We start from the raw sequence: 144179 nt of genomic DNA, 5'->3' as shown, positions 1-144179 counted from the left end.
GGTGCCGCATGTAGCCCGGGACCGTAGGTATTAGCCGGCACGGTCCGATCGCCGTGCCCGCTAATACAGTAATCAGATGCAGCTGTCAAACATGACAGCTGCATCCGATTACCGGATTCAGCTGTTCCCTGGTGTCTAGTGGCGGAGATCGCTCCCCCGGGATGTTATCCCGGAGGAGCGATCTCCGTTTCTGAAGCCGGCCGGGGACCGCTCCAAGATGGCGCCGTCCCCGGCTCGGCACTCGTTTACTTCCGGCTGCAGCAGCCGGAAGTAAACGAGTGCCTATCTCATGGATCTCTGCAGCATATCTATGCTGCAGAGATCTCTATGAGAGATCAAAGCACTTATACTAGAAGTCCCCTAGGGGGGCTTCTAGTATAAGTGTTAAAGTAAAAAAAAAAAAAAACTGTTGTTAATAGTAAAAAGCCCCCTCCCCTAATAAAAGTCTGAATCACCCCCCTTTTCCCAGGTTATAAATAAAAGTAAATAAATAAACAAACATGTTTGCTATCACCGCGTGCGTAATCGCCCGAACTATTAATTAATCACATTCCTGATCTCGCACGGTAAATGGCGTCAGCGCAAAAAAATCCCAAAGTGCAAAATTGCGCATTTTTGGTCGCATCAAATCCAGAAAAATTGTAATAAAAAGCGATCAAAAAGTCGCATATGCGCAATCAAGGTACCGATAGAAAGAACACATCATGGCGCAAAAAATTACACCTGACACAGCCCCATAGACCAAAGGATAAAAGCGCTATAAGCCTGGGAATGGAGCGATTTTAAGTGACGTATATTTGTTGACAATGGTTTAAATTTTTTACAAGCCATCAGATACAATATAAGTTATACGTGTTACATATCATTTTAATCGTAACGACTTGAGGAACATATATAACAAGTCAGTTTTACCCCAGGGCGAATGGCGTAAAAACACATTTCCCCCAAATAAACAAAATGCTTTTTTTTTTTTTTTCAATTTCACCACACTTTGAATTTTTTTCTGGTTTCGCAGTGTACTTTATGCAAAAATTCAGCCTGTCATTGCAAAGTACAATTAGTGACGCAAAAAATAAGGGCTCATGTGGATCTCTAGGTGGAAAAATGCAAGTGCTATGGGCTTTTAAGCACAAGGAGGAAAAAAACTAAAACGCAAAAATCGAAATTGGCTCTGTCCTTAAGGGGTTAATTATTGGTGGGTGCTGGAACCAGTTATACACATTAAATTACATTATTTCCTAAGGGAAGACATTGCTTGGTTCTCAGACTGCTCAGTTCTCAAACTGCCTTCCTGAACCAATTAAGTTCGAAAGCAGAGGTACTACTGTATATGAAAGATTAAAGATATTTAAGATTTAAAGATTAAAGATATTAAAGATTTAAAAAAATTCAATCATACACACACCCACACCCATATATATATAATTATTATTTTTTTTATTTAAATGAATAATCTTTTCCCATAGAACGATCCGTCTGTTTAATCTATCATTTTAAGTATGACTGTCAGATCGGGCTGCATGTTCATTCTGATGATTTCCCTTAAACAAGGCCATTTGCCAGTTTAGTAACTTGGTTTGCACCCCTGACTAGGAAAGTTTAGGTAACAAATTAAGTGTACATAAACTTATTATACTATTATACCATGGCTATAGAAACCTCTGCCAGTTTTCCATTATCCTAACTAAACATCATCTTTGTAGATTCTTCATGGATTTAAAAACCAAGTAGGGGAAGAAAATTGGAGACGCTTCTCTGATCAGTTTCCGCCTCCCCTTAAAGAACGTCTTGCAGCTTACTATGGAGTTTAACCTAGATGTGCTCTAGCTGCAGTCTCAACGTTAGGGGTAAGTATCAGAGAAATATATATCGGCACATTTACAAAATAACTGAGGTTTTTAAAGCCGATACTGTGCTTATTTCCATGTCAAAAACTGTGGTGTCACCTTAACCCTGCGTCTGTTGACTATAATGGGAACCGGGACCCGCACAGAAATGGGACATCACTACTTTTTCACGCAGTTAAAATCTAAAAGTTCACATTGAAAACAATAAAAGCTTCAGGCCCAGCCTGCCTCTGTGACCGTTCCTTGGTGCTGCACATTCACTTGTGGATTTATGCTGTACACTGCCGTCATGCGGACACTTGTTGAATTGGTAGTGTGTTATACTTTTAATTAAGTCACACGGTTAATCTGATGTTTCTTTGTTTCCTATAGGTCCTTCAGTCTGGGAGACAGCGGGGGAGCCTCTGCACCCAGGGAAAAGCTACCCTATTGTAGGGGGGAAGGGCAAACCAGTAGGGAACACAGTACAATCCCAAAGCCTACTGGGAGGGGCGGGAGGGAGGTGTTGCCGTCACTGTATTAAGTCGATGTCGGGAAACGTTTAAACGTCTGGAGCCTATGTTGGTGGAAACATGTCTCCTTAACAATTCTGCACTGGATGTGAAGAAGTAAATTCTAATCGCCAAACAGCACATTCTGGTATACGGGGAATTGTACTTTAACAAGTACCTTTAAAATTGGACTAGAGGGGGTGGAGTAAGAGGAAACTTAATTTTTGCACACCAGAGGAAATCTTCAGAATGGGGTTATAGCAGTAAATTGCATCTATTTTAAAGCAAAGGGTTGCCTAACTATCCCAGTCACTGGGAGTTCTGTGTTTGCATGTTAATGAAGACATAACTAGATGAAGTTGGCGAAGTTAAACACAGCTTGCTATGTGTGTTAAGTGCAGGTCATTGCAATTGCACTTCAGATGCCTGTGACATAAGATCTTCATAAATTGACATCCACCAAAATGCCAAATTTAGTATTTTTTTTTTTATGATTATTTATTTTCCTTTCAGGAGTTGGAGTAACTAGTAAAAAAAAAGAGAGAAAAAAACTCCTTATTTTTAGTTTACTATGAATCTTTAATATAAGTATATATTTTTTTAAGAGTCACTCCTTTGCTGAATGTTAATTTGTAGGGTTTTTGGCAGCAAAAAAAAGAAGAAAAAGCAAAATCTATACCAAGGCATTTTGTTCTGATTTGGAGATTGTGAAGTGCTTTGCACCTTAGTGTGCAGTGTCATGAGGATTTTCCTTGTTTAGGGGGGGTCTGCAGTCCAGGATTCTTTATAGTGGTTAAAAATAATAAATTTTAGTGAGTTAAGTAGCATGCTTGTATCACACATTAAGATAGGCCAACACATACCCATATGCGCCAGATTTTTTTTTGTTTTGTTTACAGGTGAATTATGCATTGTCTGTTTTTAGGTTTCTAAGATATAATTTAAGGATATCTACATTTTAAGTGCTGCAGAGTACGGTTAAACCTTAGCCCTTAACCTATCAATAGGGCCTGCCACACTGTATCGCAAGCCTGTCTGATGGAAAGAGGTCTTTAAAAAACAAAAAAAAAACAAACAAACAACAAAACTATGAAATCTACAGCATCTGATAATTCGGGAAACAAAAAATTGTCGTGTATCACAATGTGGAAACTGATCTACTTGTGGAAAACCTTGCTGCCTCTGTGCTGTCAGTGTGGTGTGCTTTTTGCATGGTTAAATACTAGTGATTACTACAAGTTCTGTGGAGTAAGATCAGTCAAAAGGGATGCATATGTGTTAGCTGGCGCATTATGAAAACTGTAGACATCAAGGTAATTACTATAATTCACTAGTGATTTTCACTTAAATCCTTTACCTCTTTATTTTTATTTTTAAAGCATGATCATATACCATTTAGTTCCTAGAAGCAGGGTGTCTGCTCTCTATTGGCGCATGTTGGTGGCCCTTTGTGCCCTAAGCAGATACATTGGGGTGCAAATTTATAAAGCATCAGAATGAAAGATGGGTTTTTGTCCCCCCCCCTTTCTTTATTTTTTTATTTTCTCCCCATTTCATTTTGTTCAGCTTTTTTTGTTGCTTTTCTTCACTTGTATTCCTGTGAATAAACCCTTTATTAATTTAACCTTTTATTTTTCTTTTCATGTGTATTTTCTTACGTACTGTGAATGTGAAAACTTAACTGGCACTCTTCTCGAAAGGTGTCCATGTCAAAGTGCAAGTCTTTATTAATGCAGATTGCCTCAGTGGTATCCCATGATGATAAAGAAATCTCCTTAAAGACAATTGTAGCTCTGCAGGTCAGAGCTATACATACACTCTCTCCATTTTCTTAGAGAAGTTTTCTTAAGCTTGCAATCAATGTTAAGCCATAACCATTTTTTTCTATATCTGTTCAATTTTTGTTTTGCAAATTTTAGCATTTGTAATCAATTTTGTAAAGCAAAAAAAAAAAAGGAAATTCCCTGATTTGCATGGTTTTATTTTATTTGTTGAATAATTGAGAGAACTATTGCACTAAACCTTTACATGGTTACAGGAGACAAAAGGTCTTAAAATGTACAAAGTGATGTAGACGAGCAATCCAAGGAAGTACATAATGCTGCTGCATAAAAATGGAGGACCCCCTTATTTATATATAATACCAAAAATTTAGGTGAAAAAGATGTAAAAAAAAAAAAATTTGGGGCTATGGTAAAGCAATGAAGGCAAATATGTTTTCAAATAGTTTGAGTTAGTTTGCAATCTAGCGGCCGGTCAGAAAGGACTGCACTTAGTTTAACTCAAATAAAAAATTTTACTTCACATGAAAGATTTCATGTTGTGAATCATTTGCTTTAGAAGCAGCATTTAAGGGGAAAATAGGTTTGCATGGTACAGAATTATTATTTTTTTTAAGTAAAGTAAAATATACAGGTCAGCAGCAGTGAAATCTTGTGTTACTATAAAATTATCTTGTCTCCTGGAAATCTCAGAATGAATGATGATGAAAATAAAACCATTCAAATGCAAAAAAAAAACAAAAACATTTTTTTGTAAGGGCAAAGACGGGTCTCGTCATTGAAATTTTTGGTGTTTTTTCTTTCAAATTAATCTCACAAAAAGCCATTTTTATGACACTGTAATGACTATCTATCCGCTTTAATGGTCACAGGAGACAGGGTTGCCTTTTTTAAGTTTATCATCAATAGTTCCTTGATTCTTGCATCATGGGATATATAAAGCGTCTTACTATTGTGGTCTAGTCTTGACAGTTTTTGAATGTCAATGGAATGTTTATAGAATTGTGGGTCTTTGTCTTGTTACATTCCAGTGTTTCTGCCTCTTGGCATGCTAAAAGCACGGCTTACAATGTCTGTCTCTCACACTGAATAAAGTGCTGTTAGAGTGCTAAACTACAGAAATAGCCGCTGCTATGTGATGTAGATTCTCTACTTGAATATTTTTATGTTGTAGGAACCTCAGGAGGTCTGTGTTTACTGTTTTTATATCTACCTTCTTTCCTGTTTGAGCTTCCCTATTTAGAAGGACTCTAACCGTAATCAAACTGCCCGTCAACCTAAGTTGGTAACAGAATGCATACTCTCCTTTATCCACGTAAATGATATGGTCACTCGCTCTAATGAATTTACCTCTGGGTCACTTAAAAACTAGTTTGGTGGAAAAGATAATAAATTAAGGGATTTCATGTTATTTTCTGCCCCTGCCCCCACACTCTTTGGTCCATCATAGGATTTACTTTCACAATATATATATTTTTTTAAGTGTGACATTTTTTCAAATGTGTTTAACAAAGCTGCCGTGAATGTCAAACCAACATGTTTGTTCAATTAAAAGATTAGGATAGCTGCTGGTTTCTGACGTAATAGTGACAATGCTTGGTCACTAAAGTTTTTAATGTCTGGCGTTGGTTAGGTTCGTGGTGAATATCTAAATATGCGCTGCTACACAGAGAGCTGTGGGAAGGGGACGGTAAGTGTTATTAAACTACAATCAATGTGAGAATTCAATATGTGTCGGTTCCAAGAAATCTTTCTCTTTTTAGTATTTGAAAAAAAATTTTAAATTTTGTTTACTGTTGACACCCCATCACTTAGAAACTCTTCATGAAAAAGGCTTATAAGAGGGAAAGCTGTAAATGGAAGAGAGTGTGCATGAGAAGTGTGTTGGTTCATTTGTGTGGTGTTCATATCATTCACCACTGCCATTTTAGAAAGTCCTTTCACTTTTTGTTCTTTCCAAACGTCTTGTGGGAAAACGTGTCCATACATGGAGCAAGTTTGACTAAACATCTTGTGCTTTGTTGACTACCCATTTAACATGGATGTATTCTAGGTGTGAATATTCTGTCTGTCACATTTCTTATGGGGAATCGCCAAGTGTCAGGATGAAAGTGTGATTAGACGTCACCTTAAAGGGGTGACTCTGTTCTGTTGCACAGCCCCTCCTGTGTTTGGAGTCTGCCCACTTAGCTGCCGCGGCCACTGATTGGCTGACCATGAACATAGGACTGGGGCTTTGTGACATCGGTGGGGGAGCAGGAAAGAGAAGTATAGCTCTTAGTTTTTTTTTGTTTGTTTGTTTTTGTCCCCAGAATACCCCTTAATTAAGCTTTCCCAGGAATATTATTGAAACCCATCTTGATCCATACTTTTAACAATAACCCATGGGTACTTGATCAAGTGCCTGACCACCATTTGTAAGGGACTTTAAGTAGCCATTAATCTTCTATATGTACTTCTCTGAAAACAAGTGGTTCTGAAGCATCGTCCAGGTGCCTGCTGGAGGGATATATTTTTTCCGCGCCGTTTAATGAATGTGAGTAATTTAAGAATAAAAGAATGTTTTATTGCCCTCTCTCGAAACCTAGTCTTTCTCAGGATCCAGAGGACAAATATGAGGACCACTCTCCTTAGGGGCTACTTTAAAAGCACTATGTTTGGAATAGATAGCCATCACTAGTCTAATCGTAACACTGTGACTATAAGAACAGTTCAAACAGCCATGTGAAAAAACAATCAAAGTTCTATTTTTCTAAAGCAATATGCACATACATAAAGAAAGGGAATGGCACTTCCACAATCCGTTTAGCTAGGGCACATAATATGGTTGCATCTTTCTGCTGGCAACTTAGGTTGAGTGCATAACTTAATAAGAGCTTTATATCTGATTGTTTCCTTACCCTGGAAGATGTTAACGTTCTCACTTATATCCTCTTGCAGTCTAATACAGGCTCGTCTAACCTGTGGCTCTCAAACATTGGACTTTGGACGAGTTCAGTAGCTGAGCAGTCCAGCGTTGACAGGGCTTACTTGAAGATGAAGTTCAATATTTGGAGAGCCACAAGTTTCTTACCTCCGGTCTAATAAATTAAGCGATATTTCTCAAGTTTGCCTCTGCTTATTGAACTACACTTTAAATAAAAATAAAAAAAAGTTATGGTTTTAGTTTTTGATAAGCTGCTGAATTTTAAACGTTTTTGGGGCCACCAAATATTTTGGATCATGCAGAGAATATATATATTGTACTGTAGTAATTTTGTATTTACATTTGTATGATGTGATAATAGATGTGAATGTTAATCACTGCTTGGCTGTGTTAATAAAGTTGTTTAAGTACATTGTGCTATTGTTTTATTTATAAGATGTTCTAAATGTTTGTGACCCATTAGGACACTGTTAACCAGACACGCCTTTTTAAAGCTTTATTGGGTTCTGTTGCTTAGGTAACCTTTATATTAATGTCCTGACCTCAGGGAAGACAGCTGATACTGTTAGATAGTTGTTAGGATAATGAGACACATGGTACCTTTTTATTTATCCAGCTGTGCATCCAGAGCATAGAAAAGCTGCTTTTATTCTATAGTAGGAAGAGTCAGAGGCTTTCCCGAGCTTCTGAAAGGCAGCAAGCTGTAACACCTCCTTAGACTGCATTCATCTGTAATTAGATGCTAGGAGCGGGGGAACTGTACAGATATATATGCTCTGCGCTGTAATGACAAAGCCATGCGGCGCATATCTGTACAGTTCCCGCTCCCCCAGCATCTTATTACCAGATGCTGCCCGGGCGGGGGGAAAAGTCTGTTACATTTATTCCACGTCCGTGTTCCGTGCGAAACACGAAACGTGTGAATGCAGCCTAACTCCCCTCTCCCATATCTCAGCCTGTTAGCGACTGCTTCCATGTGTCTTTTAACCCTTAGAGGACTGGGCCAATTTAAATTTTTGCATTTTCGTTTTTTTTCCTCTTTGTGCTTAAAAGCCCATAGCAGTTGCATTTTTTCACCTAGAAACCCACATCAGCCCTTATTTTTTGCGCCACTAATTGTTCTTTGCAATGACAGGCTGAATTTTTGCTTGGAGTACACTGTGAAACCAGAAACAAATTTAATGTGTGGTGCAATTGAAAAAAAAACCCTCATTTCTTTTATTTGGGGGGTATTTGCTTTTACGCTGTTTGCCCTGGGGTAAAACTGACTTGTTATATATGTTACACAAGTCGTTACGATTACAACGATATATAACATGTATAACTTTTATTTTATCTGATGGCTTGTAAAAAATTCAAACCATTGTTAACAAATATATGTTCGTTAAAATTGCTCTATTCCCAGGCTTATAGCGCTTTTATCCTTTGGTCTATGGGGCTGTGTGAGGTGTCATTTTTTGAGCCATGATGATTACTTTCTATCGGTACCTTGATTGCGCATATACGACTTTTTGATCGCTTTTTATTACATTTTTTTTTGGATTTGATGCAACCAAAAATGCTCAATTTTGCACTTTGGGATTTTTTGGCGCTTACACCGTTTACCGTGCGAGATCAGGAATGTGATTAATAGATCGGGCCATTACGCACGCGGCGATACCAAACATGTATGTTTATTTACTTTTATTTAAAACATGGGAAAAGGGGGGTGATTCAAACTTTTATTAGGGGAGGGGGCTTTTTACTAATACTTATACATACTTTTACTGCAAAGAGCAATGAGATCGGCACTCGTTTGCAGCAGCCGAAAGCATCCGAGTGCCGAGACTGGATCAGCGCCATTTTGGAGCAGACACCCGGCCGGCATAGACGTGTGGATCGCTCCTCCGGGACAACGTCCCGGTGGAGCGATCCACCCCACTAGACACCAGGGAAGTGCTGCATACAGTAATCGGATGCAGCTGTCAACTTTGACAGCTGCATCTGATTACTGAATTAGCGGGCACGCCGTGCCCGCTAATAGCCGCGGTCCCTGGCTACATACAGCACCCGGGGTTGCGGCGGTTCAGAGCGGGGTCGCCGTGCAGCCCTGCTCTGAACACCTCTTGCGGACGCATGACGTATCTGTACGTCATGCGTCCTTAAGAGGTTAATTAGCGGGCACGGCAATTGGACTGTGCCTGCTAATAGCTGCGGCACCCGGGACCGTGGCGTAGACTATCCTGGACGTACCTGTATGCCCAGGGTCGTCAAGGGGTTAACCGGGAGGGGAGAGAAGAAATATCCCAGCTTACAGCAGATCAGAAGCTTAGGAAATCTCTTTTATTATATTGAATGAAGTGTCAAAGTATTTTTCTGCGTTCTGGAAGCACATGCAGATATGTGAAAGGTAGCAAATGTCTCCTTGTCCTAAGAGTGTCAGCAGTTTGGAAAATGAATTACAGCTGGCAGATTCCCTTTAAGGCTGTTTCGAATATGGGAACTAGAGAGAAGCGAAGTCGCTCTGCATTTGAATCCTGCAGCCTGGAGGAAATGGATTTAGTCCTAGAGCTGCCTGGGAATCCTGGATACAGTCTTGTCCATGTTTTTCAGACAGCCTTAGGGCTGCATCCATCTTTTCAAGGTTGTAGGATTTAAAAGCTGCGCAATCGTGTTTATGGAACCCGAACTTACTGTAAATTTGTTAATTTCTAAACACTATCTTTAATGTCTGCGCTTTGTTAATGGAAACTGGTCCGCAGTGATCCGACACGACCAACACCACACGTTCATTGTGCGTATAGCATAGCTGCATGTTAGAGGAGGTGCTGGGCTAGGTCACTGCTGGCGAAGGTTCAATCTTATGACTTTCACTGTGTTCAGTGGATGGTAGATGTATGGTTGCCTCACATTCTGCTTACTGGTATTCTAGGATTTACTATGAAATACAAATCTAAATATTGCACAACTTCCAGTTCCTCATTTAAGAATGGTCAGAGTATACCTCGCTTTAGGATCCCTAGGCCGCACTAGGTTACAATTTTTGGTTTCTGGCTAGTAAGTGATATTTCATAGTAGCTTATGCCCTTTAAAGTAAGGAATGTTGCTACTAAATCTCACAAACCTTCCTCTCGTGTCCAGTACAGTCATAATCTGAAATGTTCCTGTTTTTAGAGTGAATATAGGTGTCCTTCAATCTTTATACAGTTGAGAACAAAAACAGTCAAAACTGAGACCTTGGGTGCTGTTTCTGATGGGTCTGTAAGGTGGCTTCACCAAGTTTCTAGGTCTTGCTTTTGGTACAACAAGGTGCACCCCTACAGGTTAGGCTGGCCCCTGTGGGCTGAGCTCTTTGTAGGGAGGAAAGACATGAAGTGCAAGCCACTGTTGGACACACAGAATTTTCTAAGGCCACCAGTGCACATTAATTTTACTTTATGAAATCAAAGCATGTATCGGAGTTGTCAATAAGCTTGCTGGTAACCATACACAGACCTGAAGCAGCTTTGTTGATGTTTAGGGGCTTCTAGCGTAATCACACGTGGAATACTGAATCAGTATGCATGTATCTATACTAAAGTACTAAAGATTTTCTGAATGGGAAAAAAAAAAGTTTGAGAATTCATAGAAATCTTAACTTTTGAGGCATAGGGTGCATTTACACAGAGATTTATCTGACAGATTTTGGAAGCCAAAGCCAGGAATGGATTTGAAAAGGATAGATCCTAGTCTTTTCTTTATGACCTGATCCCTGTTTATAGTCTGTTCTTGGTTTTGGCTTCAAAGATCTGTCAGATAAATCTGTCTGCGTAAACGCACCCATATGCTAAGTTTACACGGAGCGATAATTGGCCCGATCGTACGATTAACGATTTCGAAGTAACAATTTTTTTTTTTTTATAACGATGAGCGTTTAGATGGAATGATATATCGTACAGAAAATTTGTTTTGCGATCGCTTAAGCCTACCTCACACGTAGGTAAAATCAGTGAACGACTTAACACGGAACGATCGGCAAATTTTTTGCGAACGACGATTACATGTACGATTATCATTCGAATTCGATCGTTATCGCGAAAATTCACCCGATAATCGTTCCGTGTAAACGTAGCATTACACTACACAATTAAAAAAATACCACTTAGGAGCCAGGAAGAAAAACTCTGCTACACAGTGTATTGTCTGGCACGTTATCTACACAAAAAAAAAAATCAGTCAGATTTACTAGAGCTACTCCAAAGGCTCTTCTGCTGTCATTTACAGTACTTCTGGAACTGTGAGTATAAACATGTAACAGTATAGTGCCACCCTGGGCTGCTATATATAACATATTCATATATTGTATTCTCTGAATGCGCCTTTAGAACAAAATTCCTTTTTTCTTATTTTTGGCAGCCAAATTTCAATTGGTTCATCAGGAAAGAAAAAGCAATTGTGCCATTAGACAAGATGAATTAGATTGTATACAAAAGAAACAGAGAAAAAGGATCATGCTAAAAATATTTCATTTATTTTTAAAAAATCGCACATATTAAAAGACTATATATCAAATATTTCAAGGATTACAACAATGGCGTCCTGCAGACACACTGCCAAAAGTATATCATGTACAAGTTAAAAATAACTTGTATCGAGTCACCAGAACATTTTATATAGACTCATATAAGAAGTATAGGAAGGTCTCCTCAAATAGGATTAAAACCAAACTGTGACCACCTCTTAGACATAAAAAGACTTATAATAAAATCAGGATAACTCACCCATGGCAGTGTAATGGCGTTTACCCCTACGCACGTTTCGCGGGAGGAAGCGTAGCCATGTGTGAGCATGAGCCTTTTTCTGTTTCTTTTGTATACAATAATATATTTAAAGGGGTATTCCAGGGAAAATCAATAATTTAGCAAAGGAAAGGGTTAACCAAGGTTAACCCTTTCCTAATATACTTACCTGTTGTTTTTTGGCCCCCCAAGGAGATCTCCGGTCCGGTCATGTGATCTTGTGGCTCGGATCCTCTTCTCCTTCCGGTTCGGTGGCGTCACCCGGTCGGCGTCGCTCTCCGTCTCATTAGCAGCAGAGCACTGAACCCTGACTGGCTTGGTAGCGTGTAGCCAATCAGGGCTCAGTGCTTTGCATCCCCACCACGCTTCAGAGTGGGGGTCCCCTGAGGCTGCAGTAAATTATCAGGGGTCGTCGGGCTCAGTGCCGGTCACCAGTTACATGGGCCGGCACTGCACTACAGCAGGTGAATGCGGGGTCTAGATCCATCATCACTCCGCAGAACCCCCCCCCCCCCCACCTTGTCAGCGATGCCGACCGAGTCCCGGGAGGGGATGCGGCGGGCGGCATTACTTCATTCATAGCTACCAGACACCCGGCTGCCCGCCGCATCCCCTCCCCCCAGGGACTCAGGGTCGGCATCGGTGGGGAAGTAATGTGTATCGGCTGCTGATCCCCCCTGGCCCCCCCTCCCTGTGTCCCTGTCAGAGATCGCTCACCCCCACCACCGGAGCGTGCTGCTGGCCCCGATCTCTGCACTGGTCTCAGGCACCTGTACTCAGCTGAAAGGCGCTGTGTACGGAGCAAGAAATCTCTCCTGACTCACACAGAGCCTGTCAGCTGAGTACAGGTGCCTGAGACCAGTGCTGAGATCGGGGCCAGCAGCACGCTCCGGGGGTGAGCGATCTCTGACAGGGACACAGGGAGGGAGGGGGGGGGCCAGGGGGGATCAGCAGCAAATACATATTACTTTGCAGGACTTCCCCCCTCCTCCCTGTGTCCCTGTCAGAGATTGCTCACCCCCGGAGCGTGCTGCTGGCCCCGATCTCTGCACTGGTCTCAAGCACCTGTACTCAGCTGACAGGCTCTGTGTGAGTGAGGCAGGAGAGATTTCTGTCTTGCCCCGTACACAGCGCCTGTCAGCTGAGTACAGGTGCCTGAGACCAGTGCAGAGATCGGGGCCAGCAGCATGCCCCGGGGGGTGAGCGATCTCTGACAGGGACACAGGGAGGGGGGGCCGGGGGGGATCAGCAGCCGATACACATTACTTCCCCACCGATGCCGACCCTGAGTTCCTGGGGGGAAGGGATGCGGTGGGCAGCCGGGTGTCTGGTAGCTATGAATGAAGTAATGCCGCCCGCCGCATCCCCTCCCGGGACTCGGTCGGCATCGCTGACGGGGGGGGGTTCTGCGGAGTGATGATGGATCTAGACCCCGCATTCACCTGCTGTAGAGCAGTGCCGGCCCATGTAACTGGTGACCGGCACTGAGCCCGACGACCCCTGATAATTTACTGTAGCCTCGGGGGACCCCCACTCTGAAGCGTGTGGGGATGCAGAGCACTGAACCCTGATTGGCTACACGCTACCAAGCCAGTCAGGGTTCAGTGCTCTGCTGCTAATGAGACGGAGAGCGACGCCGGCTGGGTGACGTCACCGAACCGGAAGGAGAAGAGGATTCGAGCCACAAGCTGCAAGATCACGTGACCGGACCGGAGCTCTCCTTGGGGGGCCAAAAAACAACAGGTAAGTATATTAGGAAAGTGTTAACCTTGGTTAACCCTTTCCTTTGCTAAATTATTGATTTTCCCTGGAATACCCCTTTAAGGCTTTGATTGTATTTTTTCTTTTGGGTTGAGAGAGATACGGGTGAGAGGTGGACACGGATTACTAATATTAACCCATTGGAATGTGTGTTTCTAAGATGAATTAGATAACTGACCACACCACAACCATTCTTCTGGGATTCACTTAGGCATGAAATCTGTATCGGCTGCCACTCTCCCAACACTGCTGCACTGTTCTCTACTCATCACCATCTCTATTCTTGCGAAGTGCGGAGCTTAGAGCTTGTGTGCCCTAAGCCTGCAGCGCTTCACTCACTCCCTGCCTCCATCCAACCCAGGTAGCGCACCAATAAAGAATGGAGGCGGAGAGTGAGGCTTTGCTGGCATAGGGTATGAATGAGCTAGGCCTGCCAAAATTAAACTTTCTTTTAACCATAATACCGCCCCCAGGTGGAAAGCTAATCCCACGGCTGGCCATGACATACTGACAACCAGAGAATGGTACCAGCAGTTTGGGGTGGGTGGCGGCCAGTACATCCCACGTCTGGAGTTATTACCTACCAATTCTGTGGTGAGAACACGCTCCCATTTCTTCCTAAGTAGTCATGTGCCTATTGGTTACTGCATGAGTGTCTGACATCTGGTCATGCATGTGGTGACGTACAGTAAATGTGGGAACGTGGCCTAAGAATGATCAGATATCAATAAAAACTAGAAAATCATGATGCTAATTGGTGAGAGAAGATGGGGCGTCTTCAGGTTTAGTGCCTAGGGCAGCAGCAGCTATTAAAGGGGTAGTGCGGCGCTAAAAAATTATTCACAGAATAACACACATTACAAAGTTATACAACTTTGTAATGTATGTTATGTCTGTGAATCGCCCCCTTCCCGTGTCCCACCACCCCCACCCGTGTACCCGGAAGTGTTGGTGCATTATACATTACCTGATCCGTGTCGCGCATGTCCTCCATCTTGTGCCAAACGTCATCTTCGGCCGTCCGGCTGAATCACTGCCGCCGCCGCCCCCCATCCGCCGCGTCATAACTGTGCTCAGCCGCAATTGGCTGAGCACGGTTATGCTCAGCCAATCGCGGACATGCGCGACGCGGATCAGGTAATGTATAATGCACCAACACTTCCGGGTACACGGGCGGGGGGGGGGGGGGGACACGGGAAGGGGGCGATTCACAGACATAACATACATTACAAAGTTGTATAACTTTGTAATGTGTGTTACTCTGTGAATAATTTTTTAGCGCCGCACTAATAATAATACGGCCCTGGTGCCCCCCACTCCCTCAATGCTCCCATCCTCCTTGCATCCCACCCACTTTATTGTTAAAGTATGTGCGTCCAGCCCACTAATGACTAAAGGCCCTATTACAGCAAGTGATTATCGGCCGATTGCTTGGTGTAATAGCGACTGTTAAAAGGCAACGATCAGCTGAGATGCACAATGTCAGCAGACTGCCGCTATCTCCTATCTAAAGACCGTCCAGGGAGCCCCTCCTGCATCTCCCCGCGGCCCCCCACTCTTACCCACTTGCCGTCTGTGTAGTGTAAATTCACTCATCTCTACATTTGACCACAAACCCTGATGCCTCCTGAAGTGCTTGGGCTTTTACAGCTATGAGAGACAGAGAGTAAAGACTTTCTGTTCCATGTCGGATTAGCAGCATACAATTATTCATCATCACAGCCATCTGATAACATTTTGCTGCAATAATTGTGTCAGTGGTCTGGAATGATGCTCAGCATGTTTGTGACTGATGATACTATTAATGGCCAGTTATGCAGATGATAGATTCCATATAGCTCCCAATCAGATGAGTATATAATAGTAATTATACAGCATTTAGTAAAGTGCTGTAGGATTAACCCAGTCACTTATTCATCCTTCTGTTTTCTAGTATCCTTTCTATACCATGTATTCCCTGACTTGTACTCAAACTATAATAACTGCATAGCTAAACCAGATAGTATGATGTTCTGTGTAAGTATTTCCTTCTTGTCAGATGCACTTATTAATACTGGCTCCACATTCACAGCCTACAAAATATTATTCATCTTATTTCCAGTATGTCATTTACTGTAATGTCTGTATGCCCAATGTCCAATCACAGAACAAGGTCACAATGCTACATCCTTGAGAGCAGGGAGATCCACAATAAATCTATAATCACAGAGCTCAAACCATAAAACGTAACTTTTAATCATATTCATAATTCACACCTGGGTGAACATAAAAACCTCCACCCAAAAAAATCACGGATAAAAAAACATGCATATATACAATGTAACTCACGTTATCTATACATTGATATGACACAATGGTCAGCCGTATAGCTATCTCATGAGGAAACCAAAAAGAGGAGTAATTTGGTAAAACCAGGGAGCGCTCGATCCTGTTATTCCCTATATGGTGCACCAAACTACCCCTCCTCGCTCAGGGTGTAGCGGAGTTATTGTCTTAAAAAGGACGGCCCCTACGCCGTACTACCCCTATTGCCACTAACCCTACACTGCCCCTTCTTAGGTTCCCGACATAAATGTAACACATGTTTTGGGTAAATACTCATCAGGGGAGTATCAATTAGGTAGGCGTAGGGATACAGTACAATAAACACAATAGTTGCGGCATCAAACATTAACTACCGGCATGCTGGGAGTGGTCAAACATGCTGTAAACATTCAACCAAAAGGTTGTATATAATGGTGTCTTCACAGTGGTGAGGAATGCCCGACTCATGTGGTGACTGCGACTGGCATCGGGTGCAGAGCGTATGGCTACAGACATTCCGTGCAGTGAGCGGAGGTTAAAATAAAACTTCTGGTCCGGAGGAACGCAACATGCGCTCCACTGACCACTGCCAGTGGAGCGTCGGCAGAGTCTAGCGTCCTAAGCGTTATCTAGGCAGCATTAACAGTCTTTTTGGTTTTCTTGTATATATGCATCTGGTTTTTTTATCCGTGATTTTTTGGTGGAGGTTTTTGTGTTCACCCAGGTGTGAATTATTTATTCTTTTATCTCTGAATATGATTGAAAGTTCAATTTTATGTATTGAGAACGCTCTGTGAATATGTCCAATAGGTGGCAGCACTGAAACATCACATTTAATACCGCCACATTTAACACTAAAGACACCAATGCACATTTCCTCTGTTATCACAGGACAAACATATACCATCAAGTCATTCATACATTGTAACACTGCGTATGGGGCTCACTGTGCTCTCTGCAATCTCCAATATGTCAGATCCTCGAAAAGGAAATTAAAAGCACAGATCATGGAACATATCAGAGATGTGCAGACAGGTGCAGGATCTAAGTCCAGGCTTTCTAAACATATTTGTGAAGGCCACCAGGGTGATCTTTGAAGTTTATCCATTTGAGCAATAGAAAGAGTTGGTATGCCATCTAAGCAACGCAGGGACCATTCAGAGTAGGAATCACTGACCACCACTCTCTGGGTAGAAAAATAAATATTTAATTCATAGCAATTGATTCACTTTTTCTTACTCTGCACCATACATGTACAGTGTACAACAAAGGGAAAAAAAATTCATAAAAACTGAAGTGCCACATGTACCCCAAATGGTACCAATAAAAACTACAGCTCGTCTTGCAAAAATCAAGCCCCCACACCACTCCATCTAACAAAAAAAAAATCTTATGGCAGTCAAAATATGGAGACACAAAGTATTTTCCAGGATTATGACATATCCAGAGGATAGATTATAAGTGTTTGGTGGGGGTCTAACCACTATAACCCTAATCAATCACAAAAATGTGGGTCCTGAATGCACCCTTGAATGCCCGCCTTGTGAATGGAGAAGCAGTATTCACACTGGAGTGCTTAAAGCGTAACTGTCATTTCAGGGCCATTTTTTTGAAAACATTAAATATCAACAGTTCAAGTGATTTTAAGAAACTCTGTAATAGGTTTTATAAATCAAAAGAGTTTCCTTCTGTACTGAAAAAGCAATCTCCCAGCCTCCCCCCTCACTTCAGAAGAAGCAGGATTTCTCTGTCCATTATGTGGCTATGGAGAGGGGAGGGGCTGAGAGGAGTGACTGAGCACGGACACCCTGCAATCTTCTCTCAGTAAGTTCATAAATAAGCACTGACCTTTCTGACCCCAGAACCATGTGGTTTAGGTGCCCAGAGAGTCTACAAACAGCTGACCTTCATGTCACCTCTTCCTGCTCCCTCATCTCCCTCAGCCCCTCCCCCCTTCATAGGCTTACAATGGAGAGAGCAGAGCCCGTCTTCACTGGCTTCTCTGTAATGAAGAAGTGTTTGCCTGATAATGCACAGATAAGAAGTCAGGGAGGGGAGGCTGGGAGATTGCTTCTTGAGGACAGAAGGAGGCTTTTTTGGCTGATAAAACCTATTACAGAGTTTCTTAAAATCGCTTATACTACTGATTTCTGCAATAAAAAAAAAAAAAAATGACAGTTACGCTTTAAGATAGCTGAGGCCGGATGAGCAGTGTAAGCATGTGTCGGTTTGCTAGGTCTATGCTAGCTTAAAGGGGTATTCCCCCCAAAATTATTTTTGCATTAATACGCTGCCCACCCGTAGCTTTCCATCTTTCCCATATAAAATTATTAAGGATTCTGCACAGTTTTGCTGTTATCCAGCTGCATTCACCCCCACGGATTGCAGAGAATCATCAGACCTTAGTCCAACACGACACGCTCCCTGCTCCTGGCCCCCACCCTCCGCGACGGCACCACGTGTCCTCAGTCCCAGCACAGTGAAGTGACTGAGAACACTGATGGGGTGGCTGCTGTTACAGAGGGAGACAGTGATCAGCGCAACTGTGACTGCATCCCTCTCTAACAGCAGCCACCCGGTCACCCCCAGCCCAGAGCTCACCCCCTGTGTCCAGAGCCTCCCGACATCCGTCCAGCACTCACCCGCAGCACACAGCCCCTCCCGCTCCACAACCAACGGCCCCCCATCACCCGTGGCCCCCCCGCGCGATCAACCGTGGCAAGCTCCGCCCCCGCGATCGGCCGCGACTAACTCCGCCCCCCGCAATCGCCCACGGCAAGCTCCGCCCCCGCAATCGCCCGCGTCAATCTCCGCCCCCTGCGATCACCCGCGTCAATCTCCGCCCCCCCCCCCCACTGCGGCAAGCTCCGCCCCTCGCAATCGCCCGCGTCACCGCCAACTCAGCTCTGCTACACCGTCATCACCAACTCAGCTCTGCTACACCTTTCCCCCAGCTACACCTTCCCCCCAACTCAGCTCTGCTACACCGTCCCCCAAACTCAGCTCTACTACACCGTCCCCCCAACTCAGCTCTGCTACACCGTCCCCCCAACTCAGTTCTGCTACACCGTCATCCCCAACTCAGCTCTGCTACACCTTTCCCCCAGCTACACCTCTGCTACACCGTCCCCCAAACTCAGCTCTACTACACTGTCCCCCCAACTCAGCTCTGCTACACCGTCCCCCCAACTCAGTTCTGCTACACCGTCATCCCCAACTCAGCTCTGCTACACCTTTCCCCCAGCTACACCTTCCCCCCAACTCAGCTCTGCTACACTGTCCCCCAAACTCAGCTCTACTACACCGTCTTCCCCAACTCAGCTCTGCTACACCTTTCCCCCAGCTACACCTTCCCCCAACTCAGCTCTGTTACACCGTCCCCCCAACTCAGCTCTGCTACACCGTCCCCCCAACTCAGCTCTGCTACACCTTCCCCCAACTCAGCTCTGCTACACTGTCCCCCCAACTCAGCTCTGCTACACCGTCACCGCCAACTCATCTTTGCTACACCGTCCCCCCAACTCAGCTCTGCTACACCGTCACCGCCAACTCAGCTCTGCTACACCATCCCCCCAACTCAGCTCTGCTACACAGTCACTGCCAACGCAGCTCTGCTACAGTCACCGCCAACGCAGTTCTGCTACACAGTCACCGCCAACGCAGCTCTGCTACACTGTCATCCCCAACTCAGCTCTGCTATACTGTCATCCCCAACTCAGCTCTGCTACACCGTCACTTCCAACTCAGCTTTGCTACACCGACACCGCCATCTCAGCTCTGCTACACTGTCATCATCTCCTTCATTGTCTCAGCTCTGCTACACCGTCTCATCGTCTCAGCTCTGCTACTTCACCATCATCAGGCAGAAGCATTGCATGATGGGGAATGTAGTTTCCTATCTTGGATATAGATCGGCTTTTAGAAAAACTTGTAACTCAGGAACGGCAGCAGCTAGAAAGATGGGAGACGGCTCAAAATACTCAGGGGGACTTGGTAAGTAAGGTCAGCTAGGTTTGGGAGCATTACATTTTTTTAGCTCTTGGGGGGAATACCCCTTTAATGAACCTATTACGCAGCTTATTGTGTATATATATTGTTAGTGATATCCACACAGCCCTTGTTTTTACATAGAAAAAAATAAAGTTTATACTTACCCATGCTCCCCTGTTGTCCTGGTGCCTTTTCCGTGTGTTGCCTGCCCCCTGCAGCCGCCTCTGACAATTCCAGCCCTGTCTCTTCAGTGACAGGCCACTCAGCCAATCACTGATGAGACGGGACAGGTGATTGGATAAATGGCCTGTCACTCAAGAGATGAGGCCAGTAGTGTCAGGAACTGCTGCAGGCAGCAGGACACCGGGGGAGCCTGGACACATAAGTATAAACTTTACTATTTTGCTTTACATTGTCATCAGCCGCTGGACGTGCATTGCTGTTTCACGTAGCAATGCAAGAACCACGGGCGATGATTTTTCAACATGTTAAAAGACAATGATCAGCTGATGATCAGCTCCTTGCCTGATCATTGTCTTAATTAAACAGAGCAGTAATCTGCCAAATCAATTATTGATCTATGTAATAGGACCTTTAGGGTCCATTTACACAGAAAGAGTATCTAAAGGATTATCAGCCAAAGATTTGAAGCCAAAGCCAGGAATGGATTTGAAAAGTGGAAAAATCTGAGGCTTTCCTTTATGACCTGATCTCTGTTTATAGTCTGTTTCTGGCTTTGGCTTCAAATCTTTGGCAGATAATCTGTCAGATAATCTTTCTGTGTAAATGGACCCTTATGGTGTGTTTACACAGGCAGATTTTGGAAGCCAAAACCAGGAATGGTTTTGAAAAGAGGAGAAATCTTAGTCTTTCCTTTACGACCCGTTCCCTGTTTATGGTATGTTTCTGGCTTTGGCTTAAAAAATCTGTCAGATAAATCTGCCTCTGTAAATGCACCATTAGAGTTTGAAAGGAGTGGCAGTGCACATCCATGACCAACATTTCACTATATAGGGATGCTCAGGACCCCCAATTCTTATGACACCCCAATCTGTGAAGTTAATGACACTTTATGGCGAGAGAGAAAACATTTTAACTTTTCCCACAAAAAAAACACTACAATGATAAAGAAATTAAAAAGTTATGGCTCTTATGCCATATTCACAAAATATCTGGCCGGATGAACATAACTTTATTTTAATTGGAATGCTGGTGCACTCCAATTTGCTGTAGACCACAATGTATAGTACGGCTGTGAGCCACACTTTACATTATGAGCACAGCCTATCTTGTTCACGCTGTTCACTGAATAGCGGCTGCACAAAGTAGACCTGTCAGTTATTTTGTGCGGCCTCAGAGAACAATGGCCATAAGTGTATACACTACGGCCATGGTTCCATAGACTATTACTCAATGAAGCAGTGCCATTAAACAACAGCCGTTGTTGCATATTGTCGTGTTTAACGGCCAAATATACTGTAAGAATGTGGCCTTAGAAGGGGGGGTTGAAAAAATAGGTGCATCCAGAAGGCCAAAGTAGGTGACGGAATCTGGCTAAAGATTGCTGATGATAGTGGCAAGTATTCCCTGATGCATTTTTGCATTAGGTCTAAATATATGGGGTGTGCGTCTCCAGTGGCAAGCTGGGTATAACATATGGTACACTTAAATGGCATACCTGTGGACCTGTGATGAGCATAAGGTTCCAGTGAAAACCTGTGTGTGGGGTCAGAATTTGTGCTCCTTCTCCTCTGGTACATACTTTACTTAGTACAGCAAAAATATAGACACAACGCGGTCAAGATCTACATTTGTGGACAACTGCAGAATTATTAGTATTGATCCCGACATGCACAATTATTTACCTTTTAAAGGCGTTGTCTTTGGTGAGACAGCCTCTTAAATCATAGGGAAAATAATGCATCTGCATTGGTACCTCGGCACCCTGTGTCAGAGCACAGACAGCAGCAAGGAGTTGGCCAATACCTGAGCTTTTCAGCTCGTAAGTACTCATTTCCCCATATTTTTGCACAAGACTTTCTCTACTGTTTTTCCCCACATTTTCTGCTAAAAGTTACTGTAAGGCATGATCTGGGCAACATGGTTGGCCTTAACTGTGTGCCACTAGACTGCTTGGGGGGGGGGGTTGGCTTTGGGATGAATGGGTGATAAAACCATTTACATCCATGCTGTCATATGCAGGGGTTATGTCAGCAACCAGTATACATGTGCAAGGGCCGGGACCCCCTGTTCCTGGGAGCTCACTCAGCCACTAGGTGCTGGCCCTAAAACTTAATCAGCCCTTGCATTTAAATGCTGCACGCAGACAGAGCAATGAGTAACTTTTATGGCATAATACTGCATGCAGTCACAAAAGGCTGCTCTGTTCCCCTGATCTCTGGCATTCGAGTGATGTTATTTGAGTGCCACTTGCAGAGCGTGAAGGTAGAGGAGACTTCAAGGAAGTTAGTAGAGTATGGGTGTTTTTTGTTTTTTTATATTAGAGAGAGGACAATGCCTGCATGTGGGGATTACCAACGTGGGGAGTGCTACTTGGGCCCACAGGGCTAACTACTGGGGACAGGACCTACAGGGATGTTTACTTACATTAGGAATACCATTTACTCGGGAGAGATTACCTACAGGGGGATATCTACATAGGGGTCGTTAGCTACAGGGGAGATAGAACCTATTTGGGGCATACCTACTATATGGATACACAGGGGGCCTAACTACACTATGGGGGAACAAAGGTGATATAACTGCTATATGGGAGCCCTTAAAGGAACTAACTATTATATGGGAGCACAGTGGGACCTTACTACTATATAAGGACATGGGAGGGGGGCTAACTACCATATTGGGACACAGACGGTGTCTTACTACTATGTGTGGGCTCAAGTGTAGCAGGTCACAGTATAGCGAAGGATATTTTTATTAGATTTTATTCAGTAACTGTGTGGTGGCAATGACATAGTTCATGGTATACTGGTATTATTTGTCCCTTGTATATTGGTATTATTAATAATACTAGTCTTGGTATACTGGTTTTGCCTGCAGCTTAACCTGTAGTGCTCCAAATAACTAAAATACACATTGCAAGGTGATCTGTACTGCAGGTTTTAACCCAACATGCAGCTATTGCAGGTTTTGCCCACTGCTTTTAACCTTTGCAATGCAAAGTTGCAGGAGACTTGATGCAATTACAGCAAGTGCCCACTAATTACATTAGGTGCCTGCTGTTATAGCATTTAGAGCTTGGGAGATGGGTGAAAGGTAGCGCTAGCAATATTTTCAGCTTTTAAATACTTTCACCACAGATAGTGAGGCCCAGGCATCCTCTTGGTCAGTCTGGTGACGCCCAGGCATTGCCTTGGTCTGTTGGGTGAGGCTCCAGTAGAAAAAGTTTGAGAAGCACTGATCTAATCTATCTGTCTAGTATAGTATCTATCCGCCATGTTTTCCCCTTGTAAGAACAGAGCTAACTGCAAAAGGTCCTGTAAACCAGCAAAGTGGCCATGTGTAATTGTGGCAGCATCACCATGACAACCACAGACGCTGTATGTAGTGCAGTCACTGACAGTTACAGAGCCAATGTAGGACGTGTGCAGGTTGTGTTACTGTAGTGTAGTTACCATATGTTTCTTTATTTGGTCCTTCAAAAAGTTGTAAGGACCAGTTACAGGGCGAGTGTTCATTATATCACATCTACAACTACCTGTGTGAGCTCTAATTTCTTCTTATTTAGTGCACTTAGTGTCCTTAATGGCTTCTGCAGTAAAGCGCATTTCCAGTTATTACAGGGTTAATGCTTCAGATCGCTGTGGGCACCTGTAATCACCATGGCAACTGTGAGTTGTGAGGACAATTGCTGATGTCATAAAGAAGGTCCCATAAAAGAAAGGGATGCTGCTTGAATCACTGCCATCGTGGATCCGCCAGGGGACCTTGAGCTTGACTACATTACTCTCTCCTACCCTTGATGTAATTTGGAGGTTCTAGCAGGGGAAAGGGGGTTGTCTGCCTTAGACCACCCCTTCAACCGAGTCTCCACCTTCTTGAGATGTGGCCCTTAGGCTGGGTTCACACTACGTATATTTCAGGCAGTATTTGGTCCTCTTGTCAGGTCCTCATAGCAACCAAAACCAGGAGTGGATTGAAAACACAGAAAGGATCTGTTCACACAATGTTGAAATTGAGTGGATGGCCGTCATATAACAGTAAATAATGGCCATTATTTCAATACAACAGCCGTTGTTTTAAAATAACAGCAAATATTTGCCATTAAATGGCGGCCATCCACTCAATTACAACATTATGTGATCAGATCCTTTCTGTGTTTTCAATCCACTCCTGGTTTTGGTTGCTATACAGCCTCAAATATACAGCCTCAAATATACGTAGTGTATTATACACTTAATATGTAAGGGAAAAAAAGGTGCTTCCACCCAGCAATTAATAAGGTGACAGATAAGGCAGCCAGATCTCCGACATCCGGTTAGTATATTTATAGGCTATTTTTGTTATATTGTCTGTAAATTATATAAAATGTACAAATTCTTACACTATGTTATATTGGTATTACCCTCTAAGCCCAGGGGAGGGGCAACTCTCCAGCCATGGCTCCTTTAAGGTTTCCTCCACAGGGTTTTTTTCCTCACCTGAGTGCTGGAGGGTGACTCTTTGTGAGTCAGGGGTTTGCTATTTTTTCATGTGATTTTAAATAAAATTTTGACTATTTGACACCTTACTACAATGTGTTATGTGTTCTTTGGTGTAATTTTGCTTGGAGTTGGGGGTCCATCATATATTGCAGAGTAATAAAGTTAGATATCTGCCAACTGGATGTGGAGGGGGGGGGGGGGAAGCATTGTGAAGCCTAGGTATGTCTCTGCTGGAGAACTAGAACTAGTTTTTGTTCAGAACTAGAGGTCTGTTGCCTATGCTGCATAATGCTGCAATAAAGTCTGGTTGTCTTATAGTGATGGTGGGAAACACAGCTGGGGGAAAGGTTCAATTAGAAAGAAAATATGTACATCGGCTAACTACCATCTAGGTATGATATTTAAGGTGCAATCGGAATATAAGTGCAGAGAAGGTAATTAGTCAGGATGACTCCTATTGGATCACAGGCACAAACAAAATGATAACCTCCAGCTCCCACGAAATAAAAACTTTACTTTATTTTTAACATTAAAAATTGCATTTCTACGTGTTAGACAAGAAAACATAAAACAACAAACAAAACAGCAATGGCAACATACAGAGGCCACTTGTGACTTGAAGAGTAGTAGATGCTTGTAACAGACTTCCAGCAGATGTGTTAACTAGGATCTAGCAGATCTGCAGCAGATTTGATGGCGCAGATTTAAAGTTGCAGATTCAATGCAAAGTAACTCTGGCCCATCAAATCTGCTGCAGATTCAAATCTGCGCCATCAAATCTGCTGCAGATCTTGTACACGTGAACGCTCCCTAAGTTCATACTAGGTAAAAGTACAGCCGTTGTTGCCATCGGCAACAACGGCCGTACTTTGTACGATGTGGAACATTGCCTTTACTGCTATGGGATCCCGGACGGAGTGTATACACATAGTATACGCTCCGGCCGGGATCCCATACGGCGACGCAAAAAACTGACATGTCAGTTTTCTGTGGCCGCAATTCACTGAATTGCGGCCGCAGAAAGACCTGTCAGTTCACACAATGAAGCGAGCGGTTCCGTCCACAAGCTTCATTGTGTGCTGTGTGAAGTTCTGATGCAGGCGCGCGCTGATGCGCCCGCATCAGAACACTCCGGCCGAAAAGATCACTTAAGTACCGGCCGGAATGATGTTTACAGAGACCGGCCGTTCCGTGACCCAGGCCGGGTCACGGAACGGCCGGTCTCTTACGTAGTGGGAACATAGCCTAATGCTGGGTTCACACACAGTATATTTCAGTCAGTATTGTGGTCCTCATGTTGCAACCAAAACCAGGAGTGGATTGAAAACACAGAAAGGATCTGTTCGAGGGGGGCGTGGTCTGATCATGGAGCTGTAAGGACGTGTGTGTCCGGAGCTCCGCTTACAGCACAGCCGGCAAAGAGATTCCCCTGCTTACCAGCCGCCTCCTGGGGATGTACGGGCGCCGGAGGAGAACCGCTAACAAGCCCCGACACCCTGCAACCCGCTCCGCATCCCTTTGCCCGAGTTTGGAGCGATTTATCCGCTCCCCGAGCCCCGCCACCGCAACATCCAAGATGGCGCCCGGGACACAGTAGGCGGACGCGCCAGACCCATCCCAGCTAACATGGCTGCGGGACCCGCCGGCAGATGCTGCCGGAAGCTGCTCCACTCAGCCCTCGGCACTCGGGCAAGATGACTGGGATATGCTCCCCTCCGCACAAGGTACCTCTCTGCCCCAACGTCCCCCCTCACAAGTCTCACTTCAGAGGGCGCCAACTTCTCAGTACGCCCCACCCCCAGCTACACAACAGTTGGAGCCATCTTCTCTCCACTGTGAACTGCAGCTCCTAAGGGAACTTATCCAGGCTCTTCCTACTAAACAAGATCTTAGCACAGTAGTGCAGAGAATAGAGCAGGCTCAACAACAAGCTATAGCAGCTGTGAGAGAAGATGTCACTCACTTATCACTCAGAGTTGAGGAAACTGAAAACACAAGTTCTGCCCTGGACTCCAGGATTACTGCTTTAGAAATGGAAGCAGACCGTTCCCGTCATCATATGCAGAACCTTGCGCTGCAACTAGACGATCAGGAAAATCGTGGTAGGCGCAATAATGTACGCATCAAAGGCCTCACTGAACAACCCAATGCAGATAACTTACTCCCTAGAGTCACAACTCTCTTTAACATGCTCACGGGCAGACCACCAGATGCTACATTTGTAGTAGACAGAGTGCATAGAGTATCCAGAGCCTTTTCTGCTGACCAAGCCTCTCCTCGTGATGTGCTTTGCCGCTTACACTACTTCACTGACAAAGACTCTATCATTCGTGCTGTAAGAGACTATGGTCAAATAGACTATGAAGGAGTAGTGCTCCAAATCTACCCGGATATTTCTCCTCGCACACTGTACATGAGACGCCTATTGCAACCTCTCCTTTCTAAACTACGTGAACTAGGACTTTCGTACAGATGGGGTCATCCGTTTCATGTTGTGATCCGTAAAGATTCTGCTACGTTCCAGCTCCGACATTCTGATGACACAGAGGCCCTTTTCCAGTTTCTGGATATTCCTGCATTTCCTCTACCTAACTGGTTGCTATTGGGGCGACAAGAGACACAAAACACTGCTTCACGGAGGCGACGCGCTGGGCCGGAGCGTGCCAGACGCCGAGATGAGACGTCGCAGCGAGTGGGGGCAGATGATTTATCTCAAGCCATGCCGGATGAAGCCTGATTGCGGTTGCCTGTTATGTGAATTGGCCCACTTACTTTCTGTTCGGTTTTTTGGCAGCAACGAGGACTGTTGGTGGCGAAATTTACCTGGTCGCCACTTGCTTATGTTAATCTCTCTTTCTCAGGTTCTAAGACTATAACATGCGACTTATATCCCATGGTAGTTCTAGGTGTTGCCGCCTCTAAGTTTCATTCTAGCTCAGGGGTGGGGAGGGGGGGTGGGAGCGATGGGGAGGTGTGAGACTGTATCCCCTGCTGTCTGAACTACTTATTGTCCTTTGCATCTTTTCACATCTCTCTACTCATCCCTCTGCACCTGCCCCCCCCATCACTTTCCTTCCTTTCTCTGAGTGCCTGTGTCTTGCTTAGTGCGAGGCCATATTCTTACTGAAGAATTCCGTTTGCCGAAGTTTCTCTCCTCTCTTTCCGGTTCTGGGACATTGTTGTTTTCCTATTGTTATGTTGTCATTTATGCAGGGTTTATTATTATTATTCCTTATATAGGCTGTGCTGTAGCGGGCTCCCTCCCCCGTGGTTGCCTACTACCTCTCTTCCTTTCTGTGGGACTTTTGACCCACTTGCACGTAGTGCTCTATTCTTGCTTCTTTTCTCACCTATCTCCCCCTTTTCTCTTCTCTTCTTCTCCTCTGTCTTTTCCCTTCTCTTCCCCCCCTACCCCCCCCCCCTTTTTTTTCCCTCCCCTTTTCTGCTTCCCCGACGTGTTGCCGGGTGGGTGTGGGATAGGCTGCTAAATACCCACTCTCATTTTCTCCAATTTTATTTGTTTCCTGGACATGTAGCTCTCCCGTGTGCATGAGATGTCGACCACTACGCAACGAGACCTGCTCTTGGGTACCCTCAACGTTAAGGGACTGCATGATGCTGGTAAGCAGTCTATCATGTTCAACCACCTAAAGGGGAGACACATCCAGGTAGCCTTTTTGCAGGAAACTCACCTCACCTCTGACTCATCTTTTAGGCTATCCAATAGATGGTCTTGTCTTCGGATTCGAAGGCCAGGGGAGTGAGCATTCTCATCTCCCGTTCTCTTCCCTGGGAACTTCTCGACAGTCGCAGTGATGGAGAAGGCCGACTATTGATGGTAAAGGGTAAGATAGCCTCGGTAACCTACACCTTAGCTTCCCTATACCTACCTAACTCCGGACAGGACAAATCACTAAATAACTTCCTTGAACAAGTAGAGGAGTTTGCGGAGGGTTCCCTGATTCTGGGGGGAGATTTCAATGTCGCCCTCGACCCTAGAACAGACACGTCCACAGGGGTATCTCACCTCCCGGCCTCGACAGTACGGCGTTTTGGAGCTGCCCTCCGAGAGCACCAGTTAGTAGACGTTTGGAGAACGCTCCACCCTGGAGAACGTGATTACTCCTTCTATTCTATGGCACGGGATATGTACTCCCGATTAGATTACTTTTTCCTCAAACACAGAGATTATGCTATGCATATCCACTATGCCCATGATGCTTGCATAGACTGCATTTCCTTCTCCGATCACGCACTGGTCACGGTCACTCTATCCCTTATCAATCCCTTCCCCACTCAATTCCAGTGGAAGCTAAACACATCCCTAGTTAAGGACGTGGCGGTCCAAGCTGATCTTAAAAATACTCTGCTGGAATACTTTGCGACCAATGTCACCCCAGATATGGCTCCAGGTGTAATATGGGAAGCCCACAAATGCGTGGCAAGGGGTGTCTTGATTAAATGGGGCAGCAAATTTAAGAAGGAAAGGGCTCCGTTTACTGGACCAAATTTGAGCCCTGGAATGTTCCCACAAAACCAACCCCACAGAAGACGTAAGGGTGACCCTCCTTCAGACACGTGATCTGCTAAAAAATGAGCTGCAATCTAAGGCCAAAGCGTCTCTGGCTAAGTGTCGACGACATTACTACGAGCACAGTAATAAGTGTGGGAAGTCCCTGGCGAGGGCTCTGAGGGCCCAAAGATTGCAATCCTATGTTCCTCACATTAACTCGGCCACCCATTCCCGGGTACATACCCCGAAAGGGATTGCCGAGGTGTTCAAGGACTTCTATTCAGACCTATATTCCTCTGATAAATACAATCCAGCCTCGTTGGACTCTTCTTTTAGAGACAAGATTAGGGATTACATTTCCAACTCGGGTATGCGCACACTGTCACAGAAGGATGTTGATGAGTTAGAGGCCCCCATATCGGAGGTAGAACTGGAGAGAGCTATAAAATCTACTCAGTCTGGTAAAGCCCCAGGTCCCGACGGGTTTAGTCTGATATACTATAAACTTTTTCAGGACATCCTCTCTCCACATTTTTTGAAGGCATTCAATTGCTTAGTCGAGGGATCATCCCTGCCGCACAATGCTACCAGAGCTCATATTACTGTCATTCCAAAGCCAGGCAAAGACAGTTCTCTTTGCGCTAACTTCAGACCCATTTCACTTCTCAACGTGGATCTGAAGTTATTCTCAAAGATCTTAGCCTCTCGTTTGGTCCCGTTACTTTCTCATGTCATTCACCCGGACCAGGCAGGCTTTATGCCAGGCCGTGAGGCCCGGGATAACACGGTGAAGGCGGTTAATTTTGTCCATAAAGCACTGTTGCATAAACTCCCGATGATGCTACTCTCGACTGACGCAGAGAAAGCTTTCGACCGAGTTAACTGGTCCTTCATGGAAGAGGCACTCCGGTTCCTGGGGCTGGGCCCTCACTTCCTGAGCTGGGTCTTGTCCCTATATGCTTCCCCCTCGGCCTGTGTTCGGGTGAATGGCATTCTTTCTTCTTCTTTTCCTATCTACAATGGTACGCGGCAGGGATGCCCCTTGTCGCCCCTCATTTTCATACTGACGTTAGAACCCTTTCTGTGCCGGGTACGGGGGAATCGAGATGTGGCGGGGCTGCAGGTGGGCAGAGCTCATTATAAAATAGCGGCGTATGCCGATGATTTATTGTTTTTTATCACATCCCCACAGGTCTCTCTTCCCAATCTAATGAAAGAATTTGAGGAGTATGCCAGAGTGTCCAACTTTAAAATCAATTTTGCTAAATCGGAAGCCCTGAATATTTCCCTTGCAAAGTCAGCAGTTAGTGGTCTACAGTCAGCTTTTAGCTTTAAATGGGACCCCGAATCTATTAAATATTTGGGCATAGCCCTGACTGCCGATCTTAGTAAACTTTATCAATGTAACTATATACCGTTACTGGCTGCTATTCAAGCGGACTGTACGCGATGGACGACCGGTCTGTTTACTTGGTTCGGCAGATGTGCGATATATAAAATGAATATCCTCCCACGGTTGCTTTATTATTTCCAATGCCTCCCTATCCGCCTACCTGCAGCCTTCCTACGATCTCTGACGTCCTTGCAGACTAAAAATTACTTGGGGAAACAAACCGGCCAGAGTCAGACGGGAACTTTTACACCGCCCGAAGGAAAGAGGGGGGGTAGGCCTTCCAAATATACGGAAATATTACCTTACAACCAAACTCTCCCATGTCTTGGACTGGTGCCGCAATTTCTCTAAAAAACAATCGGTCGCAATTGAGCAATCATTTACCGATATTCCTCTGCAAGGCATACCCTGGCTCCCTGACACCTCCCTTACGTCCCTAAAATCTCACCCCACAATTGGCCCGGTGATCTGTGCGTGCTCGGAGAGGGTGATGCGACAAAATGTCAACTCTCTAAATTCTACCCTAACTCCTATATTGGGTAATCTAGATTTTGTCCCTAGCTTTAATGACCGTGTCTTTGCAGAATGGATAAATGGAGACAAGTTTCGCGCTCGAAACTTTATTGCTAACAGGGACTGGCTTACCTCCTTTGACCTTTCCGCTTTGTCTGAGCCTCGACCGCTGGGGCCTTGGAGAGCAGCTCAGCTCCGACACTTCCTGACATCTAGACCAAAACCGAACACTACCCAACTTGACGGATTTTGAAATGCTTTGTACTCAGAGTGGTTTGCTGAGACACAACCTCTCTATCTCATATCAGCTGTTATTGACCCCGCCGGAGGAAACAGCTCCAGACTTTATGGTAAAATGGGAGGAGGAACTTTCCTTGACACTTAACCCTGAACAACGGACTTGTATATATACGCTGACGCATAAGTCTTCCATCTGTTCTCGCTTTCAAGAGGCTAGGTACAAAATCCTGTCTAGATGGTACAGAGTTCCCTCCCGTCTACATGCTCTTATTCCGGAGGTAGACCCTACATGTTGGAGATGTGGCTCTGCCGAAGGAACGTTCCTCCACACATTTTGGGACTGCCCACGTCTTACTCCTTTTTGGACTGAGGTGATCCAAGTGATCCGCCTGGTCACTGACCTGACGATCCCTATGGGTCCGGCCCTTTTCCTGCTCCATCATTGTGACATGTCGACCAAATATTATAAACGTTCTCTTCTGAGGTTTCTGGTCATGGCTGCTAGGGCTTGTGTCCCCCTTTACTGGAAACGAAAGGAATCACCTCCAATCTCTTTGTGGATCGCTAAGATTAACGACCTCATGCACATGGAAGACCTTACCTCAAGTCTACAAGACAAGAACTCTCGCTTCACCAGCACTTGGCTGACATGGTTGCAATTTCAGGAAACTGAGGTATACAAAGATCTCCTCCGTTCTTCATAAACCTATCTATGTAGTTTCTCGATGGCTTGAGGCCTTGCCCTCCTTTTGCGTGGACTTTTTGACGCACTGATGTGGTATGTCGCGCGCTCTCTGGCAGCACGTCTCTACCTCTTTCTCCCCCCCCCCCCATTCTTTTTTCCCCGTGTTAGTCCGTTGTCTCTTTTTTTTTTTTTACATTCTTTTTCTTGCTCATACTTTCACTCTTTCTTTTCCTGATACCTATGGGTGCTCTTAGCGCTCTTCTCTTATATAAAAGGTAGGTTGGATGTGGCTAGGTGGAGCGATTCTTTGTCACCACCCACAACGAATACCATTCCGGTTTATACTGGTTTTATGTGTTATAGGTTTGTAACTTATATGTTCGGAATGTTGTTTACTTATTCTGCATTTATGAAGTGGGGATGAGATGCGCTTTGTCGGCTGTATCTAACTCATGTGAACTTCACAAATAAAGAATTTAAAAAAAAAAGAAAGGATCTGTTCACACAATGTTGAAATTGAGTGGATGGCCGCCATTTAATGGCAAATATTTGCTGTTATTTTAAAACATTGGCTGTTGTATTAAAATAATGGCAGTTATGTACTGTTGTATTTCAACATTGTGTGAACAGAGCTTTTCTGTGTTTTCAATCCACTCATGGTTGAGGTTGCAAAATACTGATGGAAATATACTGTGTGTAAACCCAGCCTAAAACTTGAACAATCCCATTACTAATTACAGACCAAAAGGTTGCAACTCCTAAGTGTAATAGTTAAAAGCTAGACACAATTATATTAAAGAAAATTGTAAATAAAAATTTGTTTTACAAACCACTTATATGGCAGCATGCAGAGCTTATTGCCCCATAGCAATACATGTTATATAATGCGGTTCAGGGAAGAAAAAGAGTGCTGCACCTCACACCTATGGCTGATACTAGTGCCCCTAGGCTAAATAAATAACACATCAGAATTTTGTGTATGAATTGATCAAGCCATACTGCCCCATGTACCATCGTGCAGGTATCTGATACACATGGGTCCCTACACTAAGTCCACACCGTGCCAGTCAGTGGCCACCAACCCCGCAGGCGCGCACAGTCAGGGAACGGGGGCCATGGGACGGCCCTGCGACCCCCATGCCACAGGACCAGACCCAAAAACACCACGCCAGAACCCGGCCAGCACCGCCGGCGGAGAAGGTCGCCCCCAAACAGCACAAGTCTGGATGAGGTATTGCGCTCACCATAGCTGCTGCAGACAGAATGGGAAAAGACAGGAGGGATTAAAACCATGTGCACTCAGGTGTCTCCTGCTAATTGCGGTCATGTGGGTCTCACCAGGAGGAGTGCAAAACACGGAGAAAAGAGAGAAACAAAATGCGGTTCAGGGAAGAAAAAGAGTGCTGCACCTCACACCTATGGCTTATAGTGGTGCCCCTAGGCTAAATAAATAACACATCAGAATTTTGTGTATGAATTAATCAAGCCATACTGCCCCATGTACCATCATGCAGGTATCTGATACACATGGGTCCCTACACTAAGTCCACACCGTGCCAGTCAGTGGCCACCAACCCCGCAGGCGCGCACAGTCAGGGAACAGGGGCCATGGGACAGCCCTGCGACCCCATGCCACAGGACCAGACCCAAAAACACCACACCAGAACCCGGCCAGCACCGCCGGCGGAGAAGGTCGCCCCCAAACAGCACAAGTCTGGATGAGGTATTGCGCTCACCATAGCTGCTGCAGACAGAATGGGAAAAGACAGGAGGGATTAAAAGTGTAGGGACCCATGTGTATCAGATACCTGCACGATGGTACATGGGGCAGTGTGGCTTGACCAATTCATACACAAAATTCTGATGTGTTTTTTATTGAGCCTAGGGGCACCAGTATCAGCCATAGGTGTGAGGTGCAGCACTCTTTTTCTTTCCTGAACCACATGTTATATAATAATGCACAAACAATCCAATGTATCTATTACCTCTACATATACTAATTCAGTGAGAACAGGGTTTGACCAGAATAATGATAATGCTTAACATAAACAATCACAATAAGCCTAAGTTCACACAACGTAAGTTCCATGGGAATCACTGTCGTTGTTACAACGGCCCGTGATTCCCACGGAACTTACGTAGTGCTGCCTTCTGAGGGAATCCTGTCCGGAGTGTATACACATAGTATACACTCTGACTGCGATCCCTACCGGCGCCGTAAAAAACTTCATTGAATAGCAGAAAACCCTGTCAGTGCACCCTATGGAGCGGGGAGTTCTAATGCGGGCGCACACGGACCATAAGTACTATATGGTAAAACATAAACCAAAAACTAGAACTAAATTTTATTCAGAACTAGAGGGCTATTGCCTATGCTGTCTGATGCAGCAATACAGGCCGCTACTCCTGCAACAGCATAAATGTTTTTACTATGTCCATGTAAAGTTCCAGCCACATGTCTGGCTGTGTCTCCTGCCAAAAGTTTTACAGTGATGGAGGGAAATACAGCTGGGGGATAGGTTCATTTTCCTAGGCATTCTAATAACACCAGAAATCTCACCTACAAAACTTAACAGGAATGACAACCTCTGTGATTGTAGTGCCTGCATCTCCAACCATGTGTCCCTTCTAGAGATGAGCGAACCGGGTTCGGGTTTGAGTCGATCCGAACCCAAACGTTCGGTATTTGATTAGCGGTGGCTGCTGAAGTTGGATAAAGCTCTAAGGTTGTCTGGAAAACATGGATACAGCCAATGACTATATCCATGATTTCCACATAGCCTTAGGGCTTTATCCAAGTTCAGCAGCCCCCGCTAATCAAATGCTGAAAGTTCGGGATCGGATCGACTCGAGCATGCTCCAGGTTCGCTCATCTCTAGTTATATTATAAGTTACTGTACACTATAGCAATCAGCATGTGGTGCATAATGTATAGTAAGTGCATAAACCTGAAAAACACAGCAGCAGTTTGTAGCTACAGGATGCAACTGCAGAAGACTGCAGGGAGTATGAAGGAATGAGCAGGACAAAAGTGGGCACAGTATAGTAGCACTCTCTGTTTGGGGAGAGAGGGGTTACAGCTATGGAGAGATTACCCCCACAGTCCTGTCCCCTGATGCAAGCCCCAGCCTGAAGTGGATCTGCTATGATTCGGAAGGTGAGGGAGACTTCCTGGGTCAGAGCACAGTGCTGCAGACCCTGCTATGCAGACCATGCCCCTCCCCCACTCCCTTCCACCCAGTACAGGGAGCTCTTAAACCAAAGCAATGCTCTTAAACCAAGTCACAGTTGAAAAACTGTGAGCTCTTCTTGCAAAACGCTCTCAATCCAAGTTACTCTTAAACCAAGGTACCACTGTAGTAGAAGACTGGAGACCAACAGTACAATAATTATGTAAACAAAAAGCAAACAACCATTTAGTTACTTCATATGTTTATTTTTTTATTATCTCAGAAGACTATCTCAGAATCTCATAGATCTCAGAGATCTTATAGGGGAGGTCACAGGGTCACAGCAGCACAGAGGATGTCAGGAGAGGAGGGCGCTGATCTTATAGGGGAGGTCACAGGGTCACAACAGCACAGAGGATGTCAGGAGAGGAGGGTGCTGATCTTATAGGGTAGGTCACAGGGTCACAGCAGCACAGAGGATGTCAGGAGAGGAGGGCGCTGGTCTTATAGGGGAGGTCCCAGCAGCACAGAGGATGTCAGGAGAGGAGGGTGCTAATCCTATAGGAGTTGGTCACCCCTTCTCCCCTTATAGATGGTCCCCCTCTTCCCCCCCCCCTTATAGATGGTCCCCCTCTTCCCCCCCTTATAGATGGTCCCCCTCTTCCCCCCCTTATAGATGGTCCCACTCCCCCCCTACCTTATAGATGGTCCCCCTCTCCCCCCACCCCCACCTTATAGATGGTCCCCCTCTCCCCCCACCCCCACCTTATAGATGGTCCCTCTCCCCCCACCTTATAGATGGTCCCCCTCTCCCCCCACCCCCACCTTATAGATGGTCCCTCTCCCCCCACCTTATAGATGGTCCCCCTCTCCCCCCACCCCCACCTTATGGATGGTCCCCCTCTCCCCCCACCCCCACCTTATAGATGGTCCCCCTCTCCCCCCACCCCCACCTTATAGATGGTCCCCCTCTCCCCCCACCCCCACCTTATGGATGGTCCCCCTCTCCCCCCACCTTATGGATGTTCCCCCTCTCCCCCACCTTATAGATGTTCCCCCTCTTCCCCCCCCCCACCTTATAGATGTTCCCCCTCTTCCCCCCCACCTTATAGATGTTCCCCCTCTTCCCCCCCACCTTATAGATATTCCCCCTCTTCTCCCCCCCACCTTATAGATGTTCCCCCTCTTCTCCCCCCCACCTTATAGATGTTCCCCCTCTTCTCCCCCCCACCTTATAGATGTTCCCCCTCTTCTCCCCCCCCACCTTATAGATGTTCCCCCTCTTCTCCCCCCCACCTTATAGATGTTCCCCCTCTTCTCCCCCCACCTTATAGATGTCCCCCCTCTTCCCCCCCCCTGCCCTGTGCACAGCAGATAACATTAAAAAAAACAAAAAAAACCTCACCTGTCGTCCGTTCACCCATCGATCCTCTCCTCTCCTGCAGGCTCCGTCTGTCCCCCGGCTGATGTGCGGCTGCCGGTGGAGTCCTGTCCTATCCCCCGGCAGCGCGCGCATCACAGAGCTCCCCGTGCACCGGAAGTCACAGCCACAGGCGCACGGGAGCTCTCTGATGCGCACGCTGCCCTGGGATAGGACAGGACTCCACCGGCAGCCGCACATCAGCCGGGGCCGGGGACAGACGGAGCCGGACTCTTGTGACCGCAAGCAAAACAATGCTTACGGTCACAAGAAAGTCACCGCAGCGGCGTGGGGGGACCGGGCCGCAGCGGCATTATAATGTGGGCGGCGCGGCATGGGCCCCCCCGGAGCCGCCCGAACCGCCCACATTATAATCCGCCACTGGACAGACCCAAACTGTTTCTACAGAGATGGAAGCTACAATTATTCCGAATTAGAGATGAGCGAATCTCCAGCACGCTTGGGTCTGTCTGAACCTAAGCGTGCAGCATTTGATTAGTGGTGGCTGCTGAGGTTAGATGCAGCCCTAGGCCTAGGGAGTCCTGGAAACACAGATGCAGCCTATGGCCAATTGCTGTCTCCATGCTTTCCAGGCATCAAACTTGTTCATCCACAGGTAATCAAATGCTGCACGCTCAGGTTCAGACAGACCCAAGCGTGATGGAGATTCGCTCATCTCTTTTCCCAATGTCTGAATAAGCTGAATGTATGGTCGATACACTGCAGACCAGTTACAGAGTTCTACATTTAATGTCAATAAGGAAGGCAAAATCTGCAATGTAGCTGCCATGTGTGAACATACGGGGAGATTTATCAAACATGGTGTAAAATGAACCTGGCTCAGTTGCCCCTAGCAACCAATCAGATTCCACCTTTCATTTTCCAAAGAGTCTGTGTATGAAAGGTGGAATCTGATTGGTTGCTAGGGGCAACTGAGACAGTTTCACTTTATACCATGTTTGATAAATCTCCCCCATGGTGTGCTGTACCTGCTCATGTGGTACATTAACCTCTTATGGACGCATGTCGTACCGGTACGTCATGCCCCCGTAAGAGGTGTTCAGAGCGGGGCCGCGCGGCGACCCCGCTCTAAACCGCCGCGGTACGGGGTGCCGCTTGTAGCCCGGGACTGCGGGTATTAGCGGGCATGGTCCGATTGCCGTGCCCGCTAATACAGTAATCTCCGTTACTGCTGCCGGCCGGGGACCGCTCCAAGATGGCGCCGTCCTCGGCTCGGCACTCGTTTGTTTTCGGCTGCAGCAGCCGAAAGCAAATGAGTGCCGATCTCATTGATCTTTGCTGTATAACTATACAGCAAAGATCTCAATGAGAGATCAAAGTGTATATACTAGAAGTCCCCCAGGGGGAATAACCCTAACCCCAGAGGGGCTTCTAGTATATGTGTAAAAAAAAAAGTATTGTTATTAGTAAAAAGCCCCCTCCCCTAATAAAAGTCTGAATCACCCCCCTTTTCCCAGGTTTTGAATAAAAGTAAATAAATAAATAAATAAACATGTTTGCTATTTCCGCGTGCGTAATTGCCCGAACTATTAAATAATCACATTCCTGATCTCGCACGGTAAACGGCGTGAGCGCAAAAAAATCCCAAAGTGCAAAATTGCGCATTTTTGGTTGCATCAAATCCTAAAAAAATCTCATAAAAAGCGATCAAAAAGTCGTATATGCGCAATCAAGGTACCGATAGAAAGAACACATCATGGCGCAAAAAATGACACCTGACACAGCCCCATAGACCAAAGGATAAAAGCGCTATAAGCCTGGGAATGGAGCGATTTTACGGAACATATATTTGTTAACAATGGTTTGAATTTTTTACAAGCCATCAGATACAATATAAAAATTATACATGTTATATATTGTTTTAATCGTAACGACTTGAGGAACATGCATAACAAGTCAGTTTTACCCCAGGGCGAAAGGCATAAATACACCATGCCCCCAAATAAAAGAAATGCGTTTTTTTTTTTAATTTCACCACACTTTGAATTTTTTTCTGGTTTCGTAGTATACTTTATGCAAAAATTCAGCCTGTCATTGCAAAGTACAATTAGTGACGCAAAAAATAAGGGCTCATATGGGTTTCTAGGTGGAAAAATGCAAGTGCTATGGCCTTTTAAACACAAGGGGGAAAAACCGAAAACGCAAAAACGAAAATTGGCCCCATCCTTAAAGGGTTAAAGGGGTTATCCAACGCTACAAAAACATGGCCACTTTTCCCCCTACTGTTGTCTCCAGTTCAGGTGTGGTTTGCAATTAAGCTCCATTTACTTCAATGGAACTGAGTTTCAAAACCCCACCCAAACTGGAGACAACAGTAGGGGCAAAGTGGCCATGTTTTTGTAGCGCTGGATAACCCCTTTAACAGGACAGGATTTCAGCCACTGCAACCCACAGTTTCCTCTACAGTCCTGGGCACACAGACTTACGTGCAACTGCCGAGTAACCATTTTGCGCATTTTTTTATTCAATAAAGTTTATTGAAGAAGAAAAAAAGCAAGTTCTGGCAAGTCCACGTCTTTCACGTTTTGGCCGCTAGCTGGCGCGCTACTACGATTCCCACCCTCTACCGAACACGCATGCGCGTTCCAAGCTCCAGGAGGAGGGGGAGGAGGCGGCGGCTGTGGGATTCCGTCTGGTTCCGTAGGTTGGACGAGAGCCGAGGGAGGACACCAGTACATCGGGCCGGGACAGCGGCGGGCTGTGGGCCGCATTGGAGATAATACACTGGAGCAGTGACTCCCATTGTACACTAGCAGGATGGTCATGGCGTATTTCCTGGATAATTTCTGGGTGAGCATTGGTGTGCGGCGCTTCCTGCCCGGTGTCCGGCCTCCTGTCCTCCCCTCCCTGCGGGCACACAGTGCTCGGACCCCGGGGATGTGTGTGTGACGGGGCCCTGGGGATAGGGATAATGGGGGCATGTGTGACAGGCTGGCCACGGGCTGCGGTTCTCTATAGGGCTGTGTGTACATGTATGTGACAGGCTGCGGTTCTCTAGGGCTGTGTGTACATGTATGTGACAGGCTGCGGTTCTCTAGGGCTGTGTGTACATGTATGTGACAGGCTGCGGTTCTCTATAGAGCTGTGTGTACATGTATGTGATGTATGGGGCTGTGTGTACATGTATGGGGCTGTGTGTACATGTATGGGGCTGTGTGTACATGTATGGGGCTGTGTGTACATGTATGGGGCTGTGTGTACATGTATGGGGCTGTGTGTACATGTATGGGGCTGTGTGTACATGTATGGGGCTGTGTGTACATGTATGGGGCTGTGTGTACATGTATGGGGCTGTGTGTACATGTATGGGGCTGTGTGTACATGTATGGGGCTGTGTGTACATGTATGTGATGTATGGGGCTGTGTGTACATGTATGGGGCTGTGTGTACATGTATGTGATGTATGGGGCTGTGTGTACATGTATGTGATGTATGGGGCTGTGTGTACATGTATGTGATGTATGGGGCTGTGTGTACATGTATGTGATGTATGGGCTGTGTGTACATGTATGGGGCTGTGTGTACATGTATGTGATGTATGGGGCTGTGTGTACATGTATGTGATGTATGGGGCTGTGTGTACATGTATGTGATGCATGGGGCTGTGTGTACATGTATGGGGCTGTGTGTACATGTATGTGATGTATGGGGCTGTGTGTACATGTATGTGATGTATGGGGCTGTGTGTACATGTATGTGATGTATGGGGCTGTGTGTACATGTATGGGGCTGTGTGTACATGTATGTGATGTATGGGGCTGTGTGTACATGTATGTGATGTATGGGGCTGTGTGTACATGTATGTGATGTATGGGGCTGTGTGTACATGTATGTGATGTATGGGGCTGTGTGTACATGTATGTGATGTATGGGGCTGTGTGTACATGTATGTGATGTATGGGCTGTGTGTACATGTATGTGATGTATGGGGCTGTGTGTACATGTATGTGATGTATGGGGCTGTGTGTACATGTATGGGGCTGTGTGTACATGTATGTGATGTATGGGGCTGTGTGTACATGTATGTGATGTATGGGGCTGTGTGTACATGTATGTGATGTATGGGGCTGTGTGTACATGTATGGGGCTGTGTGTACATGTATGTGATGTATGGGGCTGTGTGTACATGTATGTGATGTATGGGGCTGTGTGTACATGTATGTGATGTATGGGGCTGTGTGTACATGTATGTGATGTATGGGGCTGTGTGTACATGTATGTGATGTATGGGGCTGTGTGTACATGTATGTGATGTATGGGCTGTGTGTACATGTATGTGATGTATGGGGCTGTGTGTACATGTATGGGGCTGTGTGTACATGTATGGGGCTGTGTGTACATGTATGGGGCTGTGTGTACATGTATGTGACTCTCTGCTGTGTTTCTCTATGGGCCAATGTGTACAGTCACCTGTGTTTGTGGTTTTGCTATAACCACAGATGTGACAACCAGTTTTGCAGTGTTTCCCTAGCTGTTGTGTAACCATATCTCCCATCATTCCCTGGCAGTGAATGATGGGATTTGTAGTTTTGCGATGCAGCTAGGCTCCAGTTGTTTGCAGGTTGTTGTATTACTGTCCCTGTGGCGGTCCCTCAGAGCTGTGGCCCTATGCATGAAGCCCTTAGCTGCCCATAGACTGCTGATGCCTCAGTGTCAGTGAGCGGCTGGGTAAAGCTGCAGCAGATAAAAGATTGATGCTACTCTAGGTTGGTGCTGTGCACAGACGTCTCAGTGTGTGATTTGCTTACTGTAGAACTACATAGGGCCTGCCGGCTGTTGCAAAACTACAATCTCAATCATGCCTGGCTTTGGCTGTCCAAGCATGATGGGAATAGTAGTTTTGCAACAGCCGGCAGGCCGTAGGTTCCCCATCCTTAAAATAGAGTGCAAATTGAGGGTTTTTATATTTCTATTGTGCCATAACAAGTATATAAATAAGAACAGGGGATTAGCCCAACATGCAAAGTTATTTTCTTATCCACAGGACAGGAGATCACTAGCTGATCAGCCGATCTTTGAGACCCCCACTGAACCTGATAAAGGAGATCTGCAGTGACCATGTATGTCCATCATCCATTCATTCTCTATTGGTGGGCGGTCCTACTCTGCAATTCACAGCTTTCAGTTTAAATTAATACGGATAGCTGTCAATCAGTAAGTAGGACCGCCCACTTGACTGTTTAGAGATTTTCCTAGATTGGATTTCATTTTCCATGTGACAGCCTACAAACTACATGTAAACTGTAAAGTTTTCCATTGAATTTAGTGTGAGAAAAATGTCTTTTTTGTGGTAGGTTAGATGTGCTGTACGTTAGTGTGTAGCTTGTGCCAGAACAGAGTTGTGGTGATCTATGCTGTTTGGACCATGCGTTTGGATGGTGCTTCCTCAGAAGAGCGTTGTCAGCCCCTGTAGCATCCACCCTGTTCATGGTAATTTTAGATTCTGCATCTCATGACGTAGACTCTTTAAAGTCTCCTCCTAGTTGTGACTAACACCTGACATGTCATAGCGAGGTATATAGGAGAGGATGGGACTGTGGTGACTGTCACAGCTTGCTGAGCCTCTCTCGACTTCACTATAAAAAAGATAGGGCTGGCCATTAGGATATATTAGTCCAAATTCTCATTCTCAGGATGGTTGCTGTCCCTTGCCATTCATAAACTAATGGTATACCGTTAGCGTTCCAGTGTGTACCAGCATCATAAGGCTCGGTTCACACGGAGCAAAACAGGCTCATAATGACAGTCTATGGGAGGCCCGAGAGCCTCCTCTCTCCGCGCTGAAGAGTGGACAAGTCCATTCTTCATCACGGAGAGAAGCAGAGAGAGAAGGCGTGCAAGCCTCCCATAGACTGCCAATATGACAGGGAGGCTGGGGGGATTCCGCTTGTTTTGCTCCGTATGAATGGAGCCTAATGCAGTTTATAGATGTAAATGCTGCCTTGCTTACTGTATACTGCTATAAATGTTGCACTAACATTATTAGAGCATGCGCCTACATATTACTGTATAATGATAACCAGCAGACCCCACTGAGGAGAAGAAGCAAGGACTGAGTGGAGTCTTTTCCCTTACACATAGTGAATGTAAGGCTGAGTTCACACCTGATAATACCGAGCAGATTAGCACAGCAGAGAGAGTTGTTCCGGAAATGGACCCTATTAAATGTCATTGGGGTCTGTCAGGCATGGTTGGCATCTGGTGTGTAATGGATCTGAATAAGAATACTGTATATAGGGTAGTAAACTATCCTGTGGATGTGGAGATATCCTGTATATAATATATGCATTGAATGTTTGTCTTGCGGTTATCACATGACAAGTAGCAGCATTGACTAGGGACACACTGGATGGGCTTGTACCCGTATTAGCTATGCTGTGGTGATATCCACGTGTGGCCGTGCTTGTCATGTGTAATGAAGTTGCCTATGGAGCAGTATATTGTATATATGTGTTCTATGCATTTGAAGAACAGGAAACTTTGGTTGCTATACTGTCTGCAGTAGATTTCTCAATGTATGTGTTGTCTGGCTTTTAGGATAAAGCTGTGTGGTTATAGTGGACAAGACTACATGGTTTCATGCACTTGCACGGCTGTAAACATTACATGACTGCAAGCAGAGGAACCCACAACTGGGATAGGAATCACCCCATTATGGGAGCTGGCGGACTGACAGAATACAACCCCACCACCAATTGCACAACCCAAATCCATTGAGGGGTCAGCAGGTAGTTACTAACCTAACACAGACTTCAGTTTTATGGCTTTACACATGGGAAAATCCTTTTTATGGTGAGTGAAGTAATAGTCTACTATGTACCATGGCTTTCTGGTGTGTGATGTCACTATTGAACTATGTGCCCTGTTGAAGCCCCCCTGCTCTTATTTATTGACTTCTGCCATTGACTGGTGGGATAAGGTTACAGGATACACATACATCACATACCTCTCCCCACTTAGAGCCCCCTTAACAAAAGCATTTGTTTTACAAAAAGTGGAGGAATGTAGTATTGTTGTACCTACGTTCTCCGAACCCAGCACTTATGCAGTATGTATGGAGAATCCACAATAAAATCCTCTTTTAACCCATTTTATGTCCTTTGACAGCCGTGAGTATCAAGCTCTACTAAGTGGCTCTTGTGATATAATGGTCCCTGACCCCACTACTACTGCTCTATAGCTTCTGTTTCTGTAGAGATGAAAGCTGTATATATTGGCTGAATATATTGCACAGCTGGAAGATGAGCAGATGGTGCTCAGTAGTGATGTCCGCCAAGCCCACAGTCTCTGTATGTGAATGCCTGTATGTTGGCCACGTTGGTGTAATGTCATGCTGAAAAGCAAGTAAGCGTTGGTCATAGAAACATATTATCGATTGAAATGGCATCTGATGTATAAATAGATTTTAGGAAATCTCATCCACACGATGTGTAAAAGATCTGCACAGAATGGCTGCTGATGTCGACCGGTGGGGCCGAGTTTAGGCAGATTTGCAGCATTGCCATTTATGTTGTAGATTTTCTCCATTTACCTCCGAAGGGGGAAGTGACAATGTGCAGTAAATCCCCAATAAAATGTATTATTGCAGATTTTCAGCCCATTGATGTATTCTCCGCTACATAATCTGCAGGAAAATCCATGTGATTTGGTGCGGATGTAGTATTTCCTGTCTGTGCTGGTGTCCCCTATGTGCTATGAGCATAAAGCACACTTTTCTCAGTGCCAGTTCTGTTACATTGTGCCATGTGTCCTATAACACCTAAACCAGGCTTTGCTCTCTGTTCCCTATTGTAGGTAGCATCCCTGTGTATTAGTGTTTTGCTTCTTTAGAAGCCTTAGAACATTACTGGGGATTATTTGCTGATCCAAAATCTTTCCCAGAAGGAATAGTTACCCATCTGTAGATGGGTAATGAAAAACTTTTGACGTGTCACCCGACACATCAAACACAATGGGGTCCCAGGAGTATCTATAGTACAGTGTGCCACAAGTTAGGGGGATGCATGCTGTTCAGCCGCCAATTCAGACAGCAACCAGATGACATGCAGATAAGTAAGAAGTCCAACAGCATCCAGATGTAGTATGAATCCTTAGTTCAGTTTATTCATGAAGTCAGGTACGGGGTGAGACATTTCTACCATTAAAAGGTCTTTATTAAGCATACGTATGCTGGATTGGTTGGAGTCTGAATGTGCAGACCCTCACTGACCTCTGGTTAGTTGGGAGAGGGGCACAGTTGAGTGCTTCTCTCTCTGGCTCCCTCTGACCTCCACCTCACTGGACAAGAGACGCTCCGTTATAAATCTATGGAGATCACAATGAGAGAAATACTTAGTTGTGTGCTTTGCTATTTCTAGGTATTGATGCGAGCCAGGACACCCAGATGCTGACCAGTCAACACTTTTTTTTTCTTTTTTACTATGACAGGGTCACAGTCTCAGGGCCCTATTACACGGGACGATTATTGTGCGAAAAATCGTTAAATCGTTCGAATTTAAACGATAATTGTTCTGTGTAATTGCAGGCAACGATCGAAAAATCGTTCGTATGTCGTTGATCGTTGATTTAAATCAGAACCTAAAATTATCGTTAATCGTTCGCTGTAATTCCACATTCGTTCGCTCAAATTCTGCATTTTTTCACTAATCTTTCAGTGTAATAGCACATTTAACATTGTTTTGCTGGGATCAAAAGGAATAAACGATCATAGAAACGATCGCAATAAAGATCATAGTAACGATCGTAACTAACGAATATCATTCTGTGTAATATGGTGAACGATTTCAGGTTAACAATAAACAATCTTGTTTGCGATAGTTTATCGTTAGTCTTTTATCGTTAAAAATCGATCCGTGTAATAGGACCCTTATTCTAAAGCTGGGCATACACCTGTGTTCTCTATGGTGAGGAGTAAGCCGCAGGGAGAGAGCTCTGGCTGCGGCTTCTCTCCCAAAACAAAGGGGTTGGGCTGTGATTTTCCACCACATCGGACCCCTGTCTCCACCAACATCCTATGTCAGTGGATGGTTGGGAGAGCCCCTTTCACGGTATATTGACAGCAGACAAACGTAAGGTGCATAGCGACCTTTAGGCCTTTAATTGGGACAAACGTTGACTTGCAAGAATGTCCAGTGAGGAAGTTACCCTATATATATCCCTTTGCCCAGTGCAGCACCAATGCCTATACATTTTCTCACACATTTGGTGGTGTAAAACACACGTACGGGGGCAGATCTGTCCCTATGTTCCTATCCCATCATGATCCGTGCTGCAGCCGGTGGATGACGTAGGGTCTTGTCTTCATTGGGTGGAGGTCTAGATAGCCATAGGTTTGGGGCAAAGTAAAAGGCCTAGGGTGTGAAAGGAAGTTATTCATATGACTGTGCTCAAAAAGTTAACGTAACCCAGCCATGTGTTATTGAGGAAATCCTACAACAGCACAGCACAGTAAATAGCAGATGGTTAGTTGGTTTGATGATTCCCTTGTGTCCTGGATTTCCCAAGACAGTCCCTGATCTAGGAAAAATATTCTTGTAAAGCTTCCATTGGGAAAGGCAGTAGCTGAGACCTGTGCTGTCTGGTGTGACTGCACAAGGTATTGTACACATCACACAACTATTGGATCTACGTATCTACTAGGACCGATTTTCACAATGTTAAGTAAAACGTGTACATGGGTTGATTCTTAATGGACGACTAATATATGTGTGTAAACAGGGCTAGATTGTTGGGCCTACAAAATAGGTGAAACTGTATATTATAGGTCATGTGCGGGGGAAAATTATGTTCCTGTAGGCCCCTCCAATCTCTCTCCCCGTCGCTGGACAGAAACCAGTGACAAAACTCCATGGTTTCCTATAAGATCTTTTTTTTCTGGTTGCATCGGGTGTGACGCAGGTCATTGTGTTTCTCTATTTGGCTATGGAAGCCATTTTTTGTTTGTGTCTTTTCTTTGTTTAAGTATCAAATAGTTCACAGCATTATTTTGTAAATGGTTTATCCTAAATAATAGATAAGCGGGGGTCTGTAAACAGTGAGGGGGCTGCAGCACTTACACAAGCACCACTATAGGTAGCCACATAATATATATTACCCTGAGGATAGGCCATCAGCTTTATAAGGAATATACCTCCAAGAAGCATATCCCATAGAAGAAAGCTAGAGCAATTCCTAATGCACTGCTAACAATTATATCCCATGTGCTATGGCCCTGTCAGTGTGATCTGCGGGGAGGCTGCAGGGCAGGAGGGGGATTTATTGATTCCCACTATATATAGGACTTTGTAGAGGTATAGTCTCTGTGATGTAATCATTGTGTAGACGTCTGCTCCTCCAGTCCTCCTAATCCTTCCATCTCCTTCCTGAGTACATTAGCCATTCTTTAGCAAGGTGTGAAGTTGTCTTGTAGTACAATAGCTTGATGTTATTATGGCCTCAAGTTCGGCGCTCCTCCTGATTATATTAAGGAATGGCATTGTATGCGATTAGCTATTATATTCTCCAGGAGATGCATACAGCGGTGTGTGCTTTGTCTTTAGAGTATATCCACTACACTTGTGTCTCCTTCTGTTGGGTGCACTGTCATGGCTGCCTATGTGTATAAGCATCCATAGGCCTGTATCATATACAGCCTTCCCGTGGTGGTTCTGATGTGAAAGGGTTTATTGGACTCTGGGTTAGGGCCCTATTACACAGGACGATTATCGTGCAAAAAATCGTTATGTCGTTCGAATTTAAACGATAATCGTTCTGTGTAATTGCAGGCAACAATCGAAAAATAGTTCGTATGTCGTTGATTTAGATCTGAAACTAAAATTATCGTTAAACGTTCGCCGTAATTCCACATTCGTTTGCTCAAGTTTGGCATTTTTTCACTATTCGTTCAGTGTAATTGCACATTGTCCATTGTTTTGCTGAGATCAGAGGGATAAACGGACGAAGCGATTATCTTTCAACGATTTGCGATAACGATCGTTTTTGCAGCGATAATCTTCCCGTGTGAACACTCGTAACGATTGAGCGACGAGCAATAAATCGTTGTTCGTGATCTTTCATCATGTTCGCAAATCATCGTTGGTCGTTCATTTGTGTAGGCATGATCGTTTTGTTTGAATGTTCTTTAACGATTGTATCTAACGACCATCGTTCTGTGTAATATGGGAAACTGTTTCATTCAGGGTAACTATAATTAATCTCGTTTGCGATTGTTTATCGTTAATCGTTAAAAATCGTTCAGTGTAAAAGGACCCTTACTCTTTTGAGATAATTAGTGTGCAAATGGAGAGAGAACCCAACCCAAGTATACATAGGCTTCTTACCTGCAGCGCTGTGTGGGTGTAATGGATGTGAGAGCGCTTGCTCATTTACATATTTTTTTATATAGTAATGGCTTGTAATTGTTGTCTGTATGAAAGATATCATCATCCTTGGAATGACAAGTATTGTGCTTCTCTGCCACATCTTATGACTGTTAGTAGGTCATTTACACTGACTGGCCACTTTACTAGATGCCGGCCCTTTCACAGTCTTCCCGGTATGGGAATTGCAGGTATGACCTTAGACAGCAGCATATAACCAAAAGATCAGTGTCAGTGTGAGTCCATATTATAATTCAGTGACCTAACTAGGAGCGAGGCCTAGTCATCAGGATTACACTAACTGCAATTCTTGTGGGATTTTCCCAGGTTTAGAAAGTATATGGAGAATGGTGTGATTGAGGAAGAACATGGGGTGTAGAGAAGTTGGATGTCACTTTAGGGAGTCCTGGAAAACATGGATAAAGCCATTAGTTGTCCAACCCACCTATACCATAGATTCAAAAATATTCACCAGTGAATTCTGCCGTTCGCCCAAATTCATTGGGCAGACTGCGGAATTCGCTGCCGAATATAATTCTGGGGCGGGCGGGCAGGACTTAAAGCGGAGGACGTGTGGCGGCCTCTGCTTGAAGTCTCTGCACGTATTCCATTGTTTGCACATGCCATAAGCCAGAGGGTCAGAGCCTTTCATTTGTAATCTAGGAAGAAGGCATATGCAAATAGTTCTCACACCACTTAAAGAGAATGTACCACCAGGTACATCCTCTTTAACCTAAACACATTGATCGAACTGCGCCGGCACGGGCGCCGTTCTATGCACCGGAACCGGCCGGTGCTCAAGCACTGGAGGCTGGCAGGGCCACCCCCAGTGGGAGGGAATTCCTTCCTCTGTATGATGTGGCTCCATTCATTCTAATGGAGCCGCGTCATACAGGGGAGGGAATTCCCTCCCACTGGGGGCGGCCCTGTCGGCCTCCAGTGCTTGGGCACCGGACGGTTCCGGTGCATAGAACGGTGCAGTGCACAGGAACCGGGCCTCGGTCCGAAAAACGGACCGCGGCATCGGCTTCCCCGTGCCGGCGCCGTTCGATCAGTGGGTTCAGGTTAAAGAGGATGTACCTGGTGGTACATCCTCTTCAAGCAAATTGGTATCCCTTCATGTCAGAGACTTGGTATATATCCTCAGTCAATGTTCCAAGACTCCCAGATGGAGTGAATCATTGACTTGAATAGACACCACTTTGCCTAAATGGTGTGTGAGCTATTTGCATGCACTTTCTATCCCAGAATTCCCAGTGGAGCAGGAATGGCCTTGGTCGTCTCACGTTTTTATGGCGGACCCTCCTTAAGAACTAGTATCCCTTTGGACCCACTTTTAATCTAGAAAGCTTTTTTTTTTGTGCTGGGATTGTTTCCTGTTCTTGCTGGCTGTAAATTGAGAATGATTCTCACAGACGCTGGTGTGTCACAGGCTAAGGGTTGTTGCCCTTCAGGGTGTGCAGTAGGTCACCATGTGGCCTATATGTCCCTGTGGAGTTTCTCTATACTGTGTTCCCTCCCTATAAATAGTGCACTGCACACGGTGCGGACACTGGACACTACGGCTGTAGACTACAGATCAGCCTCTATGGTCTCATGTCTTCTTGGTTTACACATACTCAGTATTTTTCTTTGCATTCGGTTAATTCCTTTTGCAGTCTTAGGAGGATAAATAATGTTATTAAGCAGTAAGGTCCCCCGAGCCGCTCACCTAGTTATGTCTTGTTTCCTCCTGAGCGGCCAGCCTCCTGAGTCTTAGTCATAGACGAGCAACTTAAAGGAAAAGGTGCGCCATATATTATATACATATGACACATTTATTACCTGGTGACAGTATTGTGCACTTACGTGGTGTTTTCTGTAGGTCAGTCTCTCCTTAAAGGCACAGTGTTCTTATAAGGAACGTCAATGCATATAGGTGCTGCCACATATACTGTAAGCAGAATTTATGAGTTCGGCCACTAACAGGAAATCTGTGTCAGAATACATGTTAGCCTGGGCCTGGTCAGCTGAAACACATGTCATAAAATTATCTGACACGTCTGGTTTCATGGCCACTTTTAAGGTAGAAGTTACGTGCAGCATCCTGTAAAATCTGCAGACTTTGTCTTGCAGCATAATTCTGGTGTATACACAGGCTGTATATTAATGCACTACCGCTGTGGTTCACTCAGCATCTGGGCCCACTGCTTTTATATTACTTACTATTAGAAGGTTGCATTGCACTTTGCAGTGTCTCTGCTCTTTGAGCCCATTATAAGATCAGCTTCTCTTCACATCCCGGAATAGACTGAGGTGCGTTCAATGGATTAAATCTTATAATCTTGTTATCCATCTTCACTTGATAGTGAGAGAGAATGGACCTGGTTGTCAGGTCTGTGTTTTTTTTTTTTTTTTTGTCTGTTTAGGTTTCTTACTCTTGTCATTTTTGTGGTAAAAATATAGGTATATCCTTTTACTATTTTGCAGTGGATCTGGCTGTAGGTTGAATGTGAATTGGCCTCATTCAGTGAAGTCCATGTTCTGGCTTCCCAGCCCATTGTTTACATGCAGTCATTGACTTGTCACATATTCCAAATCTGCAATAGTAGAAATGCATGCCACCGTGGAACACGTTACATATGGTTTTCCTGCTTATCCTGCACTTACAGGGAACCAATCAGCACGATTGTTGCGTTTGGTATCAAAAGTGTTTACCAGAACTAGAAAAAAAAACAGCCACTTACTTGCAAAAACAGCACCACCCTTGCCCTAGATAGTGTATGGTATTACAATTCACGTCCACTCACTTTAAGGGTATAAACCCACACACCGTATACGCAGCAGATATGCAACAAATACGCAGCAGATTTGTTGGCACAGATTTGATGCTGTGTTCAGTTATTTAGATCTAATCTGCTGCGAGTTTGCTGCGTATCGCAGCAGTAAATACGCTGTATATACGGTGTGTGTGTTTATACCCTAATGGAACTGAACTGCAGGACCACACCCAAACTGAGGATGAGAATGGTATTAAAGGGAATCAATCAGCATGATTGTGCTATTATGTTTCCCAGCTGCACAGTATAGATCTACTGTGCAGCTCCCTGAGGCTACCAGCTGCGTCTGCAGCGCTAGCTTTACATCAAGCGAATTCCGGGATTCTGTAGTGTGCACATACCCTAACACCTTTAATACCACACTCCGCCTGGGGATAGGTGAGTTGCTATTTTTTGGAGAAAACACCTTTTTTTGTTTTAATTTGACCTGAATAACCCTTTTAATTTCTCTCAAAAGTAAAGGGTGCCTTCACTCATACCAACTCGCAGTAAAAAACTCGCTGTGAGTTTCTGCTACGAGCCGAGGTCCTGGAAGGCCCCTATCACTACATACAAGCAGGGGTCTGAAACACCGCTGCGTGTATGTAATGCAGCCGCCCCCTTAACCCCTTCGGCTGCCGCACCGCTGTCTCCATACATTACCTGGCTCTGGCTGCACGGGGTCCTGCTCTGCCGCCCAGCCAATCTGTGGCTGCGGCTGGGCAACACACTGATTGGCTGGGCGGCAGAGCAATACTCCGGGACCCCGTGCAGCCAGAGCCAGGTAATGTATGGAGACAGCGGTGCGGGAGCCGAAGGGGTTAAAGGGGTGCTCCAGCATGGGGGCACTTTTTTGGGGGGACCGGGGAGGAGGTGGCTGAAATAAGACATCCACTTCCCTCTCCGGTTCCAGTGGCGCGTCACGGCGCTCCGGTGCCCGGTTCCCGGCCGCTTCCTGGTGTCTGATGCCGCCCGAGACGCTACGTCTCAGGGCCGCTCAGCCACTCAGTGAAGGAGGCAGGATCCTAACAAACTTCAAACGGATCCTGCTTCCTTCACTGAGTGGCTTAGCGGCCCTGAGACGTAGCGTCTCGGGCGGCGTCAGACACCAGGAAGCGGCTGGGAACCGGGCACCGGAGCGCCGTGATGCGGGACACGCCGCTGGAACTGGGGAGGTAAGTGGACGTCTTTTATTTCAGCCACCTCTCCCCGGTCCCCCCTAAAAAAGTGCCACCACGCTGGAGCACCCCTTTAAGGGGGCGGCTGCATTACATACACGCAGCGTGAAGGCACCCTTAAGGTGTTTGGAGGACATTACTTATATTTGCTTAGAAGCAGGAGATGAAAGAGCGAATAGAAAAAGGTTATACTTTTGCTCTACCTGCTCCTGGTCCATTGCCACCACTCTACAGCAATGCTTGATAAAGACCAACTGTTTGTTAAAACATTGCTTTTCTCCTGGATATGCTATAAGGGTACAAACACACACACACCGTATACGCAGCAGATACGCAGCAGATACGCAGCAGATTTGGTGGTGCAGATTTGATGCTGTGTTCAGTTATTTAGATCTAATCTGCTGCGTATCGCAGCAGTAAATACGCTGCGTATATGGTGTGTGTGTTTGTACCCTAAAGCTCATTTAAACATATCTCTCTACTGGATGCTTTTGCATTTTTCCTATTTTGACGTCTACGACTCGTCAAAAGTTTTTCCAAACAGTGACTCTTAGGCTTTATTTAAGGCCCTATTCCACCGGCCGACTGCCTGCAGCCGCTATTCCACGTGGCAGTAGCGAGCGGGTGAGTCCGGGCGGGGAGGTGCTTAGAGGATAGTGGCGGTCTGCTGCCGCTGCTCCTATTCCACGGAGCGACGGCAGCAGTACGAGTCGTTTGTCTTTCAACATGTTTGAAAGACAAACAACGTTACCTTCTATTCCACGGGACGATTATCGGCCGATAATTGTTCCGTGGTATAGGGCCTTAAAAGTAACAAATCAATAGAACGCTTATCTTTTCCATTAGTTGCAGATATTTATGCAAGTTGGTTCTGTTAATATAAATAGGATTTATACATATGGATTTCTGCAAGTCTGATTTCAAGGAATGAATGAAACAGTCTCTGACCTGTGTGTATACTTTTAGGAAGTCACGGACTGGAGAGAGAGGAACGGCTGCACATCCCATCTATGGCTGACACTAATGCTGCTAGGCCTATATTAAAAATCAACACCAGAGTGTCTGTATATGATGTGATCAAGCCATAATAGCCCCGTGTACCAACGTGCAGGTCCTCTGGTTCACACAGGTCCCTACGCTAACTCCACACCATGTCGGTCAGTGACCGCCACCCCTGCAAAGCGTGCACGTGCAGGGAAGGGGGGCCACGGAACGGCCTTACAACCCCCATGTCACAGGACCTCCCTATGGCCTCTCTTCCCTATTTGTGCCTTGCGGGGATGGCGGTTGCTGACTGACACGGTGGTGAGTTAGTGTAGGGACCCATGTGAGCCAGGAGACCTGCGCGCTGGTACATGGGGCAATATGGTTTGATCAAATGATATACCAACATCCTGAAGTTGGTTTTTAAATGTAGCTGAGAAGCATTAGTATCAGCCATAGGTGTGAGGTGCAGTGTTATTTTCTCTCCTTGTCCGTATTTTACATTTCTCCCTTTTCTTAGTGTTGGCACTCCTTTTGGTAAGACCCACATGACCGCAATTAGCAGGAGACACCTGTGCACACATGACTTGTACCTCCTATCCTTCCCATTCTACTTTCTGGAGTGTGGTGAGTGTTTTAGACCTTGTTCACACTTGTGTTGTTTGGTGACAGCCTTTTCCGTTGGCGGTGCCTCCTGGGATTTACGGGGGCCTCTGGATATCGATCCTGTGACAGTGGGGTTGCAGGGCTGTTCTATGGCCTCTCTTCCCTGTTTGTGCATGCCTTGCGGGGATGGCGGTCGCTGACTGACACGGTGGTGAGTTAGTGTAGGGACCCATGTGAGCCAGGAGACCTGCCCGCTGGTACATGGGGCAATATGGTTTGATCAAATTATATGCCAACATCCTGGAGTTGGTTTTTAAATGTAGATGAGAAGCATTAGTATCAGCCATAGGTGTGAGGTGCAGCGCTATTTTCTCTCCTTGTCCGTACTTTTAGGAAGTTTCTCTTATTCTGATCATGTGTAAATGACATAGACGCTGGTGTGTCTCTCATAAGGCGTCATGTATGTGGCTGTATCACTGCTGTGTACATCATAAGCTATCCAGAACACTAAAGACCCCATATGTATCGTCCGGACCAACAATCCATGTGGTGTGTGTGGGCGCCCCCTTACTCCCTCCTGACATATGATGTTGGGGAGAGAAGGTTCACACTTGTTTGATTCCTGCTGCTTGATCCTTTTGTTGCTAGAAACATAAGCTGCCACTGGAGGAGTCCATCTGTGACTTAGAATATGAATGATCAGCTGAGCCGAGCGTTCATGTCTGTGAGCAGAACAGGGAAGGAAGCTGTCCCCCATGTTGTATCTTTCTATGCCTTATATTTTGAGGAATTCTTTTTCCCCTTACAGTTGAGTTTGACATGAATCAGACAGAACAATGTGGCTCCATGGGTTGCTGTCAGTCTCTCTCACAATAACCACAGTTCCTTATTTCTACATCCTTTATGTGTACATGGAATAACCAGTATTTGCGGTTATGCTGCAGATGTGATGTCTGAGACATGGCGCAATCATTGCTTTCCGTTTTCTGTGCAGCAATGGATTGTGTATTTGTCGTATAGACTCTGTGTAGTAGTTATAGTAACTAAGGCTATGTTCACACCTGCATCAGAGTTTACATTGCAGATTCTGTAACATTTCATGGGGAAAACATGCAAAGGTAATGTGTTACCCTTAGGGGGCCTTATTCACATGTTCCATGATTGCGGTCCATGCATGGAAAATGTGCTACGAATCGGAGTGTGGAACTCCCGGCATCATAATGTATTCCAGTACAGAAGTGCAAAGATTTAAACAGCTGAGCCGGAGGGCCTGAGCCCTGGATTGCGTCTGTCCTGGTTTTTATATTATAGTTGCTATGGCAGCTTGTGTAAGAATTGGTGTCATAAGCTATTTAGAGCCTCTTTTGGCAAGTTTAGGTGTAAATTCCTTTTGACGTCAATAAGGAGTCATGTGCCTGGAAAACAAGCCTATATGTGACATTGTGGATGCATGGAGGGTGGAATGGAGCAATTGCTGCAGCTTTGATGTAAAATGACTCTATTACAGAGGGACAGAGCTAAAGTGCCGTTGGAGCAGAATTTACTATTTTCATGAAATGTTCTATAACCAGCTGACAATGGCGTAGTATAATACAGGGGCTATACCTTACCAGTCCCCTGCTGATGCCATCCAGGTTGCTCGCTCCTCTGTTTCCCTGTCTTCATTGATGATGTGTCTTGTGTACCTCAGTGGTGTCCAGTGTCGTGGCATCGGTAAAGCTGCAGCTCAGAGTCCAGAATTATATCGGGGAACCACTCCAGCTCTTTCATAAATGACCGGGCAGACATCAGGGGAGTTATTTATCACACTGGTGTAAAGTATATATGGCTCAGCAGCTTCTTCCTAGTATCCTACATGATCCTGTGGCAACTTCTGAGTGAATAAGGCAAAGATATAAAGCAGATTTTCTTCTTTGTGTGCAGCTAGTCTCCTGACACCATGTCCTGAAGAACTCAGAACTAGACTACATGGACCAGGTGGTCTTTTTCTGCTGAAAATCCTCTAGGTATCTAACTCGGGGTATGTGCACACTATGAAACCCGGGTGGATCACCTGGCGCGGATTCCGCAGCTCGCCTCTGCTTGTGGCCACACACATCTCCGCCTATGCCATAGGCTCCATTCTATGCACAAGCAGATTCCGCTGTCCGCCCGAAGAATGAACGTGTTCATTTTTCTGGCGCACAGTGGAATCTGCCTGACCATGGAGTCTATGGCACAGGCAGAGATGTGCACAGTTGCGAGCTGCGGAATCCGTGGCGGGTGATCCACCCCGGCTTCATAGTGTGCACAGTCTGCTGCAGTCAAAGCACACGTATACACACACACACACACACAGCCTGCTGCAGTCAAAGCACACATACACACACAGCTTGCTGCAGCCATAGCACACGTACACACACACAGCATGCTGCAGCCATAGCACATGTACACACACACACAGCATGCTGCAGCCATAGCACATGTACACAGCCTGCTGTAGCCATAGCACCCGTACACACAGACAAGCTGCTGCAGCCATAGCACATGTACACACACACACACACAGCATGCTGCAGCCATAGCACATGTACACAGCCTTCTGTAGCCATAGCACACGTACACACACACAGCCTGCTGCAGCCATAGCCCACGTACACACAGACAACCTGCTGCAGCCATAGCATACCTACACACACACACACACACACACACACACACACACACAGCATGCTGCAGCCATTGCACACGTATACAACACAGCCTGCTGCAGCCATAGCACATGTAAACACACACAGCCTGCTGCAACCATAGTACACGTACACACACAACCTGCTGCTGCCATAGCACACGTACACACAGCATGCTGCAGCCATCGCACGTTTACAACACAGCCTGCTGCAGCCATAGCACATGTACGTACGTACACACACACACACACACACACACACACACAGCCTGCTGCAGCCATAGCAAGCACACACACACACACACACACAGCCTGATTCAGTCAAAGCACACGTACACACACACACAGCCTGCTGCAGTCAAAGCACACGTATACACACACAGCCTGCTACAGTTAAAGCACACATACACACAGCTTGCTGCAGCCATAGCACACATACACGCACATATACACACACACACAGCCTGCTGCAGCCATAGCATACACAGACACACATGCGCACACACACAGCATGCTGCAGCCATAGCACATGTACACAGCCTTCTGTAGCCATAGCACACGTACACACACACACATCCTGCTGCAGCCATAGCACAAGTACACACACACACACACACACACATGCTGCAGCCATACCACACGTACACACACACACAGCCTACTGCAGCCATAGCCCATGTACACACAGACAACCTGCTGCAGCCATAGCACACGTACACACACAGCATACTGCAGCCATAGCACACGTATACAACACAGCCTGCTGCAGCCATAGCACATGTACACGCACACAGCCTGCTGCAACCATAGTACACGTACACACACAACCTGCTGCTGCCATAGCACACATACACACAGCATGCTGCAGCCATCGCACTTATACAACACAGCATGCTGCAGCCATCGCACGTATACAACACAACCTGCTGCAGCCATAGCACACGCACACACACAGCATACTGCAGCCATAGCACACGTATACAACACAGCCTGCTGCAGCCATAGCACATGTACACACACACAGCCTGCTGCAACCATAGTACACGTAAACACACAGCCTGCTGCAACCATAGTACACGTACACACACAGCCTACTGCAGCCATAGCACATGTACACACACACACAGCCTGCTGCAACCATAGTACACGTACACACACAGCCTACTGCAGCCATAGCACACTTACACACACAACCTGTTGCAGCCATAGCACACGTACACACACACACAGCATGCTGCAGCCATAGCACACGTATACAACACAGCCTGCTGCAGCCATAGCACATGTGTACACACACACACACAGCCTACTGCAGCCATAGCAAGCACACACACACACATATACACAGCCTGCTGCAGCCATAGCACACGTACACACACACACACACACACACACACACACCGCCTGCTTCAGTCAAAGCACACGTACACACACACACACACACACACACACAGAGCCTTTCTGGTTTTAATAAATTTTGTTTTTAGATTCATAGAACATAAACTATATTATTGAGGAACATTTATAAAATTCATATGAAAACTCAGCCATAACATTTTGAAAGATTTTTATTTTTTTGAGCTGGAGTCAGTACATTTTTTCCAACTCCAACCAAAACTAGTTCTGACTCCACAGCCCTGGTTAAACACAAACTGGCGGAGAACCAGAGAAGCCTTGGCTGGGGATCGGTATGTAATATGTATTACCCTATTTGTTGCTTTATACTGTTGTCAGATGTTTGAGAGAGGTTTCAACATCCTGACTTTTTTTAATCCCTTTGTGGTATCCTATGTACATAACGGGGTTCTTTTTGTTATGATAAATGTTTTGTATTTGAAGCGTATGCTGCTACACACTGCCTTCAGCTTGGTCACCCTATGGCAGTGCCACCTTTGATGCCTGCAGATTTAAGTATTGCCAGCTGCATTGCATCTCCATTGTATATGGAGTCTGTATTTCTTTTTTTTTGGTTTATGCGGTGGTAAAGCATCCAGCATAAGAGGGAAATGGCTCCGTTTGACAAACAGGGGCCAGAGGAGTCTCTGTTTGCAGCACTAGTATATACATCCACATCCCAAGATAACGCAAGACATATATACAGTTTTTTTTGTTGTTGTTTTTTTTCAATCATGAGAGCCCCTGCTTGCAAACGGGTCACAGACCACATCATATGCACAGGCCAGCTCATCCAAACAAAAGTATAAATCACAAAAGGCTAAAATGTAACTTTTATAATGCTACAATGATAAACTATAAGTAGAGAAGAAATGTACTGCAGCCCTCCCCTCTGCTCTCTGTCACTGCCTTTTGTGGTGTACAGGGTGGGCATACTGAAGCCGTGGATTGGCTGTACCAGTCTTGTGGGTATCGGGGCATATCACCGCATACACAGACTGGTGAGTGACTAGATTTGTGTGGTCATGCTGCTTTTGTTACTCTATGCCGTTTCCACTCTTTAGTCAAGTTTTTTTTTAACAACTTCTTAACATTGCATTAGTCATTTTTAATGCAGTCCAGGTAAATTAAGCCATACATTTTCAATACAATTTGTCCTGACCTTCCCATACAGAATAACCTTTGTCACAGCCTATCATTTATGTATTCTCTATGGGGAGGGGAGAAGTAAGTCGCAGCCAGACTGTTCTTGTGCCAGCTTATAGAGGTTAGAACACAGCATGGCTGACCCTTCTCTTCACCAACATCATCTGTCTTCAGACAGTCAGGAGGCCCCCATACACCTTAAGCCAGGGGTGTCAAACTTGCAAACTTTCAGCTGTTGCAAAACTGCAATTCCCATCATGCCTGTACAGCCAAAGCTATAGATGTCCAGGCATTATGGGAATTGTGGTTTGACTCCTGTGCCTTATGCTGCGTTTACACGTAACGATTATTGGCCCGATCGTACGATTAGCGATGTCGGATTTAAGATTTTTTTTTTTTTAACGATCAGCGTTTAGACGGTACGATATATCGTACGAAAATTCGCACTGCGATCGTTTTGCGATCGTTTAAGCCTATCTCACACATTGGTTAAATCGGCGAACGACTGTTCACACGGAACGATTTGCGAATTTTTTGCGTACGATGAACGACTATTTGCTGACCTGATGAAAGATCACGATGTACGATTTATCGTGCGTCGTTCGATCGTTCGCTGCGTTTACACGTACGATTATCGTTCCAATTCGACCGTTATCGCGCAAATTCGCACGATAATCGTTACGTGTAAACGCAGCATTAGACAATCTGTTGAACAGATGAAGGCTGCAAGTTTGACTAAACTAGGTATATAGGCACCTTTTAGTCTTTAGTTACTCTATATCAAAGCACATCTGTGGTATACACCTTGAAAACCTTCCAGCCTGTGGCTTGTTTGGATGGTCTTTTGACACATCTTACGTCAGTGTTGCCCAACTAGTACCTCTCCAGATGTTGCTAAAATACAACTACCATCATGCCTTCAGCTGATGAGCATTGTAGTTTTGCATCAGCTGGAGAGCCTGGGGAGCAGTGCTTTACAGGGACCTCAGGTAAAAAAACCTATACCATGGTGTATATGTTATTGTTTTCATTGTAAAATGGGAGACTGTGTCATACTGTTGTGAATGTTTGGCTTAACATGGACATTTTTTTAGTATTCACTATGTGTTAGTGACATGTAGCATCCTTTTTTTTTTTTTTTTTTTTTTTTTTTTATATATATAAGTACAGGGAGACTTTACTGACAACACATGATGAATAATTTGACACAAAAAAAATTCTGTGTCATCTGACACACGTCATAGTTATTTATCAGAGCTGTCACCCCGGGATTGTATTGCAACGTCTGGTTGGTGTCATAAAGGGGTTAAAGGGGTTATCCAGCGAAAAATCTTTTTTTTTTTCAACTTAACTGCTGTCTTAAAATTATATAGATTTTGTAATTTACTTCTATTTAAAAATCTCAAGTCTTCCCATACTTATCCGCTGCTGTATGTCCTGCAGGAAATGGTGTTTTCTTTTTAGTCACAGTGCTCTCTGCTGACATCTCTGGCCGAGACAGGAACTGTGCAGAGCAGCAGCAAATCCCCATAGAAAACCTCTCCTGCTCTGGACAGTTCCTGACATGGACAGAGGTGGCATCAGAGAGCACTGTGTCAGACTTAAAAGAAATAGACCACTTTTTGCAGGACATACAGCAGCTGATAAGCATGGGAAGACTTGAGATTTGTAAATAGAAGTAAATTTCAAATCTGGATAACCCCTTTAACGAAAAAGGATGCAGTCTATGTGCACTCTGAAGTAGTCTACCTAATACTTGTAGACGCCCACCATTTAGCATTGGGATAGTCCCAGTAGTGGGAAGGTCCACCTTGGCTGCAGGTCTATGACCAGGCCTCGTTGTAGGAGCCTATGCTTAGGACTGGCTGAAGCATCAGGCTCTCTGTTCTGGGGAATACTTGTTCTTGGCAGTATGAGACTAGTTGTGCAAGGTCACAGAGTTGCTGGCACATTACAGAGCTGGATTATGTTGTGTTTTTCTTCCTGCTTTATAATCTGCCATTAATTAGTTTTTCTCAAAGCACCAGCACTAAAAGGGCTCTTCAGGGTTCTAGGAAGTTTCTTCTAAATGCTAATGTTTCCAGAATATAGACCTACCCTCCCAACATAATGGCTTTTGAAATGCATAAAAGCATAGTTCAGAATGGGGAAGCATCCTACTAAATTAATCATGGGCCTGCCCGGAAGTAATGGCTTATTGTTGGACCAGCGGCAATGAGCTAATCTCCAGCAGAAGGGTTATCCGGATGGGACAACCCCTCTAATGCAGGCACAGGTAAGCGGAGCTATTCAAGGTAGTGTCTTTCCATTAGGAAAAGAACTTGCTCTGCAGTGCCACCTACTGCTGGTAGCCTTCCTTCTTATCAGTGATTGGCCCTCATTGGGGTTCCCTCTGAGAAAAAAAAAAAGGTTTTCATTAAATTGGTACTAGAAAGTAATATAGATTTGAAAACTACTTTTATTTAAAAATCTCAAGTCTTCCAGTACTTATTAGCTGATGTATGTCCTGCAGGTGTATTCTTTCCAGTCTGACACAGGGCTCTCTGCTGCCACCTCTGTTAGTGACAGGAACTGTCCAGAGCAGCTGCAAATTCCTATAGGAAACCTAATAGAAGACTGGAGATTTTTAAAGTGATATTGCTACACCCCCTTTCTCTTTGTGCGTTTCTCCACACCATCCACAAGCTTAGATGCGGCACATTCAATATATTCCGGTATAACATGTGTCTGTGTGGTCTTTCTGCTCTAAAATTGCTTCATTTCACTGATGGACAGTGACATCTAGGTGGGGCTTCACAGTAGTTGGGCCATCTCTCCTATATGGACTGTGGCTGTTAGGCCCCCACTGTCCATTAATAAATTGAAGCGATATTAAAGCAGAGAGAAGACACAGACAAGTTTCTGTCACCAGTTGATTTAAACTCATTTATTTTTTCTAGAGTACTGCTTTAAAGTGACTATGTACCCACAATCTGTCCCCCCAAACCACTTGTACCTTCGATAGCTGCTTTTAATCCAAGATCTGTTCTGGGGTCCATTCGGCAGGTGATGCAGTTATTGTGCTAAAAAACAACTTTTAGACTTGCAGCCCTGTCTCAAATTGGCCTGGCCTTGAGTACCCATGCCCTAGGATTGCGACACCCCTCTGTCCCCTTCCCCATCATTAGGAAAGCCCCTGGAACCTTTTCTCCTATTAATCACCTGTGTGAACACTGCACACGAGCTGGATCTTTAAGGCACCTGTGCAGTGTTCTGACAGGTTATAGATAGGAAAAATGGCGAAGAGGACGGATGGGCGTCGCAATCCTAGGGCATGGGTACTCTAGGCCACGCCAATTTGACACAGGGCTGCAAGTTTAGAAGTTTTAAAGGAACTCTGTTCCTCTGTGCAAAGCACACCTAAGCTAGAGACGAGAGTGGTGCTGTCTCTGGAAGAAAGTGTTATTGTAGCACTGGACAACCCCTTTAATGGAGGTTCCCCATCCACTTCCTGGGGAACATGGTTACGTTTTATTACCCTGATGACTGAAATGAAGACTTTGCTTGATAGGAGTCATTTTCTGTATGATCTCTGTGTGTAAGACGTTTGCTTATTCATCCTGTGGCCGCCCTTATTACAGATGCTGTACGTAAGATAAAGGTATCGGGCACCTCTGTGTCTACTTACTCAGAACACACAGCAGATGTATTTGACCGAGTGCTGGATGATTGTGCCTGATGATGGTGTTGAGCATCATCTCCAATCTTAGGTCTTATAGCTGGGTTACTGTAGGAGTCACAAATTGGAGATTTCATAGGAAAGCTGTTATCCTGCAGACATCGTAGTAACATTGCACCCACTAGCACCGCTCCGGCTGTGATTTTTGGCTATGGTACGTGGTAACCCTACCCAGTGCCAGATAGGATTTTACTATTGTTAACCTGTACAAAAAAAAATAAAAAATTGTTTTTATGTGAAGAGTTAAAAGAAATATATTTTTTCATCATCCTAACTTCTGACCTGGTCATTCTCTTTACCAAGTAGGGGGTGGGGGAGTATGGGATGTTGAGAGGAAGCAGCCCAGGATAGAGACTTGCTTCTGGGTCACGCTGGAAGTTGTCTGAGTTCAACTCTGGGCCGCTTCCTCCAATGTCCGTGTACTGTGTGCAGGAAGCCATTGCTGGGGTGGGAGGGGACATTGAATTAGGACATTGGGGCAAAGTGCTGTTCACGTGCAGTCTGTGTTTGCCAAATTAAGCCTAACACTACTATAGGCTTTATTGGTACTCCAGAGAGAGAAATAGTTTTCAACGCAAAAGTCATACAAATTTGTAAATGACTTCTTTTTAAAAATCAAGTATTCCAATACTTATCAGCTGCTGTATATCATGCAGGCAGTGTTTTTTTCTTTCCAGTCTGACAAAGTGCTCTCTGCTGCCAGACGTGATTTACAAATCTATATAATTTTCAATTGCCTTGAATGCGTTGTCTGCTTTACAATATACTATGAGCTTAGTCTATTATTGTTTTATATCTGTGGATGGGGGTGCACTAGTGACTAGACATAACTTCAATCTTCTAGGGAATTGCTGATTTCTCTTTACTCCTCTGTAATATAGAACATGGGCCTCATTCATCAAAGTTCTCTTACATAAAAAAAATTGACCTAGTTAGTTACCAGTAGCAGCCAGTAACAGCGCAGCATTAATTTTTCCAGAGCTGAACTCTGGCTATTGGCCACATGGAGAGACTTGATAATTTTCCTTTTTTTGTGTCTTTTGTTATGCTGCAAATGAAAGTTCTGATTTTCTTTGCTTATTAAGAATCTGTTGCATCATAGAAAAAGACAGCTTCCATGGATCTGCCACATGATGGACACCACCAGCGCCCAGCACACCCCACAACTTATCATATGCTTCTTAATGGTGTTTTACTGGAAATAATAGCACTGCTTGCTGTCCCCCAGCCCCCCTGCTCCCCGCTAAATATGAAGAGATCTATAACACATGCTGAAACAGATGTGAACAGAGCAGAGGTCTTATGTATTGGGTTGTGTTGTATGCCCAAAATATTTCATATAAGGAACTATCACTATGTGACATGATCTTATGACTGGATTGGCAGTATTGCTTTAGTAATATATTAAAATGTATGTTTTGGGTTTTTTTAACAGGGGGAAAAGAATAATGGCTTTGATATCCTATACCATAACATGAAACATGGGCAGATATCGACAAAGGAGCTGTCTGAGTTCATACGGGAGAGGTATGAGATTCTAAAACGCGCTCTTCACTGACCACTTACAAACAGTATGTATTGTGTATGGTGGCCTCTCAGTTATATATCAGAGATGGATGGGGCATATTGGATTGCAACCAACAATTTTTTTTTTCTCTGACAGCCAGCACACCCCTACTGATAAGTTGTTTGCCAGGCCGGCTGTGAATGCTTGTACAGAGAACAGATCAAGAAGCACACAGTGCCATACATTTTATAGTGGCTGTGCTGGGTTACTGCACTCATTTTCTTCAGTGTGAAATGTCACTCTGTATAACATGTCATTATCAAACAGGATTGGTGTGGACCGAGTGTGTGAATATTTCTGTGTTTTCAGTCTTTTCAACAAATTTTCAAGCCTTGAAAACCATATAATCTGTACCTGTCCTTTTAAAAACTTGTCAAAAGTTTTATTTGGTGCGCTTCTGAGTGTTCAGACCCGTACCGATCAGGAGAACCAGCGGGGAGAGGACCGTGCTGCAGAGCCTCCCCTCCCGACTCCGTGTAAGGAAAATGAGTCAGGCTCCCTAGCCCAACTTTTTTTTTCTAAGGGTCCATTTACACAGAAAGATTATCTGACAGATTATCTGCCAAAGATTTGAAGCCAAAGCCAGGAACAGACCATAAACAGAGATCAGGTCATAAAGGAAAGCCTGAGATTTCTCCTCTTTTCAGATCCATTTCTGGCTTTGGCTTCAAATCTTTGGCAGATAATATGTCAGATAATCTTTCTGTGTAAATGGACACAGAGTGGGAGTGGACCATGCTACAGCGTGTCCTCTCCCTCTCGTTCTCCTGATCGCTACCAGTCTGAACAAACCTTTTGACATCTATGACCTATCTGGCCTGTCTGTTTTTGCAAATACGTACATTGCCCAAGAGATAACAGTTCCAGAACATCTTAATGGGAATCTAGAAGTGAATAACCAACTGGGTGTTACCAATTGCGGGGAGTGTCTGGTATTTTCAGCTCTGGTTGGATAGTGTCACAGTGTAGAGACACATCTACAATTGGTAACACCCAGTTGGTTTTCTTCACATTAAGGGCCAGTTCACACTGAGCAAAAACGGGTGCCAATGCTTCCTCCCCTCTCGGCTTAAAGAATTGACATATTCAGACACTGAGCACGGCAGAGAGCTCTGACGCGGAATTCCGACGTTTTTTTCTCAATGTGAACTGGCGCTAATACCCTTAGTAAAAGCTGAGCTCACCGGTGGGTTTTGATGGATTCCTAGGAACTGATTCAGCTGACTTCTCCCTGTGAAGGATAAACTGTATGTATCATTACTGGGCAATTGACATGTATTGATATTCACAAGCCATTGCAGAGATGGGTCACATTTGTTTGCTAGATGCCCATAGTTCAGAGAAGACGTGCTTCAGTAACACACAGGGGATTTCCGAAGGACTGCAGAGCGGAAGAAGAGGGGTGCAGACCACATATGTGCAGGGCATTGTGCATTGTGTTGTATGGGCGTCAGTATGGAAGAAATGCCTCTGGATCCAGTACTAAAAGCTGAGGGGGTACTCTAATACCTTAATGGTAAATTCTAATGGAAAAGGCCCCAGTGAGCATTTTTGCCCAGTAAGGACATCATTGTTGTTGATTTGAAAACACAGATGGCCATCAGTCACTGATGTATGGAGTGACACAGTGTCAGTCTCTTCTTATTCCTCCTCGTAACTGGAAACAGCCCTGGCTTTGTCATTCCAGCTGTGTCCTATTTCTTTTTCTATTATTTCATCTAAATTGTTGGCAATAAACAATGGTTTTGACAGTCGCCAACACTTGTAATATTTAACTCCTCTCACGTTACTCACACACAGTTATCCATTGTTTCAACCAACGTACACATCCTTATATACGTGTGTATGGTTGTGTGTTCTGTACTTAGAGGTTTAATTGGAGACACATGTACAAAGGCGCAAAGAATGAACCCTATTTATTAGCAGTAATGGGTCAGGATGCAAAACTGAAGATGTCCTGGTGTATAGATCTGATGGATGTCACTCTATAAGTGTACATTGGCATTGACTCCCATATGCTTAAAAAAAGTGTATTGTGGGGGTATGTGTTTTAGTGTTTGATACGTTAGTATGAAATAGCAGTATTCTATACAGCAGAACAGAAGATATATGTATGTATGCACTTGTGAATGCTTTTGGCCTTTGTTAGATCTGTGGGGGCATGTGCTACGTTTAAAGTATGCAGCAAGTAGTCACTGTACCTCCCACGTATCTGGACCATGTGCATCTATATATTACATGGACAGTTCCTTTCTCCTTAGCACTACCCCATGGGACATAAAGGATTCCATGATAACCTCTCAAATCAGTGTCATTCAGAGGGTTCTACTTAGCCAATCATAGCCACCATTTGTAGCTGGTAGATGAAGGCATGAAGCACGGTCCCCAAAATATGGTGTCTTTGTAAATCTGATAACCACTTACATTTTTTTTGTCTTTTTGTATAGATCAGCAATAGAAGAGGCGTACTCCCGATCAATGACAAAACTTGCTAAGTCCACCAGTAACTGTACACAACTAGGGTATGTTCATTTTATGTTGTGCCCCCCCCCCACACACACACACCCCTTTTAATTTACAAAAGGCTAAGATGTAAGTGTATCATTTGTGTCTTAGGACATTTGGACCAGTTTGGGATGTCTTCAAAACATCAACAGAAAAGCTTGCCACCTGCCATCTAGAACTTGTCAAAAAATTGCAAGACCTAATTAAAGACCTTCAGAAGTATGGGGAGGAACAGCTGAAAGCACATAAGAAGGTCTGCGTTGTGTAAGAGTGCGTTGGTTTATAGACTGCTATTAAGAATTATAGGATGCTTAATACAGTCCCTTTTTTCCATTTGTTTATATCTGGCAGACAAAGGAGGAAGTATCTGGAACCTTGGAGGCCGTACAGAACATCCAGAGTATTACACAATCACTGCAGAAAGCCAAGGAACTTTACAACATCAAGTGTGTGGAGCATGAACGGCTGAAGAAGGAAGGAGCAGCTCAGAAAGAGATAGAGAAGGTATTGTCTCCAGGTAGTGATGCAGATAGGTCTGGAAATAATATGATGAAATCTCTTCTGTATGTGGATGCTACACTGACAACATGGAACCCATTGGCCAGTCATGGGATGGAAGCTCCCTTGATGCTTCGTGATTGCCAAACAGCCTGGCTGTCCATTTGTCATGGTTATAAAGAAGGTGGAATCTTACCAGAGACTTATGGAAGCTAATAAGATGCACTTACAACATCCAAGAGATTCCATGTTCAAATGGACAATAACATCCTAAATAGTTGAGGTGCAACTGCTGGGTCCCCCACCACTCCAGAGAAAGAGGGAAAATTGTACTCAGGAATGAGGAGCACACACTGGGCATGTGCAGAGAGTTCTCTGTTCACTCTCTGTGGGGCTCCCAAGAATTGCTGTGCACTGATCTTTGCAATGCTTGGAAGCCCTAATAGAGAACAAATGGAGCACAGGCTCTGCATGTGCTGTGCACTCTCCTCATTCCAGTTGCAATGCTCCTTCATTCTCCAGAGCAGTGGGGCCCTGGTGGTCGGACCTCTAATATCATGTGAGTAGGTGGTAAGATCATGCTCTAATATCTAAGCCATTACCAGACACCTACTTTACATCTAGGGAAATCTGGTCAAGTTTTGAAATTCCACATGCCCCATCCTTCCTTCCCTGACATCTCCATAACACATAAGATGGTCATCAAGTCCCATGGGTTTGGTTGACTTTTCTGTTATGTGTATAGGGGTTTTAATTGTGTTTCTTGATGATAACCAGTATGCTGCCTTTTGAAAATGTGACAGGGGTTGTCTCAAAACTTTCTCCAGACACCTTAAAGGGATGGTCTCATCATTACTCCATGTTAACAAGCACCAAGCAGGATCCAGCATTTCTTATGCTGTACATGTACATTGTTTATATAACCAGTCAGTGTGAACACTGAGCATTTCTAGGACCACAGTACATATTTTGTATGTGTCACTATGTATGTGAGAAATGGGTCGACCCAGCTGATGTAAGTCTTGTATTTCTGTCCCCACCCATGTTGAAACAATAAAGATGTGGTTTTGTAGTCACGCCCTACTCCAGCATGTCTGCCCATTGTGTAAGGAATTTGTTTTTACTAGAGGTGCGCTAATAAAGTAGTTATGTTTTTATTTACCTAATATGTCTGATAATGCTTTATATTGTATGTCGTTCAGGGTCTGGGGAAAGCTGGATAACATCCCCTGTGGGCACTGTAATGGTTGACATGCACAAAGTGTAACAGATAAATAAGATGTTAGGGGGTTATCTGTATTTTTAGGTTTTTGTGTATTTTGTACTGAAATTCAGTAAAGAACACTGAATAGACTTGTGTATAATATTATAACAATTGTTTTATAGTTTTGTATTTGTTTTATTGTAGGCTGCAATAAAAGCCAAAAAGGCGACAGAAAGCTATAAGACCTGCGTAGAGAAATATGCTGCTGTAAAATCTGACTTTGAACAGAAGATGGCGGAGACTGCTCAGGTGAGAGCATGTGACACTGGAAACATACGTCCGAGCAGTGGATATAGGGAAGCATTACTGTTTGTCTTCAGGAGTAAAACTCATATTTGTTTGCAATTATAATGTGTAGACACATGAAACCCAACCATTTCCCTCCAGCGCAATATCCGCTCACATATCCGCGTTCTTCTGATATTCATCTTCACTACAAAGTTGTCTCTCATGACATTAAAGCAGTCTGTTAAAACAGACTTCAGTCTTTTCAACAAGTTTATCAAAATTAAACTTTGCATTTTATGCTCCCCCCCCCCCCTCCGTTTTTGCACTTTGCATGTCCCAAGATCACAACAGAGCTGTGTGAAGTCCCTGTTACTTGATACTATGGAGTTGTGCTATGTTGTGGTCTATGCCAACATATTACTAGATCTCTTGATACATTAAGGTCTCATAGGTGTGGTGCTACGGAATGGAGTTCAAAGTTCCCAGCGTCATCATTCATTGTGATGCCGGGAGCTCCTAAACTGTTTAAATGTTCACTATACTGTGCTGTCACCACATGTCAGTACGGTAGCGTGAACATTAACAGGGAATGTGTCATCAGAAAATGCCCTATCATAAAAATAATTTTATGTTGAACATATTTTTTAAAGAATTTTTATTTTTAATTTTCCACAATTTTTTTCTATATTATTAAATAATCCTGATATGTTGTAGTTTTCATTCTAACCACTGGGGTTAAAACTAAGCTGAGACTTCCTTTTATGTCTGTGGTGATTAAAGGTGTTGGTCAGCAAAAATCTTTTTCTTTTAAATCAACTGGTGTCAAAAAGTTATAAAGATTTGTAATTTACTTCTATTTAAAAATCCCAAGTCTTCCCATACTTATTAGCTGCCGTATGTCCTGCAGGAAATGTAGCTTCATTTTCAGTCTGAGATGAGACAGTGCTGTCTGCTGCCATCTCTGGCCGAGACAGGAACACTCCAGAGTAGGAGAGGCTTTCTATAGGAATCCACAAAGAAAACTTATCGTGCTCTGGATCAGTATATAGAAGAGACAATAGCAGCACCCTGTGAAATGACCTCTTTAAAGGTCACAGAGTATGCTCAGTAGTGTTTTAGACTCATCTCAAGGTCCATAAGTCCATGTCCATGAGTCTTGCTGTAAAGCATGTTACCAAATGCTATAAAAAAAACAGCTGAGGTAAGATGGCAGCCCCCATAACAATATGCAAACAGTAAAATAGAAATAGAGACTTCATGCTATCACAGTAAAATAAAATAGGGAATACTAGTATAAACTACACATAGAGTGATCAAAAATTGTGCTACAATCATCATGGTATAAAGTGCAGGTGATAAGTTTACCTAAAGGGGGAGCCTATACATTTAGTAATGTTTTTGTGTTGTGCTTCAGAAATAACTAGTAATCTGTTTTATAAAGGTCTGACGGAGTAGTATATGGTAGTATATGACGCTTACATTGACCCAGTGTTTATTCCTTGAGTATGATGTGATGAAGTCCCTCCTCTCCCTTGATCCCAGCTCTGAAGACTTTCTATCTCTTTACATCTGCTTCCTGGACTCCTTACATTCCTACAGGGAACTTGCTGCAAAACACCAGACTAAACTGACGCCCGACACCACTGTTCATTGTTTAATAGACCTCGGGACATGTTTCCTATACACACAGCAATGATTTACCATTTGATGTTATTTGGGCCCTATAGATGGAGGTGAAGTACTTTTGTTCTATAAGTGTGTTTTTTCTTTGCCCTATATGTTTGTCCAGATCAGATTGTTACTGGTAAGGTATGGCATACTTGGCATTCCTTTTGGCTGCGATGCGGCCATGTCTGGGACCGCAGTTGTAATGAACACAATCTATGTGTGGAAGTTTTCGAAAAATCTTCTATGAATGATGGGTAGGAGTAAATCTGAGGGCTGATCAGGAATAGCCAGCACTTAAAAAGTGTTAGAGGACTAACAGGATACTTTACAATAGGGGTGTCAAAGGGGTAGCCCTCCAGCTGTTTGAAAACTACAATTCCCATCATGCCTGCCTAGCCAAAGCAGCAATGTTGGGAATTGTAGTTTTGCAACTGTTGAAGGACCACTGGGTGTGACACCTGTGCCTTACTACAAAAACATAATGTTCAGCAGTTTATCATTTGCAATGTCTCCTGAAAATTGACTACAGATTTATCCACATTTTCTGTCCGTAATATGTAGTAAGCGGTGGTAGGCTTCACTACTTTGTTGTTTGTATGTCACATCTTGCTGTTGTGTCCTGCATGTTCCCACATTCTCTGTATAATCACCCCTTTAGCATCAACAAGAAAGAATGTTACTCATTAACTGACCGGCGATCTCTTCTTAAGATATCCGGGTAGTTAACTTAATATGCTCCATTATTATAAGCTTCCAAAGTTAATCAGTTCCGCACATCTAAACGCTGGCTTCTGTGCGAGCTGATCCGCTGCTTATGTTTATTGTCATTTACTGCTTTAACCCCTAGCAACTTTGAGGTTGCTTACCAGAATACAGATTGAGCAAATCCCCTTAGAAAACCTTTACTGCTCTGGACATTACAAACTACTGCGGACTGGTCAGACTGATACACACACACACACAAATATATATATATGTATATATATGTGTGTGTGTGTGTATATGGTGTATATATAGTATAGCTGTTATTATAATTATTATTATTTATTTATAAAGCGCACTTAATTCCAGAGCGCTATACAGGCGACAAGGGTAACAAACATTACAAGATCATAACACATTACATGAAGGCAGATGGCAGACTGATACATGGGGAAGAGGACCCTGCCGGCGAGGGCTTACAATCTATAAGCTGTTAGCCAGACCACTGCTTTTAGAGCAGAGTGGTGATCAGAAACCTTAACAATGAGCTGTCACTAATGGGAGGAAAGAAGCTGCATGTCAGATGGAAACAAGTTTGGTAGTTGAATGTATTTGCAAAAATATTCAACTTGACGATCCCTACATGTCTAAAGGCCCTATTCCACGGAAAGATTATCGTCTGATATCGGCCGCATTCAGCCTATAATCGTCCTGTGGAATAGAAGGCAACAATCAGCCGACATGATCGTTGCAGTCGTTTGTATTTCAAACATGTTGAAAAACAAGCGACTGTGATAGCAGTGATCTGCTGCCGTCGCACAGCGGAACAGGAGCGGTGGCAGCAGACCGCCACTATCCTCTATGGGCTGCCTGTACGATCTACCGATCACCCAGGCAGCTCCCCTGCACCTCCCCATGGCCCCTCCTGTACTCACCCACTCGCTGCTGCCGCGTGTAATAGCGGTGGCAGCGAGCGGGGAATGAAGAGCAAACGAGCACTGACAGTGCTTATTTGCTCCTCTGCGTCGGTCTGTGGAATAGGGCATTAACTACAGTGGTTATATTGGACTACAGGCCACAACCTGTGCAGTCAGGTCAATCTGGTCCTGTAGTCATATTCCCTTTGATCTGTCCCCTACTTCTGTCAAATCTACCTGATATACATCTGCAAACCATGAAGGATAAGTGGAAGAATGTATGAGACTGGAAGACACAGACTTTGCTATCTATTACTATTGGAGACACACAGTCTGCATATGGGGCTATAGAAACAAAACAATAGGAAAGACCCCATGAAAGTTTTTCATTTTAGGTGTATTGCTATAAACTAAAACTATGTACCTAGCCTTAAAGGCTATGAGCCTTAAGAATCTGTAATGCCAGTACTAGTATAGTGTAATATTCAATAGCTCTGTCACAGATTAGATGACCTTGTTGTGACAAATATCCTACACTATACTTCAGGTGATGTTACATAACCCCGTATGCAACCATTGTAATGTAGATCAGTGATCTCCATTGTTTTTGTGAAACTACAACTCTCACTATTCCCAAAAGTGCTCTGTGATTGTACAGAAAGAAGTCAGATGGTATTGTCTGTATCTGTAATATACTACAGTGTATGTAAAGGGCTGCCAGTGTCTGTGAAGCTCAGCGTTTTGGATGAGGAGCTACTGGCAGCTCTGACGTGAACAGGTTGTTATGAGTAATCTGTGCCTGGCACACGTTCAGCCATGCCATCTGGCTTAATACAAAACGCCACACCCCTGTGTACGCTTAATTTTCTATGTAAAATGCCAGAAGAGGTCAACTTGTTCTACCACAAGTTTGGACCATTTGCTGTTTAAGTGGCTATAAACTGGTTGTTTCTTTAGTACTGGAAATTCTAGTGTAATAGAAGCAGAACTACATGTCTCCTCCATACCGTAGTGAGTATTCCAGGATGTACTGAGCGACTGCCTGGACACGCGCTGCTGTTTTTTTCCAACAACTAAGACTAAGATTGACTACAAGATGGCAGTCACTGCTGTATCCATGCCTAGTGTGTGTGATGTTGTATGCAAAGAAGCACGTGTATCTCCCTCCCACACATCTGCCCTGAAGGACAGCTTGAGAATGCCAGCATGTGCTCAGAATCAGTGTTCATCCAGAGCAACCTGATTCAGTAACGGAATGCTAGGACTATTGTGCCGTTAAGCTCAATTATTTTTTTTAAATTGTACAGTATAGACCAAAAGTTTGGACACACCTTCTTATTCAAAGCGTTTTATAAGGCAAGAAATTCCACTTATTAAACCTGACAGGGCATACTCCAACAAGAGAATGCCAGGAATGTGCAAATCAGTAATCAAAGCAAAAGGTGGCTTCTTTGAAGAACCTAGAATATAAGACATATTTTCAGTTGTTTCACACTTTTTTGGTCAAACTTTTGGTCTGTACTGTATATAGTGGAGCTTTTGACCCTTACACCTGTGAGTTCTGTCTCTTATAAAAGGCCTGATTGTAAGCTGCTGTGGATTTCCAAGTCAGTCTGCAACAACAAGGGCGATCCCAGACATATTAACCCCTTAACGACATCGGGCGTAAACTTACGCCCTCGCGCCCTGGTACTTGGCGCATCAGGGCGTAAATTTACGCCCGATGTTTCCCCGATCGCTGCGTGTTCACACACAGCGGTCGGGGAAGATGGCCTGCTATAAATCATAGCAGGCCATCTTAGCTTCACGGCACGGGGGGTGGTTAACACCCCCCGTGCTTACGATCGCCGCTATAGGCTGATCAATTCAGATCAGCCAATAGCGGCGATCGGAACCTTTCCGGGTCATCGGCGACCCGATGACCCGGAAAAAAATGGCGGTCGGTGCTGTCCGAGGACGGCACCGACCGCCATTACTGTAAAAAGTAATGGTGATCGCCGTGCCACCGGCCCGATCGCCGTGAACGGCCGGCCGGTACCGGCCGGCCATTCACGGCGATCGGGCCGGTGGCACGGCGATCAGAGTCCCACAATATAGTAAATACCTGCTCTGGACCCCTCAGCTAGGTAGCCGAGGGGTCCAGAGCAGGTATTTGTACATTACTCACCTGTCCCGGGCTCCTGATCGGCGTCTTCCGGGTTCGCGGCATCCTCGTCTTCGTTCGGGTCTTCGGCTTCTTCCGTGACGTCACGTTCGGCTTCTCTCGGCTATTTTCGGCTCCAGCGTCGGCTCTTTCCGTATTTTGCGCTCTGCTGCCCTCTAGCGGCTGATATGTGTAATACACTTATCAGCAGCTACAGGGATGTTCAAATGTAGAAATTTTTTTTTTTTTTTTCAAATTTTTTTTTTTCTATTTTCCGCACCCTATCGCCGCTGAGTGTTGATCAGCATCGCACGAAAGTGCGCTGCTAATCAGCAACTCCTCCTTTTTGGCGTAGGGTGTTTTTTTTCTATATTCTACTGCCACGGTCTGCTTATAAGTGCCGCACATAAGTGCGGCATTTATCAGCAACTCCTTTGTTGGCGTAGGTTTTTTTTTATACTTACTGTAAAAAAACACGTAAAAAACACTACATTACACCACACTACATTGAATAAAGTTTGACACTACACCACTACATACCCCATATACCAATCCCCGTATAAAGATGGCCCCCAGGGTGTTTTCGGCGTCAGAGGGATACGTTACTATTACCTCCGACACCGAAACAGCCAGTGAGGATGAATGGGGGGTCCTTCGTTCCTCCATTCATCCTCATCATCCTCATCCTCCAATGACGTATCTGGGGGTAGCGTAGCGTACGCTGCCCCCCAGACACATCTTTTCCGCCAGTACCGTCCCAATAAGAGATGACGGTATGGTGTGAAATTCTACAAACTCTGTGAGCGTGCCTTAGGGTACACTTACAGATTTCGGGTACGTGCACACTGCGGAATGGCGAAGGATAACCCTTTGTGCATTCCCCAGCTGGCACCCGCCGGCGGACTGATGCAGGCATGTGTCTCCACCCGTGTCATAGAATCCATTCTATGCACGGGCGGATTCCATCGTCCATCCAAAGAATGAACACGTTGGACGGAGAGCGGAATCCGCCCGTGCATAGAATGGAGTCTATGACACGTGTGGAGACGTGCGCCTGCATCAGTCCGCCGGTGGGTGCCAGCTGCAGAATGCACGAAGGGTTATCTGTCGCGATTCCGCAGTGTGCATGTACCCTTAGAGTGTATGTAGGAAGGGACACCCGAATCCAGCCCCCAGATGCCCCCTCCCCCCCATCCTCGGAGTTAGTGGGAAGATCGTCCGGGAACTGATCTTCCCACTGCTGGATAAAGGTCACCACCTGTACGGGGATAACTTTTATACCAGCGCCCCCTCCTCTGGTCTCTCGCTGCCCTGTAGCTTGCGGCACGATCCGAACATATCAGAAGCAGTAATAGCGCCCTAATATTTAGCAGCCATGGAGCGGACCCAGCGCTTCTGGATATGAAGGACCCCGTATCGCACCAGGGCAACATTTTCCAGGTGACGTCCCCCACACAGGAGAACAGGAGACCCCAGAAGAAGTGCAGAGTGTGGCGTAACAGGGGGATCAGGAAGGACAACATTTTCCAGTGTGACGCCTGTCCTGATCCCCCCGGCCTCTGCATACTGGATCGCTTCAAGGCGCACCACACGTCATTGGGGTTCTACATTATCTAAATTCTGTCCCTTATTCCTATTTCAGGGGTCACGTTGATCCAGGGATTATTCTGATCGCCATTATGGAGTCAGGAAGGAATTTTTCCCCTGTGATGAGGCTACTGTCGTCTGCCTTAAGAGGGTTTTTTGCCTTCCTCTGGATCAACACAGGTTGAATTTGATGGACACCTGTCATTTCCAACCTTATAAACTAATAATTGGCCTAATACCCCCAAATAAATTAGAATTGTCCCTTTTCCCCAGCTAAGTAGGTATGGCCGCCATTTCCATTAGAGGATGCCATGTCGCAATTACAAAGCCTCTGTGCGGCCAGGACAGTAGAAACCCCCCACAAGTGACCCCATTCTGGAAACTACACCCCATAAGGAATCTAAGAAGGGGGGCAGCGGGGATATGGCCCCCTGGTGACGGCCACATTTGGGACGTGAAAATGAAAAAAATTGTATTTTTTATTTTCTCGGCACATGTTCTACGTAAGTGCCCGTCACCAGTGGGGTCCATATGCTCACTGCACCCCTTGTTAGATTCCTTATGGGGTGTAGTTTCCAGAATGGGGTCACTTGTCGGGGGTTTCTACTGTCCTGGCAGCACAGGAGCTTTGTAATTTCGACATGGCCTCCATCCTCCATTCCAGCCTCTAAATGGCGCTCTGTCCCTTTGGTGACTTGCCCTGTGCCCATATGGCACATTATGTCCACATGTGGGGTATTTTCGTACTCAGGGGACACTACCCTACACGTTTTGTGTTCATTTTCTTTTTTAACCCCTTGTGGAAATGGAAAAAAATCAAGGCTAGACCAACATTTAGTGTAATTTTTGTAAAATTTTTACTCTAAATCATTAATCTTGTCATGTTTTTTCATTTTCACAAGGGGTTAAAAGATAAAAAAAAACATTTAATGTGTAGAGCAATTTCCCCTGAGTACGGAAATACCCCACATATGGACATAAAGCGCCATGCGGGTGCAGGGTAAGCCTCCGAAGGGAAGAAGCGCCATTTCGTTTTTGAAGGCTGGATTTGGATGGAATGGATTTCGAGGGGCCATGTTGCATTCAAAAGGCCCCTGTGTTGCCAAGACAGTTGAAACCCCCCACAAGTGACCCCATTATGGAAACTGCACCCCTCAAGGAATGTAACAAGGGGTGTAGTGAGCATATGGACCCCACTGGTGACGGACACAAATGTGGAACAATGTGGCGTGAAAATGAAATATTACATTTTTTACACTATAATGTTGGTTTAGCCTTGAATATATCATTTTCACAAGGGGTTAAAAGAGGAGAAAAAAAACAAAATGTGTAGCGCAATTTCCCCCGAGTCCGTAAATACCCCACATGTGGACATAAAGCGCCATGCGGGTGCAGGGTAAGCCTCCGAAGGGAAGGAGCACCATTTCGTTTTTGAAGGCTGGATTTGGATGGAATGGATTTCGAGGGGCCATGTTGCATTCAAAAGGCCTCTGTGTTGCCAAGACAGTTGAAACCCCCCACAAGTGACCCCATTATGGAAACTACACCCCTCAGGGAATGTAACAAGGGGTGTAGTGAGCATATGGACCCCACTGGTGACGGGCACAAATGTGGAACAATGTGGCGTGAAAATGAAATATTACATTTTTTACACTATAATGTTGGTTTAGCCTTGAATTTATCATTTTCACAAGGGGTTAAAAGAGAAAAAAAACACACAATATGTGTAGAGCAATTTCCCCCGAGTCCGTAAATACCCCACATGTGGACATAAAGCGCCATGTGGGCGCAGGGCAAGCCTCCGAAGGGAAGGAGCGCCATTTGGATTTTGGAGGTTGGATTTGGCTAGAATGGATGATGAACGCCATGTCGCATTTACAGAGCCCTCCTGCTGCCAAAACACTGGAAACCCCCCACAAGTGACCCCATTCTGGAAACTGCACCCCTCAAGGAATCTAACAAGGGGTGCAGTGAGGATATGGACCCCTTGATGACGGGCACATTTGTGCCATGAAAGTGAAAAAATGAAATTTTTCCCTTTCACGTCACATTGTTCCACATTTGTGCCCGTCACCAGTGGGGTCCATATGCTCACTGCACCCCTTGTTAGATTCCTTGAGGGGTGTAGTTTCCAGAATGGAATCACTTGTGGGGGGTTTCCAGTGTTTTGGCAGCACGAGGGCTCTGTAAATGCGACATGGCCCTTGAAATCCTTTTCAGTGAAATTCAGCTTCCAAAAGCCAATTGGCGCTCCTTCCCTTTGGAGGCTTGTCCTGCGCCCCCTTGGCACTCTATCGCCACATGTGGGGTATTTCTGTACTCGGGAGAAACTGCGCTACACATTTTTTGTCTTTTTTTGCCTCTTATCCCTTTAAGAAAATGAAAAATTGAAGGCTAGAACAACGTTTTAGTGTAAAAAATAAATTTTTCTTTTTTCACGCCATATTGTTCGGAAAATCTGTGAAGCACCTGTGGGGTCCAGATGCTCACCGCACCCCTTGTTACATTCCTTGAGGGGTGTAGTTTTCTAAATGGTGTCCCTTTAGGGGTGTTTTTTAGGTTTTGACACCCCAGAGCCTCTGCCAACCTGAAGTGGTACAGTCAAAAATGACCAAATATAACGGAGGCGTTGAAATTCACTAGGCGCTCCCTTATATCTGAGGCTTGTGGTTGCGTCAAATAGCGCAATAGGGCCACATATGGGGTATTTCTATAAACTGCAGAAACGGGGCAATAATTATTGGGGTGCATTTCTCTGGTAATAGGTTTATAATTATGAAAAATATTGGATTACAATAAAATCTCTGCACAGAAAATTAAAATTTTCAAATTCCTTACACACTTGGCTTTTATTTCTGTGACTCCCCTAAAGGGTTAAAACACTTTCTGGATGTGCTTTTGCAGAGTTTGGGGGGTGCAGTTTCTGAAATGGGGTGCTTTGTGGGGCTTTCTAACATACAGGCCCCTCAAATACACTTTAAACCTGAACAGGTCCCTAAAAATATCTGATTTTGAAATTTTACTGAAAATTTGGAAATTTGCTGCTAATGTTTTAAGCTTCCTATCGTCTAAAAAAAATGAAAGATAGTTTAATAAATGCCGCCAACATAAAGTAGACATGTTGCTAATGCTATTTAATATATAATTTATGTGGTATATCCACTTTCTGTATACGCAAAGAAGTTTCAAAGTTGGAAAAATGCATTTTTTCAAATTTTTTCACATTATTTGGGTTTTTTTCATAAAGATTTGTTATGAGTATCGACTCCAATTTACCAGAAATGTAAAGTACAATATGTCACGAGAAAACAATCTCAGAATCAGCCGGATAGGTAAAAGCATCCCGAAGTTATTAATGACTAAAGTGACACTGGTCATATTCATAAAATTTGTCTCTGTCATTAAGGCCATTTCAGGCTCTGTCCTTAAGGGGTTAAGCTGCAGGATGCCGCTCTCGCATTTGCTGAGCTTTGCACACTTGCAGTCTCACCCATCACATGTTTCCTGCAGGCTTTTTCCTGTTCGCTTGGCTTGCATATATATATATATATTTATATTTGGTAGAATTCTCTGCTTATTTTCATAGATGTCACCGTGTTTCCAGCTATACTTAATGCGTCACGTATAATCTGCAGTGTGATTGTCTGATACAGATACAGACGTACTGTACTTGTCTAGGGTGAAACGATCAAGATGATTTAGTGAAGGTGATCCTAAAAGGAAATAGTTGCTTTCAGACATCCCATTTATATAAGTACTGAGCTTTATATTGCATTAAAGGGAACCCATCACCATGAAAATGCTACCTAAGCTATTGGCATCCTGTTATAGAGCAGAAGGAGCTTAACAGATTGATATATAGCTTGGTAAAAAAAAGATTCAGTATAACCAGTAATATATTGACTGAAATCTCTGATGTTTCTGTGCTAAAGAGTCCAGTCCATTGAGTGACATCGCCCACTGGACTCTTTATCACAGAATTAGCAGGGATTTCAATCAACATGTAAAAAGTTATACTGAATCTTTTCCCATAAAGATATATATATACACACACATACATACATACACAGTGGTACCTTGGTTTAAGAGTAACTTGGTTTTAAGAGCGTTTTGGTTTAAAAGTTCACAGTTTTTCAAAATTGTGACTTTGTTTCAGAGCATTGCTTTGGTTTAAGAGCTCCCTGTACTGGGTGGGAGGGTGAGTAGGGGAGGGGCATGGTCTGCATAGCGGGGTCTACAGCACTTTACTCTGACCCAGGAAGTCTCCTTCACCTTCCAAATCATAGCAGATCCACTTCAGGCTGGGGCTTACATCAGGGGACAGGACTGTGGAGGTAATCACTTCATAGCTGTAACCCCTCTGTCCCTGGACAGCGAGGCTGCATGTATGTGCCCACATCTGCCCTGCTCATTCCTTCATGCTCCTTGCAGTCTCTGTCAGCCCTTGTGTTTCCCATCCTCTCCATTACTGTACAGTAACTTATAATATCACATATTCTGCTGTTTCTGAATGTTTGTTTCATGTATCTGTTACATGTTGTTCAGAATAATAAATCATTATTTTTGGGTCGTGGAACCAATTGTATGCATTTCTATGATTTCTTATGGGAAAATTTGCTTTGGTTTAAGAGTGGATTTGGATTACAAGCACAGTCCCGGAACTATTGAGATATATATAGATATAGATATATAGATATAGAGATATATAGATATAGAGATATAGAGATATAGAGATATAGAGATATAGAGATATAGAGATATAGAGATATAGAGATATAGAGATATAGAGATATAGAGATATAGAGATATAGAGATATAGAGATATAGAGATATAGATATCTATATATATAGATATATAGATATCTATATATCTAATATCTCAATCTGTGCTATAACATGATGCTGATTAGATAGTATTGTCTTGGTGACAGGTTCCCTTTAATGTGCAGTGTTCTACTATAGAGCCCTAAGTGCGAGGCAACAGCTGATGTGGAGACTTGCCAAATGTATTATAGGCAGGTTGTAAGGATTGTTTTATTGTTCTGAAAAATCACTTCATACTCCTATACACTGCAGCAAATCTATATGGCCCTTCCTTTTTAGTCATGGAATGAGTACATATGTATCCATCCGCTTTCCTTGAGAAGGCAGTAAATGAGGATAGGAGGCTAGGTTCAATGTGCGTCTGTTGCTAAGGTATCTGTGCCAGTCCCGTATTGTAATATGTATGAGCAATGCAACAAATCTGGTTGCAACTTGTAAAGAATTTGTGATTGATATTGCTCCCCCTAGTGCCTCAAGGCGATAATGCAGTCATTGCAGTTTATGCGGTTTCTTTTAATATGACATCTCCTAGACTGTGTATATGATCTGTTTGAATTCTCCCAGTGATTTATCTGCTCCTTCTCAGTGGTCTAGTTTTTTTTTCTTAGTCTAGTAACTTACAGGCAGGTATATATTCCATATCCCAGCAGGCAGACCCCCAGAGACCAGCAACGGAAAACCTTTTGGAGATGGGAATACCTTCTCAATGTGAATTGCAGGCGAAATTATTTTATATTTATTTATTTTCATTGGAATTTCTCCAGTTTTTTTTCTTTTTTCTTTTTCTTTTACTGTACTGTGTAATTTATGGGGAGCACTGCCACCTAGTGGAGCAATTTACTATTTGTACTGCATGAAGAACGAGTCATAAAGTCTGTTTGTTTTATAGAATTTAGTATGTGAGATTTTAGTCCTCATAATGTTTCCTTCTGATTTTAGAGGTTTGTGTATGTTTGATATTTTTCCACAATACTGATCTTAGGCCCCGTTCCCACTGAGCAAAGCTAGCGGAATTCCGCGACGGAATTGTCCGCCGCAGAATGCCATTAGCCTCCAGCTCATATTGGGAGTCTATGGGAGGCGCGCGCTCCTGCCCTGTCCGCGCTGAAGAATGAACATGTTCATTCTTCAGCGCGTACAGAGCAGCAGCGCGCGCCTCCCATAGACTCCCATTATGAGCGGGAGGCTAACGGCATTCCGTGGCGGACAATTCCGTCGCGGAATTCCGCTAGCTTTGCTCAGTGGGAACGGGGCCTTACATAATAATATTCATTTGTATAGCACCAACAGATTCCACAGTGCTTTAAATATTTACATATTCTCTTCTCATTTTTAACACAGTAAATTTAGTTGAAACTTGAAACAGTCTATGGTAAAATATTTTACTTATTTTAGTTGCTCTGCTCATCTGGCTGGGCTACATAGACATTCAGCATGTGATAGGCACAGTTACATGTTGTATCTTTCTTATGGCATGTGTGGTGTGTGTAGGCCCCACCAAACCATACTGCCATGTGTGTTGCCTGCTCATTTGAATGCGTTAAACTGACCATACTATGTTGCTGTCTTTTATGTTTTCCCTTTTGCTGACAATCCTCATTCATCATTTGTCACACTGTGGAGGAAGCTTAAAAGGGGTATTCTGCTCTTTTTCAACTTTTAACATGTTGCTGCTCTGGCAAAGAACAGAACAAACAGGTTATTCTTACCTCTGTGTGCGCTGTCCTCCTATGGCATCCTGGCTGACTGATCCCGCCTCCACTTACTAATGGGACTTGTCTCGGCAGTGACAACCCTCACAGCCAATCACTGACTAAGGGTGTTATTCCACAAGCCGATGGGGACCCGATAACAACTGTAAACGAGCGATGATCTGTTAGATCAGCGCTCGTTTACTGGGCCTATTACACGTCCCGATTATCGTTTAACAAGGGCTGCATGGACATAGTTACCGATCCTATTACCTTACCTTAATGTACCTTATTACATTACCTATCCAGGCTGCAGGGCTCCTCTTGCGGTCTTTTTCTCTCCCAGTCCCGCGCGCCCCAGCTTTAGAGTGGCCTGTCTCGGCTGACAGGCTGCTCAGCCAATCACTGGCCGCGGCGGTTACATGTAGCTAATACACGTAGCGATGTGCGGTCGGCGCCCGACAATTATATCAACCTATATCAACAATTAGCTGATGATCGTTGTCATCGGCTGATCGTTGTATTTATTACACATGAGGAATAGGCCCCTAAGATAGGACAGTGCCACAGCCAGTGATTGGCTGAGCCGGCTGTCACTGCTGGGAAAAAGAGACCGCTCTAAAATGGAAACAAGATTGCGTCGGAGTGTGGGAAAAGAGAAAATTAAGCGGTTTGTTATGTCCTCTGGCAGGCCAGCATAATAAAGGTTTAAAATGAGGGGAATACCCCTTTAAAAGCTTATACAATTTAGATGAATGTGGTCTTCTTAATGTTATATTGAAGAACTATTTATCCCTATTTACATACTGAGTGGTGGAATGTGTTTTTCAGAAATTTCAGGATATTGAAGAGGCACATCTTGTCCGGGTGAAAGAGATCATTGGCTGCTTCTCCCATTCAGTTAGTGAGGTTCACATTCAGATAGGTCAGGTAAGTTCAATATAATGGTGACTATAATGTGTGCTGATGACAGCAATGGTTAATATATGTGTAGTGAACTAAACATTCACTTCCCTTTCGTGGATGTTAAGTAATACCTTCTTTGCATTGCCAAGTTTAATTAAAAAAAAAAAAAAATTGAAAATATCTGGATTCTGGATTGCAGGAGACGCATTATAAAACAACAAATCTTGCAAACTTCCTCTGTCCATTCTGTCCAAGTGGTGGATTTAAAAAAAAAAAAAAAAAAAAAAGGCTTAAAAAGCCTGAGAACAACTGATGCATTTTTATTATTATTATTATTATTATTATTATTATTATTATTATTATTATTATTATTATTATTATTATCCCCAAACAAATTAAAAAATTACCTGACGTACAGGTAGGGTACTTTATCCCCCACTCATCTCCTGTAAAAAATAATTCTATATAGTTGACTAAGCGATTCTGCATCTAATAAGGAGCAAAGAGCAACAGGAGACCCATATAGTGAATTATTGGCAGCCCATTGGCTCTGATTAGCATTGTTGCCTTGCAGCATTGGAATTATATGGTTATATGATGACTTATGAAAGCATCTGCTTAGAGTTTCTATGATCTCTTCTTTGTGTGGGGTCTAATACAAGGTAAAAGTTTTTCTTTCATCGAGATTTTCTGTAACTCTTTGCTTGGTTTGCTGCTGAGGCTCATTTCCTTTCCACAGCCTCTTCAGTGCTTAGGGGTCAATGCTTGCTGTGCTCCTGCTGCTTTTTCTGGCATTTGTGCTTATAAAGCACCTTGCAAACAGTGCATCAGTAACCACTTCTCCTTCCAAACGCCATCTATAGTAGTGCACTGTATATATCACCAGCCCAGCACAGTACAAGCCTGTTCACTGCTCTTTCACCAACACTCTGTCAAGACATAACAGGAGGAGTATGTGATTGGCTGCAGAAGTCAGGGAAAGGAAGAACCTTCATGTTACTACTGGCATTTTAGCCCTGGTTCCTCCTTCCTGAAATGTACAGAATGACAGTAGCTGTGCTACTATTATCTCCCCTGAAAAGATACAGGTGACAGCAGATAATTAAGAAAATGCTGGATGATCGCTGGAATCATGTGGCCCTAAAAATCATCATTTGTTGGCATTATATCTCTAACTGTAAACAGCGAATGTGCTGCCAATGAAGGCGAACGGCCTCCAAACCATTGAGCAGTTGTTTGTGTGGCAGTGTCGCCAATTATTCATTATAAGTGCTCCTGACAATTGACACGACACAGGACTAGGAGGACATTAAAAACATTACTTGTGAGGTATAACCTTGTACATAAGCCAGAAACACAGAAGGGGAGATCTGCCACATCTTTAGACTGTCTAGTCTACTTTTGCACCATTTATTAGTTGAATATTCCAGAAGTGTAAATTCAGAGATGAGCAAACTTCAAGCTCTGCATTTGATTACCGTGGACTGAAGGAGCTGGATGCAGACCTAAAGTTGTATCCATGTTTTCCTGGACTCCCTAGGGCTTCATCCAACTTGCTCAGCCACCGGTAATCAAATGCAGAGAGCTCAAGCTTAACCCAATCATACTTGAAGTTCTCTCCCTTTACTGTTAATTTACTATCATAAAAAAAACTTGTTTTAATCTGGTTGATCTTGATGTTGTGTAATTCTTATGATTACAACACATGCTCTCTGATGACCCCTGCTGTTAGTGTCAGAACGAGCACGGACAGCAGCAAGAGAACAAAGTGCTAAGGCAGACCGGGAGCCGTACTTGTGATGTTACATGTAACGTCTTCCTGATGGCTGGAGCTAAGCCATGGGACCATGAACCACATGTAAGGGCCTTTTTTTTGCAACAAGTACTGAACCTTGTGGTCAGTGCTCAGTTAATGTCCATAGCTAGTCAAGTGACTGGGCTGCATAAACGTTTGCGGCATTGTTTATACAGCCCATTCAGTGCATTATTATTGGATGCATATCATCTTTTTTCACAGAGCATTGTACGGATGGCAACAACGCATTTAATAGGCAGCACAGAAGATTAAATCTGCTGATGAACCAACATTTGTTCGATTGTTGATTGCTGGTCTGTTTACATGGACCAATTGTCAGCAATTAACAATTTTAAAAACTCTTATTTTCCCAATTATCGGCCCTTGGTATTGGTGGTGGCTCTGACTCCACACATTGCATGGGGTAGATGTAGTACATGCGGTACTACAGGGTCTCACAGCTCTGCTCCAGCCACCGGTATCATCCCCGTAGCTGCAGCAGGACTGTCAGCCTGTATTCTGTAACCTCACATGCTCCTCACAGATATGTCTTTTGGACTTTCCCGCTTCTTCCTTCTGTTGCTTTGCTTGTTTCAACATGACCTGCAGGGGGCAGCAAAAAGAACGTGTTGACAACCTACTACTTTTGATTTTTGTTTCAAGGCTTTCATACAAACTTATATTTTTATTTTTTTGTGCATACTACTTCTATGGTTTGCCAATACAAGTCACATGGCTCTGTGCTTGACTGTAAGCATGAGGCAGAAACTTCTAAACTTTACACTGTTTCCACACTCTTTGATTTGTTTCCAGGTTCATGAAGACTTCATAAATAACATGGAAAACATCACGGTTGATAGTTTACTGGAGAGGTTTGCAGAATCCAAGGGCACGGGGAAAGAAAGACCTGGTGAGTGCAGCTTCCTTGTACCTGTATATACATGAGTGGATAAGTCCTTGCTCGTATATCTGTGTGACAGGTCATGTTGAGCTGGGTGAAATGCTGTGTATCACTGTTGTGGTAATTCTCACGTGGTTTCAGAGACGGGTAAATGTCGTGCCTGCTTGATTTGGGAGCCACATGTTGTTTTCCCCCCTCCTCCCCCGATGTGTCAATGTTGTGCTGATGGGAGACTGTTCTGTATGCCCAGTCAGGCTACTGCTATTAGGAGAGACACGCAAGTCTATTCCCAATCTCTGCTGTCATTCCATGGAGTCCATGTAAAAAAAAAAAAAAAAAAAGGTTAAAGCAGCAGTCACACTTTATACTTTGAGAAACTTTTCCTGAGAGGAGCTTTTAAAAGTAGCATTATTTTTTGTTATTAGCACATTTACCTCTCAAAATGAGTCAATGCATCTCTGTTCAGTGGTTTTTGGGCCAGATTTACGGAGCAAAAGGTGTCAGAGTTCTAGCAGAAATTGCATCTAAAAAGGCTTATTAGCTGTGTAGCAGGTTTATTATGCATTTGGATGTATAGCACATGCCCCAGTTTTGGCGCAACTTACGCATGTAAAATTAGCCAACCAAAAGGTAGCGGAAAGAGAAAAGTTACTAGAGACAAACATCGCACTGGTTCATATCCGACACCAGGGTACCCAGAGAAGACCCATAGCTCTAGAGCATGGGTCTCCAAACTGCGGCCCTCCAGCTGTTGCGAAACCACAACTCCCATCATGCCTGGACAGCTAAAGCTTTGGATTTGGCTGCCCAGGCATGATGGGAAATGTAGTTTTGCAACAGCTGGAGGGTGTCCAACATGCAGCCCTCCAGCTCCTGCAAGACCACCATTTCTATCTTGCCTGGGCAGCTAAAGGTTTCTCTGTATGTCTAGACATGATAGGAATTGTAGTTTTGCACTAGAGCCACAGCGGGTTAGACACCCAGACTGTAATGTAACACAATGCACCTTGTTTGTTAACTTCCTAGCATGCCCAGCTGTCATTGCAGGATGGGGAGGGTAGTGTTGCCTGAGAGCCGCAGGTTGGGGAGCACCCCTTTATATAATGGGTGAGTATGAGATAAGTCTAGCCTGGCTATGTAAGGGTGTTTGTCTGATAGGGTATGCGTGTCTGTGAATGGCTCGCCTGTTTAGTCCTTGGTGAGTAGCTACTACTCTGTAGCAGTTCTTATGGGAATACAGGTGTATTGTTTGTCTATACGCATTTTAAGCCCATCGTGGTTCTTGATCTGGAAAGCTTGTATAAAAATCCTGAAAAATAGCTTGATTGTGTACTCTGAGCGCTGCCCTTTACTGACCCAGCTTTAACATTGCACAGCTAAGAGCAGTCATTTGTTTTGACAGCAGAATTAATTGAGGCTAAAACATTAGAAATTCCACTTGTATCAAGCTGTTCATTAGGAATTGCTCTCTGGCTTTAGTGCTGTCAGAAAAATAAAATGTCCCATTCTGATTAAATAGCAGAATGATGGCCGGTCCACTGAATTTCCAGAGAGAGGTTGAATAAACTTTCTACTGCGGAAACGATTGCGAAGTGACACGCTGCAGGAGGGGGGTCACGATGTGCACTGATATCCAGCTGGGCTGTCAACTGGCACCATGCCAGGCACGCAAAGCCTTGCCACTCACTGTGGCATGGGAAGCGCATACAGGAGATGTGAAAAGAGCCTCTCAGGGCATAATCCTGCTAGAATGTTTCATTTTCCTGATTGTACCGAAAATACTGAGACAAGGCACCTTTCTTTCATGGTAGCTCTCAACCAATGTGTTTTGGACTATAGACTGAAAAACATGTAGAGAAAGTAGAAAGTCTGCAGTACCTGCTCTGCATTGTAGTTCTATCAGCAGGAGCTAGTTTGTGTATGTCAGAACCTTTTTCTTGAAAGACTTTAAAACCATGCGGCTGTATGTTACTTATGTGGGTCATGGGTCGTCCATTTAGATGACTTCTCCATTAGTTCTATGATGATGGTATAGAGCTCTCTTGATCTCTGGACATATTGTTGACATGTAGCTACAGGGGTAAGGGCTTTGATTTTAGTAAAAGAGATAAATGATGTATTATGTAAAAACTCCCTTTAATCTGCTATAAATCCACAATGAAAGAAAATGTATTATTGTGAATATTAAACCATGTTAGGGCTTGTTTCCGTATACCCAGTGATCTAGCTCAGTTCACTTCTGCATGCTAGTAAAAACCAATCCCATGATTGTAATAAATCCTGCCAGTAATACTGGACCAGTTCAGACGCCAGATAGGATAACCCCTATCACAGCATTATTCTGTCCAGCTACGAATAGTGTGAAATGGCCGGGTGAGGTTTGATTAGTTTTTGTAACAGGTATACATTTTTTTTCCCAACTAAAAAGCTTAGCCTGATGCACTCCATTCCCTAGCTGTCCGAACATACAGTATAAGGGTAGGGATTACACAAAGTATTCTGCGCAGAGAAGTTCCCGCGGACTCCATCGCTCACCCCCACACACATTTCCGCCTGTCTCATAAACTCTGTTCTGTGGTCAGGGGAATTTCGCCGTCACCCGAAAGAATTGACATGTCAATTCTTTCAGTGGATGGTGGAATCCGCCTGTGCATAGAATATAGTCTATAGCACAGGCGGAGATGCACATGTCCACGCGCGGGGGGGGGGGGGGGGGGGGGGGAAAAGACATGTACTGCCATGCTTTCTCCCTGGCGGTGTCAGTAGTGAGACCCTGCAATGAGTAACTTTGAACATAAGGTGTACAGTAGGCTGTCTGCACACATACTCCTCATTGCTGTCATGGTTTATGAGTTGCAAAAAGGGACTATTGGCTTATTAGGTTGAGGCTGGCAGCATTTCTGAGACAATATGTGTCATGAGTGGACAAGTAGCATAATGACAAATAAGACGTGAAAGTTTTGATGCACCACGTTCCATTGATGTGAGAGATGAACATAGGCTACAAAGGTGTGATAGGGTGGAGCAACTCACAGCAAGATAAACCAGGGGGCCCCCAGACACATCTAAAACAATTCAGCGCATCCTACTGTGTATGGGGCTCTGAAGCAGATGGATGGTCATCGCACCTCTGCTAATATTGTTGGATCAGCAAAAAAGGCTTCAGTTTTCAGAACTGGACCTCTGCTGATTGGCAAAGGGTTGTCTACTCCCATGAGTCACATTTTCTGCTGCTTTGGAGTATCAGGCAAGAAACATCAGAGAAAAAACACCCTGCAGCCATTGCTGGAAGAACAAGCTGGTGGTGGCAGAGATTATGGCCTGGGAAATGTATTCTTGGCGTTCTCTGGGCCACTCATCCATGTAAAAGGTGCTGTCTACTGGTTTGGTTATGAATCCATCCTTACAGATCACATACATCAGTACAATGCGACATGTAACATGGCTAGAAATGTCCAGCAATGGTTGGAGAAGCATGGCCAAAACTTCCCCTAATTTCCAGACTCAGGACCTTACTGAGTCACTCCCAGGCCATCCAGCTGCAGTCTGTGCTGAACTCTGAGGTTACTTTGGATATTAGCTGAGTGTCGTTATAATGTGCCTCAACTGTATAGGTTTCCACAGTGCACAGACCAAAAAAGCCTAAATCAGACGCTTTCAGGCTGCATATAGGAATCCCCAGAGTATATAGAAGCTCTGCATGGTGCTTTAGCTGTTGTCACTCAGTCATGTTCTACAATCTAATGTGCACTAGGGGGCGATGAAGAAGCATGTGTTGTGTCTGCATCTATGTGACTATGTAAAGACGAAGTTATGATTTAGAAAAAGTTTTCAAAATACGTGAAATATAAAACTGTGCTCAGAACTGAAATTGAAAAGGTTTGTTCTTTGAATACATATTGGTTGTAAAGAAATAGATTTATTAAAATATTGTTTGTGTTGTATGTAGGGCCCATTGAGTTTGAGGAATGCAACGCCGCTGTAGCTGTAGAAGGTGAGTGTCTAATGTTGTAGTGTACTATAAGTGTACTATTTCTCATATTGCTCTTGAAGCAATGTAAAATGACATTTACCTTTCAGGGGTGAAGCAGAAGAAAAGAAAGACTTTTGGTCTTCCATCTAAAATGAAGAAGAAGGATGACACGGAGCCAGGGTTAGTAGGACTATCTGTCTGTTATCCAGTTATGGTCACTGTCACTATTCACTGTATAATTCTCTGGTGTGGTTCAGGACTCCCTGGTAGAGATCACATTTATAACTATCACATGAATAATTTGTATCTCCTCCTATTTATAGGGAAAATGCTGACGCTGATTCAATTGTAAGTACTGACATTTTTTTTTATTATTAATAACTAATGCTTATATAAATCCACTGTACCCCATGACCCAAACAAATTAAAATGTTAAGCACTAGAGATTAGCCAACCTCGAGAACGCTCGAGTTAGTCCAAACCGGGCCGCTCTGCATTTGATTACTGGTGGCTGAAGAAGTTGGATGCAGCCCTAGGGAGTCCTAGGCTGTATGCATGTTTTCCAGGACTCCCTAGGGCTGCATCAAACTTCTTTAGCCACCGGTATCCAAATGCAGAGCGGTCCGGTTTTGTATGAACCCGAGCCTGCTTGAGTTTTGCTCATCTTTATCAAGCACTTGTTGCACATCTACTTTGTCCTTTAGAGAACATATTTGATGGTGCACTTTCTGTAGTTCTGTGAGATCTTCATTATAGCAGACTGCCAGACTGATGCCAGAAAGACGGGTTAACTTTGGGGTTCCAGATTATATTTGGCTTTTTCTGGTTAATTATTCATTCATTTCTTCATCTGATTGCCTTGTTTATGGTTAATCTGCTAGGGAAACTAGGGGAAACTATCCAGCAAACAGTTATGAAAGATAGGCGGCACTCACCAATACATTGCGTGGTCATTTTACTGCAGAAAGCAAACACTGATCAACATCATCTTCATCATCACCTCACATAATACATTCAGCTGCATGATAATGTAAAATCTATTTGGAAACAAATAGATTTATTTTTGTCAGAAAATAAGTGTTTTAAGAGACTTTCACCTTTCCCTGCATAGAGCTTTGTAACTAAGTAGAGAGATGCTGCAGCAGGACACTTTTTGTAGGCAAAAAGCCAGGGAAGCATAACTTCTCATTTACAAGGAGGCACAGGATAGTCCAGGCCTGCTGCTCCTGAGATTTAAAGGGGTACTCCAGTGATTAAAGTATCAGAAAGTAATACAGATCTGTAAATTACTGCTATTTAAAAGAAATCTCAGTACTTCCAGTAGTTTTCTTTTCAGTCTGACACAGTGCTCTCTGCTGCCACCTCTGTCCATGTCAGGAATTGTCCAGACCAGTAGCAAATCCCCATAGAAAACCTCTCCTGCTCTGGACAGTTCCTGACATGGACAGAGGTGGCAGCAGAGAGCACTGTGTCAAACTGGAAAGAATACACCAATTCCTGCAGGACATACAGCAGTAGAGCATACCTTTTAAATCACAGGAGCAGCAGGACTTGGACTATCCTGTGCTGTGTTAGGTTTATTGTTAGAGATGAGTGCAGCCTAAGCATGGACTTGACCATGCTCGAGTTGCACTAATCTCTATTATACATTTATTATAACATTCAGCATTTCAGTATGTAGCCTAGTCACCCTGATGTCAGCATTGCACTGTATTCCTACAATACTTCATTAAGTTCTCCTACATTATCACTTGGGTGAAATTCCTTTCGTCTGAGATTGTGCAGGGGAGGGACGTGTGCAGTGACCTTGATATGGGAAGACTGCTTGGTTACGGTATTCAGATGGTGTCCCAAAGTTTAGCTGTGTGCGTTTTACTGCCAATGAGATGTTAATGGAGAGAAAAAAAATAAGTTATGGTGCTTTGTAACTAGGCTGTGGTGTTCATATCTATGATATAACCTGTTTTTTACAGAGCATAGCTCACAGTTGCTGGTATATAATTTGACGTTTTAGTGACGTTTTGTTGTTGGGATTAGAATCTGGATGTTGTTTTGCTTAGTGATTGATTTTCTTATACAATCAGACAGGGCTGTTGAGTCGGTAAACCGCAGCTCCGACTTCTGAATTTTATCTGGGCCGACTCCTGATTCCGACTTCTGCTCCTTCATAAATGGCCAGTCATATACCAGGGGAGTTGTTATCACACTGGCTCAGCAGCTTCTCCCTAATGTCCTGCATGATCCTGGGGCGACTTCTGAGTGAATAGGATATAAAGCAGCGTCTCCTGTGTGTGCAGTGGATACAGTCAGTCTCCAGCCTCCATATCCTGAACTACTCACAACTAGACTAGATAGAGCAGGAGGTCTTTTATGCTTACATCTTCTATGTTTCTAACTAAATATTCACCGTACACAAAGATACACTGCTAACAGTGCCAGATACCTGTGACATAGAGGTCTGCCATAGTGATATAGATGGGTCACACATAGTGATATAGAGGGGTCACTGTGGGCATGCCCTGCTGCAGCCATAGCATACACACACAGCCTCCTGCAGCCATAGCATATATATATATATATATATATATATATATATTTATACACACATACACACACAGCCTGCTGCAGCCATAGCATATACATACACTCACTGGCCACTTTATTAGGTACACCATGCTAGTAACGGGTTGGACCCCCTTTTGCCTTCAGAACTGCCTCAATTATCGTGGCATAGATACAACAAGGTGCTGGAAGCATTCCTCAGAGATTTTGGTCCATATTGACATGATGGCATCACACAGTTGCTGCAGATTTGTCGGCTGCACATCCATGATGCGAATCTCCCGTTCCACCACATCCCAAAGATGCTCTATTGGATTGAGATCTGGTGACTGTGGAGGCCATTTGAGTACAGTGAACTCATTGTCATGTTCAAGAAACCAGTCTGAGATGATTCTAGCTTTATGACATGGCGCATTATCCTGCTGAAAGTAGCCATCAGATGTTGGGTACATTGTGGTCATAAAGGGATGCACATGGTCAGCAACAATACTCAGGTAGGCTGTGGCATTGCAACGATGCTCAATTGGTACCAAGGGGCCCAAAGAGTGCCAAGAAAATATTCCCCACACCATGACACCACCACCACCAGCCTGAACCGTTGATACAAGGCAGGATGGATCCATGCTTTCATCTTGTTGACGCCAAATTCTGACCCTACCATCCGAATGTCGCTGCAGAAATCGAGACTCATCAGACCAGGCAGCGTTTTTCCAATCTTCTACTGTCCAATTTCGATGAGCTTTTGCAAATTGTAGCCTCAGTTTCCTGTTCTTAGCTGAAAGGAGTGGCACCCGGTGTGGTCTTCTGCTGCTGTAGCCCATCTGCCTCAAAGTTTGACGTACTGTGCGTTCAGAGATGCTCTTCTGCCTACCTTGGTTGTAACGGTTGGCTATTTGAGTCACTGTTGCCTTTCTATCAGCTCGAACCAGTCTGCCCATTCTCCTCTGACCTCTGGCATCAACAAGGCATTTCCGCCCACAGAACTGCCGCTCACTGGATGTTTTTTCTTTTTCGGACCATTCTCTGTAAACCCTAGAGATGGTTGTGCGTGAAAATCCCAGTAGATCAGCAGTTTCTGAAATACTCAGACCAGCCCTTCTGGCACCAACAACCATGGCACGTTCAAAGGCCCTCAAATCACCTTTCTTCCCCATACTGATGCTCGGTTTGAACTGCAGGAGATTGTCTTGACCATGTCTACATGCCTAAATGCACTGAGTTGCCGCCATGTGATTGGCTGATTAGAAATTAAGTGGTAACGTGCAGTTGGACAGGTGTACCTAATAAAGTGGCCGGTGATTGTATATACCCACACACAGCCTGCTGCAGCCATAGCAAACACACACACAGCCTGTTGCAGCCATAGCACACGCACAGCCTACTGCAGCCATAGCATACACACAAACACAGCCTGCTGCAGCCATAGCATACGCACACACACACAGCTGCAGCCATAGAACACTGAGAAAAACACACAATCTTCTCCCAGAGAGAAAACACCACATTGAGGATAGAGGTTACTGCTACACTACTTATGTCGTCTTCTCCTCCTCTTTATTACACAGGATATCTTCATATTACGCTACTGCTCGTATATAGTCATCCAGGAAGAGAACAGCACAGATCTCCCCCCACACAATGGACTCTTCCAGCTCAGAAGCAAACAGCCAAATAGACCGACAACTTTTCCCCGACCACCCTTATCTAATAGGGCCAGTGTCCTATTAGAATATTGCTCATAAAATATATATTGATTAACTAAAATTCATATGAAAACTCAATTCTAAATTTTTTAAAGGTTTTCTTTTTTAAAGCCGGAGTCGGCACATTTTTTCCGACTCCAGCTAAAACTAGCTTCGACTCCGACTCCACAGCCCTGCAATCAGACCTCTATTCTTCTAGTTCAACCCATTTCTTATTACTAGGCGTTCAGGAAGATTTATTAGTAATTTAACAGCTTACGTTTTTGAGGCTCGTTCAAACACTGTTCAGATTTAGGCTGGGTTCACACTACGTATATTTCAGTCAGTATTGTGGTCCTTATATTGCAACCAAAACCAGGAGTGGATTGAAAACACAGAAAGGATCTGTTCACACAATGGTGAAATTGAGTGGATGGTCGCCATTTAATGGCAAATATTTGCTGTTATTTTAAAACAACGGCTGTTATATGGCGGACATCCACTCAATTTCACCATTGTGTGAACAGATCCTTTCTGTGTTTTCAATCCACTCCTGGTTTTGGTTGCTATACTGACTGAAATATACGTAGTGTGAACCCAGCCTTATGGTGGTTTATACATAGTGCCAATATTAAAATATTAAAAATTCCAGTGGTAGGTCTTATACTCTGGTTCTTGAGCACTTTTCCTCTTGTCTTGTAAAGTTTCAAGCCAGGAGTGCGTGATTTACTTTGTAGTATTCACAACCTGTAGCAGCACATGTAGCCTTTATACCAAGAATTTGTAGAAGCAAGTTATGTATGCAAGGAAACTCTTTTGCAGTCATCCATTAATCGGGGAAACGTCCACCTCGGGTGTGCAGTTTCGGCGGGTTGTTGATTTTACTATAACATTCACAAATGTATGTGGTTAGGTTAATTTCATAAGATTATGTGCCCTCTTCTAAAGATGCCTATATTCCTTCAGTTGCTGGACAGCTGTTCTTCCACCTTTAAGCCCCCCTTTCATATAGCATGCACACCCATGTTATCTGAATGTTCACAGGTTTTCCATAGTGTGTGGAGTGAGCCACAGCCAGACATGCTTTGAATTCTGTAGGCGGATAAGTAAATAGATGGATAGTTTTATGCTTTTTACTTATATGCCCTTGTTGTCCCAATGTATCATCAGTAAGGGGTCTTGGCTGCAGTGACTGGGGGAGATGGATGTATCATTTGTGATCCAACCTTTCGAGTGTGTTACCAAATGCATTAGGTGAAGAGTGAAATTCCTAGCAGCGTTCTCTGCCTCGCAATAGTCACATTACTAATGAAGTGCGGGTTCGCGATAGCTGCAAGGTTAAATCGGTGAAGCAGCTCCTAATTTGGTTTGACTTACAATGTTTACTTTCTGACTTGCTTGTTTTGGTACTTGGGGTTAATAATTTATAAGGCACATTGAACTGGAAACGTATCGGTCTTCCGTGCAGGAATTGAAAGTATTGGGTGTTTTGCAAAGCTGTGTGTTACTTACATTCTCCTTCCCACATCATTGCGTGTTGTTGTATAATGCAACGGCTCCTTAGCTGCTGTGTGAAAAAATACATTCTCATTTTGTACCAGCAAGTGATGGAGGAACATTGATTTCTAGTTTACCGATGTGTTTTTACCATTTCCATGCACGGAGAGATACTGCTACACTAGACATTTAAGATTAGTACTGAAGATGACCTTGTTTAAAGTGACATAAAGTTTATATAGAAGTCCCAAAAGACCATTATTCACTATTAAAAAAAAAAAATACTCCCCCCCCCCCCCCCCCCCCCCCCCCCTTATCTTCAGCCGTCCTGCGAATCTGTGCTATTGGGGTATGTGTGCTCGGCATTGTCACATGACCCACATCCCTGTTTTCTGCCTGTAACACTTAAAACCTCTAGAATGCACTCTATATGCATTATTAGTACATAGTCTACTCATAAGACAGTCCAGGAGTGGTGGTCTTGGCTTTTCTGTATTTTCCTGTGCCATTGAACAGGCCTGGTCTTTTCATGTCGACAGCAGTATATATTGGCTGCTCTTTCATGAAAAAGGCTTGATACATGGAAACTAGGAAAGATGATCCAGCAAGGAGGAAAGAAACCAAGCATGAGCATCCAATAACACTCAGTAGGTGGGATGTTCACATTGAATGCATACAGCACTCAGAACACCAAAGAATCCTGAATTCAGCTCAGGCAGCTGTAAAATTAGGGGAAAAAATAAATCTTATACTATCTTTGCCTGCTCTACCACGGCTGCCTTTCTCTGAGCCCAGACCTGCCGCATAACATTCCCTAGTGTTTGGCTGAGCAGGCAGTACTACATGTAACACAGTTGGTGGCTGAGATGGGACACTGCAGTGGCTGCTGATTGGCTGAGTGACAGCAGGAAGTTAAGCACATTGGTTCCAGGTTTCTTGAGAAGGGTAGCTTTGGAAGAGTAGAGAAGGTGAGTATTTCTTTTACATCAGCTTGAGCATAGTTGTATAGAAAATAAAATATTCCGTCTTAATATTTAATTTTTTATATAAAATTTTGTATATTTATTTTATAAATGCCATTATAGAAAATAGTTGTATTTTCCTTATCTGTAAATGAATTTAATACTTGCATAATAGCAGTCAATGCATATGATTGTGATTGTGATTGTATATCAGTGGAAAGTGTGGTAATATGCCAGAGCCTGACACTTTTTCGGCTTATGTGCAATACTCCTTTATACACGTAGGGTTGTGGAAATATCCAGAAAAATTTAGTTTTGCTAACTTTTAATGCTTTTTTGTAGCTTTACTTTTTTTCTATGCCAACGCAACAACCATTTCCCACTCGACAAACACATACTTTTCTATTTTGTTGTAAATTTCATGTAACTCTTCAAATAGATGTCATCTAAACCTAGGAAGTGTCTCTTCAGAGGTTGTTCATCTTATGTGACTGCTGTGCCCACCAAGCACTTCAGGAATCATCCTTTTTTTTATTCTATTTGAATGACGTCAGTATTTTTGGTTGTTAAGTCTTGTGTTCACTTTACAGAATGTCCCTGCAGTTGATGAGGAAGGGTACAGTATAAAGCCTGAAGAAAACCTAAATTATATCCTTTTTCAATATCTACTATGCATAATCAGTTACATACAGACTCTGTACGAATCTTCATGGAAACGTGGATCGTGCATCTCTTGGTTAGAATGAGCTTATGCTGAAGCAGCTGTGTAAAAGACCCCCAGCTTGGAGCCCACCTCAGCCAGAACAGGGAGCTGCCACGATGTAAGGGTGCCATTCTTACAGTATCTGACCAGAAAAGGAGTCAGTCATTCCACTTAAGCAACAGGAACAATGTCTGGACCAAACAAACCTCATTATAAATCTTTGGGGTCCATTAGGTGCCAGTGGTGCCTGTTGTACGACAGATACAGCAGATACCATTATGAATGAAAGTAACTAGTCAGGTGTGAGCAGAGCCTTAGGCTAGGTTCACACTGCGTTTTCAGCATCCGTTTAACGGATCCGTTTTTTTTTTTAACGGTCAAAAAAGTAGTGTCAACAGTACTTTATTGTGCGTAAAAAAAAAAAACGCATGCGTTTTGATCCGGTTTTTTTTTATAATGGAAGTCAATGGAAAAACGGATCAAAAACGGATGCACACAAATGCATCCATTTCTTTGCAAAAAACGGATCTGTTAAACGGATGCTGAAAACGCAGTGTGAACCTAGCCTTACTGCTTACCGTTGTGCAGATGACTTTCAGCATGTTAAATTCTGTTTTCCATTTATCGCTGCTCTTTTTTGTGGAAACTCAATGCAAATAGCTCCAATAATAGTAAGATTGTAGCATCATGGGAGTAAAGGAACCGGAACTGTAAAACTCCTTGAAATAGTTAATTCTTTAACAACTTCACACATACCAAAGAAAATCACTTTTACTCGTCAAGTGATTGTGACTCAGACGATGATGGACCTAAGAAATTTCATGTGGAGATCAAACCCGTACAGCCAAACAATGGACCTCATCACAATGTGGCCTCCCTGGATGAGCTGAAAATGTCCATTGGAAATATCTCCCTCTCTCCAGCACCTTCTGTGAGTAATTCTGTCTTGCCATTTTGTATATTTGCTTCAACATAGTAGCACTAGAAGTAAATCATAGGGTACAATTGCACAGAGAGATTTATCTGACCGATTTTTAAAGCCAAAACCAGGAACAGACTATAAACAGGGATCAGGTCATAAGGGAAAGACTGAGATTTCTTCCCTTTTATATTCATTTCTGGCGTTGGCTTCAAAAATCTGTCAGATCATCTCTGTGTAAACGCACCATTACTCCTTGGTTATTGATACAGAAATAAAGGGTTTAAAATGGTGTTAAAGGGCGGTTATTGTTGCAAAATGGTATATATTACTAATATCACCTTAACATAACAATTGAGTATTACCCTTAAATGGCTTTACTACTAGGCTTAGGTTCACATGCATTTTTTTTTTTAAATTCTGCTCATCAAATAAAAAAAAATGCATGTCTGATTCCCAGCTGTCCCAGTGGTCTCTGCTCTTTTTAGTAATGGCACAGCTGCTACTAAAATATTGAGCTGTTCTTGGTTAACAATGAAGATGGCACGGCCCCTTCGGTCAGGTTATTATATTTAAAGCCTTTTACATACTAATATATTTTCTTTTTTTCCCTTTATTTATTTATTTATTTATTTCTCTTTTTATATTACTAACAGCGGCAAAGTCCGGTGAGTATGCATTAAAAATTTTTACTCCACAAAAAAAAGTTTGTGTTTTGTTGTATTTTCTTTGTAAAAAAATTCTTATATAGTAAGTTGCAAATATGTATTTGATGTTGTTTGGCAGTATAGTATATGTGTTATATAGGGTTTCATTAGCTAATATGACCTTGTATTTTAGACTGAATTTCCCCATGGTGGCACTATTAAAGGATTATCTTATCTCTTATGGTCTTTTGAATCATCAGAATAATCTATCTAGAACACTCAGAGCCGGTTATAACAAGTGAATAGCCAATGTTTTATATACACTCTCTGTTCTGGGCAGTATGGTAAGAAAGAGTACGAAGTACATCATAGAACAGTCCAGACAGAGAGGCTCTGCAAAGAGAGGAGGCACTGAACTGGGGGCGAGAGCTGGGGAACTAATGTAACAGCTTAAAGGGGTATTCCGGCTGGGGAGAACATAACAAACATGTTATTCTTACCTCTCCATGCTTCCCCCAGTATTATCCTACCTCCTCTTCAGGTGCCCCACTGAACGAACTCCACTTCCGAGACAGGCTTATGTCAGCAGTGACAAAAAAAAAAAAAAAAAAAGGCTGTTCCTTTTGTTTTGGTTATCCCTCATGGTTGTTACATAATTATTATTATTTTTTTTTTTTTATTGTAGGCACAAATGACAAGGAACATGTCAAGTAAGTTGAATTTAAGTAGTCACACGGTTTTTTTTTTTTTGGTTTTTTTTTAAACAGTTTAGATTTATCAACTGTCTTTTTTTTTTTTTTTCTTTTTCCCCATTGCTTAGGTGAAGAGATGACAAAGGTGAAAATGCCTGGAACTATAGAGTAAGTTATTAGAAAAAAGAACAAATATATGCGTGATCATTTTTAACTACAGAAACTTTTAAATGTACCTTCAAGTGATAGAACATACAAAATAGATCTGTTGCCTGTCATGGCATTAGAATCAGACAATGCTATAAAGGAAACAAGCACAGGCTCCCTATGTACTATGATGTACAATTCACTCTGCAGTTTCATAGTTAGACTGCAGTTCATATTTGTTTTTCCTTAATACAGTGAGTCCAAGAAGTATTTGATCCCTTGCTGATTTTCTTTGTTTGCCCACTAATAAAGACATGATCATTCTATACTTTTAATGGTAGATGTATTCTTACATGGAGAGACAGAATATTAAAAAGAAAATCCAGAAAATAAATCTTAGGAATATATATTAATTGATTTGTATTTCATGGAGTGAAATAAGTATTTGATCCCTTAGTATTCATTAGCAGTTCTGGCTTTTACAGACCAGTTAGACACTCCCAATCAACTTGTTACCTGACCTGAAGCCACCTGTTCTCACTAATCACTTGTGTGAAAAACAACTGTCCACAGAATCAGACAGTTCACACAGATTTCAAGTCTCCAACATGGGTAAAACCAAAGAGCTGTCACAGGACCTCAGAGTCAGAATTGTTGACCTTCACAAAGCTGGAATGGGCTACAAAAAGATTAGTAAGGTGTTGGATGTGAAAGTAACAACTATTGGTGCAATTATCAGAAAGTTTAAAGAGTATAACATGACAATCAACAGACCTCGGCCCGGTGCTCCAAAGAAGATTTCGCCTGGTGGGGTGGCAATGATGCTGAGAACAGTCAGAAATCGTCCTGCAACCACTCGGCAGGAGTTAGCAAATGACCTGAAGGCAGCTGGGACCACAGTTTGCAAGGAAACAATTGGCAACACTTTGCGCAACAATGGATTCCCATCCTGCAGTGCCCGAAAGGTGCCCCTGCTGAAGAGAGCACATGTGGAGGCGCGCCTCAAGTATGCCAATCATCATTTGAAAGATGAACCAAGTTATTGGGAGAAGGTTTTGTGGTCAGATGAGACCAAAATTGAACTTTTTGGCCTCAACTCCACCCGCCATGTGTGGAGGAAGAAAAATGCTGCCTATGACCCCAAGAACACTGTGCCCACCGTCAAGCATGGAGGTGAAAGCATAATGTTTTGGGGGTGTTTCTCTGCCAAGGGTACAGGGCTACTTCACCGCATCACTGGGAAGATGGATGGAGCCATGTACCGCACAATCCTGAGGGACAACCTCCTCCCCTCTGCCAGGGCTCTGAAAATGGGCCGTGGTTGGGTCTTCCAACATAATAACGACCCTAAACATACAGCAAAGGCAACAAAGGATTGGCTCAAGAAAAATCACATTAAGGTCATGGAGTGGCCCAGCCAGTCGCCAGACCTCAATCCGATCGAAAATCTATGGAGGGAGCTGAGGGTCAGAGTTGCCAAGCGACAGCCCACCAACCTTCATGATTTAGAGAGAATCTGCAAAGAAGAGTGGGCCAAGATTCCCCCTGGTGTGTGTGCTAAACTTGTGGTTAACTACAACAAACGTCTCACCGCTGTGCTTGCAAACAAAGGCTTTGCCAGTAAGTATTGAGTGTGTTTGGCAAGAGGGATCAAATACTTATTTTCCTCATTGAAATACAAATTAATTAAAATATTTTCTTTAAAATTATATTCTGGATTTTTTTCTTGATATTCTGTCTCTCCATGTTAGAATACATCTACCATTAAAAGTATAGAATGATCATGTCTTTATTAGTGGGCAAACAAAGAAAATCAGCAAGGGATCAAATACTTCTTGGACTCACTGTATATTCTTATGAAATTAGCTTTTCTGCTTATCAGTACAAACCACAGGTGTATTATAACAACCTGTAACCTGTCACCTTCTCAGACATTGGGCTGTCCTAAATGGCTTCTGCTGTGGATTGATAGGGCAAAGGCACATCACTGACTTTCTCTCTCCCAACATGAATATCTGTTCATCATTCAGTTATAGCCTTGGGTTTAACACTTTTACATTTCCATTTATAGCAGAGTCAGCAGTGATCTCCTAGCCTGGGATCCATTGTTTGGCAACTCAGTGGAGTCATCCTCTTTATCATCCTCCAGTTCTACAGGTAATCCTTAGTATAGTATGTTTTATCAGTCATGGTCACCACCGTGTAGGGATTTTATTTTTACTGCAAGGTTTTATTCATTTTGGCTCTCCACACCTTTTAGAGTGTGCATATTGTATTTTGTTGGCGAATTTATTGGGAATTTATGAATTTATGTGAGAATGTGGTTTTAATTGAAGGTAAATGTGAATAGTTCACAGTTTTTCATCCAGGTTGTGAAGCTAGTTCACACTGTGTTAAGCAGTGTCCAGCAGGCTCTGTTTAGCACCAGTATCAAGATTTGCCCCAGTGCATGCCTTAGATGGATCCATAGACTCCCATATACCCAACGCAGGCCAAAAGTGTGTTATTTCTACCATGGGGGCCCAAGGTTGCCCATGTTTACCACTTCACTGCTTTTTAATCCTCACTGAGCAGATTAAGGATTACAAGGAGCAATCCTTGAAGGGGGTTATCCAGGCTTAGAAAAACATACAAGAACCGCTCTGTCCACCTCTCCTGTTTGGTTGTGTATGGTATTGCAACTTGGCTCCATTCACATGAGTGGGACTGAGCTGCAATTCCACAAACAGAGGACAAAAGTGGCGCCCTTTCTGGATGAAAGCAACTATGTTTTTCTAACTCTGGATAACCCTATTGAGCTTAAGAGGCTATGTTTTGTAGCCATCAGAGGAAGTCAAAGTTCAGCTCTTGACTTTTTATCTGTAGCTTAGGATTTACCTAAGAAGTACTTTTCTGTTTATTACTAAAGGAATTATAGGATACTCGTCTTAATTCTGCTACTTAACTAGACAAGATATGTCAGCTTTTTGTTTTCCATGTGTGAGAAGAACCAACTTTCACTGTTTGTATCCCCCCATTTTTCTTTAGCTGTGATACAGGACCCTTTTGGGAGTTCCTTTTTTTCTCCCACAGCTTTGCCTTCCAATAGTATGTCTGAGTTTACATTTGACTTCCCTGTATCCGATCCCGGAGATCCAACCCAATCTGATTTTGGTGCCAACCTTATTCATAATTTTGGCACAATGAAATCTCAGGTAGACAACACACAGCCTCACTTTCTGCATCATCAAAGGCCACGGGCATCCTTGCACGAAAGCAGCAAGTACAATACCACAGGTCGAAAGAAGCTTCAAAGGTTTCATAGCGCCTTTGAGAAAGTTGACAACATGCGTTATTTTTTGTCCGAGAGGACTTTAAGGAACTATATGTTGGAAGAAAATATAGGCTTGTCAAATGCCAACTATTGCCTTGATGATGTATTCATTGAAGAGAACTCAAATGCTTCTGAAAAGTCCTCAAAGTCGGCAGCTTACAACTGTAGCCCAGCTACGGTTCAAATAAATGATGGTATGACACGCATGCGGTGTGTTGCTTTATTGTGCCTTGTAGTGCTAATAATAAAGCACTCATATTTGTCCGTGCAATAAGAAATATTAATGTTTTTATTGTGTTTTTATTTTTATTTAACCTTTTTGCTGCATCCTTTTCTTTCATAAACAGGAAATTTCATTTTCATATTGTGGTCTTCAAACAGCCCGATATGTGGATCATATCTGTATTTTAGTTTCCATTGTCAGTGTGTTTTTTTTTTTTCTTTGCATACAATTTGTGTATTTTGTGTGTAGTAGATTCATTTGACATGGTGGTTGTGTGTTTTATGTAAATCTTTTTTTTCCATGCCTGTTTTGAAGGTGGTTTCTGCGCCCTGGAATTGCATGTGTTTTATGTGCATGGTATGAGAAAAGTGACTTGTATTATATCTTGATGATGTTGTGCCATAGATACTAACTTTTTACATCTACAGTGCAGTAACTACAGGTCTGACCGGCTATAGACACAGCAGGCAGTCAGCACTACCAATAAATTTTATTTAACAACTGAATTGATTAAAATTTTTTATATACCCGCACAACTTTGCATAAATCAATAGTATAAGTAAATGAGGGTCACATACACTTTCAATAAGTGACAGACAAAACATTGTTGGGCACCCATCCTTCCATACACAGCAACGTACAGCACAGCCAAAAGGGATGCCCAGATGCCCAGTGCCCTGTGTCCCTCTGCCATCATCCTCTCCAGCAGCCACAGCCTGCACAGCTCTGGGAGTCGGGTTGTGACATCACCATGTTATCCAGGAAGTGAAGCCTTGATGCAGTAGTAAGGGCAGGGAAAAAACACTTTATAAGCATTTCCCCTAATAAGTGTATATTGGTGATTTGTATAACTTTTGGAGGGCAATACAAAATTTAAATAAATTTTTTTGCTGGAGTTCTCCTTTAAGCCGCAGCCAGACTGCTCTGACTGTGCCTTCTCTCTCTATAGAAAACAAAGGGATTGGGCAGTGATTTTTCATCACCCCCGACCCCCATCTCCACCGACATCATCTGTAGGGTGAGCCCCATATACCACTGCAAGCAGATAAGATGTGTTGTAGTAATATTTTTCCAGAATAAGATTTTTCACCACTTATTAGGCTCTCTATCCTTACACCTTCCAAACTTATTCACTCTAAAAAAAAAAAACAAAAGCAAAAAACAAACATATATCTGTCTCAAAACAGATAATCTCACTGAAGTATCAAGTTTGAGCTGCTTTTATAAGTCTATGGGTAAGGTGGGGGAGTGGTTAATGGCTCTGAGATTCAACAATACACTTTTTATATCTCACCCCAGTGCTATAGTCACAGCTTACACTGCTCAGTAATGCTCTATAATATACTTAAAGAGGATGTACCATCAGGTACATCCTCTTTAATCTGACCCAGTGATAGAACAGCGCCGTCACGGGGAAGCCGGTGCTGCGGTCCATTTTTTGAACCGCGGCCCAGTTCCTGTGTACGGTGCCCTTCTATCCACGGGTCCTGGGCCGGAGCTGAAGCTCAGGAGACGGTCTGGCCCGTCCCCAGTGGGAGGAATCCCCACCCCTCTATGACGTGGCTCTATTGGTTCTAATGAAGCCGCGTCATAGAGGGGAGGGAATTCCCTCCCACTGGGGACGGGCCAGCCCGCCTCCTGTGCTTCAGCTCCGGCCTGGGACTGCGGCAACGGACCACGGCATCGGCTTCCCCGTGACTGCGCCCTTCTATCCCTGCGTCAGATTAAAGAGGATGTACCTGAGGGTACATCCTCTTTAATGCTACTATGTTTATAAAGATATGGGTAGAAGGATCCCCCCTTCTGTGTGTTCGGTGTATAGGGAGGCATCACAGCAGCCAGTCTCTATCCACCAGCTTAGGGACAACTGAAAATTACAGATGAAGCCTGCAGATTGGGAGAATGTAATGTCCTGAAATAGTGCTGCTCAGCAAGTACACACACCTCAGTATTTTTAGTAAAGTAGTGATGAGATCACAAGGCTTATGTCTTTAATCAGAACCAGCGCAGAAATAGAAGTGGTGCTACTCCAGTTAGTTCTTGGCCTTTGTGCACTATCCTTGAAAGGTGAAATAAGTCTCCTGTATATTACGTGTTTCTACCTTGTAAAGCATAGTAAGTAAAAAATGACTTTTTATTTTTGCAGTGTCACCACCTGCACGTCCCACCACACCACTTTCCGTTGGCACGATAATCCCGCCACCAAGACCTCCTTCAAGACCAAAGCTTTCCGCTAGCAAGCTTAGCGGTATTAATGAAGTAGTAAGTATATCTGTTTTTAAAGATCAGCATTGTAGAACCAATATCAATTGCAGTAGATAGTAGTTTTTATGACTGATTTTTGTTTTGTTAGTATAATGCTCTATTATGTGTATCTTGATGGTTTAATACTTTCTCATGTTGTGTTTCTTAAAAGCCGAGGCCCTTCAGCCCTCCAGTTACAGCTAACAGTAGTCCGCCTTCTTCTGCTTCTTTACCCCGTGCTGAAAGTTCATCCTCTATATCCTCTTCCACTTCAATAAGTGCAGCCAATACTCCTACCTTTGGTAAGTATCGTGTACACCTTTCACATGCCAGTGTTACCTATTAGTGTGGTCATTGAAGAAAATGTTTTACCTTGGAGCAAAACTGTATGCTAGTCATTACGTGTAACATTGTGCAGTCTGCAGGAAAAAACAATATTGTTATATTCCTAGACGCGTGGGCCTGGTAATGTACTGCGGAAATCAGACTGAATAACTTGCTGCGGATTCTGTCGCTCATCCCCACGTGCTCCTCCTTCATTCTCCACCTGTCCCATAGACGCCATTCTGTGGTCCGGCAGATTCCGCCGTCTGCTCAAAGAATTGACATAGAATGAAGCCTATGGGACAGGCGGAGAGTGAAGCAGGAGCGACGGAATACAGGGCAGGTTATCCGTGTGGTTTCTGTAGTCTGCATATACCCTTATAGTTAAGAAAGTGTTTCATGTATAGTAGTGACATTAAGTCCCTTTTATACTCTAGGTATATCTCGTGGCCCCAGCCCTGTTACCTTAGGAAGTCAAGACACACTACCTGTTGCTGTTGCACTTTCCGAATCAGTTAACGCATACTTCAAAGGTGCTGACCCAGCAAAGTAAGTGTCCATGGACTTGACTGATAAAAGCAGAAATATCAGAGAAAGTGTAAAATTCTTAACCTGTTCTGTGAGGCTACATAGTTATTGATAACACTGAGACCGTTTGTTAGAACAGTTTTTATGCACAAAGGTGTCTACTTCCTGTAACTGTTATGTATGTTTATATGGACTGCATCAATAGGTCTAAGTTTACCTCCAGCAATCCACTTAATGGAGTTTTGACACCATGGAAAAGTATCCCCTGTCCACAGGATATGAGCAGTGTACACACTTGAGTGCCGCTCCACTCTAGATAAGCTATGTACTCAAGGGCACTGCTGCTACATTAAAGGAATATTTAGCTCAAACATAACTTTTCATATGTTGCTGCCCAATATTGAGACTAACAATTTATTCCATACTTGTTATCTATTCAGTCTCCTTCCCTGAGTTCTGAGCTGCTGCTTTCTGCTGAAGACACAAAAAACTGTGTGTGAGGTTTTCGCTCAGCCTTCCCCTCCCTTCCGAGACTGCTAATATAGACAAGTCCCTATCTGCAACTTTTTAGCAACTTTGTAATGCCGGGAGGGATAATCACAGCACAGTGAGTTCATCAGCAACTTGACCTCAGCTTAACTCTCCCAGCATTACAAAGTTGCAGATACAGATGGTCAGGGATTTGTTTACATCAGCCATCCTGGAAGGGAGGGGGAGGAGCTCACAGTTTTTTGTGTCTTTAGAAGAAAGCAGCATCTGGGGGAAGGAGACTGGATAGATAAAGTATGGAATGAATTATTAGTCTCACCATGGGCAGCATCATATGAAAGGGGGTCCCAGCAGTCAGACCAACCCCATACAGACACTTATCCACTATTGTGTGGATAGGGATAGGTGTACACAGTGGCAAAACTTCTTTAAAAGGGCTTTTTAGGATTAGAAAAACACAGGCACTTTCTTGCCAAAAGAGCATCACCCCTGTCCTCCAGTTGTGTGTAATTATAGTTCAGCTCCATGTACTTTAGTGGAACTGAGCTGTAAAACCCACACCCAAATTGAAGACAAGAGTGGTGCTGTATCTGGGAGAAAGCAGCCATGTTTTTCTAAGCCTTGATAACCCCTTCAATGTAACCAAATGTATGAGTTATTTGAACACACTGATTTGCAAGTTACCAAAGCCCTGTGATTCCAGCAGCCTCTGCACTGATTGAAGGCGGCCACTGTTACATGAGAGGGGTCTGGCAACAGGAGTGTACTGTTCGTAAAGGGGAAGAGTTGCATGTGTCATTTTAGCTAGCAGACCTGTATAAAAGTGACTGTGTAACATTGTTTTAGTACTTTATAATGTACAAATCCTAGTTACAGATTACTGATCTTCTACAGCTAAACCTAGGACTTTTTGAACTAATTGTCATTGCCACATTGAGATTTTACAGCCGTTCACTAGCACTTACAGGTCTGCTCATTTATCTGTGTGACGTAAAATGACTTTGACCTTCTTGCTATCTCTGTGATTTCACATGACTGGATATGGCATTCTCTTTGGCTATAAGCAAACGCTAAGGAGGACAGGAGTTATCACCAGGCATGATCGCTCGTGTTTTTAACATTAAATAGTAATTTGAAATATATGATTGACCAAACCCTCTTTTATCTTGAGAAACAGTGTAGCAGTGTTTGTTCTGGTCAGTAATTTCCTTAGGACAACTACTGTTACTGTGATCCATCAATGACGGGCTGACAGTACATATGTAGAAAAGGTCTCATTTTCCTTATTCATTAGTACTTATGCTTTCAATTGCACAATTGTGTAATTATTAACCCTGTGGCATCCTCCCAAGTGTAAAGCTAACATAATACTTTCATTACCTGTCCCCCATGGTTCCCTGGGCATTCTTTTTTTCTGTATTTCCCTATTGCCCTGTGTAATGGAGCCAACAGTTGTTGAATGAACAACAACAAAAAACAAAATTTACCATCAGCTGAACATCTATTATATGACGGCTTATTAATGCTAGGGCCGCACAAATAATCCAGCGATGGTTCTTGCAGCCCTGGCCTCACGATTATTGTGCCATGCAATAGGCTGTATAGGGGATCGGTGCTCGTTTACTGTGTAGCTTGATCTGTCTAATGCATCTTTTAACCGCCTGCCAAAGCTGTTCTGGTTCTGTACGTGCTCATTGTACAGTGTCATGGAGGGGCATTCCTCTACAAAATGCCCACTTTTATATTTACTACTAATTTGCATCCAACACACAGGGTGAAGCATACATGTTTGATATTCGCTCACCCAAGTGGGGTGCAGTCACTCCTGTCGCCGGAAGTTTTGGTACTTATGGATACAACCATGCCGAATTGGTTCCATGCTCAAGCCCTATTATGATCTAATAGGGCTCATGCACAGAACTGACCCGTGGTCTTATCCATTGGTAACTGAACTTCCAATGGCATGAGCGACTGCACACCGGTTGGGTGAGGGACATCATGAGCGACCGCACACCAGTTGGGTGAGGGACATTGTGAGTGACTGCACACTAGTTGGGTGAGGGGCATCATGAGCGACCACACACCGGTTGGCACAGGGGCACCATGACAGGAACACTTTAAGCCTCATTTTGGCAAGTATTTTTTACCAACACAGAGAGAAACTATAATGGAAAGATTTACACCTAAATTGGGACTGTATCTCTGATAAATTGTATTAACTGAAAGTTATGCAGGGTGTCAGCAAGTTACAAAGGCTTTTATGGAAGTTAGGCTGCTTTGACGCTGTATTTGCATACATCAAATATATCCTATTCACCCAAGTAAAGTAAAATAAGTGTCAGACCTGCAGGCAGCAGATGTCGCTGTATGGCTAGGCAGGGGCATCCATTGGAGGTGTGCATCAGGAAATCGTGAGAACATATACTTTCAGTGGACAGTGGACATTACATATATGTAAAATGGTGGTCAAAGATGCTTAATGGTTCTGTGTGGAAGTTTTGTGGATATTCTGAGAAAAGGAACAGGAAAGTCATGGATGGAAAGAATAATAATTGGCCAGTTTATTTCTTATTTTATAACCACCTACATTCCCAGCCTTGTTCTGTTGGCATACACCGCACTGGGAGTCTCGTACAGTCACTTGATGTGTACACATTGCTGGGCATGTGTCTGGTAATCCTATTATCTGTGAATAATTCTAAGTATAGACAAACTTTCGATGAGTGGTGCTAGGACCGTTCTGCATTTCGGTTCACTTGTTATCCATTTCATTATGCATGTTGTTAAGTCAGCTACATTAATTCATTTTTTCCATGACATGTAACACTTTGTTCTACTTCTAAGGATATCTCTGTCTGGCCGACCTGAACCTGATATCCTAGCAATCCTAGATATCCTAGTTTCTGCGATTTTTGTGCTATATATTGGGATCGGAGGCTTCTGCTTTGTTGGGACACATGATGTATGCGCATCCAATTATTTTTACTTCCAGTATTTGGTGTATTTTGTGCACACCGGATCTCATGGGGAACTCCGCATAAGAAAAACTTGTTTTTTATTAAAAGTACATTAAAAGTTTTATAGATGTGTCTATACATTGTATTACTGTATCTGTGCGGTTCTGCCACACTGGTAGCTGATAGAAATCCAGGAAGTGAAAAAAATGGCCCCTGTGCCAAACCACATTGTCTCCTGCTCCTTCTGCTATCTCCCCTTAGGACACAAATCTTACAGGCCTCTGTCTCACACTGTGTGTGTTTGCTGAGGACAGGCTGATGATGCAGACAGGAGGCTTGGCTAGATAACCCAATCCACTGAGTGATTCGCCATCTCTGACCGGCCAGAAGCAGGTGCATCACTAATTTTACTGATTGTGATGGGTGGGCACCCCCCCCCCCCCCCCCCCCCCCCAACAAATGGATTTTTGGTAGTAATGCTATATGCTTCTGCAGAAGTTTCATTTTTTTAACCTCTACCTGGAGTTCCCCTTTAAGGGTATGTTCACACGTTCAGGATCTGCAAAAGATTTGATGGCGCAGATTTTAAGTTGAACACTGAAAGCAAATCTGCTGCAAATCCTGTACGCACCCTAAATTAGAATTGGCCACATATGATGAGATATATTTGGAGTGGGAGGGCATTTGGCCAAATTTACAAGATGTGCTAAATTAAACCAGGCCCAATACTTGATAACAATCATATGAAACCTGCTGGATCGGTGCTGGGCGGGAAAGGATGCAGATGATATGAATGTGGATGCACGGTCTGCTTGAGTCTCCAGACAGTGCGGATAAAGAGACATGATATTTGCCAACGTAAGCCTGTGTCCGTCCCACGTGTAGACATAAATGAAAGGTTCTAGGCAACACCCTGTGTGGTTTTACAACTATCAGATTGCTGGAGACATTAACAGATACAAGTTATAAGTAATCTGAAGACAGGGGTTATGGCAGCATCTCTTTACAGTCACTGGCATACAGTGGAACATTATGCCCACTTCTGCAATCTTTATGCAAAGTTTCTGGTATATGTTGTTCTGGAAGCAGCATGATGGAAGAACCTAATGTGCTCTAAGCCTTATGTTTTACATTGTCTTCCCGCTGGACTAGTGGTTTAGTATGCATTCACAAAGAGCAAATATGTTTAGGAATGAGGAACATTAGAGATGTTCAAGATGTTAACTTTGCCTACAAATTCCCCCAAAAGAGTCCAGTCCAGGATGTTCTCTCTTAAATTTATACAAATCCAAGCATCTGCTATCTTCTACTGGTGCTGCATACCACAGGACACTCCTTCAGAGTTCTCATAGTGTCTGTGCCTCTGGGTCAGAGCTGTTGAGAAGATGGTTTAATGTTATGGCTGATATGGGGATCTCTTTAAAGGGAATGTGTCATCAAAAAATGACCTTAATGTTTAAATGTTTTTATATTAAACATATACTTTAAGAATTTTTGGTGTGTTTTTTTCCGTCAAATTTTCCATTTTTCTTTCTATATTATAAAATAGTCCTGAGGTCTTGCAGTTTTCATTCTCACCAACTAAGATAAAGCTTTATGTTGTGATAAGTGGAAGCTGCTGTAAAGTGATCTGTACAGCATTGCAGCGACATGTGACCAGTAGATAGAAAGCGACAGTACAAGACAATAGGAGCTCCCTTTAGAATGACCTTTTTTTTTTAAGGTCACAGAGCGCGCTCAATGATTCACATCCTTCTCAAGGGGACAGAGTCTGTCTATTGTCATCTATGTCCATGAATCTTGCTGTAAAGCATGTCACTAAATGCTGTTAAAAACAGCTCAGGTAATATGGCAGCCCCCATAGCAATGTACAAAAAGTAAATAAAAAATGAAAGTAAGAAAATAGAAACAGATTAGAATAAAAGAACAAGTTTTAGTATCTGACTCTAATCAGATGTTTGGAACCTACTGTATGGAGGAAAAAGGTGGCTGTAAGCATATACCAGTGTACATTGTGTTCTTGGTTTGGTTGAATTTATGTTTTATGTTACTTGAAAGTAAAGTTTGTGATTATCTGAAACAGTTGATTTTCTGTAATGATTTTTGTGATTTTTAGGTGCATTGTGAAGATAACTGGAGATATGACCGTGTCGTTTCCAAGTGGGATCATTAAGGTGTTCACCAGTAACCCATCTCCAGCAGTGCTCTGCTTCAGGTTAAAGAACACCAGCAAGCTGGAGCAGATTCTACCAAATACACAACTGTTATACAGGTATTGTTAAGATCCTTGTAAACTTGTTTCTTATTGCACCTTTACCGTAACTGTCATTTCAGGGTCATTTTTCTGAAAACATTAAATATCAACAGTACAAGCGATTTTAAGAAACTCTGTAATAGGTTTTATGTACTAAAAGAGTTTCCTTCTGTAGTGAAAAAGCAATCTCCCAGCCTCCCCCCTCACATCAGATGAAGCAGGATTTCTCTGTCCATTATGTGGCTATGGAGAGGGGAGGGGCTGTTAGGAGTGACTGAGCACGGAGCAGTCCTGCACAGCACAACACCCTGCAATCTTCTCTCAGTAAGTTTATAGAGAAGCACTGACTTTTCTGACACCTGAATCCTGTGGTTTAGGTGCCCAGAGAGTCTACAGACAGCTGACCTTCATGTCACCTCTTCCTGCTCCCTCATCTCCCTCATCCCCTCCCCTCTTCATAGGCTTACAATGGAGAGAGCAGAACCCGTCTTCACTGGCTTCTCTGTAATGAAGACATGTTTGCCTGATAATGCACAGATAAGAAGTCAGGGGGGGAGGCTGGGAGATTGCTTCTTGAGTACAGAAGGAGGCTTTTTTGGCTGATGAAACCTATTACAGAGTTTCTTAAAATCGCTTATACTACTGATTTCTGCAATAAAAAAAAAAAAACATGACAGTTATGCTTTAAGTTCAGCCAACAGCTGTTTCTCTCAATCCCCCCTTACACATGCATCATCATCTGTTATATTCAACTAGCCATCACATAAGCACACTAGCTCTCTAAGCACCAAAAGATCAAACTGTTCAATATACCTGAACCTTCTCTCCCCGACTTTATCTGTGCATGAACATCTATCTTACCTAGTCCTTCAAATTTGACCCACTAACTCCGCATCAGTATGGTATATCCCCTGATCAGCATTCTGCAATATTGACAGTAGTCTGCTTATTGTGTTTCTTAGTGAGGATATCCAGCCCCTCTAGTCTGCATTATAGTTCTATTAACATATATGGCTGACAATCACTGATAGAAACTGCAGTTGCCCTATGTACATTTTTTCATGTATGCACTATATAAATTGCTGACCTCACATTATTGGATCATAGTAGGGTCACCTAGTGTCGTTTGCTGTCTGATGAAATGCAGCATTGTCATATCACATTCCAGATGCAAAGCCCCTCGGAATATAATAACCGAAAGTATTGTGATTGTGGTGTCATCGAAACTCCCTGCTCAGCTACACTAGTGCAAAATTTTATATTTGCAAAAGAAAGCTTCCTATTTAACATCCTTACCTTCATGTATTTCTTTATCATAGTGATCCATCACAAAGTGACAACAACTGCAAAGACTTCTGGTTGAATATGCAAGCAGTTACTGCCTACCTCAAGAAGTCTTCCGAACAGAACCCATCTGCCTCCTATTATAATGTAGACATCTTGAAATACCAGGTAGAGTCACACTTATATCAAGTCCATTCAGTGTGGAAATACATTCTGACTCTGGTCACTTCTAGAGCTACCACAGGATATGCCATACATGTCTGGCAGATGTGGGATCCACACTTGTCTCTATAACAGTGGCCCCTTCGACAACTGGTAGTAACTAGGATTATGCAAACAGCGGAACTGGCTTTATTGGTCATGTAACGTAATTCAGGAGTAGTATTATGGTATTATGGCTGTTGGTATCGGGACCAACAGGGCTGGGGGGCTCTCATTGTTTAAATAGATGCAGGTCCCCAACACTGTCAGACATATATACATAACCTGTTGTAACTTTCTTCCTGTCCCAGACAGTTTAAAAAAGGGACAGGCCGCTCTCTTACAACAGTGTATAATTCACTCAGAAACTCTACAGATTTTTAGTGGAATCATACTTATAACACTGCCAGTCCCACAGTCGCCTCCATGTGCCCCCATACCCCCCTTCTGTCAATCAAGGCTGGCAAAGCAGAAAGGAGCTGGGACCACCCCGATGACTAGCAGCCCTGTATCTGGCCAGCGTTATAACTCTGTCTCCCCTAAAATACTGTAGCATTTCTTTAATGTAAATTAGCTTTTTTTGTGGTAGAATAGAGGCGTATTCATTGTCACAAGCCCGCCACAGGGTTATTTATAGGACTTTAGGAATATTCAGATTTCTTGTTTTTCTCTTGATATCATATTCCCCCTCACTTTATACATGAAATGCATATGACAGAGGAACTGATGGTACCGGATGGTTTGACAATGTTTGTGTTAGAACAGAGTCCGATTACTAATACATGTTAATTGAGACATTTATATTCACATGGATTATTTACAAGTCAGGCATGCATCCATGTACAACTCCTGAACTGGATCTACCAGTTATGTAGATGTTTTTGCTAGAAGTTCTTAAAGTGATTCTCCAGTGTGGAAAAACCACTTTCATATACCATGTTAAGAAATATTAAATCGGTAAAGGAGCATCCTTTTGTTCTGGCTTCTCAGTGGAGAGTGGCTACAAAAAGTCTCTCTATTTAGAAGACCTGTCCTGTGTTCCTAAGACAGCCCATTGATATGAATGGGCACTTACAGACAAGTTTTTCTACAAATAACTGATCGATGTTGTTTAGTGTTTAGTGCTCTTCTATGTGGAGAACCCCTTAAAGGGGTATTTTGCTCAGGTAAAATAGATGTTGAATCATCCCCCTCCTGAAGACTAATAATTCATTACACACTTGTTATTATCTTTTCAGTCTCCTTCCCCTAGTTCTGCTTTCTGCTGAAGACACAAAAAACTGTGTGTCAGCTGTTCTCTCTTCCCCCCTCCTCCACCCTTCCTTCGGAGATGGCTCATGTAAAGAGTATTCCTGGACGACTGTATCTGCTCTCTATAATGTGGGAGGATTAATTACAGTGAGGTCACCAGCAACTTGACCTCAAGTTAACCCTCCCGGCATTACAAAGAGCAGAAACAGCTGTCCAGGGACACTGTTTACATGAGCCATCTCGGAAGGGAGGGGGGATAATTCAACATGTATTTTATCTGAGTGGAAGACTCCTTCCAATCTTTATTTTTGTGTCTCTCTCTTCTACTACTATCCAGCTAATTCAACATCTTAAATACAGTTTATATAGAGGATGATGTCTTATATGCACGATATTCGAAATGTACTGACAAACCAGCCCATTTGCCTCTTCCAATAAATATGTAGTAAAGTAGGATTAGGAGATTGGTCTGATTTAACATGTACTTCTAGACAATGCTGAGCAGCCTTCCTCTAAGTAGTTTAGTATATGGTGGTAGGATTGTATAAAGTTCAACATGGTGCAACAAATAGCACATAATTTGAATCTTGCTGCCAGACCCTGTTATATGAATTGGTATAAGATTATGCAGAGTTCTAATGCCTATATTCACTTTTTTGGTGTAGCCATTGGTATTTGTGCCTTAAAATTAAGGCAATCGTTGCAGCCACAGCATTGGAAGTAGTATACAGAAGCCTCATGACCTCCACTGTTTGTTGTGGTGGTTCTGGGTAACTACAGAGTAGATTCCATTTACTTCAATAGGAGCAGCTCTGCAGTTACCAAGCACTAGCATTACAAACAGTGTGTGGGGCTGAGGCTTCCAGCTCCCCGCCAATCAGTTAATGATAGCCTATTCTGCATAAGGTCATCTATAATTTTAGACCGAAAAACCCCTTTATAGATCTGTGCATGGATCTTCACTTTGATCCAGCACCCATTGCCCCCTATACGGATCAGTTCACCTGAGTTTGTTATAGCAATTATCTTTTCATTCTAGGTGTCTTCAAATGGGATCCAGTCTACTCCTCTCAACCTTGCCACGTACTGGAAGTGTAATGCTAACACTACTGATGTTAGACTAGATTACAAATACAACCCAGAGTCTATGGCTGTACCCAGTCCATTATCGAACATCCAGGTTGTGGTTCCAGTGGATGGAGGTGTCACTAATATGCAGTCTATTCCCACTGCAATATGGTGAGAATGCTTTTCAGTGTAGCAACATCTTTATTACTGGACAATGTGCAGGGATGTATATACCCTGTTTCGACTAAAATAAGGCATAGTGGAGGATTTACAGGAGAGCTTAAAATAAGGCTTCCCTCGAAAGCAAAACCCCCGCCGCCATGCCGCTAAGGGGAGGGGTGAGGTGGTTGGTTATGTCTAGATATGCTGGTTTGTGATGACAGCTACTATACAGTATATAATAATTGTTCATTTCTTTTTGTTCAACAAAGGGTGTTAATTCTTCCTCATGGAAAATAAGACATCCCCTTAGAATAAGACAAAAGCGCATCTTTGGGAGCAAAAATTAATAGATACTGTCTTATTTTTGGGGAAACAGATTAAATGAATGAAAAATTATGTTAGTGCTTGTTCTCTACTGTCAGCACTGAGCTGGACAAATAAGTGGTCAATGGTTACAGGCTACCTATTACAGCCTCTGCAATATGGTTGTATGGCAGTTCATACATGGAACGCAGTCCGGTTTTAGTCTGTAGATTGTAATGTTAATTCCTAAGCTTTTCTCCGCCCTAGCCTCAGATATTTTACAATTTAGTGTCCGTGGTATATCAGACATCAAGTCATGCACATAAGCATTGATAGCTATTGGCAAATAGCAGAGCAAAGAAGAAATGACAGATCCAATTAAAAGTGTTACTGTCATTTATAGTAATTTTTGGCAGGTCATCAGACTTATCAAAAGTTACTGATTGCATTGGGTCTCACTTCTTAGACCTGCTGCAATCCTGAGATACAGCTAAGGGGAAAGTATGTGTCTCTTCCCAGCTGAAGCTCCTCTCCAAATCTTTTGCTTTATTACATTCTAAGCAAATGAGATGGGTCACTGCAGGGCACCACCCCAATATTCACTAGAAGGGGTGTGCTGGCTGGGGCAAAGCGGTGCATTGAGGCTGGTAGCCCCCACCCTTAGTGCCTCAAACCGGCTCATTTACATATCTAATAAACTACAAAGTTCCCTAAAAATGGCACTATAGTTAGGTCCCAGCAGAGCACAATTTTCCTATCAGCTGATTTAATGGGGTGAAAGCCACTGCCCAACTCTAATTGCAGCTTATCTACTTGAACATAAGGATTGAGCAGTTGAAATCTAACATGCCCAAATCTAGCATACACATTAGATGGTCAATCCTGCCAGTAAGTTGGGCTGACGCTTGTCTAATGTGTATGGCCAACTTTAGGCCATGCTGCTTAAGGGCCCTATTACACAGGACGATTATCGTGTCAAAAATCTTCATATCATTCGAATTTAAACGATAATCGTTCTGTATAATTGCAGGCAACGATCGGAAAATTGTTCGTATTTCGTTGATCATTGATTTAGACCTGAACCTAAAATTATCTTTAATCGTTTGCTCAAGTTACACATTTTTTCACTAATCGTTCAGTGTAATGGCACATTGTTCATTGTTTGCTGGGATCAGAAGGAATAAACGATCATAGTAAGGATCGTAATAACGATCGTAACGAACGATTGTAGCTAACAGCCATTGTTCTGTAAAATATGGTGAACAATTTCAGGTTAACGATAAACAATCTCGTTTGCGATCGTTTATCGTTAGTTGTTAAAAAATCCCTCTGTGTAATAAGACCTTAAGGGCCCTATTACACGGGCCGATTATCGTGCGAAAAATCGTTAAATCGTTCGAATTTAAACGTTCTGTGTAATTGCAGGCAACGATCAAAAAATCGTTCGTATGTCATTGATTTAGATCTGAACCTAAAATTATCGTTAACCGTTCACTGTAATTCCACGTTCGTTCGCTCAAGTTCCGCGTTTTTTCACTAATCGTTCAGTGTAATTGCAAATTGTTCATTGTTTTTCTGGGATCAGAAAGAATAAACGATCATAGTAACGATCACAATAACAATTGTAGTAATGATCGTAACTAACTATTATTGTTCTATGTAATGTGGTGAATGATTTCAGGTTAACGATAAACAATCTCGTTTGCGATCGTTTATAGTTATTAATTGTTAAAACTCGCTCAGTGTAATAGGACCCTTAGACTAGAGCAACACATCAGCACTATAAAGAAAACTAAACTATAGGCCTGTTCTCATGTTCATCCTACTTCTCATCTAGACAGCTGCTTCCAGCAATAGGGGCTTTGCCATCACATTTGTATTGATTTGCATTCTAGTCATGGACGCTGATAAACAAAGTTACTTCTCTTCTAGGAATGCAGAACAAATGAAAGCCTTTTGGAAAATATCTGTGATTTCAGAAAAGTCAGAAAATGGAGGTGAGTTTTTTAGCTGTTGGTAGGCCTGAGTATTTCATTACATAGTTACATGTAACAGAGATTGAAAACAGATGATTTAGTCATTACATTGTAACGTTCCTGTGCAGCATTGTACTGCACCTCAGATTGCTTATGCGTCTTATATACATGTATTTGGGTTTTGTGGGTAAGCAGCAAGTTAAAAAACTCATACAGACAATCCTAGCACTGTTAATATTTTCCTGTGCTGGATTAAAGAGAAGCCATAGGCCATTTTCCACTATATCGTTTTATACATACAGTATAGTGTATCTAAAATGTCAACCCCTACCCAATGTACAAGGTGTGAGATTTGTAGGTAATATATTTTGCGACTGTCATGATTCTTATGCTTTGTATAATGTTATAGGATCAGGATCACTCAGGGCAAAATTTGATGTATCGGAGGGGCCTAGTACCCCTAGCACGCTAGCTGTACAGTTCATGAGTGATGGAGGCACCTTGTCTGGAGTGGACATTGAGCTGGTTGGCACAGGTTATCGCCTTTCTTTAGTGAAGAAGAGGTTTGGCACAGGTACAGTGCTCTTATGCTTTTTATCATTTTTACTTTCTAGCTTACATGATAGTTTAACAAGATTTCTCTTTTCCTCTCGAGATTAACGAAATATAAAATAGTTCCTTTTTAACCCATGTGTATGGTCCATTTATTTGGGATCCATTAAAAGTAATTCTTTTTAAAGGGGTTATCCAGCTTTAGAAAAACATGGCCACTTCCAGAAACAGCATCATTCTTATCTCTAGTTTGGGTTTTTCACCTTGGTTCCTTTGAAGTGAATGGAGTTGAATTGTAATACCGCACACAACCTGGGGGCAGGGGTGGCACTGTTTTTGCATGAAAGTAGCTGTGTTTTTTCTAATCCTAGATAATCACTTTAAATGAATATTCAACTGACCAAAGTAGTGAGTTTGTTAACTTGTCCAATGTACAGGATTCTTTGGATGCACAGGCCTATGGGGTTTATATTTTTCATTAGTGTTAGTACTGTATTTCTTACCATTAAATTTGGTATGTTTTTTTCTGTTTGACAGTAATTGAGAATATGTAGTTTATTCATTCAGACTAAAGCAGGGATGTGAAACCTTCAGCCCTCCAGCTATTGCAAAACTACAGTTCCCATCATTCATGGACAGCCAAAGCTAAATGTCTAGGCATTATGGGAATTGAAGTTTTCAACAGCTGGAGGGCTGAAGGTTTCACATCCATGGATTAAAGCAAAGCAGTATTAGTATTTTGGTGGGGGACTATTGTGCACTGTAAATGTGAGTTCTTAGAAAATTAAAAAAATTGTCATTTAAAAAAGAAAAAATAGTAATTTTTCTCTTTTTCTTACAGGAAAATACATGGCCGACTGTTGATTTTAATTAAATTATTTTTTTTATATAAATCATGGGATATAAGGAAATCGCTTTCCTGTTAATTTATCAGAAATTTTCCACATGCTGTTTTAATTATAGATTTATATATATATATATATATTTTTAATTTTTGACTTGTTTAAAAGGTATTTCTATATCGCTGCCAACTACAAAGCATAAAAATGCACTTTTTACGAGTCATTTTGTGGAATATCTTTTGGACATTGTTGTAGCACTGAAGTTTTCCGCAGTCGTGGTAAAAGTCCTCTGTTTAAAAAAAAAAAAAAAAAAATTCTCTGTATTTGTATAAATGTCGACACTTTCCTATTCAGATAGCCATTTTTTATCACAAACAAATACGTTGTTACGTTTTTTATAAAAAAAATTCTGAAACTGCAAGAGCAATCAGACTACATTTATACAGTGTTTTATACCCCTGTAAATAGTCAGTCTTCTGTCCTTAATTTTTATTTTAAAGCTCAATTCTCCAATTCAGGGTATTGTTTTGCTTCCACTTCAGCTGGACCCATAACCCACATTCGGTGGAGACAACCATTGTGTGGACTGGGCTAGTATATATATGTAAGATCATGGCTAAACAATTGTAGCATGTTGGTTTCTGATAGAAATGGCTGCTTTCATTGTTTGTAGGTGCAAAATCCATAAAATACTCATGTTTAGCCCATGTTCCCTCATTGCTTAGAGGGATGTGGTTTTTATAGACAAAACATCCGGTGTGTATATTACACTTTTAACATAAATTGTCTTTTATTTTATATTTTTTTTGGCAAATTTTAATGAAAGTGCAATTACAGTAAAAAACAGCATGAATTTTAAATTCCGATCAGCGATCACCCTTTAAGGCAAAGTTATTTTTATATGTGTTAACATCTGTGCCTTTCCCTGATCAGGTTCTATCAGCCATCAGTTATACTCTATAGAAATCAGTGGTCGACACTCTTTGGCTCACTAGCCGTTGGGGACCGACAACTATAAGGGCTAGTTTATTTTCATGTATGCAAACTTCCATATGCCACGTATAGACCTCAGCATGTTAGTTAGTTGTGCAAGGTTAGTTGTCTTGTCCTAGCCACCTAACAAGACTGTTCTGTTTTACATACTTTCTTTGGGGAGATTATTGTATATTTATACACTGTATTTCTCCAAAGACCCATATGTGTAACAAATAGTCTAGAAATGGGGGGCATGGAAACTCTAGTCATATTCCATACAAAAATGTAATTGCCACATACACATACCAGGACAGGAGCATACCCACCGGTGTCACATCTTGTTTCAGCCATTTGTTTTCGTAGTGTAACTTTAAAGGAGTTGTCCAGCGGAAATCTTTTTCTTTCAAATCAACTGATATCAGAAAGTTATATAAATTTGTAATTTACTTCTGTTAAAAAATCTCAAGTCTTTCCATACTTATTAGCTGCTGTATGTCATGCAGGAAATATTTTATTTTCAATCGGAGGCAAGGCTCTGTGCTGACATTTCTGGCTGAGACAGGAACTGTGCAGAGTAGGAGAGGTTTTCTATTAGGATTCATAGTAAACCGAGACAGAGTTCCTGTCTCTGCCAGAGATGTCAGCAGAGAGCACTGTGTCAGACTGAAAATCAAACATTTCCTGCAGGACATACAACCGCTAATAAGTATGGGAAGACTTGAGAATTTTAAATAGAAGTAAATTACAAATCTATATAACTTTCTGATATCAGTTGATTTAAAAGAAAAAGATTTTCGCTGGATAACCCCTTTAAGCCTGACCACTAAAGACCTGAAGATGTTGTCTAGCTAGGTCCTTACACTGGGGGTGGAAAGTATATTTTGGTTATATTCCAGTACGATGACCCCACAGATAAGCTTTTCATATTTAAAATCAGGTTTTGAGTGGGGTTAGAGAGTAGTTTAATGTATCTCTATATTTGAGAGGCCATCTTGGAACAACTGCTCATTTCCCCTAATTTGTATTAAGATGATTGCTTGTTTTCAACCTTTTCTCCATTAGGAATGAATAAGTATATATAACACTAATAGAATGTTTGTACAATGAGTCCCTCATTCTGATCATGAAGCGGAGGCTGCACAACATATATTTGTGATGAGTTCTACAGCTTTTCTTTTAGATTGGTTTTACTAATGTGTAATGTAATTGCATATTGCTAGGGTTTGCATTCATTTATGAGCAGTGAGGGTCCTACCTCTGGGTCCCCTAACAATCCTGAGAATGTAACGGTGCACTGTTCTGGTGTACCACTGCATCTCATTCCCTGTTTCTCCAACGTATAGCAATGCCGTGGCACCCAATAAGCAGGGAACTGCAGTATGACTCCTAGTGCATGGGGCCAGCTGCAGTGACCTGCCAGCCGGGTGTCTGTGAGCACTGTTGTGCAGGGAAAACAGGCTTTTCAATGACTGAACCTCCGTTGACCATAACGGGATGACATACCCTTGTACTATGCCATTACTTTACAAGATAGGAATACCTTTTTAACTTTTATTTTCAAGCTAGGCTTTTGTTCACTACATTGACTGATTGTGTATAGGCCGAATGACTCCAAAATCTAAGTGCATTACATGGACAGCCTATTGCTTTCTATGGACACTTTGTTCTGTTATGGTGCTGCTGCAGGGAAGTTAAACACACACAGGTTCTCTATCAGATCACAGGGGATCCCAATAGTGGGAAATGCTGTAAAAATGTACGTAAAAGCACTACCATGCAGATTACAATGCAACGTATTGTCCATCTTATCTGTAAGCCCACATTGACACATCCAAAACTTGATGACATCTTGAGCCATTATATTTGTTAGTGAAGCAATTACCTATCTGTATTATAGGATAACCTTCCCTAACAATTCCTATGGTAGACTTGTATTCTATGAATAGTGTTGTCTTGTAGTCTGCTGTAATGTGCAGAACCTATACAGCCAACCTCCAGCAGGAGGATGTGATTTTTTTCTGCCGTTTTGCCTTAACATACAGTTCAGTCCCTCCTGCAAAGTGAGTACTTGTACACATATTTATTTGATGGTTAAAATCAATCAGTAGCACTGCAATACCTCCAGGTTACACTGTGTTATGTGCAGTGCAATTTATTGGGGGGGGGTGCACAACAGAGGTGTACCCCTCGTGTCATACACTGCCTCCTATGCCCCAGACATGACACTTTGTATACAAAGGGTCTTCTAGGCACCAGACAGGTTTAGGGTACGTTCACACTGAGTAAAAGCGGCAGAACTCTCTGCAGCGGAATCCCACCTGCCTCAGTGTCCCACACTGTCTGTAAAGAATTGACATTCCGACGCTTGTGAACATACACTTATAGTAGAACTCATGATAAATATACCTGTTAAGTGGTTGTTTTATTGATTACTTTAAATGTTAAAATGTTATTGAACACACTTGTTTCTTGTATAAAACAAATCGTTGGCGTTAATAAATGAATGACAGTTCTCAATGTTCTATGTAACTTGAACCACCGCTCTGACTGTATATTCTGCAGATGTTTAACCAAAGTTACTCTATAATTTCTACAATACCTACTTTACCTGTAAGATTTCTACTACTAAGCAATAACCATGCTTAACAATATTCACTGTAAATGTGCTCTTGGCCAATATAACAAGCAATACAAGTGTGAAGAGCAATGCATTTATCAGGACTTTATACGCTACACTTTGGGAAGCTAATGACACTTTTGGTTCTCTCTATTGTAAACTGTTTTTCCACTCTGAATAAATAGTTTTTTTCTGGAGAAATACAAAGCAGAACTATATAAACCTAGTCATATATATGTATACATTTTAGCACTTTTAATCATACATAATCAAACATGTATTTGTTGTAAGAGCAGGTTACAATACTGAAGCCATACAGATTTATATGGGAATTTTTTTTTTTCCGCTAGTGAATGAATTTGAATCTACAGGTCGATGCTGGTATCTGCCAAAATGTGGTGTTTTGTTTAGCGAGCTGGCTCTTGCTTTTGTACACAGTTCTCTATCCTTGTAGCTGCCTCTTGTGTAGATGACTTTGTAAACACTGAAAGCTAAAGTAAACCTGAATTTTTATGGAATGTTACTTTTGATTGTAAATTAAAAAACAAAACACGTTTATCTTACAAAAAAATTATGTAAATATTTTTTTTTCTTTTCATAATGTAAATTTTACAAATTATGTTGCATCTGTAATAAACATGTAATATATGCATAATTTACGAAACCTTCCCTGTTGTGTTTTTCTTTTGAGTGGCTCTATCAGGTCATGCCTGATCTTTGTATAGTTTATAAAGGGGTGCGCCAACATCAGGTTAAGTGGAGCAGATTGTAAGGTATCATTTTATTTGTTTTGGCAACAAAATCACCTTCTATCCCTTCCATTGGGCATTTTACTTGCACATTTTTGTGGCAGTGCCACCACTCATCCTCCTCGTAAACAAGAACGTTTAACACAGGCTTGCGTTACTGTATTTTCTATGGGGAGGGGGAGTGGTAAGCTGCTGCCAGAAAATCACCACCCGACCCCTATCATCACTGATACCATCTGTCAGTGGTCTTCAGGAGAGCCCCATACACATTATACTGGTTGCCGAACCCTCCTTGAGCTGCATTCAAAGTCAACAGAAGTCTAAGGTGTATGGGGACCTTTAGGGTCAGTTCACACTGAGGAATCAGCGTTGAAATTCCGAGCGGAATACCTGTCACAGCCTGCCTCAGCGCCTTAATGTTATGTATAGGGCGCCTTTGGTAAGTCACTTACCAAATCTGGTTTGTTTGACTTTTCTAGTTCTGCCTATATGTACATATAAGATAGCTGTCAAAGATTTCTCCTCTTTTCAAATCCATTCCTGGCCTTGGCTTAAAAAAATCTTTCAGATAATCTGTTGGTGTAATAGGGCCCTTAGGCTAGGTTCACATTTGCATCAGAGTCTCCATTTAGGGTCAGCATTGCAAGTTCCTTTCAGTGGTGACCAGTGGAGTTGGCTGGTCCGGTGCTTGATGGGTACCAACTGAGCCCAAACTGGCCTTTTTGACTGGCATCCATCATTTTGCTATATTCTAACCAGACAAAAAGTATTCTTATTTATTTATTTATTTATTTATTTTGAATCTGCAGCAGGCAGTGACTCTGGCACAGATGTGAGCCTGGCCTTAAATATAGTTGTTGCTGTAGGGCCAGCAGCCTAACAGGCATCGCGGGTTTCTCTGACCATAGGAGAAACTATAACTTTATTACGTAGTATATCCAAGCACATTATCAGCTACTTTCTGCATCCTCCTCAAACTTTTACTCTTTTTTTTTCAAGAATGAGCAATATTTTTATAATATTATTTTTATCCCAAGTTTCTCCACGTTGATAACTTTGTGACTCCAGGATTAGACAGGGTTTGTTTTTAGTCTATAAACATGGAGACAGGGAGCTGTATACATATAACAGAAGGGTATTTTTCTTTTCTTCAAGTATGTTTGCAGAGGTACTTAATTTTTGTTTGTGAATTGGGGCAATTAAATTATTACAAAACATTAAGTATTAGTTGGAGAACAATGTCTATAAACACATACTGTTTGTAAAGGACACATCTATTAACAAAGTATATTTATTCATGGAAAACACCCCTAAAAGTGTATTGCTGTGCCATATTTTGTGAAACTGTGAAGATCTTAACCCCTTAAGGACCGGGCCTGAAATGGCCTTAAGGACCGGAGCAAATTTTATGAATTTGACCAGTGTCACTTTATTCATTAATAACTTCGGGATGCTTTTACCTATCCGGCTGATTCTGAGATTGTTTTCTCGTGACATATTGTACTTTACATTTCTTGTAAATTGGAGTCAATACTTATAACGAATCTTTATGAAAATACCCAAAATAGCCTGAAAAATTGTGAAAAAATGCATTTTTCCAATTTTAAAACTTTTCTGCTTATACAGAAAATGGTTATACCACTTAAATTATATATTAAATAGCATTAGCAACATGTCTACTTTATGTTGGCGGCATTTATTAAACTATATTTCATTTTTTTTAGACAATAGAAAAGTTAAAACATTAGCAGCAAATTTCCAAATTTTTAGTAAAATTTAAAAATCAGATATTTTTAGGGACCTGTTCAGGTTTAGGGTGCCTTCACACCTACCGACTCGCAGCGTTAATAACGCTGCAAGTCGGCTAGGTCCTGGCAGATCACTGTCAGTACATACACGCAGCGGTCTGAACGACTGCTGCGTGTATGTAAATCTGCCGGCTGCTTAACCCCTTCTGATGCCGGCCGCCTCCCGCTCAGCTCTGTATACATTACCTCCTCGCTCCACGGGGTCCTGTTGTCCTGCTCTCCCGCCCGGCCAATCAGTGGCTGCGGCAGGGCAAAACACTGATTGGCCGGGTGCGAGAGCAGGACGCCGGGACCCCGTGGAGCAAGGAGGTAATGTATACAGAGCTGAGCGGGAGGCGGCCGGCATCAGAAGGGGTCAAGCGGCCGGCAGATTTACATACACGCAGCGGTCGTTCAGACCGCTGCGTGTATGTACTGACAGTGATCTGCCAGGACCTAGCCGACTTGCAGCGTTATTAACGCTGCGAGTCGGTAGGTGTGAAGGCACCCTTAAAGTGTATTTGAGGGGCCTGTATGTTAGAAAGCCCCACGAAGCACCCCATTTCAGAAACTGCACCCCCTAAACTCTGCAAAAGCACATCCAGAAAGTTTTTTAACCCTTTAGGGGAGTCACAGAAATAAAAGCTAAGTGTGTAAGAAATTTGAAAATTTTTAATTTCTGTGCAGAGATTTTATTGTAATCCAATATTTTTCATAATTATAAACCTATTACCAGAGAAATGCACCCCAATATTGATTGCCCCGTTTCTGCAGTTTATAGAAATACCCCATATGTGGCCCTATTGCGCTATTTGACTCAACCACAAGCCTCAGATATAAAGGAGCGCCTAGTGCATTTCAATGGCTCCGTTATATTTGGTCATTTCTGACTGTACCACTTCAGGTTGGCAGAGGCTCTGGGGTGCCAAAACCTAAAAAACACCACTAAAGGGACACCATTTAGAAAACTACACCCCTCAAGGAATGTAACTAGGGGTGCGGTGAGCATCTGGACCCCACAGGTGCTTCACAGATTTTCCGAACAATATGGCGTGAAAAAAGACAAAAGTATTTTTTACACTAAAACATTCTAGCCTTCAATTTTTCATTTTCACAAAGGGATAAAAGGAAAAAAAAAAACACAAAACATGTAGCGCAGTTTTTCCCGAGTACAGAAATACCCCACATGTGGACATAAAGTGCCAAGCGGGCGCAGGACGAGCTTCCAAAGGGAAGGAGCGCCAATTGGCTTTTGGAAGCTGGATTTCAAGGGCCATGTCACATTTACAGAGCCCTAGTGCTGCCTAGTGGAAACCCCACACAAGTGACCCCATTCTGGAAACTACACCCCTCAAGGACTCTAACAAGGGGTGCAGTGAGCATATGGACCCCACTGGTGATGGGCACAAATGTGGAAAAATGTGACGTGAAAGTGAAATTTTTCATTTTTTCACTTTCACGGCACAAATGTGCCCGTTATCAAGGGGTCCATATCCTCATTGCACCCCTTGTTAGATTCCTTGAGGGGTGTAGTTTCCAGAATGGGGTCACTTGTGGGGGGTTTCCAGTGCTTTGGCAGCACGAGGGCTCTGTAAATGCGACATATCGTTCATCATCCATTCTAGCCAAATCCAACCTCTAAAATCCAAATGGCGCTCCTTCCCTTCGGAGGCTTGCCCTGCACCCACATGGCGCTTTATGTCCACATGTGGGGTATTTACGGACTCGGGGGGAAATTGCTCTAGACATTTTATAGACCAACATTATAGTGTAAAAAATGTAATATTTCATTTTCACACCACATTGTTCCACATTTGTGCCCGTCACCAGTGGGGTCCATATGCTCACTACACCCCTTGTTACATTCCTTGAGGGGTGTAGTTTCCATAATGGGGGTCACTTGTGGGGGGGTTTCAACTGTCTTTGCAACACAGGGGCCTTTTAAATGCAACATGGCCCCTCGAAATCCACTCCAGCCAAATCCAGCCTCAAAAAACCAAATGGCGCTCCTTCCCTTTGGAGGCTTACCCTGCACCCGCATGGTGCTTTATGTCCACATGTGGGGTGTTTCCGTACTCAGGGGAAATTGCTCTACACATTTTGTGTTTTTTTTTTATCTTTTAGCCCCTTGTAAAAATGAAAAAATCAAGACAAGATCAATGATTTAGAGTAAAAATTTTAAAAAAATTACACTTAAATGTTGGTCTAGCCTTGATTTTTTTCCATTTCCACAAGGGGTTAAAAAAGGGGAAATTACCCTACACGTTTTGCTTTTATTTTCTTTTTTAACCCCTTGTGGAAATGGAAAAAAATCAAGGCTAGACCAACATTTAAGTGTAATTTTTTTAAAATTTTTACTCTAAATCATTGATCTTGTCTTGATTTTTTCATTTTCACAAGGGGCTAAAAGAGAAAAAAAAAAAACACAATGTGTAGAGCAATTTCCCCTGAGTACGAAAATACCCCACATGTGGACATAATGTGCCATATGGGCACAGGGCAAGCCACCAAAGGGACAGAGCGCCATTTAGAGGCTGGAATGAAGGATGGAGGCCATGTCGCAATTACAAAGCTCCTGTGCTGCCAGGACAGTAGAAACCCCCCATAAGTGACCCCATTCTATAAACTACACCCCATAAGGAATCTAACAAGGGGTGCAATACGCATATGGACCCCACTGGTAACAGGCACATATGTAGAACATGTGCCGTGAAAATAAAAAATAATGTTTTTTTCATTTTCACGTCTCAAATGTGGCCGTCACTAGGGGGCCATATACCCGCTGCGCCCCTTGTTAGATTCCTTATGGGGTGTAGTTTCCAGAATGGGGTCACTTGTGGGGGGTTTCTACTGTCCTGGCCGCACAGAGGCTTTGTAATTGTATCATGGCATCCTCTAATGGGAATGGCGGCCATACCTATTTAGCTGGGGAAAAGGGACAATTCTAATTTATTTGGGGGTATTAGGCCAATTATTAGTTTAAAAGGTTGAAAATGACAGGTGTCCATCAAATTCAACCTGTGTTGATCCAGAGGAAGGCAAAAAAAACCCTTGTAAGGCAGACGACAGTAGCCTCATCACAGAGGAAAAATTCCTTCCCGACTCCATAATGGTAATCAGAATAATCCCCGGATCAACGTGAACCCTGAAATAGGAATAAGGGACAGAATTTAGATAATGTAGAACTCCAGTGACGTGTGGTACGCCTTGGAGTTATCCAGTATGCAGAGGACGGGGGGATCAGGACAGGTGTCACACTAGAAAATGGTGTCCTTCCTGATCCCCCTGTTACGCCACACTCTGCACTTCTTCTGGGGTCTCCTGTTCTCCTGTGTGCGGGACGTCACCTGGAAAATGTTGTCCTGGTGCGATACGGGGTCCTTCATATCCAGAAGCGCTGGGTCCGCTCCATGGCTGCTAAATATTAGGGCGCTATTACTACTTCTGATATTTTCGGATCGTGCCGCAAGCTACAGTAGCTCAGGCAGCGAGGGACCGGAAGAGGGGGTTCTGATATAAAAGTTATCCCCGTACAGGTGGTAACCTTTATCCAGCAGTGGGAAGATCAGTTCCCAAACGATCTCCCCACTAACTCCGAGGATGGGGGGGCATCTGGGGGCTGGATTCGGGTGTCCCTTCCTTCATACACTCTTAAGGGTATGTGCACACTGTAGAATGGCGAAGGATAACCCTTTGTGCATTCCGCAGCTGGCCTCCCCCGGCGCACTGATGCGGGCGCGCGTCTCCGTCCGTGTCATAGAGTCTATTCTATGCACGGGCGGATTCCACTCTCCGTCCAACGTGTTCATTCTTTGGACGGACAATGGAATCCGCCTGTGCATAACATGGAGTCTATGACACGGGTGGAGACACGCGCGGAGACACGCGCCTGCATCAGTGCGCCGGGGGGGGCCAGCTGCAGAATGCACGTACCCTAAATATGTAAGTGTACCCTGAGGTACTCTCACAGAGTTTGTAGAATTTCACGCCATACCCGTCATCTCTTATTGGGACGGTACTGGTGGAAAAGACGTGTCTGGGGGGGCAGCGTACGCTACACTACCCCCAGACACGTCATTGGATGATGAGGATGAATGGAGGAACGAAGGATCCCCCCATTCATCCTCACTGGCTGTTTTAGTGTCGGAGGCAATAATAACGTATGCGTCCGATACCGAAAACACGCCGGGGGCCACTTTTATATAGGGATTGGTATATGGGGTATGTAGTGGTGTAGTGTCAAACTTTATTCAATGTAGTGTAGTGTGGTGTAATGTAGTGTTTTTTACGTGTTTTTTTTACAGTAAGTATAAAAAAAAAACCTACGCCAAAAATGGTGTTGCTGATAAATGCCGCACTAATGTGCGGCACTTATCAGCAGACCGTGGCAGTAGGATATAGAAAAAAAACACCCTACACCAAAAAGGAGGAGTTGCTGATTAGCAGCGCACTTTCGTGCGATGCTGATGAACGCTCAGCGGCGATAGGGTGCGGAAAATAGAAAAAAAACAAAAAACTTTTACTACATGCTGAACATCCCTATAGTGGCTGATACGTGTATTACACTTAGGGGGTCCAGAGCATGTATTTATTACTTGTGGGGACTTTGATCGCCGTGAACGGCCGGCCGGTACCGGCCGACCGTTCACGGCGATCGGGGCGGTGGTACCGTGAACCACCATTACTTTTTACAGTAATGGCGGTCGGCAGCACCGACCGCAATTTTTTCCGGGTCACCGATGGCCCGGAAAGGTTCCGATCGCCGCTATGGGCTGATCAGCCATTAGCGGCGATCGTCGGCATGGGGGGGGGGTTAACAACCCCCCATGCCGACAGGGAGAGATAGCCTGCTATAATACATATAATACATCTCCCCCGATCGGGACCCGGCCGGCCGCGGCGCCCTCTTTAAGGACCCGCGTACCGGTACATCATGGGTCTTTAAGTGACAGTGATCCATGGCGTACAGGTACGTCATGGGTCCTTAAGAGGTTAAAGTGTCACTGTCAAAAATTTTTTCAAGAAATCAATAGTCCAGGCGATTTTAAAAAACTTTAATTGGGTTTATTAGCCAAATCTGCATGTAATAAGCCTTTTCCCAGGTCCCCCCTCCTCTCCTTTCTGCTGTCCACTGTCTGTGTAAACGCACCATTACACTTGTGCATGTGTCCTAAATGATCCCCATCCTAAACAAAGTGCATGTGTCCTAAGTGATCCCCATCGTAAACACAGTGCATGTGTCCTAAATGATCCCCATCCTAAACACAGTGCATGTGTCCTAAATGATCCCCATCCTAAACACAGTGCATGTGTCCTAAATGATCCCCATCCTAAACACAGTGCATGTGTCCTAAATGATCCCCATCCTAAACACAGTGCATGTGTCCTAAATGATCCCCATCCTAAACACAGAGCATGTGTCCTAAATGATCCCCATCCTAAACACAGTGCATGTGTCCTAAATGATCCCCATCCTAAACACAGTGCATGTGTCCTAAGTGATCCCCATCCTAAACACAGTGCATGTGTCCTAAATGATCCCCATCCTAAACACAGTGCATGTGTCCTAAATGATCCCCATCCTAAACACAGTGCATGTGTCCTAAATTATCCCCATTCCATAGTGTGCCCCATATATTGTACAGATCTTTTCCTCCACTCATGGATTAAGGCTGCACATGTTCTTTATTCCTTTTTATTGTTCATTATCGGAAGTTCGGCAAAATGGCCTTCATTTGACTGAACGCTGACACGACTTAGCACACACATTAATGAATTTTCCACCCAGCAGGTTAAAGAGAAAATCCATTAATGCTTTATATTGTGTCCGGTGGTTGAAGAGAAGGTGGCTTATCCCAGTGCTATCCATGCACTGTCTATAAATCATCAGTTCTTATCTGACAACCTTTTCAGATGGTGATAAATGACTGCCAGGGCTCAGCATACAAGTGTTATCACCTCATTTCTTTTCTGTCTACTGTTATAAGACCAGGGCACCTGATGTGTAAGGTTCTAGACTGGTGTCTTGAGTTCTACATCTACGTGATCCATAATGGTTTGGGTGATGGGTCCCTTTGGCTTACAATGTGTTCATTGGGTGGAACTCCAGTGCCAGTGTGAACAGAACTATTGGCTCAAAATAGGGTCCAGGAAAGATACAGCTCATATTAAAATAAATATATATAAATAAATGGCGATATATGCCCATAGCAAACCATGTGATGCTTCATAATTCCTTTCTGTGCTTCGGATTTGGCACCATAATGTGGCAGTTAAGCCAATAGAAATCTTATGTTTCCTTTCAGTATTTCCATAGGGCACTGAAAACATCCATTTCTTAAAATACATTCACACAGTAAATTCTATGCAAAAAGATCAGCTAAAAATATTCTGTGCAATGGGATTATTTCTGTGCATTGATTTCTTCAAGCTCCATTTAGAAATTCAGAGGTAAACTCATCTGTCCAGGTAATTAGTGGGATTTCGATCACTTTATTTGGATGGGGGGGGCTTAAAGTGACACTGTCATCCCCTTTTTGCATTATGACTTCTCTACACAGGTGTAATGGGTAAATGTAGCAGTTTTCCTACCTTATTTGATATCATATGTATGTCGTGCTTGTTCCAGTAAAAAGTGATCTTTTATCATCTGTGGATTGTGCTATCTGGGCAGGGCTTCATGGCCGAAGCCCCACTTAGCCCCACCCACAACACCGTTGGTGACCCCGCCCCTTGGGAAGTCATGGCCGCATAGGCCCCATCCCTCGACAGCCATTGGAACAGGACTGCCTAAAGGTCTTTGCCCCACCCCCTCTAGGTCGGCCCATACCAAAGGCTGCCGAGAGGGACGGGGCCTATACGATGATGACATCATGGGGGCGAGGTTAAGTGGCGCTTCAGTCCATGTAGCCCTACCCAGATACCACAATCCACAGATGATAAAAAGATCACTTTTTACTGGAACAAGCACCATGACATATGATATAAAAATAAGGTATGAAAAGTGCAACATTTACCCTTTACACCTGTGTAGAGAAGTCATAATGCAAAAAGGGTGTGACAGTGTCACTTTAAGGGGTTATCCAGAATTAGAAAAAACTGCTTCTCTCTAGTGTCCAGTTTGGCTGTAGTTTTTGCAATTAAGCTCCATTCACTTCAATGGAACACAGTTGAAAAACCCCACCCAAACTAGAGACGAGTCATGCTGTTATCGGAAGAAATCGTCCATGTTTTTCTAAGCCTGGTTAACCCCTTTAAGGGATTCCCATTGTATGGGAGATGGTCTGCTTTGTGGGCCAATTTTTTTGGCCAACATAATTTTAATCACCAGTGCCTGATGTAGAGCTGTAGAGTCCGATATGGGCTGGATATCAAACTATGGAACTTGCTGATTAGACATCAAAGCCCAAACTGTATATATTGTAAATGTATAAATACTCAGGACTTATGTTAGGGAAGCAGTAGCTAAAAAAAACCCTATGTATGGACTAGACAGGTAATCATTAATGAACAAACTAATCTGGAAATAACTTAATGACTCTTATGGTGCGTTTACACAGACAGATTTATCTGACAGATCTTTGAAGCCCAAACCAGGAACAGACTATAAACAGGGATCAGGTCATAAAGGAAAGACTGGGATCTATCTATTCCTGGCTTTGGCTTCCAAAATCTGTCACATAAATCTGTCTGTGTAAACGCAGCATTATGTAGGAGTTTTCTGTGAAGAGGTCAGTGTGCAACGAGGGAGAGGAGGGGAAATGTAACTATGATCCCATTGTGAATGGTAGATCCTGTATTATCTTTGTAATAGTAGACAGTTGATCAGTGATACATTAAATAAAAAAAAATAAAAAAAAAAAGACTAAAACATTTTGTAGGGATCTTCCCGGGGGATGGTGTGTTTGGACACAGTTCACATCAGACTTGGACTTAAAATAACAGCTTGGTGTTTATTTGCAGCATAAACAGTCCGGCAAACATAAATACAGCAACACCGTGCTTTTAAGAACAAAACAAACAAAAATGTTTTGCCCGTCTGGGCGCTTACTAACAGGTCTTTTCACCTATCTGACAATAGATAAACAGTGCGTCTTTCACCTGGATACCGCAGGGTGTATCTTAGCTCCAGCAGCGGCTGTATTCACAACTTCCACCACACATGCAGGCTGATCACTCCTTGCTGAGAGCAACCACCTGCAGCTCTGCAGAGCTTTTACCTTTTTCAGGCTCATCAGAGCACACCTGATCACAAAACCCAAACTGGATCGGGGGGAGGGAATGGCAAGTCCCACTACCAAAACCTACCTGCCATTCCATGTAATTCCAGGCCCGGTAAAAATAAATAACAACTCAGCAGCATAGCACTGGTGAGTAACAGATCCCTCCTGGATTCACCATCTCACCGTGTGTAGCAACCTAGGTGAGATGTACACCCCCTCGAACACTTCTCCAGTGACATGTCTACAATTTATTCAAAATATTTTTCTTAAAAACTTGATTTAAACAATAGGTCATTTTCTAGTTCTTGTAGTTATGAGACTACATGATGTAACTGTGTGCATGATTTTTTTTCCCATTCTTTGTCATTACAACAAAAGACACACCAGACACAGTAATGCCAAACCTCTGATACAGGTTGTATACGGTGTCCACCCTGCAGCACACCCGCCCCTCCCTTATTGATACATGAAATGCATGGTTCTATTGATAGATTACATTTTAGAGCTATAGAAGGAACATATCAATCAAATGCAATGTACTGAGTATAGTACTATGTGTCCTGCCATCTGATAGAAAACCGCAATTCACACTGCTGGGACTTCTTTCATCAATATCAGTATCCTATTTCGTAAAGAATAATTGTCTCTTTCAATGCAAAAGGAAAGTATAAGGACATTGTTAGTACGTAAGCGTATGTGCACACCTACCCCGGATTCCGCAGCTCGCCCCGCTTGCTCCCATAGGCTTTTTTTCAATAGTTTGCCAGATTCCGCCGCCCTCTTGAAGAATGAGCAGGCGTAACTAGAAGCCTTAATGTTCCAATACAAAGGCTGCATAATCTGCATCTTTTGGTACATGTGGTTGACCAACATTTAGAGGCCTGGAGCTATGCTGTCATAACAAAGGGGCGTCATGTGCTTTTGTGACACTTGGGTTGGCCACTTTATAGTAAAATTGCTCAGTGTACAGTATTAGTAAGTGTACTCCCTGCACTTACTGACAGCAGCTCCCTGCGTACCTCATACAGCTAATATCAGACTCCCCTCCTCCAGGCTAGGCTGCCTTGCTCTGTTTTGTTTCAGTCCATGAGATTGCTGACATGGAGGAGCATGTGACCAGGCCCCGCCCCCCAGTGTCCACCACTGAGCCTGTATATGTCTATGGAGAACACAGTGGACAGGGCATGTCACATGCTCCTCCATGTCTTTACATGGATAGAAGGGCTGCCACTCTGTGGCAGATCTTTTTATTATATCTCATTTATTTACACTGTTTTCTACTTTTTTTTTTTTACAGTAATGGGGTTAATAGTGGTTAAAGAGCTTTGCCTCAGGCTGCAATCCCTCTACCCTGCTGAAACAGGGGCAAGGATTAACAAAATATCAGGTGGCTGGAGTAGTCTGACCTATTCCTTATCCCATGGTTGCTGTGGTGATTTTCGCTGTTTTATGAGCCTTCCACTATGGGGTGTTATCTTGCTGTGGTAAGCTCTTGCACCCCCACGAAGTGTTTACAGCGAAAAACGCTACCTGCAGCCAGCAGTCTCTCAAGATTTTCGGCTTGGCTCCACTCTGCCACCCCCAAGATGGCGGCCACGACCTCGCATGTGACCGACGCTGGCGTCTGACATCACAGAGGAGCGCCAGAAGTGACGCCGCGCCGCTTGCCCGAGCGGACCGGAAGTCAATGGCAGGAGGTGGTAAATGCCGGCGTGAACGTCTGGGGGACTGCACTCAGCAGCAGATCCCTCAGACGTGCAATGTAAGTACATGCCTGCTACATGTTGCATGTAAGCAGGGGATGTTATGCTGATATGGATTTTTCTATGTATAGAGTTGTGGGGTAATGCCTATGTTATGCATCTGCTTTCTTGCAGATGTTGAGCCCTCCTCCTAAACGGAAGCGCGAGTCCAAACATAGCATATGCAGATCATGTCAGCAACCATTACCTGAATCATGTCACCAGGATGTCTGTGCAGCCTGTACACCTCACGAACAATCCCAATCAGAAACCAAGCAGTTTCTATCATGGTTTAAAGGGCAGTTAATGGAAAAATTTACTGACTTACTAGATCAGTTCATACTTAAACAGGCTCTGGAAGAAGTTCCACCTCTTCAAAGAGAGATTGGCGCCTAGTAATAGACTTAACCTTTCTGAATCGGTATCTAGTGAAGAAACATTTCAAAATGGAATCCATCCTGTCTGCCACGATGTCTATCCAGTAGGGAGATGTTCTGGCAAAGATAGACCTTTGCGATGCCTGCCTACATACTGTATCCCAATTCTCCAAGCACACAGACGATTTCTACGGATAGCAGTCCAGACCAGACAAGGAATAAGACATCTTCAATTTACCTGTCTACCATTCGGCATCAGTTCAGCTCCGCGAGTATTCACCAAAGTCGCAGTGGTTCTGGTAGCGATTCTGAGGTTGAAGGGGATCTTTGTAACACCTTACCTGGACGACTGGCTTCTCAAAGCCCCATCAACAGAGGTTCTGTCTCAACACCTAGAGGTTACCCTACAGTGTCTGACTGCTCATGGTTTTCTTATCAACCACAAGAAATCGTCTCTGGTACCGTTATGAAGGATACAGTTCCTGGGATATATCATAGATACTCAGAACATGACCCTGCAACTTTCAGAAGAAAGAATCACGAAGATTTTAGGAGCAGTGCAGTTTCTGAGGAAAAGCAGAACATGCAGAGTGAGAGCAGCGATGAAGATATTAGGTCTACTATCCTCATCTATAAAGGCGGTCCCTTGGGCTAGATCCCACTTCAGAGTTTTGCAGAAGCACATTCTACACTTCTGGGACAAATCTACCCTGGGGTTGAATCACCAAATGCCAATACAGTACTTCCAACCCTAAAGACCAGCCTTCACTGGTGGCTTACAACTCCTCATCTAGGCCTGGGCAGGACTCTTCTTCACCACCTTCCAGTGGTAGTCACTACGGATGCATCCGATTGGGGCTGGGGTGCCCATGTAGGGACAAGCTGGGTCCAGCACAGATGGTCATTGGAAGAAAATCACCTGTCATCCAACTTGAAGGAACTAAGAGTGATTGGCCTTGATACATTTCAATCATCTACTGAAACATAGACACGTCCAAATACTGTCAGACAATATTTCCCCAGTTTATTATATAAACAAGCAGGGGGGAACGAGAAGAGCTTAGTTAGAGAAGGAATGTGCCCTAATAATGACTTGGGCAGAAGACAATGTCATGGCAATCTCAGCCATTCATATCAAGGGGTCATTGAACATCCAAGCAGATTGGCTGAGTAGGCATCTGACGCTAACAGGAGAATGGGAACTAAATTCCAGAATATTCAATCTCATCATCCAGCGGTGGGGTACTCCAACCATAGATGTCATGGCAACTCACAGGAACACCAAGCTCAATTGTTTTTGTTCCCTCTTCAGGGAAGGCAACCCTGTGGCTATAGACGGTCTCTCGATCAGCTGGAGAGAAGAATTCATCTATGCCTTTCCCCCGTTTCCGATGATTCCAAGGGTGTTGAGGAAGATTTAGCAAGAGAGAGTAGATGCCATCCTCATATTACCCCTCTGGCCCAGACGAGCCTGGTTTCCACTCGCATTGAGGTTATCGAAAGGAGAATTTTGGAAAATGCCTCAATCCAGCAAACTCCTACTCCAAGCAGGCATGACATACCCCTAAAGTGAGCAACCTCTATCTAACAGCATGGAGGATGAGAGGTCTTACTTAAAGGGGTTGGCCACTTTATAGTAAAATAGGTCAGTACAAATTATTAGTAAGTTTGCTCAATGTATATACTGACAGCAGCTCCCTGTGTACCTCATAGAGCTAAAATCAGACTCCCCTTCACCAGGCTAGGCTGCCCTGCTCTGTTTTGTTTCAGTCCATAAAATGGCCGACATGGAGGAGCATGTGACCATGCCCTGTCCCCTGTGTCCTCCATAGGCATATACAGGCTCATTGGTGGACACGGGGGGGGGGGGGGGGGGGGGGCTTGGTCACATGCTCCTCCATGTAACCAATCTTATGGACCAAAACACCGCAGAGCAGGGCAGCACAGCCTGGAGGAGAGGAGTCTGATTTTAGCTCTATGAGGTACACAGGGATCTGCTGTCAGTATATACAGTGAGTACACTTACTAATACTGTACACTGAGCAATTTTACTATAAAGTGGCCAACCCCTTTAAGAAGAAAAAGTCTATCGGAAGAAGTGGTAAACACAATCTTAGCCTCAAGGAAACCAAGCACTATGAGAGTGTATTCTCGAATCTGGTCACTATATTCTGCGTGGTGCTCTGAATCCTTTAGGTCCACAAGCGAAGTGGGTGCTCTTCTCCAAGTTCTACGAAATGGATTTGAAAAGGGCCTTAAATGCAACACATTGAAGGTACACCTAACAACGATCAATGCTCATCTAGAAGGACGGCTTACAGGAGTACCTTTGGTTTCTAGATTTTATAGAGCAATTGTGTAATTAAGACTAAATTTTCGAAGTCCAGTGCCATCATGGGATCTGTCCTTAGTACTAAAGGTACAAGGTCTACCACCATTTGAACCAATAGAATCATCAGATATCAGATTGTTGTCCTGGAAAACTTTATTTTTGACAGCAATCACTTCAGCCAGGCGCATAAGTGAGTTACAAGCCTTGTCATGTAAAGAACCTTATTTACGTTTACTAGAAGATGTGGTTATCTTGTGTACCATGCCGGGGTTTCTCCCCAAGGTGTCATCAACTTTAAATTTGAACCAAGGAATCGTTTTACCTGTTCTCAAAGAAGACTCGGACCTTCATTAGTTAGATATTAAGCGGGCTATTCTTACCTACCTTGAAAGGACAGCCACTTACAGGAAGACTGAAGCATTATTTGTCCAATTTTCAGCAACTAACCAAGGGGCCAAAGCAAGCAAACCCACCTTATCTAGGTGGAGTAAAGATGTAATCAAATTTGCATACTCAGCAGAAGGGCTGGAATGCCCACTTTCTATACGAGCCCATTCAACAAGGTCAACAGCTACATCATGGGCAGAACGAGCCAACATACCATTAGAGGGCATATGTAAAGCTGCTACCTGGTCCTCAGCAAGTACATATATTAAGCAATATAGGCTAGACACATTTGCCTCTGAGGGATCAGCCTTTGGCAAGGGAGTGATCCAGGAGGCAACTTCAGCCTAATTCCACCTCCATATCATTGCTTTCCATTGCCATGATGTGCTGCTGGAGGACTATCAGGAAGTTGAAAATTTCTCACCTGTAATTTTCATTTCCTGGAGTCCGGTGGCAGCACAATAATCCCACCCATGGTTTCATTGCTACAAACTGTACGTACTTCTGGGTTCCTAGCTAGGCCTTATAGGGCAAGGTCTATTCTGATTGGATAACTAATTATTCTGTTTGTATTGCTAGGAATAATTACTTTTGTATCCGGCTGGATGAAATCCAGTTAACCCATGGTGTGCTGCCTCCGGACTCCAGGAAATGAAAATTACAGGTGAGAAATTTTCAACATTAGATGTCATCCTAAGCTTCTAGAGATACATACAGATTTGTAGTGGTATAAAAATATTTAAAATAAGTCATCTACAACCTCATACCAAGGGAACTTGACACCACTGATGTGCAGGGCTTGGCTTCCAGCACCAACAATTCAAGGCAGGTAAAGGTGGGGGAGGCAGGAGGTATCTTACAGCTCAGCTCAGTATTTTATTATGCTCCAAGCTCTGAGCATGATATAGAGCTGATAGATACCCTTTAAATCATTTTAATCAGAAAATGGGTTAAAATGAGCTGATTTCAAACCTATAATTTTTATCTTTCCTCTAGTTTGCATTTCCCAATCTCTGTGAAGAGATTTGTACCCTTTGTACCCTTCATAAATGAGCAGCACTCAAGAAAACAGTTTTTTCCCATTGAAGTTTTATTGCTTATTCTCTTTTCCTGGTGGATACAAAGGAGTTTTAGTTCATTTTACAGCCCATCTCACTCACAATCTTTCAGGTGGCCCAAAGGCAAGACAAACTGATGGTTAGTAAATTTTGCATGCATTTTGTTATGTGTTTGCATAAGGATATTACTCAAAGGAAGTGCCCTTCTGTTGTCTTTTTTGTCTAGGGTGTTCAGCTGCACAGGGGCCCAGGCCAATAGAGGGGCCTGCCAGGCCCAGACTCTAAAGTGTCAGCTCACCATGGTACATGTCTGTAGTGGGCCCCCTTAGGTGGTATCAGCACCCGGAAAGTGCGGTCTCCCTGCTCCTGTGGAGCACCTTTAGTGACTGGATGCTGTGCCCGGTCGTGGGTGGTTCTCCTCTCCTCCTGCACGCTGCTGCTGCCGACACCCCCTCCTGTACTCCACTGTCTGGCATTCCTTGTATGAGGAGGAGAGGAGAGAGAGCCTGTGATGACAGCCCCCCCCCCCCCTGTACTCCACTGTCCGGCATACCTTGTGTGAGGAGGAGAGGAGAGAGAGCATGTTGCCTCCCTCTTCCCCCCTCCCTTTGTAGACACAGGACATGTGATCTTGACTTTATAACCCAACCCCAAGAAGACGATATCTGCATCATCTCTATGCACCTGTTCACTAGTGAAAGTGCTGCTTCCATACACTTAGGCTGCATTCACACGTCTCGTGTTCTGTCCATGAAACACAGGCGTTAAATGCAAGTCCTGGACTGTTTTCCTGGATGGCATGATGCATCAACATCATGCAAGCAGTGGGAAATTCTTTGAATTGCCGCGGCACTGTAATGATAGAGCCGTCTGGGGAAAACAGTCCAGGACTTGCATTCAATGTCCGACAGAACACGGGGCATGTGAATGCACTCTTACATGTGTTCTATCATAGTTCTGTCTCTGCTTGCTGTCAGTGAATGAAGACATACAGAATGTATATGTCTTTGTGTCACAGCTCTGCATATTGTAATTGTTATGGAAGTTGCTAGAATGTTTTTATCTACAGTCAGAAAGCAGAGATATAAACCTACACTACACCCCCCGGTAAACAGATGCCTGTTATGCAGCCTAAAAGATGGTCAGCCTAAAAGATGCCATCAATAACACATGAATGGTTTTTTGATTATTGTCTGTACACACATAGAACAATTATCGTTTGAATTCGAACAATATCGTTTTTTTTTTAAATTAATTTTTTTTACCATTTTTTTTAACAATAATCGTCCTGTATAATAGGGCCCTTACTCTGGATATTAGCTGGTCATCATTATAATGAGTGACTGTGTATATTTCTCCCTTTCCAACTACCACGGTCATTAAAAAATTACATTCACTTTCCCTAAGAGTAGTTTTAAAGGGGAACTATCAGCAGGTTAGACTAATCTAACCTGCTGATAGCCCCTCATAGCGCTGGGACCCTTAGGAGGAAGGTCTGTGTTTTACCGTCCCCCTCAGTGCTGGTCCCGCGTTGTTAGGGGAAACTCCGCTCCGGAGCACCATTAGGAGCACTGCTGCATCATCTGGCACGACCCCTACATTGATTATTATTAGAAGGGGCGGGCTGGAGTTTACCCTAACAGCATGGGACCGGCACCAAGGAGGAAGGTAAGAGACATACCTTCCTCCTCTGGGTCCCCAGCACTATAGGGGGCTATCAGGAGGTTAGATTTGTCTAACCGACTAATAGTTCTCCTTTAATATTATGGTAGAACAATGTACATGGCTTACATGGCAATGTACATGGCTTAATGTACATGTACAGCTGTTAATTGGGTAGGGTTTACCATGGGACCCCTCTTTGCAATACACTACATATCTGTGGCTAACCTGGGGTTCCCTGGTATACATATTGACACTTACTATTAAGTGGTTATTTAGTTTTGCATTCTCACGCCAGGGCTTTTCACACAAAAGCAGCACTTGTTCACACTTGATGTAAGAAAACCAGTTATTCAAGCACTCTACTAGTGAAACCATTTGTCGAGTAGGGAAATATTTGAGTCGTGTGACCACACTTCATACCTTTCTTCATACTTTAAGGTGATAATATTACCAGTGGGATTTCTGGATCTCCGATTTGCTTTGAGCCTTTAGCATATGGTACAGCATTTAAATTATTAACTCCTACAATTACATATAACAAACAGCAGTGCTATAGTTTGTGACAGTTATTGCCTAAGGGGTCATATACTAAGTGGTATTTGATTTAGTAACAGCCATAGGGGTACATGGGCCAATGCTGGACTGGGGTACATAAGGGGAGTTGATTCTAGAGGGAGGTCCAACCTTCCCTCTATCACAGAGATTTAATATAGATGGCACTTAATTGTTTTCAGCAGAATGAAAATACTCCTCCTATAGTTTAAAGGGAGCCTTTAATGCTGCCTGAGCCACCAGTCATTGGTCTGATTCCTGCCCCACCAGCAGAGAGCACTGTGTCAGACTGAAAATAAAACAACATTTCCTGCAGGACATACAGCAGCTGATAAGTATGGGAAGACTTGAGATCTTTAAACAGAAGTAAATTACAAATCTATATAACTTTCTGACACTAGTTGATTTGAAAGAAAAAGATTTTTGCTGGAGAACCCCTTTAATAGATTCCTCTCTGTTTTGGTATAGGAAGATATCTCGAGGCTGGTGGGGTGAAGATAAGTTGCTGGGAACCACCCTGATCACTCAAAGTTCAGGTAGCATGAAATTGGTTCCATTGTAGCCCAATGTTGTGCAAGCTTTCTAATGGTTTTTGGTGATGCTGTTAGATGCCTTAGGGCTGAGTATGTGATGTCCACTTTCACCCCAGTACAGAAAGCGTCACCTATATACATTCTCTAAAACGTTTACTAAATATTGAGCTTACAGCTTTAGTTCACTTAAAAGAACATATAAACACTATAGTTTTAACGTATCAAAACTTTCACAAAATACAAAGGCATTTGTTGCCCATAGTGTTCAGTAAGGATGGTCCGAATCTGCCGAGGTTTGGGTTCGTATGAACCTGAACGCTCAGCATCAGATTCCCGCTGTCTGGCCGCTCTGTGCAGCGGGTGGATACAGCGGGAGGACAGCCTGGAAAACTGGGATACAGCTTATGGCTATGGCTGTATCCCAGTTTTCCAGGCGGTCCTCCCGCTGTATCCACCCTCTCCATGGAGCGGGCAGACAGCGGGAATCATTGCCGAGAGTTCGGGTTCGTATGAACCCGAACCTCGGCAGGTTCGGACCATCCCTAGTGTTCAGAGTCAATGTTCCGTTCTTCCGTCTGTGATTTTAAAACCTAAATTTAGTTTTTTCCCCTCTGATAGAGAGTCTTGAGGCTATCCAAGAATAACAAAGGTTGCTGTCACACAAAAGTCTTTTGAAAAAAACAAAAAAAAAAACCTGCCACCAAAAGTGGATCCAGTAGGAAGGAGAAGCATCAGTTCTTCCTTTATAGTTCCTGTTCCTTTTGAATCCACTCTTAGTTTCGGCTGAAAAACTGCAGTGGTGGTTTTCCAAAAAACTGCTGTGTGTGACATATTGCGACTCACAAGTGGCCAAGACCATAACCTTCCAGGATTAATTGTTTGCAACTGCAAGGTCAAGGTCGTGGCTCCTTGTGAGCTGCAACACACCCCTATTCACTTGTATGAGTGATGGAGTCATGTGACGGTGTGACAAAATGCTGCCTGGTCGCATGACTGGTAATCACTGCATAGCCCTAGCTGACGCTGATGCTTGCTGATAACTGGCCATTTAAAGAGACTATGTTCAGCCAATTTTTCTGAATTATAATGCAGTGAGCTCCCAAACAGCCAAAGCACTACCCTCCTGAAATAACAAAGCTGTCCTTTCTAACGCTATCTCCCTTTCACTAAAGCTTTGTCTGTCCAGGCATGAAGGAAATTGTAGTTTTGCAACAGCAACACCCCTGTGTAGTGGGAGGGAGATATAGCTGAAATCCCAGCTAGAGTATACAGCAGGAACAGAAAGCCCTTTACAGAATGTACACTAGAAAAAAAACAGGGCAATAAAGAAAACAGGAAAATCCAAATAACGGAAATACAGGTGCCGTTACACCATAGTAGCGTCAGGTCCAGTGGTCAAGACAAACTAGAGTAATCACCGGCGTATGGGTACCACTTAGGACAACCTAATACTTAACTTTTAATAATTCATTAAAAATTCTACAACAAAAAGGTCCACACTAACGACAAAAAGACATTCACTAATGTGCTCTATATACAGTGAAGTAACCTAAAGGGCCAAAATTGACATAGGGGAGATATCCCACGTTCCTGAAGGGATGCTAATACTTAGGGACTCACGGCCAGGTACAGAAATACCTAAGATACAATTTGATAGTCGGGGAGAAAAAGAGAGAGAGGAAAGTGGTGGTGCGTCCTGCTCTCAGCCCTAATAGCCTCTTGCCCTGCCTTTTGGGGAACCCACCTCCTTAACAGGGTGGCCCCAACCACGATGACAGTCCCTTCCTTATTGTACGTGCCCAGTAGGAAACAAGAAACACAGAAGACAGAAAAGAGTGAAAAAACAGTGTAAACTCAAAACCACCTAAAAAACAACCAGCAAGAGATATCATAATATATACACAGT

The 144179-nt window shown here is 43.4% G+C and overlaps 2 protein-coding genes and 1 long non-coding RNA gene across 3 annotated transcripts in view; 2 read left to right on the top strand and 1 right to left on the bottom strand.

Annotated features, from left to right (window-relative positions):
* Nucleotides 1–3969, top strand: part of TNPO1 (transportin 1) — a 56496-nt gene extending 52527 nt beyond the window's left edge. Inside the window, exons 23-24 of the mRNA XM_069962820.1 lie at nucleotides 1704–1847; nucleotides 2220–3969. Coding sequence (XP_069818921.1) covers nucleotides 1704–1811 — 108 coding nt within the window. The 3' untranslated portion in view covers nucleotides 1812–1847; nucleotides 2220–3969. The remainder of the gene's footprint in view (nucleotides 1–1703; nucleotides 1848–2219) is intronic.
* LOC138786108 (uncharacterized) overlaps nucleotides 1–23662 on the bottom strand; it is a 50179-nt gene extending 26517 nt beyond the window's left edge. Inside the window, exon 1 of the long non-coding RNA XR_011362185.1 lies at nucleotides 23576–23662. This is a non-coding gene — a long non-coding RNA (uncharacterized lncRNA). The remainder of the gene's footprint in view (nucleotides 1–23575) is intronic.
* A 15402-nt stretch (nucleotides 23663–39064) lies between these two features.
* On the top strand, nucleotides 39065–120668 carry FCHO2 (FCH and mu domain containing endocytic adaptor 2). Its single transcript, XM_069962819.1, has 26 exons — nucleotides 39065–39266; nucleotides 63762–63853; nucleotides 66341–66415; nucleotides 66510–66651; nucleotides 66750–66902; nucleotides 68305–68409; nucleotides 82752–82850; nucleotides 85435–85531; nucleotides 89472–89516; nucleotides 89603–89675; nucleotides 89819–89843; nucleotides 96789–96846; nucleotides 97654–97832; nucleotides 98477–98488; nucleotides 99153–99177; nucleotides 99288–99327; nucleotides 101378–101463; nucleotides 104989–105104; nucleotides 105259–105388; nucleotides 105848–105959; nucleotides 111501–111656; nucleotides 112958–113090; nucleotides 115414–115613; nucleotides 117840–117904; nucleotides 118293–118457; nucleotides 119277–120668. Exons 1-26 carry the CDS (start codon nucleotides 39234–39236, stop codon nucleotides 119297–119299), a joined length of 2439 nt encoding a protein of 812 aa, XP_069818920.1. The 5' UTR covers nucleotides 39065–39233; the 3' UTR covers nucleotides 119300–120668.
* The last annotated feature ends 23511 nt before the right edge of the window (nucleotides 120669–144179 follow it).

Source organism: Dendropsophus ebraccatus, chromosome 3 (assembly GCF_027789765.1).
Source record: "Dendropsophus ebraccatus isolate aDenEbr1 chromosome 3, aDenEbr1.pat, whole genome shotgun sequence".
Classification (NCBI taxonomy): domain Eukaryota; kingdom Metazoa; phylum Chordata; class Amphibia; order Anura; family Hylidae; genus Dendropsophus; species Dendropsophus ebraccatus.
Note: the sequence above shows the minus strand (reverse complement) of the source record. Positions and strands in the feature narration are given on the sequence as shown.

Coding starts and splice junctions, on each gene's coding strand:
- FCHO2 (XM_069962819.1), top strand. CDS start 39,234: ATGGTCATGGCGTATTTCCTGGATAATTTCTGG. Junction 39,267..63,761: donor ATTTCCTGGATAATTTCTGG/GTGAGCATTGGT, acceptor TTTTTTTAACAG/GGGGAAAAGAATAATGGCTT. Junction 105,105..105,258: donor TTAGCGGTATTAATGAAGTA/GTAAGTATATCT, acceptor GTTTCTTAAAAG/CCGAGGCCCTTCAGCCCTCC.